This window comes from Brachycentrus maculatus, unplaced genomic scaffold (assembly GCF_059751285.1).
Source record: "Brachycentrus maculatus isolate JH-2025_06_01 unplaced genomic scaffold, ASM5975128v1 h1tg000115l, whole genome shotgun sequence".
Classification (NCBI taxonomy): Eukaryota; Metazoa; Arthropoda; class Insecta; order Trichoptera; family Brachycentridae; genus Brachycentrus; species Brachycentrus maculatus.
The window spans coordinates 477274-621452 of record NW_028280868.1 but is presented as its reverse complement, the minus strand read 5'-3'; the positions used below and the strand labels follow the sequence as shown (position 1 = coordinate 621452).

Below are 144179 nucleotides of genomic sequence, written 5' to 3'. Positions count from 1 at the left end.
TTTGACTACTTTACTCACACACTATGTACAGTAAGGTAACTAATATTTACAAGTATTTACTGAAAGTGATTGTTTTAAAATGTCATCATGTTGTGATTCTTAAGAACGTTATATATTTTATAAAATCGTTAAATAAGAACTATAAAATTTTGTAAGCGTGATCGAATTTACGCGCAACGTGTTTGCGCACCAATCAAGAGCACCGATTCGAAGTAAAATGGACAAAAGCACAAGCTAATCCAAGCCAATCATCGTTTTAAAGCGCTAACTGAAGTGTCGAATGGTAAAATTCCGTGTAGTGCACAAACGCCCTTAAAAGGTTTTATTTGTAAATAACGAAGATAATCCATATAAAATAAATCATGATTTTTACACTTTTATATTTATCTTGTTTCCTGGGAAAAAATCTGATCTCATTGTCTTTGTTAAAGATAATAGATCACCTTATCGATGTAGCTCCCGATTCCACGTTGAGTGTGAACGAGGGTCGAAAGATAGAAGAATAAATGATTTTTTAAATCTTTACTTTCAAAACGTATCGCAAGCATAAAAATTTGAATATTCAATTATCCATTTGATTCACATGATTTATATACAGATACGGCCTTTGTGCTTAAAGTTTGCTTAAATTCTGTAATAAATGATAAATAAACACAATTTCGAAGGTCCTTAGACCTATCTGCCCTTACGAAGGTATGTATCCTTTGAACTCCTATTTGCTAGCTTAATCGAAATCCTATAAGGTTATTTCAAATATAACAACATGGATACAATTGTATACGGTACAAGATTGTCCCAAGAATACAGTCTAGGAGGTAACACTGTGCCATTCTGGAAAATGGTTTATTTCATTGAATCGAATACTCGGCTTTGAGATGCAGAAGACGAAGAAGAAGATAAGTCCTATGTATGAAGATGAGAGTCTTACAAAAAATAAAATAAGACGTGTAAATCCCTCTCAACATATTATCCTGCAACACGGTTCCGTTCTGATATTGCACTTTTAGATACTAGCGGAGAATCTCGAATAACATTTTAACGTGCCGTACAGTTTCGCTGTTAAGCGTTCAGAAATTTAATTTAAAAAAAATATTTTGAGGAGAACAGCAGTATAAAAATTGTAAATAAATGTTTGGAAAAGTAAATCATTCGTTGACCTCAATGTTGAAACGTCCGCTAAAAGATAACGAAAATTAGAAAGAGAGTTTCAAAATTGAAGCAAGAAAATGCACATAAATATGAATATATTCTATTTATGGTTTCGGCATTTACTTTGTGGAAAGACATGTAAAAATGATTTAAGTTTATTAATGACTACAAGTTTCGGAAGCAAAAGAAAAACAAAAAAAAACTATTTAGACGACGTAAGTGTAGCTCCCGAAACTAGCAGTCATAAATAAAATCAATCGGTAAAAAAACAAGTGTCATTTTAACATGAATATATTCATCGAAAAAAATGTATGATTTAGATGAAACGATTTCATTTTAAGCTTTCGAAACTTTTTTTGATCTTATATAATTTCTACTCACCGTTTGCCTACTTTTGTTTATTTTTAAACGTTTATATATTCCAACTGCTGTTTTACTCAGAATATACATACTCACATATTTATTGATATATATATATATATATATATATATATATATATATATATATATATATATATATATATATATATATATATATATATATATATATATATATATATATATATATATATATATATATATATATATATATATATACATATATATATATATATATATATATATATATATATATATATGTCTGTGTGTAAACATGTGTATTTATATAAATAATTTTAATAAATAAAATATATATCGACCCTATTTGATTTTCCGAACTGTGCTTGGCATAGTAATACAAGTTTCTTACTATTTAGCTTGAGAATATATAAGTTCTTATTGTGATTGCGAAATAAACAAAATTAATATTCATGTATTCCTTATATCACATTTCACTAGAAACCCTTCGAATTATTCTAATTAATTTTATGATTGGTAATCCGGTTACAAAATTAGGCATACATATATAAATATTGTAATAGAGACAACCGTCCTTAAATTATTAATATATTCTAGTATATGATTTGAATTGTTTATATGATAATGATGGGACTTATTGTATCAAAAATTTATTATGAAATTTTTTCAAGACCAATTCCTTAGTTAAAAGGAAATAAGTCCAAAAACGTCTAAAATTTTTTTGTAATTAAATAAATTTTAATTTTATTTCACTTAAAAACTAAACCTTTCAATTTTTATTATATAAACAAAACATTTTTTTAAATTTGTAAACGAATTATTTAAATATAATTTGCAATTTATTGCATTAAATGAATTTGTCTTTTGTGTTATGCCTAACTTAACGGTCGGAAAACATTTTATGAAATCCCGGCGCTAAGTTTAGTTTAAAAAATACAGAAAAATGCTTTGATAAAGTTTTGTTACCGGTTATAGTTCGATGCAATTTTCTGTGGCAATATTTTCCGCCATACCTGCAAAAAATTTCACTGACTTTTATATACCGTACCGGTATATAATTGAAAATTTAATTAGAATGTAAATTGAAGGCAATGGACGTGAAGTGATTAAATACGCTTATATGCCATGCTTTATACTTTATGGCGATTATGTTTCACTGGATTTATCATAATTCCTTGATCTGTTGCGAAAGTGAGTAATAAAACTTCGATCCATAAAAACCTTGTCCTTTTAGTCCAAAAGATGACTTTTGTAAAGGGACTGCTTTGTTAAAACTTCTGTCTATCCTCGTATTATGAATGGTTTATTGTAACTTCAGACAGTTGGTAGAATTCTACTTTTATAAACATTTATACTTATATATACATGTATATATATATATATATATATATATATATATATATATATATATATATATATATATATATATATAATAATAATAATTATATATATATATAAATATAAATATATATATGTATATTTATATATATATATATATATATATATATATATATATATATATATATATATATATATATATATATATATATATATATATATATATATATATATATATATATATATATACGGCTGGTTATCTTTTTAAGTGTTTTAAAAAACATGATCATTTATATATTTTTTTATTGAGTTGACATCTTAATGTAGAATTTTACAGTAAATTTTTAATATGATAAATTTCAATGCGATTTGTGATTCTACTGCTCAAAAAAATATTTATGTGGCCTAACTGTTTTGCATTGCATGGTCATATAACCAAATAAAATAAGTGAAATAAAATAGTTTACCATATATTTTTATGAAAATATTAAAGACACTGCTTTTGTGTCTATATGGAATGCACGCCACTGCATATGTGTATTATACAAATAGATTGTTGAGTAAAGTGGAATTGTTGGTGTTTGTTTTCAACTCGCGGCTGCAGAAGGAAAACAGGAAGCATCCTCCTTCTTCCCAGGGAGGCATAAAGCACTCTCGGAGGACTAACTTTTAGTGAAGTTACACGGGACACATTCACTTCTGCTTGATGTGGAGATTGGACACTATTATATTACTAAGGGAACCAATTCCGGCCAAACTTACGAATGTAACGTGACAACAACGATTGGAAAACGTCACATTCAGTATAAATTATAGGCTCATTTGTTAAAAAAAATACTTTTTAAGTTTGTTCAAACGTGCGAGACGGAGGGAAATAAACGAAAATGGACTCACACATTTTTCATTTTGCTAGCGGCAGAAAATGATGACAAACATTGCTACTCACAGTTACACAGTTACTCTATTGAAGATAGAAATCTCGTTACTCGCAGGTTCTACTTTTAAGGCAATGTATCATTCTTGTCTCCGTTCAATTGATAGCACAAAAACTGAAAATAAATGTAAAAAGCGACGCGTTGGTGATGGTCTTTCCGCAATACACAAACTTCTGAAACTTTTGTAGAGAAAACGTACACAATTTTGTAAAAGAAATAACTAAAACGATATTCTAATTTTTTTGTTGTTGAAAATAATAATGCAATTAGAGATAAATGTTTAATTAATAATATTGGATGTCTAAATTTTTGATAACAAATGCTGGAATTACTCACCTTAAAAGTATTTACATGACAATTTCAATTGCCAGCTTAATATCAATAGAATAGTCTTATAATGAGAATTTGGAAGTCTGGACATTTAAAGGTCTTATTATCTGTCTTAAAAATGTATATAAATAGAAAATTAGAAAAAGCGTTATAATTTTACAATTAAAATAAATCTATCATTTTAAAAAAACCTCAAAATGTTTGTAAATAGAATGAATTGTCAAATGTAACCTTGAAGTTAATTTAATCCCCAAAAAAGTTACAACTGATTTTCGTAAACAAAGGATTTGAAAGAATAAGAGTGAGTACAAACATTAAAGAGAAAGAAAAAGTGTTTTATCTTCGTTCAAGTAAAAACTCCAATCCAAGAGTTTAGAAAACAAACTAAAAGGTATAACGGTCCTAATCAGATGAAAAAGAAACCTAATTAGATCACCACATCTGAACTTCGGAGTTCTTTATCTTCATATGTTTTTTGTTTTTGTTTTTTTGATCATACCTCCGACAAAGAGTGATGGCGCTATCCTTTCCACTGAAACAACTTTAATGGTCTCTATAACAAAAGCTTGCAATAAAGTTAACAAAAGTTGCACTGTAGACCACAACAATAGGGATATTTTTAAAACTTTTTGTGGTATTGTGTCAATGTCAATTTATTTGTCAACTTTCGCTATACTCATATTTAAAGTTTTAAATTTTTAATGGTGCCGTTATAAGTAATAAATGTTCTTGAGGTAGTATTTGACGAAAATGACGCTTTAAATATATGCAAAATAAATATTATTTGTAAATAATAAGCTTAGGTTTTTCAGTAGCCACATTAGTACACATTTTATAATACTTGACCCAACCACAGATTACCAAATAAAAACAGCTGTTATAATGACAGCTGACGATATAGTCGTACAAATTTATTGTAAATCATATGTCACGCTTCATTAATTGGTCTAGCAGTCACTTTATGGTAGATCTATGCAATTTTAATTAATTATTTACTTGGTAAATACCACCATTTGTAAAAATCTATTGTAAAACGTGTTTCGATGCATTCCATATATTTTTTCATGATTCCGGATCATTTATAAGCAAAAAAAAAGCATAAGTCATGTTTTAAGAACCTTAACATCCCGTTCCAAAAAAACAAGTTGTGAGACGCGAACCATTGGCTATGTGAAAGATGACGATTCAATGCTTCCGTTTTTCATCGCCATAAAGTGCAACGCGTGTGATTCTCCCGTTAAGGCAATGAGTTACATAGAGCTTCGTTTATGAAACAGTTCTTTATGAATCGTGTTATATTTCGTTAGAATTTTTCCATTCCCAATGTTCCTTTATTTACCTCTCTAAAATACAATCCAGTTAACACCGTATCGATCCGATGCGGTTCTATATATACCGCCGGATGAGGATAGAGACCAAAAAAAGGTTTTGCTAAATCATTGTTTGACTAAAAAAAATTATGGTTTACAAAATGATCAATTTTGTATTTTACTTTTTATTTATTTAAACTTGATCTATAGAAGATTAATAAGTACATTGGAGGGCTAATTGCTTAAAAGCGATATCTTCAAACCAACCAAAGTTATCAACTATCAATATTATTATCAATATCATAATATCATTTAATGACTCAATTGAAATTTTAATAGTAAAAAAAAACCAAAAAGGATACAATTCATTTCGAGTGTTTTGTTCTTGTTTGTTAAACGAAGAAGTGAGTTAATTATTTATATATCCACAATGTACACATATTTTTAAACCACAACATATTAATTTCGTATTTTTGAGTTTCAATACATTATGATGTAAAGTTATGCAGCGACACGCGATGAACACATTATAGAGGAAACCATTCAGACAATTATTTTGTATTTTGACGTGAATTAAAGCTTTTTTGTATGAAAAAACAAACAAAGGGTTTTATTGAAAATAAAAATGAATATAACTATAATGGTATCAATGATTAATTATGAAATGAGACACTTTGTGATTTTCCTTTAAATGACTTACAACTGTCTAATCCTTCAATTTTATTAAATTGTCATACGGTTTAGAAGCGAATAGCTCCCTTTGACAGTAATATTTTAAATTAAAAACTGTATTTAAAGTTTTATAGTTCTTTCAACATTTGAAAAACATTTTTTACCAAAAGATACCTCCAGTATTTTAAACCAAAGTCCTCAATATTTGATTATTTAAGTCTCTTTTGGCAAAGTATAAGGGAACAATCAGTAAAAGCATTAATAACTAAATAGAGGGTTTGAATTGCTATCCAATGGCAGTTCAGTATTTTAAAGGTATTGAGTATTACATAAAACACAGACACATTACTACTACTTTTTTAATGTGTTTTTTAAAGGATTAATCATTCATTAATTACATCGGTTGGAACTCTAAATAAATTTCATATAACAATAATTAAACCCATGATTTTTAAGCCATTTTAGGGGTGCCAATTTTTCTGAAAGTTTTCGTGCCCTAAATGCTAGTCGGAATTTCGGAAAGAGAAAAAATAAATTGAATAAATAATATTTGTTCTATGCTAAAGAGAGTGAAAATGTCTTTTCACCATATTTGATGTCATTATTTTGTATTCACACCAAAAGCAGTCATGTTAGCATGTTTTATTTAAATATGTCTGATTTGATATCTCCTTATGGCACTGAAAGGTTTGCATTGAAATATTTTTCCAGCTGGAATTTATAATGCTACGGTTGAGGATGGCATGTGATTGTACGGTGCATTTCCCGCGAAGTGGTATTCCCAATAGACATTCCAGGAGGGAAATTGCGCCTCCCATCAGTATCGGAACACAACCACAATATGTGGACGTTAGGATAGTCTGACTCGATGACACCGATCATTATGGTTAATATTAAAGTGGATATAATAGTATAATATTTACTTGAGAATAATTATAAATCTTTATTTGATTTTCAGAACAGGTTTAATATGTTTGATGAGAATTCACTAGCCAAAATTGAAAAATCGATGCCAGCAGTTAAGTTAACAAAAAAAGTTACGTTACATAATATAAATAAAATGCGGTTTAAAATAATCTCTAAGTATTTGTAACGCTCTCGAAAATACATTAACTAGCTAGTCAAAATATGATATTCATTCGCTTTATTTAAATAAGCAAAATAGAAAAACATATTAATATATTTAGGAATATAAAATATTAAATTTGAATTTCACTTGGTGAATACTATTTTATAAAATTTACTGTAATAAATATTTGAATGTTTTTTGAGACATTATTAAACATTAAAAAAAATAGTGGTATTAACCAAGTAAAAATGAAATTAAACATGTTAATATATTCAATAAAGAGTACCACAAAGTGCTGTCAATTCAATTAATGAGAAAGAAGTGCAGTTTAAATAACAGGTAATTTTAAATGAATACATTTGTAATAGAAACGAATTTGTTATAATTTAAGAAAATTTAATTTGGTATGTGTACCGTTTCCATGGAAATGCGTTTCACCTTTGGTCGTGAGGTACTACATAACTGGTTTATACGTGTATTATGCATGTACTAAGGTTTTATGTTCTACAGATAATCGGGGTTCAGAGTTGTAGAAAGTACTAATTAATTAGGAAGGTTTCGGAAGAATTATTGTAGGATGTGACCCCGGATTTAATTACAGAATGCTCTAACATCATTTAAAACAGCGATTAGAGTCCTTTACTATACCTTATTCCATTGCAACAACCATTTTAACATTATTTAACTAGACTGCTCCATTAAATCTGCTCGATATATTATAATATTACTGTCACACTTGCAATTTTTTTGGATAGGTTTTTTTTCTAATGATCATATCATGATATTTGTTTTGGATAACTAATATTTCGTATAATTAGTGTATCGAACCTAATTTTCATTATTTATTTATAATTTGATAAGTAATCGATTTCGAATTAGACTAAATAAAATTAGATACACTTAATTACTATGCGATAAACTATTTTATTATATGATCGTACCTACTGCCGTTTCATGAAAAATGTTTTGGTTATTTAGCTTAAATTTGTCGTCGGATTAAGATAAATTAAATATTTTATTATAAGCTAATTAGCAGTGTAATATTAAATATTTTTTTCATCTGTTTATTTTTTAACCTAAATAAATTGTACAATTAACATCATATTCAAGTTTTTTTCGAAGAAAAATTTTACTCAAAATTGAAAACGCTTTTCTCTGTGTTACTAAAAAAGAACAAAAACTATAAAAGAAAAGGATTACAAAGTTAGAATGCAGAAATATGCAGTGTGATGCAAAGTTTCAGCATTATTGAGCATGGATTGAACGTAGATTGGTTTTCGCCACATTGCAGATTGCATATAATTGTAATGAAAAATATCCTGCGGACGGTCACCAACTCGTTGTTGGATATTATCAAAAAAAATCTAGGGTAACTGCGAACTATAAACTACTTCACTATATGTACAAGGGTATATATAAACCTAAGCAGTAACAAGAAGTATATGAATAGGGTAAAATGTACGATTTATGCAATGTATACAAAATATGAACAGATGTAAAATAAAAATTTCAACAAAGTAAATACGATGAGTAATTTCAATAAATCACGGATATTGTAAGAAAGTTAGATAAAATATTTAAAATTACCTTAACTCTAAGCATTTTCAATATTAAATTGAGCAATTACGACAAATTATTAAAACAAAACTTAGGGATTAACTAAAATAGTAATTTATTATTTAATACAAATCAAATCGATGTGGATCTTCTTAATGACAAGGTTTTGCCAACATCTACTTCTTACATGTAACTCTTTGCGCGCTACTGTTTGTATGTGCCTATAATTTGAGTAAAGTTCATTGAATTATTTTCATTCATGCAAAACAAATCAGTTAATATATTATTGATAGTTGATATATAAAAGGAAACAATAAAACTGGTCGAGTTTAATGTTTTTTTAATCGTGAAATATTTTCGAGTTAAAAGTATTTTGTCATATGATATGCTTTTAGACAACCGTGTTTGTTTTCAAAATCTCAATTATGTAACCTTCTTTTCTGTATTCAAAAAGATGTGAATTTTCCTCAGATTTTTACAACCCCTAAATAATCTCCTCTTGAACACATCGAAACGATTTCACAAAATGTCAAGATCAAAATTGGCTCTACGTGATATCGTTCGGAACTGACGTTTTAGCTTTCAATTTATCTATCGTTTTGACGCATGCCACTTCAATGTATCATTTGAAGAGGCTTTTGAGGAGAAAAAATCTTTCACATCAGAATTAACTATGTACACATTTATTCACAAATTGGGAACGTAATTTATTGAAACAAAATTGAATATATATATATTTTTTTAATTTCCGGGGTTATTAATAAAAGTATCTTATTTGAATAGGATTTGTATAGGCTTGAAGTCCCAAGATTGGTGTTGCGGTAGAAATTGAATGTGAAAAAAAGACATTTTTATTTCATTTACACTATTTTCATATAAAATGTGAATGAAAAATTTCACATTTATTACTACTTGAACTGTGTCATGTCATATTTTTGAACATGTTATTTTATAATTTTGACCATTTTTAACTTTTTGGAAATAGAAATATAAAAGACCTTTGGAACTTAGACATCAAAAGCCTCTACCGTAAGCATTTAAATTTATAATATTTCTACCGTGAAGTAAAGGATTCAGAGACTGCTCCTTTTACAATAATAATATATGACAGGTGAAGCACTAAAGGTATTGTAGTCGCCGGAAAACGTTTGTTGCCATGTTTAGGATAAAATGCAAGTATTAAATTGCTATGTTGACAGGTAAAATAGAAAAGCTGCTTTAAAAACATACATTTTACTCAATTCCTACATTAGTATTTCAAGTAAGTCCATTATTTAAAAAGAAATGTGAGATTTTTTTTAAATTTATGAATCGACTTGATATTATGGTTTTAATAAGATTTAAACATTGTCATTTTCATATTAATCGGCCATTATTTAGTTGCTTTTTTGCTTGAAAATCTTCAGTTGAGGCTTAAATTGTCTAAATTTTTACGATAAACTGCCATTTATACAGGTAAGCATTTTAATGTTTGTTACTTATCTTAAAGGTTGTATTTTTATTGCAAAAAAGATTTGATTTTTTTATTTACATCAAATGTAAGGTAGATGAAAGAAAATTGAAATGGTATGAACACATTGGATGCAGAGATCCTGATCATATTGTGAACCAGGCAATCACCGTGCATCTTTCTCGAATAACATCTAGAGGAAGACCAATCAACTCTTGGATGCTGCAAAAGAAAACATGAAGATATGACTGAGGTGATGTTACTCAAGAAAGAAGGAATTATAACCTGAGGACGGGTAGAACTAACTGCTACAGTCTACAAAGACGATAAGTTCGGATGGAGCAAGGAAGAAAAAGGGTAAAATAAAATAATGTTTTTTGCTTCATTATTTTTGAGAAAAACATCTTATGAAAACAAATGGTACAAGAGGAAAAAGTAAGTATGATACTTTCAATGAGTTCGTGCTCACTTGAAAAAATGTCAGTTACGACAGTTGGCCCGGAGAGCGATAAATAACAAAAACAGTGAGATGTATAGTTAGCAAATATGTGATGCAACATTGCAAGCAAACGGGCATTTAATCAGGGTAAAATGATTATAATTTTGCGGGCAGACTGCCCGGAGACCAGGACTGAGAGGCAGTGAGTGCACTGTGCACATTTTGCAACAAGCAAGTAGAGAACAAATCCGATTATGCGACGCGGTTAATTGGCCTCCTCTTGCATGGCGTATTTCTAAAACATATAACGCCAGAACGTGGCGATGCGACGTAGTCGCGCGTATATTGGAATTTTGTAAGCTCATCAATTTTATAAGTATGTAATCGCTACTTAGTTCAATCGCTACTTGTTATAATTTTCGCTGTTTAGAAAATATGTTTGCAAGAGTGGTCTATCAGGAAGCCTAGAGCTGTGAGCTCTGTGTCAGATCCGGGAATACAATCGGGAGCTTTCAATGTACAAAGGTGTGTTATCGACTTTGTTTTTTTTAAAATTATTTTTACCCGCATAATAGAGTTAAGTCAACGTTTAATAAATATTAAATGAAACAAGACTGACATGGTGTGTACCAATAATGACTATTTTTGTCAGTTAACAAAGGATTTTGCGGATGTTGCGGAAGAATAAAATCTTCAAAGGACTCGTTAGTATCAAAAATATAAAAATAAATACTAAGAGTACGGGTATGCCAACTAGAGAGACCTAGACAAACAACTATTCTGCTTTTGTTTATACTTTCCCTTTCTTTCCCAAACAGCTTTAATGTTTACCCTGCTCCTTCACTTACGTCGCTTACATCTTTTTAATATTCTTATACATACTTCTACTATCGAGTTTGTACCGTGTCGATTCGATGTGGTGCCATATGCACCAACATTTGGTATATGCAATAAAAACTGAGTGTTCTTAGATTATAAGTACATTATAGTGTATCTTTAATTGTATAATAAAATAATATCTACGTATTTTTTTTTACATTATAAATATTAAAAAAACTATGAAGTTGTTATTTTATTATATAAAATGCAATTCCACCAAGAAATGTCGAGTCAAAACGCAAATCTAACCTCTTCTTGTCTTAAATCTAACTTCTTCTTCTTCTTGTCTATTTCTCCTTTTTTATAGAGTACAGTGCAAAAACAAATGAGTGCACTCCAGGCCTGTATACTTTAGAACTCTGCCCTCGCATGGCCCGGTCCAGCCTGCTAGGGCTAGAAGTCCAGTGGGTTAAGCAGTGAGCGCGCCGATGTAAAGCCTCCCACGAGGCACTATTATTCATCCCCTAAGCCTCCCTCGGTCCGACAATAATCTCGGTTAAACAATCGCCATTGTCCTCCATCGGAGACTCGGCGGAGTCGCAATAACGAGTGCCGCCAGGATAAAAATAATTTGGCAATTACCACCCTTACAAAAGGAGTGAATTTCGGCAAGCAAAATATTATTCTAAAAATAATATTTGAACTACTACTAAAAATTCTGAATGAGTCAATAAAAGAGGAATTTACTCTGTGAATTGGTAAAATTACGAGTTTGAATTCTACAATAATACTGAATGAGTCAATAAGTGTGAACGAGTACGAGTTGGTTCGAAACTAATATTAAATATTTTAAGATTCTAATGAAGTTTTCACGTGTTAGTAAATGATTATATTTTGTATTGTAGTAAAATAAAAAAAAACGCATATTTTTTCTTTTGGCGAATGAAATAATATGATAAGAGTATTTTGTATTTATCCATGTTTCAATTAGAAACTCGTAATAAAATTAAAATAAAGCATAGGAAAATAGTTTTTGGAATTCATCAAGTTTTAATTTTACTTGATACACCATCAAAACGAAGTTATATATTTCAGATAATATAATTTTTTATCCCATTTGATATTTTGTTTGCACAATAGGGTAAAAAAAACAATAAGTGACCGATAAGTTGTTAAATAAGTAAAATAATATTAACGGTATTAGTTCTAAAAATGACTAATTTATAATAGGTCTCAGATTCAAGGGTAAGTTGTTTTATTTCCTATCACTGCAATTTCTATTCAGAAAACAGTTAGGGTCCGATAGTCTCCGATGGCTGATCAAAACGTTGCCAGTTTTCTGTTGATTGTTTCAGTATAATAGAGCTCCAAGATGTACAAAGGTACCATTTCATGATTGCCTTAAACACTGTCCAACAAAGCTGAAACAGTATTTTTTGACACTTCAACCAGTGAAATCCTCTAAGATGTTCTGATATATGTGAATGTTTTAGTGTTGCAGTCATCAATTTTGCTGCGGCCTTAAAAACTGATTGAAACATATCAATTGGAATTGAAAAATATCATGACGCTTCAGAAGATTAAAAAAATAAAATCGTTTGATTAAAGTCGCTTCCTGGTTTAGTGATACCCGGTATATCGAGAGCCTACCATATTTTGTTGCTACTGTCTCTGTATTAACTTCCGCGTGCTCCGGAAGGGGTAGCGAATTCCAAATTTTCCCGCCTTCCGGTCACGCGGGAAGGATACAGAAAAAATGAAAAATGTGACCATCCCAAATGTTGCCATGTTTTGTGACACGTGTTTTACTGCTTTCAGTTACGTAATCCGATGAATTCACCTTTTGTAAAATTAATATTTTCACTTCAAAAACTCCCCTTATTTATTAAGTTAAACGAATGGTAGGTAATTAAAACGTTACAAATTTTTTAATGAATTTTTTTTCCCTTTGAAACCCTGTTGAAACTCTAGGGCAATGGGCATCATATCGGATCTTCGTATTTTAAATTTTATCATTAATTATCCAAATACAAGATGGTAAATTCAGAGCTCTAGATTTATGTATATATGATCTACAGAAAAATTTTACATATTTAATGAAACGCAGATTATATCCGTTTTGAGCAGAAAAATCTTTTAAGACGTATCATAAAGGATTTTGTCTCCGAATTTTCAAAACGAATTTGTCAGCATTCAAATTTCTATTTTCTTAAATGCCATGGATGAAACCTATTGTTTTAAGAGACCGATTTTAGCAAACGTTTATCAGATTTGTCATTTCAGGGCTGCATTTATTGTGAAATATTAACGAATTAACTACGATGTATCGATAACTCTCAATTTAATTGGGAACTTTTATTTTGGACGATTAGCATTTCAAAACCCTTTGTTGTCATTTGGTATTATTATAGATCCATCTTATAAGGAAATTGAAAAATCAAAAAAAAAAACTGGATCGACAAGAAATAACCAGCACCGTGAAATAAAAGTAAAATTTACATATGGACTTTCCTGGACTAATATTCTACCCTAGACTAATATTCTGTCATAAAGTCATTATCAAAAGAAAAAAAAACCAAATTGAAAAAAAAAGGATCAAGTTTAACACAAATGTAAAACAGTATTTTTTTGTATGTATTAAATGATCCATACCATAATAAGCAACTTAAAATTACCTTCTTTCTCATTTGTAGATGTAACATAAAGTTGTTACAAAATTATACAACGTATAAATATATTTTTTAAACATTGTCACATGTAAATAACATTGATTTTTTAATAGATTTATTTTATCCACTGACACTTCGTGATGGAATTGCATTTTTAATATATTATTAGATTAAAACCAATATTTTTAGCTTTTCCACTTTTTTATTTGACCAGCAACCGGGTTTCGTCGTTACCGACATCATCAGACTGGTGGGAGGCTATACAATGGGTATATGTTTTATATATAACATAACAATTTGTATAGCCTCCCACCAGTCTGATAATGTCGGTAACGACGAAACCCGGTCGCTGGTCAAATAAAAAAAATGGAAAACCTAAAAATATTGGTTTTAATCTAATAATATATTATAAATAACATTGATTCATAGCAAATGAATTTATTTTATGGAGCGTTCATTAATTAATTTTCGTGAGATATATAAAAAAAGTAAAAAATATTACAATTAATAAACGACGTGTAACTGACAATGCGGTTATAGAAAGTAACATAATACAATTAGTTCACTTTGTAAGTGTGCGCCTGCGCCCTGCGCGTTACAAGTCTTTGAAGAAGCTTTTGAATTAAGATGAGTGGACGATTTGAAATTCTACACCAAGTCAAGTGCTCGTACCTACATAAGTAAAATAGGTTGCTGGGCTTACTGGCAATGGAGAGTGATCTTGTCTACAAAGGGAAATGTTAGGTGGAAACAAATTACTGTTTCAATTAGGCACACTTTACCCGGGCCAATAATAGAACATAGAGTTAATTTTCTAAATGAAAATTTGGAAGATTCCAAGATTATACAATACCATTCATATTTATTGTAATAATAAACTCAGTGGATTTAAACATCCACATTTTATCTAGCTTAAAATACGGAAGAAACATCAAACCGACATTAAACATGATGTAAATATATATAAATATATATTTATTTATTTATATTTTTTTCATTATAATAAATTAGTAAGGGATAATATGGGTTTATGAATTAGACATAATTAATAATGATCATTATTATCCATTTATAATAAATAACATAATTTATGAGATTTCACAAATGATTTTTAGCATTAAAAAAAATCAAGTCTCAACGAATAATGTTTTTTCGTTAAAAAAAATACTAAACAGAAAAAATACTATACACACTGAACTTTCTAAATAAAATGGCTTAATTACTTAACCTACCAAATTAATTTTTATGTTTTGATCCTTTGATGGATGTTGAAAATAAAACAAAGCCTATATGGTGCTTATAAAGTATTTTAAATTATCAAAATACAAAATTTCAAAGTAAGAATCTGTTTAATGCGGAATTTCTTATTTTAATTTACAAGAATCAGCGCCTTTGGGTGTCAAAAAATATTTTCAGAAGTGCCCTGAAGGCTTAAAGCTCTTGTAAATTTTCCGCCATGGCCAAAGCTCTTTACAGAGCTTTCTACTGCAAAGTTTGTCACTCTACTGCACATAATAAATATAATGAAACTCTTTGAGACCTTTAAATAAGTACAGCAATCTTAGTGAAAGAGTTTCCAGTTCCTTTCTGTATTTCTCCTCTAGAATTATATTTCTTTGTCGAGAGTTTTTCAAAATAATGCATTTTCTCACACTCCTCAACTAAATCGAGTTTCAAAAACACAAAATTGTTGGAATATAATCTCTTGAAGTTTTTAAAAATACACTTATGGCATATAAAACTTTTCTGTCGTTTATTCTTTAAAAAATGAGTTTTATAATATAATCCGTTTAGGGAAAAAGCAAACCGTTAAATGTAATATCAAATAAACACCTATTCTACTATTTAAAAAAAAACTTTAATTCGAATTGTTTAAATAGCCATTATTAGTTTTATGGCTAAATATGTATAATTTTTTTATTTGATTAAAAACACATGTTTTTTACTGATCCTGTATTATTTTGTTACCTACATTAAAATTTGAATATTTTTTATATCTAGGAAGTATGTTACATGGAATGGAAAAGTGGATAAGGGTATTGAGAAAAGAGTGACTGCAGGAAATATAATAAATGGTGCTTTGAACAGAGTTATTGCAAATATGAATATGTCTATAGAAGCCAAGCTGCGTGCTGGTACCGACATTTATGGAAGTGAAACGTGGAACTGGTAAAAGAAGTATGAAAGCAGAGTGATCGCTGTTGAAATGCGCTCCCTTAGACGAATGTATGGAAAATCATGGTATGGCCGAATTAAAAACGAAGATATAAGAAAGGAATGTAAGGCTGAAGAAGGAATAATTCAAAAGATTCGAAAGACTTCTTTACGGTGGTATGGACATGTGGAGTGAATAAATAACGAGAGTATGACTAAAAAAATATATGTGGCGAATGTGAGCGGGAAAACAGAACGAGGAAGACCGAAAAAGACTTTGCACGATCAGATCAATCAGAATATAAAATATGGTGGTGTCAAAAGTCTGCGTAATTGGAGGGCATGTATGATTAGATGTATGGATGTGAAGGAGGCGAGGAGTGTATGTCAGGACAGAAGATTGTGGGGTCCCATCCTATCTGCCTACTGCTGCGGGGAACGGCGTGATAGTAGTAGTAGTAGTAACATTTAAATCACCATTTAAAGTACATTATTCAAAACATTATAGTTGTACAAAATATTTTTTTTAGTTTTAAATTCGGGATTCTTTAACAAAAGTATTGATATTCTATATCTATGCGACAGCGATTTTCGTAAATTTCCTAGTATAATCAAATATCAAAATCAATAGATAATGCTACAATATAAGTGCTAAATAAATTAATATAACGATTTTTTCTATAATGGATTGAATTTTTTTCGAATAATGTGTCATGCAAGACTAATAAATTTTTATTTATTTTTTTTTTTTATTCATTTAATATATTTACATTTTTATTTATAACATAATAACATTTGAATCATTTATACATATGGTTTATTTTATTTATACAAATGTTTCATGAATTTGTCGGTGATAGCCTTTTTTAAAGTTTTAACTCCAAAAAAATCAATTTGATACAAAATAATGCATTATTTAGATATATTACATATTTTAATTCAGCAAAAAAGTATTTAAGAAATATTCTTATGAATTTATGTAATATCAATGAAAAAAGATAGTTATCTTTTAGGTAGTAACAGTGAAATGAAAAATTTGATGACAAAGCGAAGAAAAAAAATATGTTTCTGCAAACGTAAGTAAAAGTGGAATGAGTCTTAAATGAAATTAAAAAGTAAATTTTTACCATATCTTAACTACAGTAAAGAAGCCCTTGTGTACAGAAGAAAATCAGATGAAGAGAAGGAACTAAGAGCTGTTGCGTATTCTAAAGAGTAAACAAAAAAATATTTGCAAGAAGATGGAGAGTAAAAATGTATTTTATATGTAAATTCCCTTCGGGATTCCCCACAAAGCTGAGATTGCTGTAATAATCCGTGGTTTTTCGTTTTCATAAGCACATTGCTTGATTTGGAAACTTTGATTGTGCCAAGGGATTTGTGTAAAAAGGTTTTTTTCTTGTATTTACTAAAAAAGGCCGAGCTTAGTCCGAACTTTGAGAGAAGTTGGTTGCGAGAAGAAACACTCGTTTTAATTTGGGCTATTGTCCTTTTCAAGTTGTTGTAATGTAACAGTTGCTGTTTCAAAGGGAATATTACTACAGAGAAAAGTGTACAATTCTAGCGTTAATGGAGAAATTATTTAAAAAAAATATTGTTGTAAACTTGTTTTTATTTGTACAATATTATATAAAAATGTTAAAATCGTACTTCTCGTCAATTAGTCTTATTTAAAAAAAAATAAGAATAAAGAACAAAGGACTTTTATTTTATTAATTGAAAATCCAATATATCTCTCGTTTCATGGTATCAGTGATAACCACGATTTTTAGAAACCTTTTTTGATTATCGTCGTAGCGTACACGCTTGACTGCGAAACTGGCGTCGCGTGTTCGGTTCCCGCCAATTACAAAATTTAATTAAAAAAAAATATATATATTTATTCATATCACACACTAGATAATTTACTAAACGGATGTCATATCAGTAAAAACATGCGTTAACAACATACACATATACCTGGATAAATAGATGGCAGTAATTATTTATTTAGATAAAACTGCGTTTGCCTAACAGAGTAATTTAGGCACCATTGTTTTAGTATCAGGCAAAAAGAAGAAACTTACTATCCTCATGTTTGTTCTGAACAATACTTCTAACACCACTTTCAGGTAGTTTGATGTTGGTTTGTTAAAAATATTTAAAACGTTTTCTTCACAAAACCACTATGTATGTAAATTCATACGGACTCTCAACTAAATGTTTGTCTGTAACAACCGTACAATAAATCACTGTATATTTGAAAGGACTTAATATTTTTTGTATTTATTTGAATCATCGCTTATTTCCCCGTAATAAAGGATTGAATTCCGAGATTTTGGTTTCCACCCTTCTCTTTAACCCTCTCCCTTAGACAACCTTCATTTTCATGCACGCGCCTCTTTTGGATCACGCACCAGAAATAACACATTTGTAACGCGAGGAGGCAATTCAACCCACAAAACGGAAAATTTTATTGTTTTGCGGTCTTTAAATACGAACTCAAGATATGGAATTGAGTATTCCAAGTCAAACAAATGATATTCATCATATCGGGAAAAAACAATAACGTTTTTCAACATATTTTAATAATTTAATTAAAGCGATTCCTAAAAACCGGTTATAAAATATTTTTAAAAAAAATATATCCCTCTTGAAACTTTGCTATGTTTTCACAATTCTTTACGTCTTACCATCATAAACACATTATTGCTTTCGATTTATTATAAATATCCGTTACAATCCGTTTAATAACAACTAGATTTTTGTAAAATGATAAATAAATTTTATACTGTTCCAAAATATACAAAGGTTATCTTAAAAAATATAAAATAAATTATATTTGGAAAAAAGATAAAGCCTTTTATAACTTTAATTTTTTTAAATTTATATTTTCGATTTTAAACTAATAATTTTTAGCTTAAAAAAATTCATTTCCGTCGATGGACTCACATACCAACTCGTAATAGTTATCCACTCTACAGTGGCTTATTCGTTAATGCATTTCTCTGTTTCCTATACTTGCTTTATAGTACCTATTTTTTCACATTTATTTCCTTTCTCATCTAGTTTTACTTTAATCTCCTTCGCTTATCTAAGTCATCTATATTTTATCAAACGTATTTTACTGCAATATCCTAGAATCTAAGCCGTGGAACTGATCACCATGTTTATATAACTGAAGATAGGGTTTGAATAGCTTTGATCCGATTAAGTGCCCTATGCACTAGATGCCGATCGATGGTAAAGCAGTATTAATTTAAAAAAATATATAATGTAATAAATTTGTTTTTCGTCTGTCGATTACACCCATTTTCATGGGATAGAATTATTTACGAAATTTATTTTTTTATTAGATTTCTTTTTATTTTAGATTTCTTTTCGTAACATGTTTTACGTGTTTAATTTTTTTTTTATGGGTGTCAATATAATAAAAATGAGAAGATTTTTTTTAAAGTTGCATATGCTTTATTTTTAAGTCAATTTCAAAATTGAAACAATCGCAACCATGGAAAAACTGAAATTTTTTATGCTATTTTTAAATAGGATTTTTTATTTATTTATAGATGTTAACCATATGTTTAAAAAATATGTTTTGTTAGGGTATAAAAGGGTTAAAAATTTCTTTCTACTTCACTAACACAAAGACTTTCTTAGAAGAGCTTATGTTATTATTTATTTCGTATTATTGCAATGCGATATAATTGCTTAATATTATTAATGTGGGTAACGCTATACGAAGCTTCCACCACGAGAAAAGATATTTATTCTGGGAATTTTCCTTACCCTTATAACATTATCTCCTTACTTCAAGAAAATAATGCCAAATTATTCCTCTTCGTGTAGATTATTCAACAGATACTTAAATTACTTTACAGATATTCTATGTATTTACTCATTAAACATTAATATGATATTAACAAATAAGTATTTGTACATTTTTTTTATAACTAAAATTTGTTTCTATTTAAAGGAATTCCCAATTGGTTATACACGAATTAATCTGTAATATGGTTGGGTAGATGCTGGACTGCAAAAATCATGTAGTGTGTAATTGAAGGATAAATAAATCAAAACTTAAATTTAAATGGTCTGGGATATTTTTTTAAGTTATCCTACTTTATCCTTTTCCTATCCGCAGAAAAGACCCTTAAACATAGGCTTTGTGAGTTATTCCCTTTGCAAATAAAACAATCAACAATATAATGGAGAAATTTCTTTTGTATAAAAGATTTTCGCGATAAACCGATATTTTTTTATAAATTATAATCGCGGTAAAACTATTATTTTGAGTATAATGTAACAAGATTTAAATATACAAAATAAAACACACGTAAGACCACTTTAAAAGCATTTGTCTTTAGCTCTCAAAAAAAGTGGTGCCTACATGAAAAAACTCAAAAGAGGTATGAAAGTGACAAGATCAAAAGTTTTATAATTTCATATATGAAATAATGTTAAAATTTTAATTTCATAATGAAATTCAACGCATCGTAAATTAGCTTCACAGCTTTAAAAATAGTAAATTATCGAAATTGTATTTAAATTTAAAAATACAAATGAATTGAAAATAAGATAATTATTAAAAAAAATTAAAATGACTTCTGAAAGAAATTCGTGTTTCAAAGCGTAAAAATTTCGTTTTTTTGGCATCCCTAAACCATCTATTACGTCACACCTTCTCTCAACACATATCCTGAGCGGATAAGAAATGGCAGGAACTACAGAAGAAAAATCACACACATTTAACAATATTCAGCTCTACTTACAGCTACGTACTACATTATATGATACCTGTGATTCAGCATCAATCTCAATACTTCACATGTGATTCATGGTGGTATTACATAAACTCTCCTGCACGAAGCGGAACGGTTTAAGAATAACTGTAGACTTGATGTTTTCTGTTTTCGATAGAATATTTTACTCACTATTTTAGTGATAAAAATGTTATATAAAAACGATGATTAAATGAAAACTAAAATTGACTATTGAAAACATTAAATAAGACGTATTTGAAGTGTTTAACAAGCCAATCAATGCTTACTTATCAATTGTTTAAATACCTATTTTCTCTACAATATGTAATGTTTTGTTCACAGAGGCTAAATTTATTTCAGTTCGAAGCTATTTAAAAAAACAAAATTCTGCTAGTATGAATATGGAAGTCCAGACTTCCATACACCTATCTTTAAAAAACTCTTTCATTGTTTTTGAGATATCTATTATAAAAATCTTTGTATTATTATTTTCTTTACAACAGTTTGAGTGTATCCAAATACTCATTCACAAATCTGGATTATCTCCATTTACAGGAGTTATTTTTCATATTATTTTTTGACATCTCATCAAAGATGAAGAAAAATAAAAGAGTTTCTGCTCAATAAAAAGCTTATTTTTATCTCACCAATAGATGTCTCTAGTGAAGTTCTAGTGATCCAAGAACAATGTTTCAAAAATGGTTCATATGTTTATATATATATATATATATATATATATATATATATATATATATATATATATATATATATATATATATATATATATATATATATATATATATATATATATATATATATATATATATATATATATATATATATATATATATATATATATATATATATATATATATATATATATATATATATATATATATAAATATAGAGATTCCAAGAATTTGAGTAGTGTGGTTGTCAATAATGGGTAGAATTGGTGAACGTTACACGTGTGCAAAGTGATCACTTAAACCAGCCTATGACGGTCGTCAGCCCCGTCAATGCCCAGACTTCCGTATTCTTCTTCCTCTTTGATGAGATGTCAAAAAATTTAAAAATAATAAAATATTTATTTTCTGTTTATTTTTTGTAATCATTTTTTTTCTATTACAAAGGTATTTAACGGTTTTGTTATTTTTCAAAATTATTTAAAAGAATTTCATTCAAGGTATGTGTGCATAAGTAATTATTGTTGACGCTTTTGTATTCGTTGACAGATATTTATTACATTTTGGTAATTTAAAACACACAAAGGAAGCACGTTTGAAACGTCTTCAAATCACATTACTCCTGCTCTACTGGCGTGGCTTTGTGGCAGAAATACAAAACAAAAAACATTGCCAAGTTAATTCTGCAAATCAACAAATCCTTTGCACAATTCTTTGAAAGCAATTAAGCGCAGTCGGAGGTATCGTATAATAAACTGTATCAATTAATCCTTTTCGTTTCCGTTGCGAAAAAAGCTCCAGGTTGGTAGCATTGGCTTTAATTGCGGCGGTGAAAAGCTCACAATTGTAGCGGAACAGCCGTGCCACGTTCCGGGAAATCACTTACCATTTGTTCCGTATAAAGCTCCACGGTCGCGGTCGAAAGCTTAAGGAAAGGATTACTGCGGTTAAAAGCTACCCGCAATAATTGAACCATTGTCAATATGTCATTGACCGAGTCTCGTTGAACTTTATTATGCCAATTGATATATATTTATGTCTTAGACATTTGTAAAAGCTCAGTTATCTACGCTCTCACACTTAGTGCACGTTGGTCTTCGTTCCAAATAATAGCGCATGTGATTAAAATGCGGTGTAGGTGTATGTGCTTCAATAATATTATGGTAGTGATGTATAGTATTGTTTGCTTGCTAGTGTAGTCATTCTCCAGACGAAGAGACGTTTACGTTAAAAATCAGTGCATTAAAATCTCGGTAATACTAGCATAACCAAGATTTGCTAAAATGTCACGAATTAAGTACCATGAATTCAAAACAAACTAAATGTAGTTGAAACTGATTTATATTTTAAGTTTCAAACATAACAAAATTTTAAAACTTATGTTCTAGAATTTTGAATGTAAATATGTTAATATATCAATGTTTTCTCTAGTTTACCGGAGTAATAATTTATTGGTGACACACTTTCCAAACATTCATTATTTACTATTTAATATACAATAAACGTATTCAGATTGTATTTCACGTCTAAACCGACGAAAGCAGATTGAGGCAACATTAAACTATTTTATTTATACCTATATATGTACAAGTGTGAGGCTACATAATTTAGAGTTCATGTATTATTCAAATTAATTTAAACATAATTTCCTCAAATATTATTTAAGCGGAATCTTTAAATAGTTTGTTTAATATTTTGGGAAAGCTTCAATGCGAACTTTATTTCCTATTGTATGTTATTTGTTCAAATATTTTTTAATCAAAGCAGTTAGTATATACTAAGATAGTTGAAAGTATGCCGTATATCATTTACATAAGTATCGTTCAAAGGTTAAACGTGTAAAATATCTTGATGTTTTTTTTTTAAGGAAAATATTATATTTGTGTTTTTTATTATTTACACAAATATGTCGATTTCATACTACTTCTGTGAGCTTAAGCAGCTCATTATTAGAAATAGGTATCAAATTGTGGTAGAGTGGGTTCGAGCCGAGAAACTCTGACTTAAAAGTCCGCGACACTAACCAAACCCGATACAATTGTGGATTATTGAAGGCATATATATACATAAATCCGTAATTCACAAGCGGTAAAGTGATCATATGAGCAAGTCAAGTTACGCATTTGCTATAAGAACCGATGAATTCGAGACTTTATCACTTACAACGGAATATAATTTCCTTCAGTATCTTATCACGCATCATTACCTTTTGTGAATGCCTCCATACAAAAGTATTGTAAGAAATTCCGACAACTTTAGAGTATAACAAATAAAAAAAAGATTTCTTCGCTCCCTACATAGCGAAGTTTTTACACTTTACGTCAAAAGAATGGCCGGATCTTCATATTACATCGATTTTGAATTGATAATTATCGAAGTAGAAATTTTTAAGTCTTTCATTTGTAAGGTATTATAATATCAACTTACCCAAGTTCTCGGAGCTTACATAAAGAAGTATTCGCTTATAAAGTCAAGAATAATACATTGTTTTTGCAGATTTTATACATGAAAATAACGTTTTCAAATGATTTTATTGATATCTCGGCAGAGATAAAAAAATTGAAAATATGGTGACAAAAATTCCGAGTAGGTACTCGTATATTCCATAAATAAACATTCCTTTTTTATTTGAAAAGCATTTTCACTTTATGGTATGGTAGCAATTTTAATTACACTTAAGTCTGTAGTTGAAGTGGTATTATACAAAATGAACAATAAATGATAACGAGTGAGTTGTTGAGTTTTAATAAATCAAACGTTGTTTAGTAATTGAACTTGATTAAGTTGTTGAAGTATTAAAATTATTTACTTTTAAAATTGTTCCCTGTTTTAACTGTTTATTTGATAGGTGTAACGCCATCTAGTAGAAAGCTCTTTTCTCTCCCATATGTACTGATGGCAACTCTAAAATAGAAGCAATCATGGCCGTTCACTTCAATTTTCCCTTTTTATTTTCAATTCGGTTCGAAACGGAGTAAAACAATGCAATCTTGACTTTAGGTGGAGTACGTTCTAACGTACAGTACACACCACCTCGTAAATGTGTGATCTTGTTTTTTTCTTAGCGTAATATAATAACTTTAAAACAGATCATTCAGATAACATTTTATCGTTGCTCTAATCTTTTATTGTGGCAAAATAATTTATCATTAGAATAGTAGATATTTATATAGATACAAGATAATCACTTAATCACGTATAGTTAACATTTCAAATAAACGGCAAAACACAAAAATCGAAACATTCCATTTTTTCAGAATACTTCAAAGTGATCACTTAAACCAGCCTATGACGGTTGTCAGCCCCATAAATGCGCGGACTTCCATATTGTTCTTCATCTTTGATGAGATGTCAAAAAATAATATGAAAAATACTCCTATAATTGGAGATAATTCAGATTATTTGTATTTATATTATGTATTATATTTAAGTATTTGGACACACTCAAAATGCTGTACTTCAAATTTTCATCAATTGTAAATTTAAAACTGACAATTAAATTTACCCTGAAACTCAAACAGAATTTGAATTAAATCATCATAACTCCTTTTTTGGGACACAAGTAAGGTAAAAAGTGTTTACTTGAAAGTTGGCAATTACAATTATTTAAAATTATGAAATTCAATAACAATTCTTTCAATAACAAAAAAATTATTACAGATTCATTTAAAATAGATATTTAATGTACTATCAAAATAAATACTAATCTGTTGAATGAGAGAGTAGACCCTAAAATCAAAACGAAAAGGAGATTACCCTCGCATACTCATGTACCAAATTAGTCAACTGCAAATACTAACTCACTTGTTGCTTCCGTTTTCATTCGAAATCCTTAACATCGCCTTTAGAATTAATTAAACAAAAGCCTTTGGTACATCTTTATTAAATTCGTTTGTTTTGTAAACAGAATAGTGAACATATTAAATTGAACTATTATTTGTTACACAATAAATAATTTATTAATTTATAAAATACAATTTCACAAACATAATATTTGAAATATTAATAAACATTTTATAATAAAAAATTGCAAATTATAAAATTTTTTAAAATATACTATTTTAGTCAATGTAAATTAAATGTTAGCTGTGAGGTACAATCGTTTTAGAAAAAAAACTAAATTATCAAAATGAATATGTCAAAATACTGCTTCCTATTAGGTTGTCAATGTGCTTTTATACAGAAAAATACGATTAAATATGAATATTCTTACAATGCATTAAAAAAATGTGTTCATACAATTTCTATTATCAAATATCCTTATTTGTATTGCAAAAACTATACGTAAAATTATTCCGATTTTAAAAACAATTTGTATTTTATTTAACACATAAACTAACTACAGAAAAAATATGGAGGTAAAATATTGGCAGGGTCTAGATAAAACCTGCTTGATAATAATATTGTGGTTGGGCCTTAAGTGATTCCTGTACTCCAATGTAAGCAGTTTGCAGCCATTTGAAGAACCCAAGCCTCGTGTAACTATTTTGACAAAACTAAAAATGTTTTACAGCAACAACTCCAGTAAAAAGTGACAAATCTTTTTCTTTGTTCAGAGAATGTGATGCTGGTGATTGAACTACCCTTTTAGTGTTGTGACTTTAGTCAGTGGTTTACTTGTTTTTGAATTTTATGTCGTGTGATGCCAGATGTTCGGTTTCGAATAAAGTTTTCTCGTTTTGTAGGCTTAGTTAGGAATAAATGGAATTCTACCTAGCTGCTAACTCTAGCCCATACTATTCAAAAGTTGAAAATCAATAGTTCCAATTACAAATACATCAATAAAAATTAAAAACTTATTTTTAAAAACTAAACCAATACTTATATTTTTTGGAGACAAAGCAATTATACGAAAGTCTTCACTATTTTTCTAAAACATATCCCTTTATACAACTTTCGCCCTTCTACGAACATCCATATAATTTTATTATTTTTACAAATATGTCCAATAATATGAGTGGTTGGTGTACGGGTCGAACCGACATTTAATTTTTTATAAATTTATATAAATTTTTTAACTTATATATGAAATGAAATTATGCCAGTTTTGTAAAGAATCAAAAATAGTTAAATAATATTAATATATAATATAATCAACGATAAGAAAAAAATCACAAATTCAAGATATATTATTAAATTTTCGTACACATTTTAAATAAAAATAACAAAAAGCGCTATTCAACGTATTTTTTGGAACAATCATAATATTTTTAAATACCAATTAGCCAAAATAAACAAGGGTTAAATGAAATCTGTTTATATTTTTCGAGAAAAAAGGGTGCGCAACGATGAAATCAGAAAATTCGCCATATTTAATATTCAGATGTAGCTCTTACCTAATGTTTATCTAAAAAAATTTTAAACGAACGTAAAATATTTAGAAAAATATAAACATGTGTATGATAATTTAAAAAAAAAGTAAATTATGTTAAAACTTAAGTATAAAGATGCAATTTTTTAAACATGTTTATAAAATATTTTAAAATGAAAAAAAAAACTGTCTTACGGTGTATTTGATCGTTTGGAATCAAGGGATTACAAATTAAATAAGCTTTTACGCAACCCGAGTACTACCACTGTTTTTTTCATTCTTTTAAATTTATCGTACCTACTCATCAAACTTTTTTCATAACAATAAAATATAAAACGTTCATAGCGATTATCCAATTCAGTAACCTATGCGTCATTTATTACGGACAATATACTTTGTTTATAAGTTAATTAATTTATAATACAAATATCATTCAGTTGAGTTCAAAAGTATAATATAAACAAACGAATTCGTATATGAGTATTCATTTACAATAATATAAAAGGTTAATATATATACAATAATAAACGTACGAGTATTATACGAATAAAACTTAAATCTCAAATTAATTTTTTTTGATGAATGGGTTCAAAAGATTTGTAATATTTACAAAGTTTTTGAAATATAAATATATCTGTTAATTACACTGTTAAAGTTAAAATATATCTTTAAAATAATATCTTTCCCCAGATGATAAACTTTAATTTTCTGTTCGTTTCAGTTTGTGTTGTTTGTTGTTTCGAGTGTACTGTCAAAGTAAGTGCCCTATTTAAATAGTATTAAACGTTGATCAAATTAAATATTTCCACCCTAGTGACTATTGTTTAATGGGGGTAAGTATACAACCACCTTTCACGACCTTTAACGTAGACGGAATCGCGTCAAATAGCTATTTCTTTAACAGAAGCAATAAATTATTCCGGAAAGATTTAACCCTAATTATATTCTAGGTCTCTTCTATTTACTTTTATACGTATTTTCAATTAAGGTCTGGAAAATTGTTTTCCGCGTTTATTTATCTCTTGAGGCTTTGCCCGTCCGAGTGCGTTGAGCGGAATGGTTATGGATTTTTTCAGGAAACGCTTCGTTCATGAAATTACTTTCAACCTTCAATTAATTTTGTGAAATGGAGTATTTTAGTCTAAATACTCTCCGTAAAGGAGTGCGGAAATACATTTTAATGGAATAAAAGTTAATGAAAAGTTAAAAGACATTTATTGTTGCTTTATATATCTCGACAAAAAAGAATGTATAATTGATTTTTGTTGTAATTTGTTGAAGTATGATATTATTATATTAATAATTTACATTTTCAAATGCAATTAACTACCTCATACGACAAAAATAACAGGTTAAATTACTGTGAAAACATTTTTTTAAATGTCTCTCATTACAAAATAAAATCACGGGTTATATCAAAACAAACAAAAATAATATAACTAAAAAAGTTTTAATTTTTACCGACGATATGACACATTTTTTTTATAATTATATTAAGAGAATTTCAATCTCCAATGATATAACTCATTAAAACTGAATACTAAAGTAGCTCAGTGCTGATTTTTTTAATTGAATTTAAATGAAAATGCATTTTGCATTTAGCAGTCAAATTTTGACTTAAATAAATGAAATACGGGTTCAACTATGACATGGATTTTCATAAGGAAACTAGTACATGAACCATTTATTATGTTTTTATATAGTTATTCAAGGATTGATTTATTACAATAAATAAAAATAAATAAAAACAGTGATTTTAGAGAACAACGAGAAATCGAATACTTTATCTCAGATTGATCAGAGGTTTTAATTGTTATTTTTTGTGCTTTACGAAAATGTTATTTAAATAACAAATACATTGAAAAAGAATAATAATGTATCATTGCAATCTCTTTGGGTGATTTTATCGCGTAATTTTATTGAACTCAATTAGTGAGATTATCCTATTAAGGGTATAACTAAATTGGGACCTTATCCAATTAATTCATTTGCTAATGACCAATACGACTATGAGAAACATTAACGTTTTAATAATTTCATTTATTGCCTTAGTTAAATAAACTTTGAAACATTTGTAGTAATTAAAACTAGGCGATATACCTTTATTTTGTGTTCATAACAAATATATATATATATATATATATATATATATATATATATATATATATATATATATATATATATATATATATATATATATATATATATATATATATATATATATATATATATATATATATATATATATATATATATGTATATATATATATATATATATATATATATATATATATATATATATATATATATATATATAAATGTGTATATATATATATATATATATATATATATATATATATATATATATATATATATACATATACATAAATATTTATATATATATATATATATATATATATATATATATATATATATATATATATATATATATATATATATATATTTATATATATATATATATATATATATATATATATATATTTATATATACATATTTCAAACGAATCATTGTCAATATAAAACATTGATCTTCTCTTATCATCACACCTTATTAATTGAACATCTGTTATCAATCTCACATTAATGCAATGATACATGGATTCTATATTTTTGAAAATCTTTCTTATATTTACGTCGAAAAATAGGGTTTCGTCATTAAATATGGCGTGTAAGGAGATTTTAACATATGTATTAACGTATATCATAGTGTCTAGATTATTTGCTTGGATTTACAGATGTCTGTATTTTATTGTCTTGCTCACTAAGTTACTACAAATCTCATATAAACAATGTGTAATTCCGATAAGAATAATGTGTTAAAAGAATTGATAAACGATAATATTTTCCAAAGACTGTTGATGAGAGCCTCGGGAATTCGAGGCGTTCGTTCTTTTTTCCTTTCCAATATTTCATAAAACCTCATTACTTCGCAACTCATGGCATAATTCGTCAATTTGATCAATTCATTATAATATTAAGCATTTATGTACCAAACTGATGATCACATGGTACAAACATATATTTATTTATGTATTTGTTATGTGTTGGGTAAATATTTTAGTGTGGTAAATATATATTTTTTTGAAATCAAAGAAATGATTTATCATAAGGATTTTATTTTAAATATATAATATTTAAGTACTAAACAAAATTGTTACTTTTGCAAGTGAAAATAAGTATTTTAATGTATATAAATTATCGTTTCACATAAAAAAGTAAAATCACAAATAATTAATTACGTATTTTCTGGTGTCTAATTAGGTGTTTTAGTACCCAAACTTTAATCAAGACACCCACAAAAACTATGATATCAATGATTTTGTTTATAAATTTAAAAAAAAGAACAGTTTGCTATGGTAATCGCTGAAAGATTTTTATTTTTTATAATTATATAACAAACAAAATATAAATTGATCTTTATATTTTATTTGTTATAAAGATAAACTTATCTTAATCAATATTTCCATTTCAAGAAAACATACTACCCAAATGTACGAAATCCTTCATGTACTTGTTTACCAAAATTCTCCATTATTATTATTTTTAACGCAGATCCATACTCATCTCTTTCAATAACCAGGAGTATGGATTCGTCAACATTTATCAGCAAATTACTTAATGAAGTTTTTTATAGTGTACAAAAACGTTTGGATTGTTTTGTTGTACAGTAAAACGATGCCTTTCTAAGGCAAATACCATATTTTTATTCAGTATAATAAATACTTTTTTTTTCAATTAAAGCGACAATCTTTATTTTTATTTAAACAACTATTGTATATAGCAACACTCCCGGGAATGTGTTGAGAAAAGTGTAAATACTAATAGGAGTAAAGTAAATATTAAAAATAAGATTGAATATTTTTATGTTTGTCTAGTAAATATAAACGTATTACAAGTTTACTTTTTGTTGCTCAAATAGATATATTAAAATACTCAAACTAGGCACTTAAACAATTTTTTGGTAAAAAAAATCATGCTTATCTCACGTTTCAACTTTTCATAAAATTTTTAAAGTTATTTCGAACAAAGAAACAGGCGGATTGCTAACAGAAATCTATGTTATTACTACAGTATCTAAGGTAATATCGTTATTTTTCATACCAAAATGTAGTAAATGTATATTTTCAACTCACGTGCGTGTACTATTTGCTCAGATACTAGCTTTTACGAAGCATAGGATACATACATTTAATTATAATGTATTTACATATGTATTTAGCTATACACATAAACTCCCACGAAAACCCGTATGATAAATATTTCATAATAAGGATTATATGGAATTACTGTAATAGAATTATTTGTAGGGCACGTGGGTGTGCTAACTTTGAATGGCAAATTCAAACGATAAAATCTTTCAATGGAAAAAGAACCACCATATTTGAAGTCAGTGATAATCCGTTTTATTATTATTCATTTATTAATTTTTGAATTTGAATGAAACACACAAAGACAAAAATAAATGAAATGTTATTTTTCACGGGGTTACATTTTACTATAATTTAAATGTGCATTTAAATTCTGTTAAATTTATTGTAATGGGCATGTAAGTAACATTTTTAAATATTAATACTTCGTTTTTCTGTAGGAGTTAGAATGTTGAAATAGATTGGTATCTTTTGAGCTTTAACTTTTCTTATGAAACTCTTTTATAGTTTGTTCGTCTTAAACTTAAGCTTGAAATAGAGATAATAAAGTAAAAGGTGAAGCTCTATTGAGAATATTCTTCAATATTTTCGACACCGATGATAATTTAAACCTGAACTACTTTAGTTTGGGCGAATAAATACGACCATTGTTTATTATGAATGAAATTTTTCCATAAATTATTCATCGTCGCGATTAATTACTATTTATTTAGTTGAGTAAAACAGATTATACGAGTAATTTATCTGAAATATACCGTTTCAATATAGCAAACCAATTTACTATCTGATTATGAAATAATAAAATATATTAAATTAAGTTAAACATAATTAATTCGCATATAAATACATTCAGCCGCTCTTTGTGGGTAATTCGGCAACTTTCCCCTCGGCTCGTTCGTGAGTGCCGTTTCCTTTGGAGGCTAATAAGAAGTGACTCCGCTGGAGATTTCTAAGAGAGAAAGGTCTAACTTGTCAAGAAATGATTAAAAGCAAGCCTGATTAGGCCGATGTAATATTTAATACCTCTCAGAGGTCCAGCGAATGAAGGCTGCCATAGAAAAGGGTGCATTTCAAAGGAGATATGGAAACTAAGATTAATGAGGCGGAAGCGTGAGATGATATTTCACAACCTTCATACTTCATACTTCAACTCTAATTTGTCTTGTTTCTGATATTACTTAAGCTCATAGTATTTGAAGCTTCCTGGCTTTTACTATCTGATTGAAGGCACAGTTTACATTAAATTTCTCTTTAAGTTTCTCTTGGGAAATTATCGTTTTGGTACAATAAATCAAAAAATTTCTGCTTATGATATCTAAAGCTTAACTTTTCAATAAATTATGTTTATAAGAAAAGTATCTAATTACCACATTATAGTTTTCCAAAATAAATAACTTGTTAGGAATAATAATCCGGCAATAGCATCGAGAGTGAGATGAATGATACATTTCGGAACACAAAGAGGTTTTTATCCAAATCATGAAATGATTTTTAAAATTCTTTCATATTTTATTGATTATTGGGTAATTAAGTTGTGTAAGTTTTAAAATTATTAAAACAAATAGGCAGGGTGTAATTTATACAGGTTTATACAATTACAGAAATGCACACCCAGTGCTTTAATTATCAATGATATTGTCCCTTTCATCAATACTATAATTTTTATATTTTATTTCTCATAAATTGGTTACGTCTATCATATGTAATGTGTATCCATGCATTCATATTGCAAATCTGTATTAAAAAATATGGGTCGTCGGTCTGATCATTTGCTTACATATTATATAATTAACGATAAAGTGAACACCTTGAAGAAACAATGGCGTATGCACCATTAGATGCGTATAGGGGTTAGTTACGCCGAGTTGAAAAGACAAACGGATGATAGAAACGGATGGAGGCTAACCATGAAAGATGCTAGCCATTCATCGTTAAGATTGTGTAAATAAAAAAGGAGAAGATGAAGAAGACTTTGTGCCTGGATCTTCTATTTATATTTATTTTCGTCATACTATATTTTCTGACCTTGTAAAGCAATTTCAGTCATCTATGTAGTGATGGATGTCACTAAGTGATTCTCAAAATTGGTCTGAATACTAGAGTAAGAGAATAACTTAGCGTTTCACGATTTTTTAATGATTTAAGATACAGGTAAACAATTTAACAATACTTTAAGATACAGATATTTTATGTGGTTGAAATATAATTATTAAATTTCTCTCATTACATAAAACACACATTTTTCAGGATGAACTTGTACTTGAAGCAAAATACATTTCATTTAAATGTGAGAAACTTCTAAAATGGGCACACTAGCCGGAATGTTTAACGGCCAAAGTTAATTGGCGCTTTCAACTTTAATTTTGTAATTTTTCGCATAAAACCTATAAATTCAAACTTTTGAATTAAGGAATGAATACAAAAGTCTGGCTTTGAAACTGATACAAGTTAGGATTTTAATATTATATTTTTTTCCCATTTTAGCTTTTTGTAAAATGTTGAAAAAATCACAATATCATTGATATTTAAAGCATTTAATTTATTTTTAGCATTTTTTACTTTTAATATATATATTTTTTAAATATTCCTGACGCAGAGACTGGTACATCTCAAAAAAGGGTAGATTCACTAATGTTACTAATATTAAAAAAAGTTCATTCATTCTTGGTTCAGATATTTGAACTCAACAAAATGTTTTGTTTTTTATATAAAAATGGATATCCATATAATAATAATATTTCAAGATTAGCTTAAATTGTGACAAAAGAGAACCTTGTTTTAATGGGAACAAAAGAAAACGATTATTTATCTGTAACGCCAGCTTTTCCAAACAGCGGTTGGTTTGTTTAGACAAGAAGTCACGTTTCTAACAGTCGTGTATTTCAAGCCTAAGTGATTTGGTATATCTCCATACAAAACCTCTCTTGAGAGAAATATTCGGTAATATTTCGACTGACAATATTTAATTACTTGAAGAGAGGTCGACAGACATTAATGGCGACAATAAAATTGAACGGCCAGATTCGAGCGACACAGCAGGATGAGAGAATTGATATTATATTATAATATAATATCGTATAGGTGTACGTAGTCCGTTTGGGTCGATGCCGATGGGGCGAGTAATGGGTATTGTCGCGACCCCTGACCGTATACCGCGTACTGTATTACTGTACCCTTGTATCGGGCCTTGTTTGTAAAGGTGGGTAAGATCCGTATAAATAGGAGATTCGCATCAGTGTATCTATATCACTTAAGTGATTCGTTAAAACAATTATTAATTAAACGATAGACAATTCGTCGGGAGAATGGCGCCAGCGAGGGGGGACTTTTACAAAATATTACTTTTCTCTACAAAATTTTAAAATTATCTCAAATCGTATCGACAGACAATGATAAATAACCAAAAAAAGACGTCAATGAATTTTGCCACTATCAAACCAGATAGCAGTTATGCCTTTCACCCTGATCTGCTTTATTTATGTCACCTATATTCCATCAAATAAATTCCAAATCTATACCAAAAAAATATTTACCGCAGAACAAACCATCTCGCTTTTAAGTGGTTGACGATTAAGTTACAATAATATTAATTCCATCCAATGTATGCCCTATGCACTCTTGTTGTGCGAATAGTCACCCATGTATGCAGGTTAACAAAGATAAAATTTCTACCCACTGCTTTAGCTTCAATGTAAACAATTTCTAAAATCTGAGTCCGTAATCATATAAGTTTATTTATGAATCAATAAATCTATTAATCAGTAGGCCAGTGACCGGATCAACGTTCGTGAATGAGATCGACTTTAAACTAGGATCCGGATATGAAAGAATCATTAGGATCCGGTCGTTCGCGAATGACCCATGCCTACTTGTTTGACGCTGACTACAGTTTTTCAAACGTCCCCGTAATAATTTAGCCGATAAATTGGTTAACAACACAAAATGCGCCCATCTCGCGGGATGTTCGATATAAAATTAAGCCGTCCTAATCCAGTGCGATAAATCAACAATTTATCGAAGTTGATATCTCCGAATATTATGCTAATGGCGCCGTTTGTAACGACTGAAAGTACTTGTAAAACATTAAACCCGTTTATCACGATATAACGTTAATGTTATTCCGTACACGTACTGGTTCTATGTCTCACGGTGACTCTACCATCGCTGATTGTGTCAAACACTTTGTCCTCATTTTGCTTTGGATTATTTACGTTGATACTGTTTGTTCGGTATTTTATTATTACACCATATACTTGCTTTATTGTGTATCTGTCGACGAATGCCCGTAACTTTATATTTGTGTATTAAATAAAGGACCACTAAACCTTTATGGGTGCGAATATACCAGAACCTTCGACGTACATAGGTTTATTTGGTAGGTGGGTAAATTCAGTAAAAAATCTATGTTTTTAGTCGACACAAAATTATAGTTTATTCATGTAAACTTGACAAGTTTCGACAACTACATATGTTCTTATAAACATATGAAAATTCGAACTGAAAGAACAAACACTTTGTGCTAGTATTTCACCCTTTCGATAAAAATATCTGTATTTTTCAAAACAAGACAATATATATATATATATATATATATATATACATATATATATATATATATATATATATATATATATATATATATATATATATATATATATATATATATATATATATATATATATATATATATATATATATATATATATATATATATATATATATATATATTATATATATATATATATATATATATATATATATATATATATATATATATATAAATATATATATTTATATATATATATATATATATATATATATATATATATATATATATATATATATATATATATATATATATATATATATATATATATATATATATATATATATATATATATATATATATATATATATATATATATATATATAATATTTATATTAATTAACTGAAAAGTAATCGTTTACAAGTATTTTATTTTCATATTTAAAACATTAAGTCTTAGAATGATTAAAAATATTATGGACAATATTATTTGTGTTATTCTGCTGCAAGTATTTGAAGTATTCAGTATTGTGAAATTACAAAACTTCAAACATTTTTAGCATATCCATTATGAATTCGCAATAAGTACAAAAAAATAAAATCTCAACACTTAAACAAAACCCAACAAATGAAAAAAAGAATAATTCTTTTGTCTAGTTTAAATTCTTTAAAGTAATTGTTGAGAGAGTGAAATTTATTTCTTTGTTCTCAGCTTGGCATTCCCTAGCTCGTCATTCCAAATGATCAGTCACAAAGTATCAGCTTCTTGCTTGTCTTAATAATGCCAAAATATTTTCAAGTTCATTGTGACATTATTATGCTGGATGGACAATTTTATTTACTGCCAAGTTGTCAAACCTCTCAAATGTATTAAGTTTGTATTTTATAAAAAAGTAACACAATTTAATAATTAAATTTTCATTCATATTTTTGTTCAATTGTTTATTAGGTTTATCGCTAAAAAATAATTTCAAACAACAAAACAATTTTTTTTCATTTATATCTCAAACAAAGATGAAAAAGAATATGGTAATCTGGATATTTACAGGGCTGACAACCTGTCGTTGGCTTAAACCAGCTAACGTGATCACTTCATACATTGTGTTACATTCATCATTATTGCCTTGATTGATAACCACACTAGTTAAATTTTGAAAGTACTCGTATTTATGCTCTAATTGAAAAAAATTTCGGTAAGTAGAATACTTTTAGAATTTTTCGTCTTTGATTCTGTATTTCAGATATCAATACCATTATTTATAACAGTAGAGCTAATCACGTATTTGTTAATAAAAATTTGGAAACACTCAAAATATTGGGAACTAAAAATAATATTATTACAAAAATAATTTAAGACCTTATTTAAGCACGTCGATCGCTCCAATTTCTGACCCGTCCAATCCTCAAAAGGTGTGGAGTACTGGGCCTTGCCATGTTTTTTTTTCTAATTTTTCAACTACTTATTCCATTTGTTCACTCTTTATGCTCAAGCCACCTCAATTCTCAATTTTTATCTTATCAATAATCCTTCACCCTTAAAGTATTTCGCTATTTTTTTATTTACTACAATCGTAATTTCAATCTTACTTTCACTTCTTTAAAAAACCATTACATTTGCCTTCTCAACATTCACAATCAATTAAATTTCATTAATATTCAATTTTTTATTTACAAACTAAGATTATATTTCAATACCTGTTCAAAATTGGTGTAATTGGTTCTTTTGACTTATGTTTAGTTCATTTTATAAACATACTCCCTAGATGTTGAACAATGTACATGTTATTTGATGTATAAAGTATAAAACCATTTGATTTTGAATTGTATTACAAAGTTTTAAAAGTAATTATGGGAAAGATGTTGTAAACCTCGAGCGCTGATAGTACTATTCTATAATAAGCCATCAAAACTAATTAGTAATATATTAAGCAAGTTTGTCTCCAGTAATCAGGTATCCACTTCAGCGCAAGGAGGTACAAAGTCTGGCTACGTGAGCTTTATTAACGTTTACGGGCTAAAAGTTATAATAGGTAGAGAAAAGCAGAGTATAAGGAAACTTACCTTTACTTCCTGAAATTTTTAGTTCCCTCACGTTCACTTCACAATAACTCTTCCTTGACTCGCTACAAGAATTCATTTATCACTCTAGAATTTTTCGCAGTATCTTGAAAGCTCTTTAAATATAGACGTTATTATTTCGCAAACGCCAACAGGCAGTTAACTTAAACGATTATTTCCAAAAGCTATTAATCAATCTATTTGAATAATTAAACAAATTGGAAAAGCGTCGGAAATTCAAGTTTTATTCATTTAAAAATTATATAATACAATGAATGTAAACATTATTTTTATAAAAAGCTTTTTCTCTAATGAAAATCACTAATGGCTGCCAATTTGTATTAGCCAAAAGCTTTATAAGCTGTTTTAAATCAGATATTGATTTATCGTGGTCATGGTTAGACGCACTTCCTTATAAATTATACCATCAACATACATGGAACAAACACAATACGGACGGAATTTTATATCAATTAGTATTTTTTGTGTTCTTAAAGTGATATGATATTTAAGATGTAAAATAAAATATATTATATTATTTATTTATTGATTTGGCGTTTATTTTGTAGAACTCCATTTTGATTTATGTATTAATTTTAAATCAAACACAGATTTTTTGAGTCTACTAAGTTAGTAGTAACTTAGTAGACTCAAAACATTTGTGTTTGATTTAAAATTAATACATTCATTTTTAAATTATTTTTTGACATCTAATCAAAGATGAAGAAGAATATGGAAGTCTGGGCATTTACGGGGCTGACGACCGTCATAGGCTGGTTTAAGTGATCACTTTACACACGTGTAACATTCACCAATTCTACCCATTATTGACAACCACACTACTCAAATTCTTATGAACCATTGGTTCATATATATAGAACTTCTAAGAATTTGAGTAGTGTGGTTGTCAATAATGGGTAGAATTGGTGAATGTTACACGTGTGTAAAGTGATCACTGAAGCCCCGTAAATGCCCAGACTTCCATATTCTTCTTCATCTTTGATGAGATGTCAAAAAAAATAACAACTCCTGTAATTGGAGATAATCCAGATTTTGTGAACAAGCATTAGGACACACTCAAAATGTTGTGAAATATTTTTGTTGTATTTTGAATGGTGAATTTGAAAAAAAGTAAAAACATTATAAATTACTGCTGTGGCAAATGAATATTGAAAAATTGGCATAACGGAGTTATTACTGAATCGGTTTAATTCTATATAGGATTAAAGTAGTTTATCTCACGAATTCCCTGAATCGCGATGAAGCTTGGGTAGACTGTTTTTAAGAATAAGGTATAAGTAATGTTATTTTAATTTTTGAAATGTAATTTAACTGCCCCACAGATAGTAAAATAAATATTAATATTCCCCGCAACTTAGTTGTGGGGAACGTGCAGTATTTAAAATGCATGATTAGGAAAAGAAAAAAAAATCCGTGAAAAAAATTAATTGGCCACCTATTATTGACAAGAAGGATATTTTATAGTAAACAAATCATTCGATTGTATTCCAAATTTGTTTTGCAATAGTAAATACATATAGGAATTCGGATTTTAACAGATAAAAGCAATTACAAAAGAAAACTTGCCCAGAGAAACGATTGAAAAAGGGATTTTCTTGTTTTATGTATATGCATAGTAAAAAAAGCAATAGCCGAGCTCCATTATTGTAGTACATATTTATACGAAATACGGTCATGATCGTACCAAAAGTACTTAACACATCGGGTTGTGATTGGGTTACATTTTTTGTTTATTATTACAAAGACCATACCATGGTTCTTTTACCATGTTTTGCAATTAATATAAAAATTGTTTTTTTTTTAGAATTGTGATACTGAATAACTGTATTGCTATTGTCATTAGCAGCTGTGTGTGATTGAACGTATAATAAGGAGAGAAAAGTATAAATTGTATTTTTGAGAAAGATTTTTAGTAACTCCGGATTTTTTTGACTATTGCACATATTCTTAAGTTTATTAATAAAAATAAATTAATTTGTAATTGTACTTACATAAAAATTTGTGAAGATATAAGGGTGGTATAAAATAATAAACTTTAGTCGAAGAATCAAGGACGGGTGTAGGTTATACAACCCACCTGCTGGTGGACTTGCGACCTTTGTTTTGTGTACAATACTGTTGGGGCGAGTTTTGCAAGCTTTGTTTGGGGGTGGTACCAGGAATAGGAAAAAAGGAGTGGGACTTTTTCTGCTCTAGTTTTAAACGCTGAATACAAAAAAGGAGGACACAGGCTATATGCAGCTTTAATACTAAAATGTTGTTTAAAAGCTTTTAATAAATAGAAACGTAATGTGAAAACAACCATTTTTAGTTTTTTTTTGTGAAAATGCCCCAATATTGTGATCAGTTTTTAATTAATAAATATATTTGCTTCATCAAGAATACAATTTAAACATTTCATTTCTAGAATATTTTAAGATGTGTAAACAAACGGAATTTATTGAAGGAAATTTTAAGAGTGCAGATTTTTATTTTTTCAAATATTACTTATTATTTTTGTGCGGTAAAAAGTGTACTTTATATGTGATTAATGAAATACAATTCCATTATGAAATAACAGGATAAAACCGTAACCAATTAGCAAGAAATATTTTTGCGTTATCGCATTAAAGAGCGTGTGGTATCCCAACATAGATTCAGTTATGCTTCCTGCTTTCAGTCTGTCCCACTAGAATGCGCATGGAACTCTACGATCCGCTACGGGCGGCAGTCTACGCCGGGCTAGCATCAGCGTTGGACAGCATTAAGCAGACACACAACCTTATACCTAACTTTGAATCCTTCTGCGAGCTCCGCTAAAGTTTTCACGAACACGCTTCCGCAAAACTCCCAAAAGAAAGAAAACAATTTTTTTTAAACAATTGAATGTACAATTCAGTTTATTTATGAATTTTATTAACTTATTTTGTTTTATTTTATGCTGAGGTGATTGTGTAACATTAACAAGTGATATGAGACATTTTTTTCTATAAATTCGTGATTTTTAAAGTTTTTCAGTGTTTTTGTGAAATGTTAAAAGATAACGATTTTTATGTGAGTGTGGGTGATTAAATTGATTTTAGAAAAATATGGTAAATATATTTATATTTGTTTTCTGATACATGTAAAATTTAAGAGCACTAACAATGCATTTTCGTATATTCGTGGTAAAATAATAATAAATTGAAATGAATTTCAAAAATTATCGTTTGAAAAATAACAATTATAAAAAATAAAAAATGCATAAAGTATTTTATATTTTAATTACACGAGTCTTTATTTTAAAATTAATTGTTTAATTAATTTAAACCGTGAGAAAAATTTTACGTTTTTATTTAATTTATAATTCATTTGATTTCCCATGCGTGTATTTATTACAATTAAATAAACTCTAACGCATGTTAGATTAACATTACTTGTTAATATTTATTCTTTTAAAAATATGGACCATTGAAATATTAATGGTATTTAATAAAAAAAATACAAACACCGTAATTACTTTTACCTTAAATTTACTGGACTTAATGAACCAATTTGATTCGTTTGAAATCAACCGAGAAAGTATTTTTGTTGATTTTGTCCATTTGAAAATTTTCAAGCTTATTTGCATTTGAATTGATTCGAGATAAATTGACAATTGAATGACATCCAGAATTGTCCACCAAATATTATACTTAAAAATAATTTTCGAAAAATGAAAATTTTCATTAATTCTACCTATTTAATTAGAAGTTTTTATTTTATTTTAGGAAACATGCTTTTCGAATTCCTAAAAGATGTAGTTTCCGTATTTAAAGAAAAAAGTCTTATAATGTATATTAATATCAAAGAAATGAATTTTTGACAACATTTAATAAATATTTGTATTAATTAAATATTATAAAATAATTATTGTAAATAAAACTCGATATTTAAATAGAATGATGTAAAATAGTAACTGGATAATTTAAATTAAGAAAGTGATAAGCAAAATCACTTATTAATACAAAAACATGTTTTCAATGTTTTGGAAAAAATCAGAGAAAAATATTTGAAAACTTACTTTATTTCTTTATTTACTAGACATTTCAATATTTCCAAATATTTTTTGGAAACCAACCGAACTCAGTGATATAATATGTAAGAAACGTCGTGTTATTTGGCTACTAAGAATGAGTTTCCCGTTTTCAGTCAGCCAAATAAACATATTTAAAAAAAAAATAAAAACAAAAAAAAAATAGTAGGAAGTAATTGTTGACATACGAAAATATTTCTTGACAACCATCAGCGGGCATCAGTTTTTTATTCATGCATTTAGTTTTGTAAAGTTTCTTTAATACCGTTTGTAATAATTTAAATTTATTTGAATTACACTTACAATTATTTTAACCCAGTGAAAAAGAGGTAGTAATTCAAACAATAAAAAAATAAAATTCGGGAAAAGTACTTTGAATTTAGTCTGACGCGGATTTACAGAAAAAAAATATTATGCGAAATATTCATGAAATAAAATAGTAAATATCGAGGATGACTCATATTAAATTCTTCAAGGACAATGTAAGAATACAGCGTTTTATTTGTAAGTATTTAATATGATTGATTGAGACGCAATTTTATATACATACATCACGGCTAAATAAAATTCTGGTATTTTGCTCATGACAGAATAATTTTCGAATGAAATATGATATTATTAATCTTATTTTAATATATTTGTACACACATAAATAAAATATTAAAAATACGTTCACCATATGGATGCATACACATATATTTGATCATATGTATGTTTGTTTGTATTTATGTATGTATGTACAACACATAAACATAACAAATAAAAAAAAATACACAGTAAAGATATTTGGAACTTAATTTTCTTATCAATCCTCATAAAACTTGAAAACATTTTCAAGCGTTCAAATTAGACAAGTTAGTACGAGAACAGGTATGGCACCTGAGTACCTCAGCCAAAGCCGATATTGTTATTTTCCTCTACTTTAGAGCCTGGTAAATATCCTTTACTCTGCGCTCCTTCACTTACGCCATCTATATTAACTCAAACATATCTTGTTCTTTGTTCCAAATCCTCTGAATATAGGCAGGATTAATCGCCCTGCCCATATATGTTCACACTCGAGTCAACATCGCGTCGATTCGATACGATGCTCTGTGCTTCTTTCTAATTGTAAAATTTTAGCTTTGGGCAATTGCTCTAGTTATATCAACCAACTGCAAATATTCGGCAGTCACCAGCCGTAATATGCCAGTCTACATCAAATTACAAAAAAAAACGTTCGAAAAACAATCTTACAGAAGTATCATCATAGTTTTCAATAAGTGAAAAATATCATATCAATTATCAATTAAATTGATGGTACGAAAAACATGTTTTTTTACTCGCACCGCATCTGGATATAAGCAGTTTATATTTCGAATAAGCGATTTTAGAACAAAGTTAACGAGTTCAATAGCGTACAACGCAGAAAGCATTAAAAAATTATACCATCTACCCTGTCGGTACATTTCTATTCTACCAATTGAAATTTATGAAACAATTATAGAATGACACTGTGTTCACTCGATCGTTGATTATATGAAGGCGGGAGTCAGTCCTCCGCCCTAGATTCTCGGGAACTGGGAAAAAACATGAGAGGATGGAGTTCTAGTAAGTGAAGGAAGTAAGCGAAGTGCATGCTATATGAAAAACGAAACAGGAGAGAGTAGGTTGAAAAATAAGAATAGCAGCAATGTCAACGGTACTTGCGTTTGCATATCTATACTAGTTTATGCTTGCAAAAAGTACGGCTAAGGTATATTATCTATTTGAAAATAACGATGATGAGAGAAGATAATGAAAAACAAAATTAAAAAAAAATGTAAAAAATAATTTATTAACGTAATACTCGGATGAATGAAAAAATTATAAGTGTAGTGCTTTATAAAATATTATGCTATCGCGTGTTGATCGAAATCATAGTAAAAATATCGTTTATTTACAGTATTTTGGTTTAATATACGCTTTTGAACCTTAACTGAATTGACGCATTGTTATTTTGATTATAAAAAATGAAGTTAAGTTGTTCAGCGCCACCCTTTGTGTCAAATCTCAAACAAAAAGCCTACCAAAAAAACTACTCCGTAATATGACTCAACTCGCTCATGCCGGAATAGCGTGTTTTGTAGACCGACGGAATTAGTTTGACAATAATTCTTAAAGGCCTACATTTTGTGTTCCTCGTAGTAAAATGGCTGTTTGAATGTTTCAATTATTGCTTATCTTAGAGTGAAGTGAGGGTAATGAGTTGGTGTACTAATAGGTGCTAGTTTTACTGATATAAAACATTAGCGAAGCACTAAGTGCTGCGAAGGTGCTTTTCATAATGGTACAGTTTACTGAGCAAGCGTGTTACGGTAATGAGTTTATTTGTTTTCACGGCAAATCTTAAAATGTGTTCACTCGGATCACGGGTTACAGTTTCGCAGACAGAGCATAAACGAAGAACAAAGTAATAGAAATGATATAAGGGCACACAAAAATGCACTAAAAGTCCCCAAAAGAGAAGTTTACCCGAAAATGACAGATATCAAGATTTTATCGCTTAATTTATTCGGGGTAAATTCATGTGAAGTCATGCAAACGATCCCTTTTTACTGTTAAACTACCAATTCGAATTCTTTGTTTGGTTTTGTTATCTCACTTAACAAGGACGATTTAAATAAATGATAAAATATATTTTTGTGTATTATAAATAAATAAATTAAAACCCTTATCCGCACCCCAATGGTGCATAGGGCACTGCGTAATACAAACGCAGTGTTATTTTGATCGTTTACACATGAAGGAAAGGTGATCAGCCCTCCGCTTCAGGCACCAGTCCAGGGTAATATTGAATAAATAGTACAGTGAAAAAATCACTCATATTTATTTTACCCCCTCTGGGAATCGAACTCGGGACTTCCAGAACGGTAGCCGAGCGCGCTGACCATTACACTACGGAGGCGAACGAATAAATAAATACTTAAATAAAAAAAAACAATGTCTTAAAAGAAGAACATGCATGTTTTGTACGAACATTTCTTGGTGGAACAGTATTTTAGATAAAAAAAAGTTTTTTTAAATAACATTTTCTCTAGCCTCCCACTTGTCTGATGATGTTGGTAACGACGAAACAAGGTCACTGGTTAAATAAAATATATGTGTAAAAAACTATTTATTGTTTTTTCATTGTACAAAGAGATGTTGAAATCTCACATCTTCTCAAATTATTTACCGATTGCTTTGAAATTTTAACACAACGTTGCATCTGAATACGCGTCTAGGTTTATATATGTACCTGTGAATTGTGAGTGTTTTTACCTTTGACAAATTACATTACGTTTTCTTTTAAACATCTGTTTTGAATCTTTTTTTTTTCTTTATTTTGAATTCTGCATTACAAAACATAACATTTGCATTACATAACATAAATTCAAATACAAAAAAAAGTATTATTAAAAAAAAATATTGATGAATCTTCATTGACAGCAATGGCAGTGACATCAGTCGAATGTAACAGCAACACACTCAATACTTAATATTTCTTAAGGTAGACAGCTTGCATCTTCACATGTCTTGATGGCGTCATTTAGTATTTGAAACGTTTTTGTTGCTTCATATATATTTATAAAGGTATTTTTTTTATATTTCCATTGTTTCAAAATACTGTAAAATTATACATATTAGATATGGGTGATTTTTTTTTATAACAAATTATTAATAGATTTATATTATCCACTGACACTTCGTGATGGAATTGCATTTTTAATTTATTATTAGATTAAAACCAATATTTTTAGCTTTTCCACTTTTTTATTTGACCAGCGACCGGGTTTCGTCGTTACCGACATCATCAGACTGGACAGACCAGTCTGATGATGTCGGTAACGACGAAACCCGGTCGCTGGTCAAATAAAAAAGTGGAAAAGCTAAAAATATTGGTTTTAATCTAATAATAAATTAACAAATTATTAAATAAAAGTATGATTGTTCTTACGAATGCCCCAATTTGCGAATGTAAAAACATGTTGGTAATAAGTTTGTCGGCATCAACATACTATTATTATGAAGAATATATTCATTATTTTTATTTTGCTTCCATTGGAAATAAACTCGAATATGTAGTATGGTAGCCAAAAGCGTTTACCACAGTGTTATTCTACGGGGTAGTCTAAAATGTTACAAAATTGTAAAATAATCGACTAGTTGCTATAACACCGTATATTTACTACTGTCTTCACTCTTATACTTTGAATTACTAAAAATATCTACATAACTTATGATGTGACAACTAGTAAAATGTAATAGAAACAATGTATTCAGATATTTTATAAGCCTAACAGTACAAGTCTAAAACAAAAACAATTATTTATATTTAATGTAAAAATAAACTCGTAAGTAGAGATACCCAAATTTCTGAACAAGAATATGGATTCTCCCAAATTATGATAAATAAAAAAATATTATTTATATTAGATATCCCAAAATATGATACATAAAAATAAACAACTGGTCAAATTATAAGTTTAATAAAAATTTAAAATCATGATTTTCAATCAAATCAAAATCATGATTGAAAATCTTGTATTTAAAATAATTCGGAAAGAATCTTACAAATATTCCGTGAAGGTCTCAGCTTAATAAAAAGCTTACTCAACTCAGCTAAAGATAGTGCCGATAACTCACAACTAAATGAACGTTTCAATTATAGGAAATATACAAGTTCTGGGATTTGGGTGGTGTAATTATCAATTATGGGTAGAATGGTGCATTTTACTTGTGTATAAAGTAATCACTTAAATCAGCCAATGACAGGTCCTAAACTCTGTTAAAAACAGGATTTTCACATCATTCTTTATCTTTATTGAGATGTCAATATAAATAATAATTACTTGAACTTAAAAGAATGGTATATTTTGAAAGTATGTAATCTGATCTTCAATCGCATAAGAATAAAACACAATATCGAGTTTAAAAGTAAATAAAAACATATTTCTGTTTTACAACACACACGAATATTTTTGTCACAAAAATAAATTGTGTTAGTATCTGATCATCTCTCTTGTTAGTATTTTTATTGAGAAAGTAATACGCTTTTTTTTCGTAATGTAAAATATATAAACGATAAATATAAAATTACTTGATACGTATTCATCAAAAAGTAAAAAAAAATATTGACGTCTTCACAAACACAAATAAGTTATTTTGAATATGTTTGCATTGACAGGGCTGAAAATTTGTCATCAGTTAGTTTAAGAGATCGTTCCATTCATCGGGTAACATTCATCGAAACAAAAAATTGGTACCTTAATAAAGTTACTTAAAATTACTTAAAGTAGAGGTAACCATAATCTTGTTATATAGACTTTTGACGAAATTAAAAGACATTTATTGTTTTCGTACATTTACAAGTAACTTTTTTATTTTAAAACGTAAATCATTCTCATCAGGTTCTTCAGGAATACATATATGTAAGTATTGCATAACATAAATAAAATTATTACATTTTTCACTTCAAAATTTATTATAACTACTTCTTCTTCCACCCTCAACTTACGTTCAATATTTAGAGCATTAACAACATTTCTTATCTTTACCCTAAGGCAGAAGTACCATAAGTCTAATTTTTGTTCAAATGAATTTATTATAAACATGAGGAAATGGATTGGACGATCGAATGGATTTTATTTGAGCGCAGAAACACCCGATCTCAAATAAACGAAAAGAACAAAATCCTCGAAGAACATATTGCTTCTACGTCGTTAGTAAAGTACAATAATATCCTTTGAAAGTTAGGTTTGTCCTGCATTAAGATGGCGCCATGAGTTCCATTACTAACGCCATCTGTATCCCATAAAAAACTCTATTCCTATATCCCAGACTGTGGAGCAAGGGTTTAATCACATTAGTTTCGTATAATTGACGATCTAACTAACAACCATTCGATCGAATATAGTAGTCTATGCACCATTGAATACAAAAGGGTTAAAATGGGAATATAATTTTAGTTAACAAATAATTTTGTTAAAAAAAATTAAGTGACACAATTTATGTATACCGTACAGTAACGAATTGACTTGTAAAATAGAATATAGATGTCTATGTGAATTTTATAAGACTCACAACCCGTCATTGACTAGTGTACCATTCATTCTGCTATTTCCTACATTTCGATAACAATCTCTAGGGAAGAAAATCCAGATATTATACATTTACAAAAATTTGAATATACTCAAAATATTTTTGATATAAGAGTAAATAAAAACTTTATGTTTCTGTTGACTCATGTTGAAAACATGTTGAGCATTATGTGACTGACTATCAAAAATGTATAAATGAATTTTAGGGATGTGATTAAGAAATTAATGAGAAGATGTGGCTGGATTAAATCAACGCTCATTTACATTTGGGATGTAGTGTACGCTAGTTTTTTGTTTTTGACAAAGCACTAAAATTGTTTCATAAGTACAAAGAACCGAGATTATTAGTTGGTTCAATTCAAGTTCAAAATACATGTATTAATTTGAATAAAAAATTGTATAAAAAGTCAAAAATCTTTTTCATTTAATATCACTCTTAATCTAGAAGTTTTGAATGTAAATACGTAAAATATCCAGCATCTTGGCCAAGGATATAACACTCGTGTGTGTGAGGATTCAATCTGTAACACAACTGAAATATTTATCTTGCGAAACCTCTTCTTTGCCTTGGCCGGAAGTTATTCTAGGCACCGCCAAAGCTTTTAGGTTTATTAACCCGAAATAACATCCAGGCGATTTTTTTTATTTCATTCCCGAAAATCTAAAAAAGCTTTAATTTTTTAAATATTTTAAAAATTAAAAAGGGGGCATTGTCAAAACTTTTAGTAATACAATGTGTTTTCGTACCTTTAGTATAAAATATATCATATATTTACATAATATATCGTTTAATACGAGTAAATACGACGTATTTGAAATTGAGGTTAGTTTATTTTTAAAAAAATAGCAGAGAAAATGATTGTAAAATATGAAATAATTTAATCCCAGAATAAAATTGCGTATTCTTAGACTGTGACTTTTAGATGTAGCGTCCGCTGTTTCGTTGATTGCACTAGGCAAACTATTATCTTAGTCGAGGATTTAATCATGTTAAGTCGAATAAAATCATTTCACTTACCCCGTTGTATTCTTAATATAGTATAACGATCGTCTTTATTCATTTTAATATAATATATGAAAAATTAAAACTTCCCATTGACGGCAGTCAATCTTTTTAATTGTTAATTTTTTTGTTACACTTTGTTATTTTTTATTGTTATTCATCAGATTTCATCTCACGGATAATATATCAGTATACTCGTATATAATAAGTATCTTAATTTGAGAGGACGAATTTATCGTTTTTATATAAAATAAGGTGGTCTAATCTGATCATTCTAGGGTTGATTCCTAATCTATTGAAATTACAATTTAATGAAAACAAAGGTGCATGCACCTTTCAAAAAATTCATGCAAAATGAATCTTCGATAATGAGCAGAATGATATATATATATATATATATATATATATATATATATATATATATATATATATATATATATATATATATATATATATATATATATATATATTATGAATGAATGAATAACTTATGTAGAATGAATAAAGTGATCACTTAAGCCAGCCAAATATTAGGTCCTTAAACCTGGGATGCTCGTTTATTTAAAAAGAAAACTAAACCTAGTATCCAAAGAACGAGAGAGATACGTATTGGTTAAAAAATCATGTTTATATACGTATTTATAGTTTATTGTGCCATATGTCAATCGTATGTCTCGGCGACAATACGACCGACATTCTGCATTATAACTCAAAAATATGGTATCAAAGTCGTCATAAAAATTTCAGTAAATTTATATTCTTTGTATGTCAAAAAAAATATGAATTTTTCATATGAAATAAACTCTCTTACAAATTTGTTAATAAATAATATGTACAAAACATATATACGAAGCCCAATAAAGTTATAAAGGTTTAGGGTCAGTGTGAAAGGTCACGTAAATTATTTGATCTTCGGATCTGGCAATTGAATCTTGTTGAAGCGTTGCCAAATAAATTCCGAATCGTGATATTCTGTCAGAGGTCGGACTGAATACGACGTGACATGAAATGCCACTCCATTGCCTTTATTTCGATACAAACGATCTAAGTACTTAAGGCTTAATACTATTTTAAATTAATTCTAAGAATGTGAATATTTCTATTCACAAATGATGGATTCACTTTAAATATGTATTACAATTATCGATCACAAAGATTACTACAACAACCCAATGACAAATCGTACACCCAGTGAATACCGAGACATCCAGATAACCATTTCAAAAGAACATACATATACCTACATTTTTCAAAGTTACGGAAATTACCAAAGCGCAAAATTTTTTTCGCGTTTTTTTCGAAATACATAATTTAAATTAGTAGTCCACTTGCAAACCACGTTATGTTAAAAAAATAAGTTTTTTAGCTAATGGCCCTACCGATTTGAGTTTTTTTTGGAGATTTTAGAATGTGAACTGTCAATATATAGCGAGTTTTGCATAAGTATTGATTTTTCCATTGCATTTTATTCCTAACTTAACAAGTTTTGACGGAATATTATATGAATATTTTTTATTTTCTACCGATTGGCGCCATAACCTACAATACTTTATTTTTTAACTGGTTAGCAAGTGGACATCTCAATTATAAGTATAATTTGAAAGTGTTTTGACAATATGTTTGTTGCGTTTTTTTACAAACGAGTTTAATAAAAATGGTTAATATTGATAGTCAATAAAATATGAGAAAGAATTTTTTTTTCATAATTTATAAAGGAACGTTTGGTGGAAATATTACGTGAATAATATTTATTTGCTCATTTATTATTACGATCCTTTTCCAACAGTTTCCGTAGGTAATTGAAGATGGAACTAATTTGAGTTGTTATAACATGGGATCGTAGTTACTCGTATTAATGTTTAATAACTCAACCAACTCGCCAGCGCACAGTGATTCGCCCAGAACAAGCCAGCAAGACAAAAGTCAATTCAATGAATCGACTTATTGATGATAACATGATAATAACAACCCCCCATTAGTCACAATTCCAGGTAATTATTATGGCAAATATTCCAGAACGATGAGTCGTAAGCGGTTGAAATGAAGTGATAAGGTTATTCCTTTTTTGTAAACAATTTAGTTGCTGTTTTGCAGTGCTTTCAATAACATCTTACAAGACTTGAAGTGAAGAATATTACTATTGCTGTAATGGATTTTACTTAAGAGAGTATGAATTTTTTTATTTTATTTTAAATTTGGTTCAAATGCACGACAGTATGAGTTATGATAGAGTTTGAAAAACTACGTAAAAATTGTATTATTTTTTTTCGTTTTAAATTTTTGAACGTATGCATCTTTTTGTCCCAGATGTATCCAGGCTAATTTTTTGATATTATGTAGCTACATTTATTAGCTATACAACGATATATAATTTTTATAAGACATGTCGTAGCAATTTTCATTTATTAATTTTTTTCAGATCGTGAGTGCTCTCTCTCGAAATTAGAAGTATTTGAAGAATGGCGGAAACATGCGAAAGAAGAACGAAATTTTCGTCTGATGGATTTTATTATTAAAAAATTTAGTGTTACGGATATGATTTTTGATTCAAAGAAGCATTTACTGATAAAATTTTAAAGTGTTTCGTCAAAATTCTCTGAAAAGTGGGCTGCAGCTAATATGAAGACGGACCATTTTTTAAACAAAAATAAAAATTGGTTAGAGGGCGTAGATGTAAAATTTAATATAAAAATGCATCATCCCTGCGCTTCTTCATCATCTGGAGGAAGTCAGCCTCAAGTCTAGTACACAGTACGGTGGTTTTTAAAACATTCATTCTTCCAGTCGGGGAGCTCTCGGAAGAATCTCAAGAGGCCCGAAATAAAGATTGTCGTAGATTCCGCGAGCACCATACTAGGAAACTGTCACGTACTTCCACGAATACAGATTTATTGAATATGCTTTTGAAAACATCCGATCCTGTAATTAACTCACTCAGAGAAGTACCTAGAAAGAGAACCGATAAATTACCGTTGGAAGTTCTGAATTTAATTGTCCTGCCTTCAATAGCAGAACATCAGGTGGCAAATAACTTTCATCCATGTAACGATGGTGATTATTTAATATCTGATTCCTCTATTTGTGAGATTGATGATGAGTCGTGATAATGATTATTAGTTTTGTGTATTATTTATTAATGTTATTCTATGTTTATGGGTACAATAACAATAACTAAAGGGGGCTTCTGACAGCGACAGTTTAATCGCATTTTATGATAAAAATTGCTATAATTCTACAATAATATAGAGAAATAATTATTTGCCTACCACAGGTTTAATTTTTTGTTTAATCATTATTTAAGAATTAACGCGATTTTGGTCATAAAATGCCATTGATGTGTGACTATCGGAGGCCCTCACAAGTTGATTGTATAGTATTAAGAGTAAATTTATTTGTAAAATTAATGATGTGTTTAATTGTGTATCCGCGTCCGTAGTGTAATGGTCAGCACGCTCGGCTACCGTTCTGGGGGTCCCGGGTTCGATTCCCAGGGGGGTCAAATAAATAAAAGTGATTTTTTCACTCGAATATTTATTCCATATTACCCTGGACTGGTACCTGAGGGCTGATCACCTTTCCTTCGTGTGTTAACGATCAAGATAACACTGCGTTTGTATGATACAGTGCCCTATGCACCATTGGGGTGCGGATGAGGGTTTGTATTAATTGTGTATATTATGTATTTTCTTGTTATAACAATACTGTTTTTTTTAAATACTTTTTTTATTTCGTCCTTAAGTATTTTTTAATTAAAATATTCCCAAAGCTTCAAAATTATCAAAAAATGCATAATTATTCGAAAAATCAATAAAATAATATTGATCAATACCAGAACAATCAAATCGTAGAATAAAATGTTTTTGTCCACCTAGCTTGTTCTGGGTGAATCACTGTGCAGCGGACGAGATTAGAGTCCTTTATTCGGTCAAACTTATCTCTATAATATTCAAACCTGATTTTCATAATGCTAACACCAAAATGGACGACATAATCATATGTTATTTCCAAAAAAATATTTTACATTTGTTTGAATAAATTATGATTTAGAAAGGGTAACAAGTTTTTCGTAGAAACAAAAATTTATTAGATTAAGTTTTTTACTGAAATTTCTTGATATATTATAATAAATTAAGTTTTTTTTTCAAAAATTGTTTTTACACCAGTTTGATGATGTTAGTAACGACAAAATCCGGTCACTGGCCAAATTAACTAATTGTGAAGAAAAAAAACTAGAACGTTTTTGCTTCATTTTACAAAAACACTGGTTTACTATTTCAATATTATATATATATATATATATAATAAAACCCTTATCCGCACCCCAATAGTACATAGGGCACTGCTTAATATAAACGCATTGTTATCTTGTTCGTTTACACATGAAGGAAAGGTGATCAGTCCCCCGCTTCAGGACCAGTCCAGGGTAATATTGAATAAATATTACAGTGAAAAAAATCACTTATATTTATTTGACCCCCCTGGGAATCGAACCCGGGACCTCCAGAACGGTAGCCGAGCGTGCTGACCATTACACTACGGAGGCGAGCAAATATATTATAAATTATATAATATATATACTTAAGATTGGTGTGGCGTTCTATTCTGTCTGCCTAACCCTGCCTCAGTGCATACAACCCCCTCCCCACTCATTAATCTGCATAGAATTTTTATTCCTCAAGAATGAATGGTGGATGGTGGGTTTAGCTTTGGAAAAACCCTACTTGGAAAAGCGTGATGGTTACTCATTTATTTTTTAATACGAATTTTTATTTTTGATGTAAACGATTTTTTTTATGTTCGTTCAAATAATTTTTTAGTTTCAAATTTTCTAACTTTATATTGAAGAAGGAAAGAAGAAAAATTGAACATATACATATACATATATATCGATATAATGTATATTTACGTGATTTGATATTTATAGATAAAGAGCTAATGATAGTTTCTGTATGTCTATTCGCAACTTAACCTACTTAATAGGGGAGTACAGTGAAAAGGGTAGATACCACTTACCTTCCCCATTCTAATAAATTAATGATCACTTTGCTGTCTGAAGAAACTAGATTTGGCACTTATAATAAATTTATTAGGATGGTTTCGGTATTCTCATTAATGTAACAGTTTTCTTATTCCCCGAATATAAATTGACGCACGTTCTTATTAAAAAGTATTTTTCCATTCCACATTATAAATGTGTTTTTTGTAATCAATATAAAATTAGAAGAACATGCTGATTTCATTGATTTATTTAAGATCAACTTGTTCATCAACACAATGATTAAAATTTACAATATAAAAACAGGTGTACTTTTTTTTTAAGACCAATTTTGAGTTAATTAATGTAAAAACGACTAGTTTTGAGAATAACAAATGTTTTCTTAAAATATTTGAAAATACTAAAAATTGTATTTTCACCTGTTGATAAGAACATTTGTAGTAAAAAAATCATATTATTTTGAAAAATAATATTAAATTTTCTTAAATAAATGATGAAATTCAAACGATTCGTTTATTTTACAAAATCTAAGGTTTTATTTAAATATAAATTATGTGTCCATGTGTCTACTTTGATGTCTGGAAATTCATCTTTCAGTTAAATTAATTCTATTTAATTTAACCTCTAAGGGATTTGACCCTTTTCCGTCAGAAGTGAGTAACTTTCCGTAGAATTTCAACTTTAGTATTTAGGAATATACTAACATAGACCAGATTTACTGCTGCGTATTCTGGACTACGTACATCAGGGATTGCAAACAGGTTTTACTCAAAGTGGAAAGTAAAAAAAGTCGGAAATATCCACGTAATTCTCATTTATTGATTTGGCATTAACTTTGTGGAATGACATGATTATTTTCATTAAATTAAACACTTGAATAATCCACTGAATTGAGTTTTAGTTTTATTTTTATTTTTATTTTTTGAGTTTTAATTTGTACCAGAAGATGAAAACAATTGTCGTTTTCGAAACTAGTCGTAAATAAAAATAAAACTCAATTCAGTGGATTATTCAAGTGCTTAATTTAATTAAAATACACGTAATTCTCAGCTGAAGATAGTACAATAACATCCTGGAGCATATTTTTTTCTTACATCAACTATGAATTTACAAAACTCGTCAACACAAGTACGATATAATAAAAGATTTTTTGAATAAAATGATAAAAAAAAATGTCAGTAGATATTATTTGTAGTCATAATGCGCCAAAAATGTACTAAATATTTTTTTTAAATAATAATAATACGAATGAATAAATTTAACATTTTGGTACTCAGGCTATATTTTTTTGTTCTCTGGCCTTCATTAAGCATTCATATATTCTGTCATTTGTTGTTCAATGCTAAGCGTTAAGTGGGTTTCCTAATATCACCTAAAATTATAAAATATAACTCACTACCTTTATTCTCGGAAACCCACATAAAGGGTTCATAAAAAAAAATAAAAAAATAAACTTTAATCTCGGTTGAAAGTGTGGTTAAGAAATCCGCCTCAAATTTATGGGATGTATTTATTATGTACATAAAAACTGTTTATAGCCTCATTCAAGTCCCCGGGTTCTGTAAGATAACACTCGCAGAATATTAGAAACAGTAATCATATTATGCACATTAAGTATGTAAAGTAGACGTATCTTACGGAAAGGTGCCTTAAATCATACGCATATTTAAAATCACGACGAAACATCAGGGAAACCGCAATAATTTGAATCACTTCAATTTAATGACAAAATTAAATATTCAAATGAAATAACCATAAAAAATATTTATTATAAATTTATTGGTATTGTTAATTTATTTAAAAAATATTTAACGATACTTTAAAAGTTAGTCAGTTATAGCAAATAAAAACCTATCAGCGGTAGCTGAACTGGCAGTGCAAAACGGAGTCCTGGTTCCAACTCTAATGTATGGAAGTGAAACATGGAGTTGGCAAAAGAAGGATGAAAGTAAACTGAATGCAGTCGAAATGCGATCTCTCAGAAGAATGTGCGACAAAACGATGTATGATAGATGTGCGAATAGTGAAATAAGGAAGGAATGCAAAGGTGAGATAAGCATTATCGATAAAATTAAAAAATGTGTGTTGAGATGGTTTGGACATGTAGAACGAATGATTGAGGAAATAACGTAAAATTTAAATTTATGAGGCGAATGTTAGTGGAAAAAAGAGCAGAGGAAGACCGAGAAAAACATGGCACGATCAGGTATGCCAAATACTTGAAAGTGGTCAGGTTAAGAGTCGTAACAATCGGCGGGTATGTATGAGGAGATGCATGAACGTGGAAGAGGCGAAGAATGTTTGCAAAGACAGAGTGGTGTGGCGTTGTATTCTCTCTGCCTACCCCTGCGGAGAAGCGGCGTGATGATTAGTTAGTTTTAGTTAGTTAGTTAAAAGTTACGAATATATTCATTATGAAAGCTTACAAAAAAGTTGTTACAAAACATAAATAAAAACACAAAAAATAGTTTTTAAATAAGTAAACTATTATTTAACTAGTATTTATTGGACATTGTTAATTTATTTAAATAAAACATGTATTTTACGACACTTTAAAAGTTACGAGCATATTCATTATGAATGCTAGCAAAAAATTTGTTATAAATAAAAAATAAAAACACAAAAAATAGTTTTTAAATAAATAAACTAACAATTATTTGTTACTTAAATTCCATACGATGTCATAATTTCTGTCATTTTTTTAAATAATTCGTTAAAAATAAAATAATGCAATTTTATGAGAGTATTATAAATCGGTTATTGAAAGCGGTGTGAAACAAAATGGGTTTTACTATGTAAGAAAGTGTTTCGATTTTCATGATTTTAATGACTACTTTTCAGTAAATCTTTCCATAATAAAAAGGCTTATAATACGTTTACCGAAAAAAATATTGCGTTTTATGTCTTAAAATGTTGATTCATCTTTCTTTTTTCTGAAGATAGCGATATATTAAATGTAATTTTAAAAGAAATGTAGTTTGTAAGACCTATAAACTAAAAATAATTTGAACAATCCTAATTTTTAAAACATTACTTGATATTCTAGGGGAATTTTGGATGCTATTATTTATTCATTTGAATGAGGAGTAAGGGTGTTAAGGGTGGTTATTCCCTGAACTGTGAGATAGGAATCTGGTTCTAGCTAGGAAATAAAGATTTTCACTCGATTTATTTCTGATTGTTATAGCCGTAACAGAAGACGAAGAAAGAAAAGGCAGGAAATACTTATTACGTGCTATTAGGTACCTTTCTTTATAGATGTAATTGAATTACAGGAGTAGGATATATTTACAACAGCCACAAGATGTAGCATTTGCACCCTGCAACTAAACGATTTGTTGAAAAATATTATAAATATAAATGTTTTTTTTATTTTGACGAAATAAGAACTTTATTTTACCTACACTACTAGACCCATGAGATGGGTAATCAGGCTTAAGGATTTATTGTGGGCTATTTGAATTTATTATCTTATGCTGTCTGTAAGTAGAAGTAATAATAAACAATTCATGATATTTTGATGGCTTATTACGGTGATTACAGTTACAGGTGAAAACGATGATAGTTTTGCTTATTCGGTAATCGTGATATAATCTTTTTTTATTAAGTTTATTGAGACCATTAATTATATCCAAAAATGATACAGGAGATATCCCATTAGCATTGAAAATATATTGGTTTCAGGAAGCAAAAAAAAACATTGTCGGCATCTGTTAGTTAATAAAGTGCTGATATTATAGTTGTAAGAAACTTTGGCGTAGAATAGTTAGATATTGTACGGATTGAAAAAGTTTCGAATAATAAGAATAGTAACAGCTTTGACTGTTTGATTAATCAAATAATAATATTGAAAATTTAATAGTCGTTTAAGACGGAAAGTTTTAGGTGTAATGATATTATGAAAAGATTTTTTAATATAAATAATATGTGTGTCCATTATATGTTGATAATATAGAGTAGGGTATTATGTACATCATATTATTAATTTATCATAACAAATTGCAAATCAAGTAAGTAATGTGATGTCTGAAGGTAATATTATTTATCTGAACATACAAAGCTATGTTATGGTAATCATTAATAACATCTTTGACAAACTGTTTTTTTTATGCATATTGATTTATAAGAATAAACTTTTTATTTAATAATGTATTGAATAACAGATAATATTAAAATATTTTATAAAATTTTGAAAAATACAATTTTAAAAGTTTATTTGCTTTGGAAAATATCTTGGATTTTTACGGCCATTAAATATGGCGCATGCCATTTTGCCGACTCTTCGTGAACGTTTCAAATTGCAAAGAAAAAACTTTATAGATAATCAAGAAAGAAAAAAACTATAAACTTAATAAGGAATACTAGGGACAGAATTTGTTTTCTATGTTTGTATATAAAAATAAAAGTATTAAAATAATTTTATTATGCTGAGCAAGTAAAATGTTATTTAAGAGCTTAAAGAGAATAGAGTTTCCATGGCGTTAGTGAATTTATTAAAAAAACTGTCTTCAAGATTGATTACAAACAGTAGCATCTACGAATACTTACTTCTTGTCATTTTATAAAAAACGTGCCTGAAAATCTGGGAAGCGTTCACGGAAATCCGTGATTAGCATATTTCATTATAATACTGATCAGGTAGCTATCGATCATTTACGCTAATTTAAAAAATGATAATGGGGTAGCAATATTTTACCTTTTTATAAACGGAACGTGCTCTATCGGAGAGCGAAACCTATCACAATGGATGTCTACCATTTGGAATTTTTATAATCACCAAAAAAATGAGAAAAATGCTGATTGGATTTTTAAAAAACTTTTGTGAACCGATCATTTTTAATATATTGAAAGCTAAGATATTTTTTTTAAATTGTAAGGATATTTTTTTTTTCATAGAAAGAATAATAATAAATAAAAGAAGGTTTTAATGTTCATTGTTATATTTATTTAAAAAATTTATATCCGTTTGGTAGATTAGATTATAGTACAATGATTTTTAATGTCCATTGCTGGAATTCAATACGAAACTTAATACATTAACTACGTTGGGATGGCAACTTTAATTTCACTCCTTAACTTTAATTTCTGATGACTTCGGTGTTTTTAAGATCGGGTTTTGATACATATTGTAACGAAATAACTTTTACTAAAGAAAACAAAAAGTAGTTGATTAGGTAACGAATAGAAGTAAAGCAAAAGTTTTCTTCTCTTTGTGCGTTATTTATTGTTAAAAAATAATTATTACTTAAAAAACGATAGGTAATTACCGAAAAAATGTAATACATAAGTTATTTTCGCTATAAGTATACGTTATCAACAAAAAAATTTCACTGAAAAAACGATAGTTTTTAAGAAGATTGTTTTAAAACAAATAATAGTTATTTATCGAATAGATGTAATGCAAAAGTTATCTTCACTATCTACGTTGACTTCACTTTGAAAACGACGCTCAAGAGTTTGGAATGATCTCTTTAATGAAACTTTGGAACGATCACATTGCCGCTGGTATCTCTATAAAACTTTCCGGTCAGGAGCCGGCGATTTTCCAATGCCGTTTCGGAAAAAGCTGTCTATAAAAAAGAATAGATTGACATACAACTTTTTCAACCCGTTTTAAACCACTGTTTTATTGAAGAGACGTACTATACAGGTTTGCAGAAGCTGCGACAATTAGGTACTCGTAAAAAAGGTCGTCAGACAAAAACGTCGGTAGTCGTGAGATTTTTTTTTTCACAAACCTATCGACGACGAACAATAAAAAGGGTCGTCAAGAGATTTTGCAATCGTAAAAATTCGACGGAGATAACCAATGAACCGCTGAACCAGTTTTGGGCGGAGTGACATGATTTTTCAACACGTTGCGTACTCGTCAGGCGCGCAGATCTAACATTTCCCTAGGTGTCCGCACCTTGTCAAATGGCTTAAAATATCACTGACTTATTGGAAATATACCCTTTCAGTCATGATACAATATTTTTGTCAGTATGCAATAAATACAAATAAATAAACGAAACATGTTTGAATGTATGATTTGCGAGTGTTAACTCAGATTTAGTCGCCCGACGATTCGTGTATATACTTGTTTGTCTCAAAGTGAGTATAAACATGAACCGTGCGTGAGTATTACACACTAAAAGATAAGTGTACATTAGTAGCTTCAAAAATAAATCGCACATTTTTAATGAAGTTTAAACGTTTTGAAAATTGCTTTTTTGTCAGCATCTCGTGATTGTTCGTGATATATCAAACGCACTGAACGTGTAAAATAAATAATATTTATTTATTTTTTGATTTTTGGTCTCTATTCCTATGTATCCCTCTCCGTAGTATTGTGGTTAGTGTGTTTGTATACCTAGCTGTATCTGCCGGTTTTTATTAATAAGAGATAAGGGGATCTTAATAAACATGTTTCATTTTTCAATCCAATATTTATTAAATAACACCCTTGACTGGTACCTGAGGCACAGGACTGATCACCTTGCTTTAACATTATTAATTATCAAATGCAGTGCTCTATGCGTCAATTATAACGAATCCATGACAGTTTAGAGAAGAAGAAAAAACACACTTAAATTCATTTAAATGAACTTTTTTTTTGTGTATAATCGTATAATTTTATTGTATAATACAAATGAATTCTCTTTTTAACTAAATAAACAGTGTTCATTTATACTGTAACTGTAAATGTAAGAAACTTTATAAATTTGTTGAAATATTGTATATGAACTCGCAAAAAATACACATGAAAATGAGTAGCGTCGAAAAAAGAAAATATTACACTTGCTAAGTGCGAAACTTTATCTACGTTTCCACAACTCAATGTTCCATATTTTGTGATATTTGTGAGAAAAGCAATTCAGCATTTAGTGAGAGTTTTGTACCGCTGCCAACGAACAAAATCATGATTTGCACTTTTTTCTTCCATCCAAAAAGAAGCGTCCATAGAAATGTAGAATTTTCAATAGACTCAAAAGCTTTTAGCTTATTACACATCTATTTGTGTTTGCAAAACATAATATAAACCTACCTGTAACATCCATTCAAAACTTTAATGTTTACAGAAAAAAAGTTTTACTTGGCATTACCTATGTCGATATCAATGAAACCTATAAAAATATTGCATAAACCGGTACCTTTGCCTTTGTTTTTCATATGTTTCTAAATTTAAAAGTTGGAATCGTGGGGTTTGGATTCTGTTTTTTTTAAATTTCTGTATAAAAAATCATTAATTATTCATTTTAATAATTCAAAACTATGAAAACATATTTTACTACCAAGGAAATGAAGGAAGTGTATTGAAAGTAGAATTTTTTCTTTGTCCTTCATTTGTTTTTAATGATGCAAAGGTCACTACATCGATTTGGAGTGGTGTAGTACCGTATACACTTTTTATCATCCCGATCGTTTATATGAAAATGAACATAATTGGAATACATTACATATTATTTTTCATCTCAACATAGATTAAGAGGAATAAGAAGTTTGGGTATTTTCAAAGCTTACGTCCTGTCATAGACTGTTTTGAGTGATCATTTTATACCCGCTTAACATTGACCATGTCCCTGAGTGTATGTCTTCCATATAATGCTTCAACTATGTACAGTTGTCAAAAGTGTAATAAAAAACCCCTACGTGGAGAAACTGAGATTTGTGAACAGGGATTTGAACACACCCATAATGCCGTAAAAATTATTTAGTTCCACTTTTCCTTATATGTAAAGGATAAAAACTGTTTTTGTATTTCGTACCGAATAATATAAATATCCCATTTACGAGTAAAGCCGGGTCTCGAATCTAGCATATTAGAAGCCGAGCAAAAGGCAAATACAAGCCTAATAATTATTTCAGCCGAAGTGAAAAACTTTTCCAATATTATTTCTGTAATGTCAAAAGTTGTATCGGATTATGAATTTTTACAATATCGTTATGTTTTTGAACTTTCATAACGAAAGCAAATTTTCCCTTTAAGTCAGTGCGCTGGTAAACGAGGGGTATTGTTTGTGTTTTTTAGTTAATTTCGAAAGCAAACGAATGATCAACAAACTTTTGAAACACAGCATGTTGACATTTTAACTTAAGATATTCAGATAAGTATGATTTGAAACGATATAAAATAAAATAGCAGTAACATTACATCAAACGATTTTTTCTACTTAAAAGTTGTAAAAAACAAATGCTTTCAGAAATTATATCGAATAACTTTATTGTTTATTTTTTAAATGAAGTCAAAATAAATATCAAAGAAATTACGAAATTATTTTTCTTCTTAAAGTATAATTGTATTGGTTAAATTTTTATATCATTCTTACGATTGTTCATGGTTTATACTTTATGTTTTTTGTTGTTGTTAATTATAAAAGCTTTGATGAATGGCCAAATATTTATTTTCCTGATTTTTTTGTTTGTTTTTTTTTTCTAAATTTTTATTATTTTTTTAAATACTTTTTTTGTGATATAAAAATAATTTACTTAAGAATTTAGAAGTTTAGTGATATTCCTCTTCTTACCTTAATTTTTTCGTGTTAACGTATGTTTAATATCAATTTTTATTTTGAACAAATATTATTGAACATCTACTATATTTATATTCAACTAGAACATTGCTTACCCACCTAGAACTACAATGGTTTACTATCTTCATACTTTTAAACAGCAACAAAAAATATATTCCAAACATTTTTAATTTAAGAGACATTGAATGGTTAGTAAACAGTATTTTTCACAAATATTTTACAAAGTAAAAGAGTAGCTTTGAGCAGAGCAAAGATTTTTAGGAGCAAAACATTAATATCACACATTTTATTGGGGTCTATGGCACACTGTCGATATCTAAATAAAACGTAAATTAGTATTTTTACAATACAAGAACTTTAACTAAAAACTCCTTTTTCTGGAAGCCGTTAAAATTATTACTTATAATATGTATGCCTATATTCAAGGAAGCCATGGTGAAACGTTTTTTTTTTTATATAGGAAAGCTTTAGGAAATTTCATAAACACGGGTAAGCTGAAAGATAAGATAAAAAATATTAGTCGTGGTGAATTTTCATACTTAAATTTATTTTACATTTATATGTGCATCGATGGATGTATTAAAAATAAAGAAGTTGTTTCCTCTATGTGTATAAAACCACATTCAAATAATATGTTTTGAACCCTTTAGATATTATGTTTAAAAAAATATATTCTCCGTATCAATTATCCACTGGCATTCATTTTTTTTATCTCTTTTTACATATTTATGTAATAAAAAAATGTTTTTTTTCGTACAAAGAATATAAACATAGTTTTTAAATCTCAGTAATCTTTGAATTTTAAAATAGCAGCTGTAGGTCAGCCCTCCGAGGAAATTAATACTTCGAATGCATTCAAAGATTTAAAAATTCATATTTTCATTCAGAATTCTGATGGCAACCAAATCCCAAAGGTTTTACCAACTAACTCGACATTTGGAATCGGAGAAAAATATTTTTCGTTGACAAATGTAGCATAAGCTTTTACCTGTCTGCGGAAGAAATTTATGATTAATAATAAAATATTCATAAAGATTTTTTCACTATTATATCTGCATTTTTTTATGAAAAAAGGGAAATATTTGTGTTATTATTTTGGACAAAAAAACTTCATACTATTTCTTTTCTAAATTTTATACTATTTCTGTGAGCCTTAGGGCCTCGTTATTAAAAAAGGTATCAAATTGTGACAGAGTGGGTTCAAATTCAGAAACTCTGTCTCAAGAGTCCGCGATACCAACCATGGGACCACAACCCGAAATTGTTTATTTGATTTTAAGTGAAACTCAATATGTGTCACTAAAAATCAAACAACGATTTTTAGTTTAATAAAATATTAAATTACCTTTGTTGACAATACACTCGACTGATTAAAGTATTTTTAAAACGATTTTTAAACGGTGAAACGTCAGTAAAATTTTATAAACATTTCTATTTTGAAATGCTTTGTTTTTTGGTTATGTCCCATTATTTGGGTGTTTTTCTTTGCATTTATAATTTTTCTACATTTATTTGATTATCACAATTTAAGAAAATTAATATTGATTTGACCACACATTAAATATCCCAAGAAAGAGGTCTTTGTATTAGGTTTTCAATATTAAAAATACATTTTAGTATACCCATCATTTATTATAAATGTTTTTGAAATTTTTTTAGTTATCATTATAAAATAAATGTCACTTTTAAAACATAAAAAACATTGATTTAAATACGATTTTTTTATGTTTAAAATGTACACACGTTATGTTATTTAAATTGTGGATTGCAGAGTCGTTTTATTCGAACGCGAAATAATACTTGATCTCTATATAAAAGTTGAAAATCACTTCGATGAAAGCTCTTAAATTTCTATCTTGTACGACAAGTGAAGAGGAAACTTTTATTATCTTACTAAAAAGGTTGAAGAAGTCCTCTTATTCTCACTTTACTGACATATACCAGGAGGATTATAGGGTTCCAATGGATTGAGGCTTATCGTTACAATATTCCTACGCCCCCTGTCACTTCAAAGGAAATATGTGTTCGGAAAGATTCACAAGTATTTCTCAAGTTTTACACATAAAACTTTGAAGGCTCTGAAATATCTCTACAGTATATGCGTATCGGCATTTCAGTGGTCCTCCAAAACAAATAATGAATTCATTATTCAGTCAGAAAATTACCATAAAATATGCACAAAATTTAAACCGTTGTTTGTGTTTAGTATTGTATTGCAAAGCACTGTACTTGGTCGTATTATTATTGACGGCAGAACACAATTTTGAAATGTTTGCAATATTTTTTCAGATATAATATAGAATAAAATAATAAATACTACAATCATACGTTTCAAGAATAAATTACCCATTAATGATGCGAGTTTTTATCTTAAAAAATAAACAAACATTGAAAACTTCGCTGTTGAATTCTCAATTGAGTGGGTGAATTTAGTACAAACTTATTTGTTAGATATATTCTTTTGAAAAAAGCTTTCTTTGCGCTTTTAAAGCATTGTCAAAATATAGGAAAAATATAATTTGTGGTAATACACTTCGTGAGAATTGTATGAAAAAGGAGATACGAAGTGATAACCATTAATCATTGTATTATCTGCATATTTTTGAGAGTATCATATTATATTTCGCCATATAAAAGCTTTCTTTTATACGAAAGAATTATTTTTGCGAAGCATATCTGCTGCGAGATTCCCTTGAGATTAATCCCAATGTGACATCTCGTGGAAAAGGTTTTTATGAGGAATCTTTATGTAAATGGAGAATGATTGATTTAAATTTCACTTGTAAATGTATATTTTAGATTCCTTAATTTAATAAACAACAGTTCTTATTTCCAATGCATAATATCGGTTTTAAATCGAATTTACTTTTACTCTTACACATTCCTATGTATTCATGAACTATTCGATATATTTTTTAATATTAAATGAATGATAGTTTAAGAGTCATGATTATGTATTTTTCCTCAGAAGAATAGTATGGTTACAAGTATGCGTCCTCGAGTGTCCTTAAAAAACAAAAGAATCACTTTAACTTCATGTGATATTTTATTAATTTTATATTTACACTTGTTTTATTACATTTCTCATATTTGTGAAGTTTTATAAAAAATAAATTGTACGTTTTTATGCCATAAAAAATACAGCGTTGATATCACAGCTCGTGAACTAATATTTCTAATGTCATATCGTTATTTTTATTGCGTATCGTTATTTTTATTTTATTTTATACAAAAGTATTTTTTTGTTAAAAAAAAAACATAGGTACTACTAAAGAAACACCACGTTGACCTAATGGGAAATACATAAGTACCATACTAAACACCAGACTGTAAAAATATTTCTTAGGTAATATAATTCATAAATCCCATTCTTTGATTTTTTTAATGTGAACCGGAAAGGCCTACGAATAACTTAGCTCCAGGCTTCCATAAAACTTGATTCGGCATCGAGGAGAACTTTTCTTTCCCTCGTTTTCTTAGTGACAGGATGAGTGAATTATAATGATTCTTCCGAAGTATGAAAGTCGATAAAACAAGGGATGTTATTTCCTAAAGGTTGAGGAGTTTACGTTTCCGTCCCTATATTGTTAACCGCGATGCTAAATTCTTTACTTTATTCTCTTAACACCAATATCCATGTTTTATGGAGAAACCTCACATATCTCTTACCTTACTCTTTACATTTTTACTCTTTCTTATCCCATATACTACGTGCCACTCATATTTTTCGCTAAGGAATACCCACATCCTGAACGTTTTTTATGCGTGACTAAGAAATTTTTAACGCGAAGAAAATTTAAGAATTTATTCCAATGTCATATTTTATCCTCGTATCATTCTTTTACTTAATCTCCTGGAAACGGGATATTGAATTTTCCTTTTCGGATTCCTTTTTTTCGAATTCGAAGACAACGCAAAGAAGTTAAAAATTTATGTATACTTTTAAAAAAAGACCACCTTTCAAGATACAAGTGATTTTATCTTGAAAAATTATCATTTACTTTATGAACGTGATTTGACAAAATAGGAGTAACTTGTCTTGGTAAATTTAACTATTTATTTTAAAATTTTGTTATACTTATTTTACTGTGGAATGCATTTAAAACACGTGTCACAATATATAAAAAAACAATTAGTGGATAAACTTTTGCATTCTTGAATTTTTTTAATGGTTAGACATAACATTTTTACTGACTTAGGATAAATAAATGAAATAATAAAAAAAAGATTTATTTAATAGTTAGGATGCCGCAAAAAAAAAAACAAAGTAATTGCCAAAAGACATGTGTAGAACCTTTATTAGTGCGAAGGCAATTCACTTCAATCTCTTTTATTTTTCCTTTCTTATCTACTTTGAAATCCATTTCTCCCTCGAGTTTTACAACTCTACTTGTTTTTGTGGCCAGCTATTAACACAATTGCTTCAATTTTCCGAAAAGCATTCTGAAAGATGTTGACATAAAAAAAACTTTAATTTCAATTTTATATATGGAAAATAGTTAACATCATTGTAGGAATATTTAAGAAAACTGACATTTCGAGCGTATATTTTAGCAGATTTGACATTTTCTAACCTATATTTTTACTTTATCGCTAACATGTAACGTAGCGGCTTTCCTACACTGCCTTAATATTTTCTTCGCCTCTTCTACAATCAGAGTTATTTTTATTCAAACCAGCAGATTATCTTTACTCTTTATGCCTCTACTTTCTAAAGTTTGATGTTTATGATTATGGTTCATAAGAATCACTTCGTTGCCTTTCTTTGCATATTCACATGTTTATTTATTCTACTTTTTGTTTGGAATAAATGTAAATGATCTGAATAATTACTTAGAGGCAGTACTATTTATTCTAATTAACCAATTTTTGTATTCATCTACGCCAAGGAACACTTCATATTGATAATATTTTTGGATAATTTTTATAACGACACTTATAAAACACAACCTTAAGGGCGCTTCTAAAGTGAACGACAAGGGTATATTTTATAATCAATATTCAAAGCAAAAGTTTTAAGATTTTTAATTGATTCCCGTACAAATCGATATTGTTTTAAATTGTTAAACATATCTCAGTAATGTTGACCTATAGAAACAAAGGTTTTGGTTTTGAGTTACTTTTTAAAATTAAACAAGATATATTTTTCTTGTTATCAATTTTATTTTATTTTAATTATTCATCAATTGTATATCCATGTTTGGTTTTATGTACGTTTTCGTTTAGTTGTTTGTCCATCATTTCACAATTGAATAAAATTTGTTTTCACGTATCCGAATGCTATCCAATATGTCATGTTATTATAATAAACACTCACACTATCGTTCGTTCACTGGATATTAGTGAAGCACCACAATTTATCTTATGAATTAATGACGCAGCACATTGCACTCATTTATTTTATTGCTGGATTATCTCCATTGAAAGCGGCGCCATTGGACGAGAGGTAAAAATAGCCTTTTGTCCTAAAACAATGAAGAGATATATAATATTTACGTCAAAGTGCGAAATGCTTTTAGTATAAAAGTTTTGAAATTAAATTAAACATAAAATACCAAATTACTGGACTGACTGACTAGACAATATAAAAATCTCTTATTGTAACATTCAAATGCGAATGTGTGGAAAAATCATTGTTCAACATAATAAAAAACGAAGAAATTAATGAGATAGGAAATAAAGGCTGAACTAGGGATAATTGAGAATATTAAAAATACATATTTAAATTGAGATGGACATATGAAGCGAATGGATAACGAAAGAATGACTAAGAAAGAACAGCGAATGTGAACGTGAAAACAGAACGAGGACGGCTGAAAAAGACTTATGAATAGTACAGAACCTATAATCTGGTGTGGGCATGTATGAATAGATATGTGAAGGAAACTAGTAGTGTATATTAGGACAGAAGAGTGCGCAGTTCCATCCTCTCTGCCTATCCCTACAGATAAAACGGTGTGATGGTAGTAGTAGCGGTAAGTATTTTTTAAATATTTATTTTCAGTTTTAAATAATGTTTTTTTTTATAATCTTAACCTTATATCGAGTTAGTTAGAGAAAAAATAATGTATGTGCAAATAATTTATTGACCCTTTATCATTACAATAAAAGCCCGTATAAATTCAATTTTTTTAGATATATGTGATTACAAAGTGTATTTTTTTGGAAGGATTATCCGTAACTGTTATGTTACGTATTTTTATAAATAAGTTATATTTTTTTTCTGAAAATATTATGGGTCTTGAATAATTTCATTTTCAAGTATTTTACGATCAAATATAAAAAATTACCCAATGTTTGCTTAAACATTCCGAAGCATCGTCATAATTTAATACAAGACTTATGCCCCTTGCTAAGTAATGTTTGTATCCCGTAGGGCGAATGAAATTTACCATGAAAACGATCCTGTGCTGTTTGAAAGAGACATTCATGAGTACAGCTCTCAGGAGACATTTCAGGATACAGCCATCCAAAGTATTTTGACCTTAATTGATTTCTAACTAATGGTTTAGAATGATCAAAGTTAATTTTATTTATCAGTATATCTAACAAAGTCAAGTATTTTTACTAACTTGATTTTATGGCTAATTAGTGAAGTTTTTTTTCTTAATTCTATTCATTTTTGTAACCAACTGTGATATTGGATTTGATGTCAAGATGCGTATTTTTTTTATAACAGTTATTTTATTTATAATTTAACACAGCATTTCCAAAAAAATAAAAAGGCGCTAACTGGTGTTTTTTTTAATAAAATACTTAATTTTTGAATACTAATTTATATGAATAATATTTCCAATATATTTAAGTAAAATGTGTAGATTTTTAATACAAAACGCGATTTATCAAAGAAAAACATTTCATAATTTTTGATATATCCATTACACTTTAAATACATTATTTAATTTATATTTTAATTCCGAAGATAAACGTGTAAATGTGGGTACTAAATTTCCATTATAAATGGCGAATTGAAAAACCCATATTATTATGTATTTATTCGTAATAATACAGTTCATCGCACCATTCCTAAAGCTTTCAGCTTCTACCATCCTTTTAATAACCTTATCTACTCTCCTTTTATGGTCCTATTATTTTATATTAGAATGAAAATTCAGTTTGAGAGCCAAATTACCTCTGTTTCTATATTTCTAAGGATATCAAATCCTTAATTTTACTTTTCTTTACCCATATTATCTTGTTTAATCTTAGGTTAAACAAGTAAATTATTTATTTTAATAATCAACTCTAATATTATACAAACCACAATGATCATGAAATTATAAAGATTCAAACCCTAAATAGCTTTATTCATTTTTAAAGAGAAAATCGGATCTAAAAAGACGTGGAAGTATTCTTTGTACTATGATAATAATTTTTTAAAAATCTACAAGTGATTTATTTTTTGGAGTTATTAAGTACAATTTTTTATAATTTATTTTTCAAAGTTGACTAGGTGAACATTACACACTGAATAAATCGATCACTTAAGCCAACCAATACTAGGTGGTAAATCCATGTGTGAATAATATCCGTATTACAAACAGATTAATAGATAAATAATATTACCCCGGACCTAAACCAAAGGGCGGATCACCTTTCTTCCATGTGTTAATGATCAAGATAACACTGGTTCCATACGATACAGTGCCCTATACACCGTAACGTGAATAGGGCACCGAGTGCCTAAACAAAATACATATTGTGACATTTGAAGATATGTGAAAAAATCAATCATAAATTAAATTGGTAAAATTGTTTGATAGAAATTTTAACTGTTATGCAGTGCGTCAGAGTTTACTTTAAACAAAAATTAATCAAAGTGTTTTTTTTCACTCTAATATTTTTCTAGTTATTAAAATGTTTGATTATTTTTTAGCGATCTGGTTTGGGGAGACAAGGCCGGGCCGTCCCTGCGGGGTAGGGGAGGCCTCAGCTCCCCGCCCCCCCCCCCTCCCCTCGCCTAGCCACACCAGCAGCGGCCATGGGGCGGAACGCGCTCCTGGCGCTGGTGATCACTATCCTGACCGTCACCGGTAAGGCTTCACTTCGATAATGCAAGTGTCGAAATATTTAAACATTATTCTCATTAATTTTTGTATTTTATTTTATTCATAGTATAATTCTCATCATATATTACATAAAAATCATATAAAGTGGGGTGCGGTCACTACCTTTTTTGAAACTTTTGCCACAAAACGACAGTTACTCCTAGAGCGAGAGCGCGTTTGTCTCGGAGACCTACTTTTCCTTCGGCCGTTCCGTCATCGCAACTCAGCGTGCATTCAGAAAACAACTCAATATCGCGCCTTCTATTCAATATGTGCCTAATCGTAAATTGATTTTTACATAAGGTATCATACATAGGATTTATACTCGGTGAAGACCAAATGCCGCCTATATAATGCCTGCATTGCTGCTGTTCTCTTATACGGCTGTGAAACATGGCACCTTACAAGGGTCCAGAGCAGCCATGTACTAAGCTTTGAGAATAGGTGTCTGCGGAGAATTTTAGGCGTGCGGTGGTTAGACTTTGTGAGGAATGAAGAGATAAAGCGTAGGAGGAGCAAATCTTGGTAACAACTGTCGTCAAGAAAAGGCGATTCAGTTGGCTTGGCCATGTAATCCGCATGCCTCCTGAGAGCCTTAATCAAGCTTGTCTCTTTTACAAGGCATCAGGTTCGCGCGGCCCAGGACGACCACTATTGACAATTCATCGGCAGTTCTCGTCAGAACTTCGGGACGCGGATCTGACTTGGGAGGATGCAAGGGAGCTGGCAGCCGACAGAAAAGCCTGGAGACAGTTTGTGGACTCCATATGCTCCACCTAGGGAGCGGATATGGTTTGATTATTTTATTATCATACATTACGATGTTGGTGGACAAGTTCAAAAATACTAGTAATGTGACGAAGAAACAAAATGAACCTTCCAGAACCATCATGCCCGAAAACGTCGACAATCGAAAACGTCACCGTCATATCCATTTCTTCAAGTTTTTTTATACCCAAACTCGAAGAAAGAGATGTAGGGGATATGTGGTTCCAACTGGATGACGGAACGGCTCACACGACACGAACTTTTTTGTTGTTGCGTGAACACTTTCCCGAACGGCGAATCTCTCTTAGGGGCGATTTTCAGTGGCCAGCGCGATCCCTATATTAGCTTCCTGTGACTATTTTCTGCGCGGCTACCTTAAAACATTGATTTGCACCAATCGTCTTGACTCTTGGTTAGCTAAAGGACAATATTTTTGCTGCTAATGCCGACATAGGCACAGATATGCTCGAAAAACTTGACAGAAATATAAAAATTCGCCTATCTTAGCGCATTGACGAGAACTATAGCAGCTTTCGAGATGTCGTTTTTAAAAGTTAAAATAAAACTTGAAATATGCTCCTGTATAAAGAAAAAAAATTTAAATGCTTACTGACAATAATAATTGTGCTATGATTTTTAAAATAAGGAAGTGACAACGCCCCACCCTGTATAAATTATTCCATATCCACACACACATATACACACATACCTTTACATAAAAATATGCTTGTATATGGACAGGTGGATGAGATAAAAGAAAATAAGATTATCCATATGAACTCACTTTTTTTTATTTATCTTTAATGCTTATCCCCAACCTTGCATTTTTTTCTTATTTCATCATTCGAATACTCGTATACATCTATCATGCATTGTTTTGCCGCACATTAGTCTGAGGGATCGCATTCTCCTCAACACCTAGCAATAAATATTAGTAAAATAATATGTCCTCGTTTCAATCATCAAGTGCCGGGTTTTATTATTTTTATATTTTCTCTAAATAAATAACGCCTAATATCTCCCTTGATGCATTTAAAAATCTCAAAACGGTGTCAATTTTTTTGCCTAACTCACAAACTGCTAAACTTGTAATGCGTGACTGGAGACTTGTTAACTCAAGATAGGTAGCAAAGAACAACCTTTCTGCCCGTGAAGGGGTTCTCTGTATAGACAGAAGCCTTTTCGAGGGGTGGCATATAATATTGGGATGGTATATTGATATCCCCTACGGCAAATTTCTCGGTTTGTTTTGATGACGAAGCCTAATTGAAAATTCCCTGAGTAATTTTGGCATTTAACCCTACCCAATTCCAGATAACTAAACGATCTATTTTTAATTGCTTTAGGAGTTTCGGGAGATGAAAATTATTATTTAGGTAGATAATTAACATCCAGTATTTTTTATAATGTTCAAATAAGTAGATTTTTTTTTTGCATTTTAAAAGCATTGTTTTCTATGTGTTATGGTAATATAATACTCTCCTTATCATTCATCGTTTACCTTGTGTAATACCACCTTAAAAAACACTTATTCGTGACTACCAGTTTTGGAATAATCATTCCATCATCAGGCCATTAAAATAGAATTGTTACTGTCTGTCGTTTATACAAATTATAAAATTAATTTTTTGTATAAATGTCTATATAGAAAGGAAAGTGAATGCTGTGAATGCTAGGAACAAAGTGAATGGTGCACTGAGATCAGTTATAGCAAATAAAAACCTATCAGCGGAAGCTAAACTGGCAGTGCACAACGGAGTCCTGGTTCCAACTCTATTGTATGGAAGTGAAACATGGAGTTGGCAAAAGAAGGATGAAAGTAAGCTGAATGCAGTCGAAATGCGATCGCTCAGAAGAATGTGCGACAAAACGATGTATGATAGATGTGCGAATAGTGAAATAAGGAAGGAATGCAAAGCTGAGATAAGCATTATCGATAAAATTAAGAAAGGTGTGTTGATATCTATTGGACATGTAGAACGAATGAGTGAGGAAAGAACGGTAAAACAAATTTATGAGGTGAATGTTATTGGGAAAAGAAACAGAGGAAGACCGAGAGAAACATGGCACGATCAGGTATGCCAAATACTTGAAAGTGATCAGGTTAGGAGTCGTAACAATCTGATGATAGAATGATTATTCCGAAACCGTTTGTCACGAAAAAGTTTTTTTTAACAATTTTAAAGTGGCATTACACAAATTGAACGATTAGGAGAGTGCTAGATATTTTTTTTACACTAATCTGTTTTTCCAAAAAAAAAATACGTTTTATTTTTCCTTTTCATGGACAGCAACAATAATGATAAACATATCATTCGTAGAAGTAATGTTGCCTATCTACTACCTTACTATACTTATTTTGTAAATACACAAATATACATTTTAAAATCAATATTTACATACATAAATAACTTTTTTAAATGAATATTTTCCAAATCCTCAAACCCTATTTTGTTGGCGTGATAAAACAAAATTAATTTCAGAGATTCCGAATAATAATATTGTAATAGGATGTCGTTAGCAATACCCTATATGAGAAAATTCCGGGGATCAATTGATTGAATCACTTACGTAGAAAGAGCAATTAAGGTTAAGTATGAGAAGGTATTATATACCTACGATAAGTAGAGATGAATATTGTCTACACATATTGTCAACGCAATAAAATCTAAAAATCTTGTCGTAGTCTCACACTAATACTAATAAGTTTCACCCTGTTTCGAATATTCTCTTTATCGTTATTTAAACATTTTTTTACATTTAAACTAATGTTTGTTTACAACATTTTGAGTGTGTCCAAATACTTGTTCACAAAATCTGGATTATCTCCAATTACAGGAGTTATTTTCATATTATTTTTTGATATCTCATCAAAGATGAAGAAGAATATGGAAGTCTGGGCATTTATGGGGCTTACGACCGTCATAGGCAGGTGTAAGTGATCACTTTACACACGTGTAACATTCACCAATTCTACCCATTATTGACAACCAAACTACTCAAATTCTTGGAAGTTCTATATATATGAACCAATTTAGAAACCTTGTTCATGAATCACTAGAACTTCACTAGAGACATCTATTGGTGAGATGTAAAGAAGCTTTTTATTAAGCAGAAACTCTTATATTAGTATGTGAGATCCGAATCCTGGATTATAATCACACACATGAGAAACGCCAGAAAATACCATTTTCATTTTTATTATTAAGCTTATAATTTGACCAGATAATTTATTTACAACATTTCAAAATGTACAGTTGAAGACCTCTATGAAAGTGCTTGGTAAATATTTCAAGCTTTGTATTTGATCTACGGGAAACGTTTTTTTATAATTATGTAAATAAGGTGTTTAAGGGGGAATTCAAACAAAATTATTAATATGCAGCAATATTTTGGTTTGGTAAGATGTAGAAATTTGTAAATTTTCCATGATTACAAAGAAATTACCTGAGTACTTTTGGTCCACCAGATCGATTTTTGGGAAAAATTTAATCATTTTTTTTACATCAATAAATAAATAAATTGTTTTGCGTTTTAATGGTATTATGATGTTAGTCTTGATGCAACAAATTATCATTGACCCAGTCACATAGATATGCAACCTCAAATGACCTAACTGACTTTTACAATAAAATTGAGAAAATATATTCATAATACTATTCTTCGTACTTAACTTTTTCATTAAAGATATTTGTACTCTATATAAAAATCCTCTCCTTTACAAAAAAAATCGAAAACAAGACTACTCACCTTGCATTTAAATTGGTGATCAAGTTACGACTGTGTAATACGAAGTGAAAATAGGTATCTAAAAACGAGAAAAATCAGATTAATTTCTTTTAAAATCAAACTGTAATATCTACATATGTACTCCTTGCGACTTCTTCCGTAATATTTTAATGCACGATCAGTCCAGGGTTAAACCAATATCACACAAAACCGCATAAATACGTTGCGGATTTTGTTGACCACATTTTGCATTCATCTCACAAATTCATGAACGATCTGTGTAAACTTCATATCTAACAGAATACCTTAAATGTGCCTGAAAATCTAAAAATGGGTTTTTAGAACCCTTTATGCCGAAATATCTTTTTAGTAGGCACCTTTGACACTGGCCTTAGGGCACGAAATTGGGATATTTTTCGGGATTCTGACCAAAGTTTTCGTTGGCAAAAAGTCGACGCTTTTCTCCCCTCTTAACCCTTAGATTATCGTTCATAAAACAAGACCTTATCAGTTATGTTGAACATATTTCAAAAATCACCACATTTTTTCTCAAATATTTATTCAGTTATCTTAAGCACCGTAAAAAATAAGTGATTTAAAATTGTGTTCGATTAGAAAAAAGAAACACCAATTAAATCCGAATTAACATGTATTTCACTGTATGAATGGAGTATAACAAAATCGTTTTTTGAAAATCAATGATATTTACATTGATCCTTTGCCAATTGAATTCCGACCTTCGGTAAGGTTGCCAAACTAGCTATCTACTACAATTTTTATTTTTGTTTGACACGTTTCTGTACTAAGATGATGCATCATACATTGAATCGGATCGACTCTGTGTAAACAAGATTTCTAATTACACGAAGGTAAGGTGATCAGTTTCCGCATCAAATCCTTATTTAATTCTTACATTCTTATAAAGGTGTGCAATAAATTTAATACAATACAGATTGTTCGAGGTAAAGAGCTGAGAGTAAAAGATATTAAGGAAGAAAATGACAGAGGAATAGAAGTTACGGAAAGGAAAAGAAAGATGGAAGCAATGGTTAGGAAACTCTGCACTTTTATTAATTTGAATTAAGAAAAAATCTGAAGTAATGGAAAAAATTTGAAAAAAAAAAACATATTTGCGGTAATTTTTTTTAAAACAAAAATAGTACAATAGTGTTGAAAAATTTAATCAAGTAAAATACAACACACATTTTTCAGAAGGATTGAGAAAATAACTCATTTTTAAATTATTTTCCGTACTGCAGGTGAATTGCAGAAAATATGGAATGTGTAAAAGTTTTTTCTTTTTTACTTTGTATCTGATATTGTATGAAGTGCAATGTGCAGTCAAGTTTTATTAAAGTGCACCTTTAGCAATACGAGCGTTTCCTGTAATGGAATTCAATGATCATTTAGAAAGAATATAAAAGTTTATCTTCGAATAGTGCAATGCACCGTTTGTAAAATCTAGGTAAAGTCGTTTTTTATTTGTTACCTTTCGATTACATTCAATATAAGTATCCATAAAACTATAAGAAAATATGCTAAATCCAGGAGAATATAAATTAAAAGGAATATTGGTGATTCCTTCCATCATTTAAAAAATAAACGTAAAAATATACCACGATTCCAAATCTCGAATTTTTTTTCCTATTTCTTTTTTCCTATCAAAAAGATTTTTTTTCCTTTCTCTCTCTCTGCCTCTCTCTCTCTCTCTCTCTCTATGCGTTTAATAATTTTTCTCCAACTGTTTGTCTTCACACGTAGCGATATTCAAAATTTTGTATAGAGCCTCTCTTTTAAATAAGTTTTCATCGAATGTAGAAAATTTCATATCTTGCTATCCATTAAACGCATTTTATATGACACCAATACCATATTTCGACCACCTCCAATACATTGTTTATCAGCCTTCACTTTTCAGATATAGATCAAAGTAATTTTTTAATGGTCTTAAGACGACGTAAAAAAAATAATTTAAAAGCCAAATATTTAAAATATCCTTTATAAAAACATCTGTAAAATATGCCCCAATTTTCACAAAAAACAGGTTTTTTAAGAGAAAATTTCCTTTTATTTTAATTAACGTTAAACGCGTGACAGTTTTTCTCATAAACTAAATTTTTCACTAAGATTTCTTTCTCCTAAAACGTTTGAGAATACCATGAATAAGGCAGGTATTCATTAATTAAAGGGAAAAGGTTCAAAATGAAATTGTTCCATATCTCATTTGCATGAATAAAATAAATTTTGTGGCTGTTATGGAAACATTGTCAAAAAACTTTTTCAACCTCACATTTTCCCCGTTATTATTATTAATATTTAAAAGTTGAAAACAAGTTATTTAAACCAAATATATCTTTATGATAAATTAATGAGTTAAAAATATTTTTAAATGTTTTTCCTTTTTATGTTTTATCTACTCTGCTCTGTTGAAGTATTGGTATGCAACCCCAAGTGGTCTAGCCATAAATGCTATTCTCTTTTTACTAGTATTATTTTTTTTTCCTTCCCAAACTGTAGCATTATCGTTTATATAAATATATTTAAATTTATAAATATTTATATATAAATATATATTATATGTATATGTATGTATATACATATAATATATCTCAATGTTCCCATATTTTAAAAACGAAAATATTAATAACCTCTAAAATTCATTATTTGAAGTAATTTCACTTTACATTCATATTTGGCACATTATTTCCAACACTGGACACACGATACATTTATATGTTTAAGGCTTTCATTTGCCATGTACAAACAGTAATGGTTTAACACGAAAAGGGGCTTAAAACGACGGCAAAAAATCATCCCCTATTCAAATTTTACCTAACGCTTTGGATTCTTCCACCAGCCCCTCCTGTAATACATTACCTCCTCTACCCTTACCCTCTATGACAGAGAAAAATACAATAATATAATATTTGAATGCTTATCCCAGTGAGTTTTGTACTTTTATACCCTCTCAGTAACCTCCAACATTTATCATCAAATTCCTCGGTCTACGCTGCGTTTTTATTTAATTTTTTTTTATTTTTAGTTGGTTTTTATTTTACATTCGAAAACGAAGATTCCATTTTTTTTAATATCTTTTCTTTTTACCGTTTTTTCGTTCGTTAAATATAAAATTCTGCTTGTATTTGTTAAAACCATAAGCAAAATTCTAGCAATATGAACATATTTTTGTATGGAAATTAAATGAAACAAAATCACTACAATTTTGATATTTGTAATTGTTAAATAAAACAAAATAATTTACCTAATAGCAATCATTGGTTCAATAATTTTTTGACATAAATTTCATAATCAAACTATTAAAATTATATTTTTATGGGATTGCTTTGACTATCCAAATCCCTTTATACATATGTACATATATATGATATAATGATCTTAGTAATTGTTGTAAAAATTATTTTAATTACCTCAACAGAGAAGAAAAAATAATTTGAAAGGAGTTTGGAGGTATTGAAAATTTATAGATCTTACGATCTATAATTACTGATAAGATCTTACTTTGAATAACTTACACAATTCTGTACATAAATGAACTTTCAACCAATTACTTTTAGAACGATCTTTATACGAAAATAATTGATAATATCTTGGTAACTATCGTCTAAGCTAATTAACATCAATGTTGAGATAGAAAGAATTAGTTTGTTCAATGTTATGATTGTAAATTTTCATACCGAGTACTTAGTAAGGATTGTAAAATGTACGTACTTTCCATGGCCCCGAGGTTTCATATTGTATTAAGTGCCGACTTTTTTATTTCATTCCTATTTTTGTGACGGAACTCTGTCATTATGAGACTAACACTTTTAAACAAAACTAATTTCCCCCAGAGCAAGTTTTCTCATATCCACTAAACTAAAGTGTACGTGAGCTTAAGTATTAGGAATTAGGACACGCTATCTACCTTAAATGGCAGTAAAACTTTTTAAAGGCTATATTTTTTGACGGACACATAAATTTAAGTCCATGTTCACCATAAAATATTCACGAGCATTGAGTTCTTATTACTTTTGTGAAAAATAAAATTCTTATTCAAAATAACTTTTTTTTCTCAAATTATCGTATTATTCTTCAATTTGAACTGTTTTACTTACGAAATTCGAATCCCGTGAAACATGTTCTACACTTTTATTTATCCATGAGCCCGGAGCAAACGACTAATCACGATCTTTACCAATTCGATACAGGGCAAATGCACCATTCGGATGTGTATAGGAGCCAGTAGTAATTTAACATATTTTATAAAAAAATATTCAATTAAATTTGTTTTTTTAGACATTGAAAGGAAATAGATTATTTGACAAAAATGGTTCGTTTGTCTTCTTTTATTCTATCGAAATTTAATTTTTGTATAAATGTCAGATCGTCGAAATTTCATTTAAATGACCTGGTGATGGAATGGTTATTCCGAAACCGGTAGTCATGAATTAGTGTTTATTAAAGAGGTATTACATAAAGTGAACGATGAATGATGAAGAGTTTTATTGGGTTGATATTAAAGTTCAGGATTACTATCTTCGTAACAGTAAAGTTACAGGTGCATTCGATGCAATATAAAAATACCAACGCAAGCAAATTAAAAGCTAAAAAACAGATCATTTTTTAATATTTGTAAACACCCTGATGTCTTTAAAATATAACCTATTTAAATACGACATTATCTTATGCTTTAAATTTAATGTAAAAAATGTTTAAAACCTAAAATTATTTTTATAATTGTTTGAATATAATTACATCAAAAATGTGTTAAATTGTCTCAAAACAGAGAATATATAAAAAAATAAGTCATACTACCATTTTACATACAAATTGTTTATGAAATACTTTTTGCAGTAGCAGAATGTTTGAAACCTACTTACAAAACAGATTATTTATTGATAAATATATATATTTCATATTCCATTGAAAGGGAGTATTCATGTTTACCTTTTGACATACGTAGTTAACCCTCATAAAGAGGCTGAGCTCGGAATATCTCGTATGAGTAGTATTATGTGATTCCCTCTTATCATTTATTCACTCGCAAATCAATCCAAAGACGTTGAATAGGATCCACTCACTTCAGTCTAGATAAAATATTAACTACCATCAATATTGTCTTCCTAGACGAAGATATTATTATGTCTGGACCTTTTATTTAGACAGATTGCTAGGCATGATTAAAATCGTATTGAGTTTGCAATAAATTGTTACTGATATTATTTTTATGACAAATATGGCTATTTTTAAAGTACAATCCTGCCTAACTGAACATGTCTTTAAATGTTTTTTTGTCATAAATGTAGAACAAACATATTTTATGAATAGAAATCCGAATGTTTTAATGACTTAAAAGGCTATTTGATGAAAAAATACAGCTAATATAATTATTCAATATTAATTTGGAACGGCATATTGCAAAAATATGATACACAAAGAATTTAATATTGTTTCTTTGAAATATTTTCTTCCTACATGCATAATGTGCCAATGTTTTTCATATGTAAAGGCAGTATCCCTATCCTCCGTAAAGGATTAGATCCTTAATTTAATAAAAATCCTTCGAGTCAGAAATTCGTGCTTTGTTTATTTTGCTTGTTTTGGTAGATACGCTAAACTTGGCGCATATCCTATCCGGGTTATCAATATTCAGTAGTTTTTCGGCGTTAAATTTGCCTACCCGAGTTATCATCCCCAAACCCACCCTTTTCAGAAAAGCCTCGAGGGTACTTTTGATTAGATTTCGGATTTCTTCCAAATCGATGATGGGAATTTCGAAATCCGGATTCTCTGGAGTATTCCAATTTTAAGGATTCTTTGAAAAATGTACAAAAATATACATATGCCTTTTTCAGATATACATATTTTCGTGGAATAATTTTTCTGATTCTTCTTTAATCAAGTGGTGGAGGCAAAACTGTTCAATTTATATGGAAATATTCAATCGTAAATCTTGCAAGTCATTTGTAAGCCTGATTTACATTTCAATTAGCGAAAGAGATGGATTATTTAATTTCAAAATGTTTTTTTAGATGTCGAACTGATAATTTTATTTTTCATTTCGTGAATACGCCTTTTCAAATTTATTGATAACCTTTTTTTCTAAAAATCTCTAAATCAATATATATTTTTATTTGCTAAAGAGAATTTTCACAAAATGATACAAAGTTTTAAATATCATTCTTAATAAAGTAAGGATTGAAATAATTTCATTTTTGAAATATTAAGAGATATTGAAACAAAAAAAAATAGCTTTTTATGGCAATTTTTGAGTATATTTTTAAAATAATAAATATACTTTATAAGCTCTATATCATACGAGTAAAATATTTATTTACAGTATGATCATTCATAGTAGGCCAATATAAGAGTAGTATTTGGTAAAAGAGAAGTAAATTTCTAACATAGAAATAAAAACAGGAAATTTCCATAATAAACATAAATTTGGGAGATTGTAGCAAACTGAAATAAATATGCGGTTTATGCCACCAAACGGTCTCTTTTTATTTTAACATATACAAAAAGTCCTCAGTCGGCTAAGAAAAACTTTGTTAATTAACTTTTATGGCTAATTACTTAGCTCACTTGCTTATACGCTCGGAAGGACGTTGACCAAATAAATCGTGGTTAGTCAGAAAAGGAATAACTGGAAAAATTCAATGGAAACAAATTGGAAAAAGGGTCCGACAACCGATGAATGTTTGCGATAGCCTATAAAAGTGTCAGAAACAATATTTATTATAAATAATAATCTTCACAAAATCAATTAGTAATTTTTCTACCTCTCAAGACCCTATTTCTCGATTGAAAAAGTAATAGAAAACATATTCCGCAACATTCAAGATACGTTTTATAATATTTCGATCTACATTTTTTATCAATGTGATTCATTTTATGCTCTTCTAATTATTGTTAAGAAATATGCGTTAAAATTATTTTAGGTTTGATAAAAATTACAAAAAGTATGAAAAAACAGATTCGAGAACGGTTGTCACGATATCAATTTATAAAATGATAAGAATAATTTGAATGCGGCGAACGTCACACAGCGTATAAAATGATCACTTAAGGCAGCCAATAGCAGGTTGTAAGTCCGTTAAATTAAAGACGCATTGTCTTTATTGAGGTATCTTATATGTTTGCATATAAGATATCACAATAAAGACATTTAAAAAAAATGCAATTATTTATTTATACGTAAAGCCTAGAAAATAATACTAGGGGTACAAAGAATTCGTAAAATAGACTTCTAATTTTTAATATGCAATATTTCAATTCGAGATTTTTACAAAAGTGTACAATTTCGAAAATAATTTAAGATTAATTAATAATTTAAGTTGATATTAAGAGCACGATTGTGTACAATAAAATATATAACTCAACAATTATTGCCTACCCACTTATTTTCAATTTCCAACGACACGGGAGATTATAGTTTTTTTTACAATGTTACAAATAATATAGTATGCCTGCTACTGCACTAATGAAATTATGCGCTTTCCAAATGTTTATATTTACCCGGTCTTCACCAACCAATTCAGACAACCAACGGGGAGATTAGCGTTGTCACGTGTCACGTGGCCTCAATTCCTTGAAACAGAGAAAAGCGTTTTGTACCTTAAGATTATATTTTTTTATGCTTTGTTCTGGTTCTCATATCTTTAGTTTGAGTATTTATTATATAATTTTATAAAAGAACTTAGGTGATCACATCGTAAACTTGATGCAATCACCTATAATTTGCACTCTTTCTTTAATAGATGAAATCATGAAAAAAATATCATCATATCAGAAAGATAGCTGATGACTTTTCGTTAAAAAAAAAACGTAATCCGGAAAAAGATATATTGATGCTTAGGAGCAATGTTTAAGGAGTAAGTGACGTAGACAGAAAGTTCTCTGATTGAATATAGTACGCGACTGGACTTGGAGAAGTCCTGAAGCTAATCGGGATAGAGTGTAGGCCAAAAGGGTTTTCGACAGTTTTTTTCCAGTAATGTTATCTACTGATCTTGTTGCTGTATATAATATTTTTGGAAGTCTCCATTAGTCACCTAAAGGCACCTTGGTTTAGCATAAATTTTCTGATTTGTGTGGGCCTTGTGTCCTGTTTTTAAGAGGGATTAACCTCCTGCGATGTCGATTTCCAGTTGTCGATCCATTTCTTAGGTGGTCTGTCTGGGAGTCATCTACCTTGGGTTGACATAAACAACATAGATAATTGATTGCCTATCACTTACGGTCTTTATAAATGAGTTTGTCGCTTAAATATTTTATCCAAGTTGCTTGTTGTATGGTGCTGAATATTATAGAAAATACTTTTGTCGTATCATAATTTGTTTTATACTCACTTTATTTTCTGCCAAATGAATACTCTATTTGAGGGAGTTTTATAAATAGTTACTTGTCTTCAGGTATAAATTATAAGCAAATAAGTTTTATACATATATAGTCAGCTAACTAGCAGCGTATAACTACTAGTATACAGCAGTGTATACTAGCGAAATACTTGACAATTATACTAACATGGATTGAATTAATCGTGTAACTTTTCTTATTTTATCGTCCTATCTACATAGATGATTCCTTTTGTGTCTTGAAAAATTGTAAAATATTAATATCTCTACTCAATTTTTTACCATTTTTTTTCGTGACAAGCAATAAGACACATAATGCAACCGTAAATACAATCATGGTTTAAGCTGCCCTTACATTTTGCTCAAAAGAAAACATAATAGATAAGTTCATCATTTGTATCTTTTGATCATTAATTGTCGAGTATTGTGATCAGGGGATGTAGGAGGCTTTACAAATAGCGCCTCGTGTGGTATTCAATCCGCGCCGCAAAAAGGGGTGACGCAGTACCGGGAGACCATCTGGGGTAGAAAAATACACAAAAACGCCAGATAAGAGACCAACAGTATAATATAATAGTCCTCCCTGGGCGGGCCGGCGAGGGCGGGCCACCCGAAGTGTGAGATAACTGAAAAGGGCTTTTTCACATTACCTTAACTGACTAAGTACACAAAGCTATTATTCTACATGTCTAGTAAAACGAAGCCTTTTAACATGATTTAATTTAAGGCTTTATGCATACATCATCTTTTTTCTCCGGGCGTAATTTTAATGAAACTTCAATATGGCTTCATGAATAAATCCAATTATTCTTGGGCGACAACTCGTTTTTGAAATCTTAAATCAGGAATCGTTATTTAAAACAGCAATGTTTAGTCATAATTGATTACACCATTCGTATTTTTTCCAATCTAATATGTCTGACTGAGGTCATGAAGATTGGGGTGTGCAGTATTATAAGTGTACTGAATTTTAAAAAATAAACTGGATAACTAAATTTTCCAAAAAGTTTTGAGAGATAAATTAAACAATAAAAAAAACACAGTAAATAAATTATTGCAATTGCTGAAAAAATCCACACTAGTTGACTGTCCACTTGTTTTTTAAGTTGTTTTTACCCTTTGAGGGTAAAAGTTTCTCTAGGGGGTGATTCGTTAGGGGAATCTGGAAATCATCAGTGGAAATTATTGTAAATGACACTGAATTAAAATCGTAGTATAAGTTTAACCTTGGCCTGTAGAAAGGATTTTATCTCCTCTTATTACTGAATAAAAAGGTCACTTCTACTCAGCAGATTGTATTGGGATTTTAAAAGATAGTTCTCCGAATTGTACTTTTGTTATAAAAGTTGTTGAATAAGGAACATGAACAAAGACTAGACGAAGACTTTTTATGTTAAAAATAATCCCAACGTTTATATCTTTTGGATATTTTCACAATGCCTATATAAATTCAAGACGCAAAGGATTTAGGATGAGAGGGCTTTTTCTTTTAATTTTCATTCTGTATAGAAGGAGCAATTAAAAAGTCATCACGGTTTGTAAAGCACTCCTTAGAAAAACTGACTTTGTATTTTCGCTTGGGAGAGTTGTTGAAAGTGCCGAGTGTTGGTGCATTATCTAGAATACCATTGCCCTTTTCATTTATTGTTTTTGAAAGCAGCAGACTCTTGAAGAAGCTTTGCAATTTATTTAAAATGAACATCAAATACCGTTAAGTGGCAGTAGACTTCGTTCTTAAACTCGATAAACACAACTTAAATTAACATTACTTTTGAGTACTTAATTTGATTTTTTAGAGAGGTATTTCAACGCATTATAAAAAAATATGAAAATAATACGGCAGAACCTACCTAAACGATTGTTGTTTTATAAAAATGATAAGTTAAATCTATGTTTTTTTTTAATCCAGATAGTTAAGTTCAAAAGTTAATACAAAAAAATGTAAATAAATTACAAAAGTATATTTTTTAAAGTACAACTTATAAAAGTATTTTTTTTTCAAAGAAAATAGGAATAACTAAGGACCAGACCTTGTATCTCACTGTACATATATGTGAGGTGATTGTCTACTTTATTTAAGTAGGTAATAGTCTTACATTCCCGGTTTTAGTATCGAAACTCGGTATCAGGGTCTAAATTACACATCACTCTAAATCCAATCAAACTTAAGATAAAAATATTTAAAGTATTAGTCTAGCTGTTTAACTGTATAATCATTTTGTTTGAACGAATTTTACGCGTAGATTGGAGAAGATTTGAATGATAAAATAATATAAGCTAGTAGAAAACGTTTTTGTACTTACCTGTTACCAGCAACCGGATAATGTAGTACTTCTCGTGACATGGATGTTTATTCCTTAGGGAAATAATAAAATAGGAAACATTGCATTAAAATTGAAATAATTTTTATGATATATACGAGTCTGTTTATTCTTAATATTTGATAAAATTTAAGTCGGTCTACTAACAATCAAGGGATTATTTTGGTTGAAAAATTACATGTTCTTGAAGAATACGTGTTTATTTATTACTACGAACCTATAAAATATCATACAAAATTTCCGCAGCATAAAATTCTTCTTTGCAATATGTACCGAAGGATTTGATAAACCATTTATCAAGAGTTAATACACTACATAAATTTTGTTCCGAAGTTGGTTTAGAGTTTTATAAAGCGTTGCTTCGCAGAAAATTTTGTAATGCTCGACCGGAAATGACAAAAGCTTCTTCCAATATTATAAGGTTGAAACTTTTAGACGACAGGTGGTCCCAGTTTTCACATTTTTTGTTTAACTCTTCAGTAAAGTAGTAAGTTGGAAAACTTCCAATTCGGATAAAAAAATCCACTAAAAAGTTGACATCATACGTTCAGGGTCTTCCGTACTTTATCGGCCGGGTTACTCAGCCGAGAGACGTGAGGCATCTTTATCGAAGTCTTAAAGTTCTGCGATAAGTGATTTGGCCCTAAGGCTATAAATAAAACTGTGTTTGCATAAAATAATGTTTTCTCTTATTTTAAAAGAGACGCATTTCGTTTAATTTTTGTAATTTTTTGTTTGTTCGATTGTTTCAGATACAAAATCATCTCACGCATCTACAGGGAACTTGCAACCAGCACCGAGTTTGGTTGACCAATATAATATAACCCAACAATTGCTCGAAGATGAACTTATATACGTAACTAACGTGGCTCCCAATAGGGCGCAGACTACACAACAAAACTCGATGGACCAAACTGGAGTAACGATTCAATCACTTATTTATCAATCTCCCTTGCCAGATTTAACGTATAGTACAGAACCTATTGACCTCAAGACATTAATTACGACCCCTGCTGTGTTAAAATCAAACAAGGATAACGAGTACGTTTCCCTGATAGATTTATCAACAGAACCAACGTGGTATGACGAGGATCAATCCAATCACGGTCTTGGAAAGGGGTCTGTCAGAAATCTCCACGGAGAGATACCCGCGGAGAGTGGTAATCCGGATTCTAATCGAAGATTTCCAATAGTCAAAGATGACGAAGGACAAGACATTTATGTTGCGAATGAAGAAGACATCCGATCTCAAAGTTTCGTAATTCAACGTTCGGACAATTCTCGAGATTCACAAGGAGGGATCCGCGATGATGCGTATAGAGAGGTACAAGGAAAGGATAGAGTGACAGCGTCTACTGTGGCTCTCGTATGGGGAGAAGTAGGAAGAGGATTGGTTGCCGCTACTGAAGATTACAGAGGTAAGAAATTATTTATTCGTATTATTACATTAAGTTTAAAAAAAATTCTAAATAATAATAAATTCAATCAATAACATCAACACCAACATCAAACTACATGTTCTCGGACTCAAAACAATGTACAATAAAGTGTAGTATTTTTCTATGAATAGTCTACTAGGTATTCTATCCATGAAATGAGATAACACACTATCATATACGACTTCAAAAAAATAACTTAAGTCTTGTATTTATTTATTATTAATAGTACTTATTTCATTTTTCAATATCAAGCGGTGACAAATTGTCTATAGAGTGCGGTTACTTCAATTTAATTTATTAAATACTGATTTTTTCCTGCGACAAAGTAACTGTGTATTTATTGTTAAAATTTTGCTGTAATTTTAGTTCGTTAAACGAATAAAATGTTTTGAAATTTTAACATCGTTTTAGTTGATTTCAATAAATGGTAAAAAATATATAATTTTTTAGCGATATTATTAATATTTTACTCATTGTTTCGGCATTTACTATGTAGTAAGACATGTTAAAATGATTAAGGAAACACCTGTTTATTTTCTACATTATTAATGTAGAAAATCGTTATAATAATCGGAATATTAATGTTTATATCCAACAATAAATAAAAAACTACCCTTTATGATTCCATGAAATTTCATGAATGAAACGTGGAAGGGAAACGGGGAATGCCTTGGAGGCAAACAACATTCTTAGCACGAGAGTTAATATCTTGAGGTGGTAAAATATATGTGCACACAAATGAGATAAGGTAGAGGGTATTTATATATTTATATACACATAACACACATATATATATATAAATATATATATACATATATATATATATATATATACATATATATATATATATATATATATATATATATATATATATATATATATATATATATATATATATATATATATATATATATATATATATATATATATATATATATATATATATATATATATATATATATATATATATATATATATATATATATATATATATATATATATATATATATATATATATATATATATATATATATATATATATATATATAAATATTTATATATATATATAAAAATAAACATATGTATAAATAATTACACATGCAAAAAGGTATTACAAAATAAACTTAATATATCATTATTACTTTTACATCTTCTTAGTAAAACATGAAATTAAAAAGCTCAATTTAATAACTTCCATTGTTACTTTAAACAATAGATAAGTTTATTATTGATCTGTAAAACTAAGCTAACATAGTAAAAAGATTCAAGCATTTTAGCTGAGAACAATAAAAATTGAACAAATAAATATACATTTTTTGTCTGAAACGTAATAACATTATTTCACCAAGTCTTAGTCGGGCCATTCTCCTTAGAGAGTAAGTATTGACACCACGCAATTAGCCCAACCCAACGCAATTAGCCCAACCCAACTCCAACTAATGATATCTATTGGAGGTCATTATTATTTCACATTCTTTCAATCGATTGCCTTAAATTTCGGCTAACTAGAAAGCATCGTTTGGAAAATGTGAGGGTTACACTTACTAAAAAAAACAGATTATCATAAACGCATTTTTTTGGAAAAAATTTATTGACATTTTTAAATATTTGTGAATTTATAATGTTAAATTTAACCAAAACTCGTATTTGGAGTGTAAGCAAGTCAATTTGGAAAAAAAGGCCATTTAGAAAAAAGGAGTTGTTTATTTCTAATGTATCTGTATTTTAATTACACTTAGTGTAAAATGTTGATGGTTCAAATCCTATTGAATAGAATAATTCAAGAAACATTTCATTTACGTACATGTTACGTATTTTTTCATATCTTTCATCTCCAGCTTTCTTCACAACTTTGAGTTTCTAATTGGATTTTAATAATCTGTTGATACATATTGGGTCTTTTAGTGATGATATTTATTTAATGAATAATATTTTTTTAACCGCCTATTCCACATAAAATACAGGTCGAGACTTTTCAATGTTTTCTTTACAAAATTATTGATAACATCAAATTGCTATTTGATAATTCACGATTAAATACCTGTATGACAAATAAATAGGATAAGTTTTTAGCAACGTTCGAAAGAGCGAGACTTGCATTAAAATCGCATCAAGCCAAGAACATTTATAGCAGAGTTGATACCATTAAGATAACTTTAGGGGATTTTATGTTCAGCAGCTGCCAGCATATTTCCAAAGTGTTGGTAGAATTTATTTTAATGCTTTTGTTATGTCCGAGTAAATGAAAATATATTTTCACGTTTTCAAAATAAAAGTATTTTGTATCGTAAGAAAAATACAATCAACATGAACTAAACAAAATAATTAATGAATGGGTTCTAAGAAAGTTTTACGATTTTGTTTTTCATTTCATGACAAGTGTTTATATGGAACCAGCTTATTTTTTTCAAACTTTATTTTATTTCATAACTGTCTACATTTGAACGGTGAATAGTTACCATGTTAATTTGATCGGCAATTACATGATGAAAAATTAGTCTTTTCTCGTTTTTGAATATATAATAGAAGTGAAATATATTGGGTAGAATAATTGTTAAAATATACATCCATTTGATCAAAAAAATCCAAAACACTAAATAAACAATTTAAAAAATAAAATCGAGAAAAATTTCAATTGGAATCGAATGGAAGTAATCGCATGAAAACACAAATATCAAATAATGAATTTATATGAAATGTATGTTGGAAGATTTTATTGTATTATATGGAATTTTCTTCTGATTATTTTGACAAGATCTGCTGTATAGTAAAATAAATTATGAATTAAGTTTTCGAGATTCCTAAAACTATTCTCAAAACAGAACATCTTGTATCTTGAAATACTAATATACATAGAAATCTGGCCCATTAAAGGCAAAATACCTATAACGTCATTTGATTTTGAGCGCTTTATAGAAAATGTTTTAATCCTTTTACCCGTATTCGTTACCTCCAAAAATTTGTGGTAATATCAGGATCATTATGTTAGGCTTGGGTTCGTCGAATGGCTCCAAACTGCCTACATATTGAGTAGAGAAATGTAATCACTTAACGCCCAGTCACAGTATTATTACTAGACAAGTTCTATCCGCGGCCTTCCACATTTTACCTTCACATTTGCATATTTTCGTAGCACATAATTATACGTAACTAATATTTGCGAATCCTAGTATTAATCCAACTAAACTGATTTATCCGAAATGGTTACATCGCAATAACGCTATTTATTAATTTTAATATCACAAGCAATCATTTCAAAATTCCTGTCACTGCCAAACGGGAATTAGTCGTGTGATGGTTTTGTACTGTTAAAATCATAAGTTTTTCTCGAGGCACTTTTTCCTACGTACACAAACTTGTACGAGCACTGTTATGCAACTCTGTACTAGTAATTACAATAGGTCAACAAAAACGTTTAAATCATTCAATATTACATATGGCGGCAGTATCTATAATTGAATTGAGTTTATTTAAATGTATCCAAGATCCTTACCGAATTTTATGCACTTTAAACTCACACGTAAAGGTACGTGAGATTTATGATATCTGTATGAGTTACAAAAAATTGAGAAGTGTGTTTATCCATCATTGGCAGATTGGTGAATGAAACACTTGTATAAAGTGATCACCTAACCAGCCAATTATGTATAAGCTTGATTTCTTTGTCATCAGTGTTAAGATTTTAATAAAATCTTGATATAAATAACTCCTAAGTGAAGACTTACCCAGAATTTGTAACAGATTTGTTCCAACGCAAAATATTATGAATAAAAAAATAATAATAATAAAAATAACTGGTTAAAGTGTAAGTTTAAAATTTGTTTATCGCCTAATGTTCTTTATTTATGTTAAGATGCCTAAACATATATGAAGGTTTTTCATGTGCGTGTGTTATCTTGCATAGTCAGATTTTTTCAAACCGTTTGATAAAAATTAAAACAAATTTACAAGTAAAAAATGTTTATTTTGATTCTTACATTTCCCTTAATTAATTCTCTACATCCAGTCCGATATTTATTTTCACACAAATTTATGTACATATGAATAGACAAGGGTTACCTTTTCAATTGTGAGAGGTTCTTTCTAAAGTTGAAACAAAAACCGAACCATTGATTCCAAGTCATTTATTCTGAATAATGTTTACCATTTTTTTATTTAAAGATATTTTTTTTGTGCTGATAGAAAGTTTACCTTTAGGATTACGGAAATTATCTGGGATAGTTTTAAACATGTTAAAAATACGAAGCTAATAGTCTTTCATAAAGGAGAACATAGGATGATAATGGTTGAATAGAGGTGAATGTGGTTGGTAGTAGTAGCAGAGGAATACCGAGGAAAATTTGGCATGAGCAAGTATATCAAATACTTGAAAGTGGCCAGGTCAAGGAGTCGGAATAATCGGCGTGAATGTATGAGAAGATATATGAATGTGGAAGAGGCGAAGATTGTGAGTAAATACAAAGGTGTGAAGTTCTATTCTCTATGCGTATACCTGAATGGGGAGTTAGTTAGTTAGGTAGGCATTTTATTTTTGGAGATATTAATTTGTTTAAAATATTTTTCACAGGAGAATTAGGGCGCCGCCCATTGATACTTGGAGGAAGCAGAGGTCGCGCTCGTTCAGGTCCTTACTTCGAAGAGGACAGTCCTCCACCCAACATAACCGCCCCCTCCGGATCCACTGTCTTCATGGACTGCAGAGTTGCCATGCTGCAGGATAAAGTGGTATTTATCAATTTTGTAACTTCTTGTAAAACAGTAGCGGAAGAGCGGCTCTGTTCTTCGGCCACTGTCTTTTACTGTCTCATTGGTCGCGAAAGTTGTTATTTTAATACTTTTTTTATTTTCTAATGCATTCTCTTTTATCTGCTAAAAAGTATCTAAATTATGCTTATTAAAACACAATAGTAGAGTACTTTTGTATTACTCGTACGACGAGAAAAATACATAGCAAATCGAGTATTTGTCAATGTAATTTTCTTATCAATATCCATATCGTTAGAAGAGATATGAGACTGAAAACATACATTATCTGGTCACGGGAGTTATAGTAAATTTGTCACGGACAGACCTTTACTAACCCCCAATAAGTGGCGTTTGTAAACCGATATCTAGTCCGAGCTCTCACTACTCCGTATGTAATCTCCATCCTACTTAATGCTCGGCTTACCGCGGCCAACCTTAAGTTCTTGTTGAGGGAAAGATTAGTTGATCTTATGTAAGTCGAGACCCTTAGATAAGCCTTTAAAGTTAGTTCGTATTAGTTTCGGCCACGTGGATGAACTTTTCACGGCCTGTTCGTCATTATAAAGTATCGCAGTTTATCATCTAAAGGAGGATACCGTACACCGTACACCGTACACCAATAATCAGGTTATTAAATCTCCCGAGAAATTAATGGTCCTTGAGGGTTACTTTGTGGGATCATCTTTCGACCTTTCATCATAAAATATACACAACCAATTGATTTCCGATTAACATATTTTTAAAAGCATTTAATTTATATTTTACAATGTTTTTAAATATTGTTTACCGAGATTAACCTGTATACAATATTATATTTTAAAATTTTAATAGTAAATAATATTTTTAAATCTGTGATTTAATTTATTTTAATTTATAATGTGTACTCACTAAAAACTTGAAATATGTCTTTTTTAAGATTGTTTTGAGAGTGGCACTTCAGGTTATTGATTTAAAACAATTATTATAATATAATGAGTATTTTTTACAGTTTTCATTTTATTTTTATTTTGCCAACAATAAACCTTACTATTTATAAATCGTATTTTGCATTTGAAATCAGTACATTACAAATGTATCTGTATATTTTGTGATTCGAAAAAATTGTTCTGTTCATAAATGGTCGTTACTCAGTATGCGACCCTCGCTTTATCCTTAATATTATTACCCTAAGCTTCTTCATTTACGTAAAATCTATCCCAACTAATGGACAATTCGGTTAACACCGTGTTTATTTGAGTAATTTATGCAGGTAGAGATGAATTTTACAAGAAGACTCTTTTGTATTGATAAGGTTTAATTCTAAAAATAGAATATTTATCAGACTTACCGACTAAAGCGATTTGGTGGAAAGGAAGTTGGACTACCGCTTCCGCAGGGTAGCTACCCTAATCCACGAGTTGACCGGAAACAGATCCAGATTACACGAAACTTGCGTATTAATATATTTGGTGACAAACATGTTGGACGGGATTGTAGCCACTTGCATATATACCTGTGTTTCAACCTCGTATAAACGTTGATTGATTGGAAAGCTAAAACGCAGTTCACTGTTATTTGTATCCCGTGTAGCTAGCAAAGGCTTCCTGGATCGGTCAGTGTTGAGTACTCACTGCTCTGCGTTGTGTGTCAGTCCTTTCCAGTGTCAAAGTTTGTATTGTCAAGTGTTTGTTTTATGGTTTCAATGGCCGGAAATTTAGTTTGTGAATTGTTTAGGTCCATTAGAATTTTATGATAAATACACAAAGTATCAAAGACTCTGATATTGGTCAATGGCTTACGTGATTTATGGAACGACGTATAATTAACACCGCATCGATTAAACTCAGTGCCCTATGTACAACGTGAGAGTAGATAGAGTCAAGGGTAATAATATGCATGCATAAGGCTGGAAACCCCATTCTCATCTGGGTCAGTAATAAAATTATTGTATCTAAACTCTAAATACTCAATTGTTAATTAAGTGCATCACTCTATTACTTTTTAAATTTCAAATAAATTTCAGTAATAAACTGGAAAAAAAAACATATTGACAATGTTGTTTTGTTTAAAAACAAAACTGATTTATTTGAATAAGCATTTAATGTGAATGAATGTTTTGTGAAAGAGAAACAAAAGAAGGAGAAAAAATATGAATATATTCATCTAAGTGAAGGTAAAGTTTTTTCACGATTTGTAATTTCAAAAGGTTCTTCTCTGATATTCGTTAGAGATCACTGCATTGCAGCGATATCTTCAAATACAATTCCGCTGGCATGGTAAAAAGTCTATATTCAGAGTAATTTGTTCTTGTGAAAAATGTCGAACCACCTGGGAATGAAATCCGAAGCCCGTAGCGTCTGTGTAGTGTGCAGTGTGCAGCGTGCAGTGCTCAATAATTACACTACAGAGGCTGACATGTAGCTGCCGGAATATTAGCTCGTTCGATAGACTACTTGATAAACAGATGGGAATAATACACGAAGTTACACTACTGTTACATGAAATTTTATTAAATTCAGAACCTGATTAATCTTTTTCGATTTTATGTAGGTTTATAATTTTTTGTTTCAACTTAACCTTAATCTTTTATCATTTTGAAGAAATCAAAACACGATTGATTTTCGTGAGTTTAATTAATTTTCGTAAACACTGGTTCGCTGTGCGAGGACATTATAATTTTTTCTACTTAAATATGTACGTCTGTTTAGTTTTTCGAAAGATGAATTCAGTTGAATTGTGTTTTCAATTAAATAAACGATTACTGATTATGGTTTTACTTATATAAACAATAGTTTATCTAGAAAACGAAAAATATACAGTCAAAAGAGAGAAAAATAAATGGCGTTTGTGTATTGACTATTTACAAACTAACGTGCATATGGAAGTTCTTCTTACTCTTATTCGAATCCAATAGTGCACAAATAACTATATTTTCACTTGGAAACCGTACTTGCACAGCATAGCTAGTGCAAGTACAGTTATGCAGCCTCTTGTTCCCTATTCAAGGGTTTTGTTCTCTTTTCTCATGGTATGTAGATCCATTCTACATGTATCCATAAATACAAGACAAATTACTTAATTTTAATCAAATAAACATCATTTCAATTTGATGCAGTACCTTTTGCATAATTAAGATACAAAAAGGAGTTATTTTTCAAATGTTTTTGACAAAAGGGTGTCATTTTCTACCTTGAAATTAATCTTGAAGAACGAATATATTAGTTAAAACAATTTATTAATTAAAAATCTTTTATAGCCTAATTCAGTGTGAAAAATGTGTGCATTAATGTGAAGTAAAAAATTGTCGATTTGACTGGGGATGTGTCTTCTGTGATCAGGTGACGTGGGCGGCGCGCCGGGCCGACCGGCTGCAGCTGCTGACGGTGGGGCGGCAGGCCTACTCGGCCGACACGCGCCTGGCGCTCAGCTTCCGCTACCCCAACAACTGGCGCCTGCGCATCGCCAGCGCGCGCCGCCAGGACCAGGGCCTGTACGAGTGCCAGGTGGCCGCCCATCCGCCCATCATCAGGCAGATCTACCTCACCGTCATCAGTAAGTCAATTTACCTACTTTATTATATTACTATTTTTTTGTTTTTTTTTTTGTTGACATCTCATCAAAGATAAAGAAGAATATGGAAGTCTGGGCATTTACGGGGCTGGGGACCGTCATAGGTTGTTTAAGTAATCATTTTACACAGGTGTACCATTCATTAATTCTATCCATTATTGACAACCACACTACGTAAATTCTTGGAAATTCTATGTATATATATATATATATATATATATATATATATATATATATATATATATATATATATATATATATATATATATATATATATGTCTATATATAAATATATATATATATATATGTATATATAAATATATATATATATATATATATATATATATATTTATATATATATATATATATATATATATATATATATATATATATATATATATATATATATATATACATATATATATATATATATATATATATATATATATATATATATATATATATATATATATATATATATATATATATATATATATATATATATATATATATATATATATATATATATATATATATATATATATATATATATATATATATATATATATATATATATATATGTTTATATATATATATATATATATATATATATATATATATATATATATATATATATATATATATATATATATATATACATATATATATATATATATATATATATATATATATATATATACATATATATATATATATATATATATATATGAACCAATTTCGAAATATTATTCTTGAATCATTAGAACTTCACTAGAGACATCTATTGGTGAGATGAAAAGAAGCTTTTTATCAAGCAGAAACTCTTTTATTACAATCCAGGATTCGGACCTCACATACTAATAGTACAACGTAGTGCGTTTGTCAGTAATAGGTAGAATTGGTGAACAATCCAATTTCGAAACATTGTTCTTGAATCATTAGAACTTCACTACAGACATCTATTGAACTTGGTGAGATGAAAAAAAGATTTTTTAAATAAATAATAAGCCCCGTAAATGCAGAATTCCATATTCTTCTTCATATTTGATGAGATGTCAAAAAACAATATGAAAAATAACTCTTATAATTGGAGATAATCCAGATTTGCGAACAAGTATTTCGACACACTCAAAATGTTGCTTTATTTTTATTAAATGAGAAACTCACAAAACTTGTGTGCAACCTATCATGACATATGGGATTGAAAGAAGGGTGGACACCGTAGTCACAAACACGCGCTTAGAGTGTCAAAAATGAAGACTCTAAGAAGCATATGTAGCAAAAGTCTACGAGACAGAAAAAGTAATTCCAGAATAAATTAAATATGTGAGATCGAAGAGGGCAACGAAGGAGACAATGGTATGCGCGTGTGAGGAGAATGGAGAATGGAACCATCCAGACTCCCTTAAATTCCACTGTACGGGTAACCACAAGGTAGACGACTCCCAGGCAGATTACCAAAGAGATTGATCAATAGCAGGGAATCAACATCGCATGTGGCTGATCCTTCTTAAACCTCTAAAACTAGGCCACGTGGCCTACATTAAGCAGAAGAAGAGGAGAGAAATTCATCATCAATATACAAGAGGACATAATAAAATACATGTAGAGTCGATGAACACAACTAAGTTTGGAGTAAGGTCCTTGAAATATATTGCCCATACCAAAGGAAACCAGCTGCCGGACACACATATATAAAATAAAACCCAGTCTGGGATCCAAAATGAATTAACAAAAAAAATGTTTACGGAAATATTTGCGTTAGTGATAAGTTTTATTTTCTTATTTGTTTCCTTTGAACATGCTTCTTATCTTACGTTTTTTATATGCCTATTTACTATACCCGTGTATTTATTATATTTCACATTTTACCCAGTGCTCATTTTATTTAATTTTCATATTTTCTTTAACTTTCTATAAATTTATTCTTTTAGTTTTGTTAACCTTTATCACATATCCCAAACTGAGTAATGGAAATTACTCTTCGGGAATATTTAATGTGACATACGAATGTAATATGTTTAAAATACATAAATTATCTATTACATGTTTGTGAAACAGAAGCCAAGCTAACAATTTTTTTCTCTATTTATAAAATTCCAACAATCCTTTAACACACAACTTTTGGGTCTCTTCTTTGCAACTTCCTTCTTATTCATTTTGCAGTCATACGTCTTTGTAATGTAGACTTCAACCTCAATATGTGCTGGAGTACTGTGCGATGCTACATATTTTCAGCGTTTCTCCATGGCGTCGAAAGCCAACTAAGGATTTTCACCGAAGCTATCGCAAAGCATTAAACGTATTATGAAATAGAAAAATATGCCCAAATGATGTTAAAAAATTGATACTTATGCGAAGATATTGTGCATGTAAAAAGAGAAATAATATCTAGATAACTACTAAGATTTTTTTAAATATATTGTGACACGTGTTTCGATGCATTCCGCATAATTTTCAAATACTGTAGGGTGTTTAAAAATTATGTGAAATGCATCGAAATACGTGTCACAACAGATTTTCAGAAAAAGTGTTAGTTACCATTCAAAATTATTTAGCTTTTACCAGAATGTGACTGCTAAATAAATCAATAAATAAAAATCTGTTTGTGCCGAATAAATAAATCAATTAAAACCAATTTAAAAAAAGCTATAAATTACTCTTGATTTTTTGTCAGGTGGTACGTTTGTACAAAATAATACGGAATAAATTAAATACTGTTACGGGAAACGTCACTGGTAACTCCATACTTCACTCAAAATTATAACACCCGAACAAATAATACAATACTTCTTTCACTGTCTGTATTTGGGGCTATAATATTTTTCTAACATCAATGTTACATCACATTTCGTTTAAGACCATTTTCATGTGATATTTTTCTTTAGTATTTGATGGAATTGAGAATACAGTTAAGGAATAAAAAGTTTCATAATTTCTTGAGACATCTGTTGAAGATATGGGCGCTGAAGAGAATATATTTTTTAAATGTTATACATCTACATATCTTTTTATGTTTCGATTATTTTTTCAAAACTGCATTCATAAATACTTTATACACTAAAATTAAATTGGGTAAGATATTAATTGAAAATAAAATAAACGTATTTTACATCAATTGCGAAAATCAATTTTGATATAAAACGTTTATTCACATATTCCAAGTTTTACTTATACAAAATTGAAATAAAACAATATTAAGTTTAATTTAAAACGACCTTTACAAACTATAACATAAATGAAAGGCGTAAAGCTTTGTTCAGCGAGTGAAACCTTTTGTTTGACTTAAGCTTCTGATGAATATTCTGGAACTCTTGCGCAATTTTATCCATAACTAAACGAAGAGAGAGAAATTTATTCCGAGCATTGCATTTCTGAGCTTTTAATCTCGTATTTCAAATATAAAATCTACAAAAGCAACGTAAGCTTTCCAGTTTTCTCACGTAGAAAGAAAATTTGAAACTCGGATAGTACGAATATGATTGGATATAATTTTTTATCGATTCTTGCTGCCCTAAAGAAAGTTCTCTATATAAAAATATTGTTATTAAAAATTTCTGATCTTGAAAATGACGCCATTTGTATTCAATGTTTGTGTTTCCTTACAAAAAATTGAAACTGAGCATAAATTATAAACAATGTAAGTTCTCAGCGACACAAAAATAATAACATCTTCAAAAATATTACAAAAGTAAAAAAAAATAACGATCTTCTTGAAACCTACGCAAAATATTTTTTTTATTTTGTCGACGAGTTACATAAAAACTATTTTCACAGAAATAAGAATTTATTGGATCCTTTTTTCATGTTAATAAATTATTGTCTCTGAAACATCAGAAAATTTAAGGAAGGACATCAGACAATATTGTTTTAAAAATTTGCTTAGGTAAGCTTTAATTAGTACGATTCTTATACATACGATAGTTCAAGTTCCCTTTAAAAACAGCTACATTCTCCTCATTTAAAAAAAAAATTCTCGTAATAATTTACATATATTTTCAAAGCGCAATAAACATTGGGTTTGTGGTATAGTTTCGCACCCCAGTACCAATTTGCAAAGCCTGAATTAATGGTACGCCGAGTAAGTTAAGTAGGTAATGTGAGAGCTTGGTAGCGATTGTGAGACTACCGGTGCATAACGGAGTTTTGGTACCAAGCGACGATTAAAACTTAAATGCCGGTATCAAAACTTGTTTTGTTGAAAACCGAGGAACGGGGTATACTGAATGTAGGTTAAAGTGAAAATATAAGTGTACGCGTCATGATGACTTACTAATATTAATTTCGCGAATTTGAGAAAGACTAAGATCTTAATTTATTTAATCTACGTGTTTCACCTTCCTCAGAAATTGACAAAGAAAGTTTTTGTTTTATAGCGAGCGTTCGTTTTGCTATAATGTGGGTTAGAAGTGTTAGAACATCATAATTTCTTAGATATGATTTCAAATGAAACCTAAAAATGGTATTATTTTGTTACCTTTGACTAGCATAATATATCACGATATCATGTAATATATACAAGAATAAACGTTCAGTCACCTGCTTTAAGAATTACCCGTCTTTTTATGTGGCAATTTAAAGAATTTTACTTTCAAGATGCACTTTTTCATATGAAGCACTGAACATATTCTTATCTAATTATATTTTTTAAAATTATTATCAAATTAATTGTAGGAAACAAAATATTGATTTTTTATTTATATTATTAATATGCCACTTTTATTGATGAAACTTAAATACGATAGATCCGTTTTCTACAGTTTACTATAGAAAACGGACTTCCTTTAGGAAGCTATACGAAAAACAAATATTCATCTGATTTCTCCACAGATGAAATTTGCTAGTGACCTTCCTTCTTTGGATAATATATAATCTATTTATGTAACTTTTTTGTTGTATTTTATATATTTTACTTAAATATCAGACTTTTGATTTTTAAATAAAATTTAAATACATATTATGTTTATAAAAAGGAAGATATTACTAACAAACTTAATTTTTATATAACATAGTGCTACTTTTTATAACAAACTGCCAAAATGGTTTGCTTTCCAACTGAAAAGGTTGAATCAGATGTTCATACATTATGAATGATTTTCTTAAACAAAACAGGTGATTTGTTAACTTTCAAACCCTTGTTAAAATAGTTTTCACAGCCCTCGTCCCTTTTCTAACTCACCTCAAGGGCATAAATGTTACCAATGACCTTCATTGTAACCTCGGGAATTAATCTTTACTATTGTTTTATTAAATCATGAACATGTCGGGGTAGCCTCCTCATTTATAAAGGCTTAGGCACGTATCCTTAGCTTAAAAAATATATATAATCATTGGGAAAAAATCTTACATTTGTTTTTACTAGCTATCACAATGGTCAAAATAAACCGCTTATATTAAAAAAAATTAAACAGTAGGTTCACATAAAAAAAAAAAGTTTGAGTGTTGTGGTTATTCAAATAAAATTATCTCATCAAAATAAAGTGCACAATTTGTATTATTAGTAAAAAATGAAGTCCATATAAAAAATATGTTAAAAAAATGAAAAGATGAAGTAATTTAGTATTCGTTTTACAAATTCAAATTAAATATTTACGATTAAAAGTTTTTACAAAAAAAACAAACTTCCGGCAAGTGTTTAAAATTGTAGAGAATATGATTAAATGCGAAATTAAAAATTAAGTGTCGAATTAAAAAAAAAACCTTAAGTAAGAATGAAATAAATTAAAATTGGCAGGATGTAGTTTAAAATACTTATTACCTCTGGGGTTGAATTCAGTATTTTTGTGCAAAGGTAAGGTTTAACTTATTGAAAATACTAAAGGTTGTAATTTTAAATAATTTAAATGTTTTTTTATTTATACGCATTGAAATCTTTCAAATGAAAATACTGAAAATAATAGTGGCAAAAATTATGCACACATACACACGTGCGTAAAGAAGGGTACTGATATGTTTTTGTTCTTTTGTTCGATATTGATAAAAAAAATAGGATTTTACTGCCAACTAACCTTCCTTCTCTGCGAAACGAGGGTTGATTCCCTCATTCCCATGCCGTTCGTTAAAAACGCTCGAAAAGAAAAAAGGACCACTTTTTTATATTATCCCTTCTGATTGCCAAAACATTACTGGCACCATTTTTCATACTAATATTTGCACCTGCGTAAGGGTACACCCTGCTGATTAGATGCGAACATTATCAAAAAAGATATTCACCAGTTCTTTTATAAAATAATCAACTACGTGATGAAAATTTTCGGAAAGGATCAATATTTAGGTGAGCGATACAGCGCCCTCGTGATGTTGATCATTTTGTGACTTTGTGTAAGGTTCTACGGTATGCCTTTTTGGAGAAAATAAAACTTTCATTTAGAGAGAAGAACTATTAATCGATTTTAATTTTAAACATACATAATTGCGGATAGAATTAACATTAATAAACAAAAAAGCATGCATTTACCTAACAATACTATGAATTTATTTACCAAAATGCCAAGGAACGTTGATAATAATACGTACAAAAAGCTTTAATAACTACTTCTAACTTCTACCTTAATAAATATGGGTAAATAAAGTTTTACCAAAAACGTTGTTTCCCGATAAAATTTTCTAAACCTCTTATCTAAGGTCATAAAAATAAAAGAAAAAAACTGCAGTTTTGTACAGAAATAAATAAATATAATTTTATCTTCATCATATTTTAAAACAAAAAAACTATTTCAAAGTTTCCTTCAAAAACACAAAAATATGCATACAATTCGAATTACTGAGAAAAATAAATCATAATTTGTGTTTACTGTTAAATCTAACGAAAAATAAAGTCTAGAACAAAGGCTGGGAATGAATAAAATATGAGCCATGAGCCATGAGCTATGATATTATGTCGATAGCTCCAAACAGGTTTTCTCTATCCGAGATCCAAGGTAATGGAAGACAGTATGGAGTACAGGGTGGGGGAGTACAGTGGAGGGAGGTTTAGCGGTTGTTATTTCAGGGCATAATTTAGGCGAAAATCAGGGCCTAGAATCTCCTTCTGCGCTCTGCTCCACAGATATACAGAACAAAGTCTTCTACATTCAAGAAAAACTCCATAGTAATCGCATATTTTAAATAACAAAGGCCATTCTCTTCGTGGTAGAAGGATTGTTATTCCGTTGGGCTTTATTATTTTTATTTGAAATTATTCTGATCTCCAATGAGAAGCACTCTTAAAAAAAAAAGCTTTATTCGAATGACAACAACATTATTTTGATATAGGTTCCTGTACAACATCTTATTATAGATATTGTGACCAGATTTCTGTATAAATAACAAAAAAAAAAAATTTGTCTTAAGGATTAACTTGTATTAACTTTTAATAAAACAAATATATTTGCGACGTTATATTCGTAATTAAATAACAAATGCTTTACGCTTCAAATAATATCTTATTTTAGATTATATATGATTGTCACTTATTGTGTTACTTATTTTATTTGATTTGTTCGGGAATTACATTACAATTATAGCTTTAGGATAATTAAAAAAAATTACATAAACAATAATAAAGCCAATAAATAATTCCACTACTATGTTATAATTAGTTGAACATAAGGAGATAAAAAAAGAGAGAAGATGGGGGGTGTGTGTGTGAGGGTGGAAGTAAAAGGGTAAGCGTATGGTTTAAATGGAATATGCAGGAAGGAAAAGGAGAGGAGAGTTTATACAAAATGAATCTCATAATTTTAATTATCGCAAAATATTTTTCTCATTAATTAATTTATCAATCAAGGCCTGTAATATTATAGCAATGCTCAAATATTTTGTTGGTTTTATATGCTTATTAAGATTACCGATTATTTTGTGAAAATTTTCTTAAGAAATACTACGGTCATATCTTACATAAAAATCATAGTTTATGAAAACTAAGGTTACAAGAAAATAAAATTAAAACTTATTGTGAGATTTATTTAAATATCTGAGTGTTGATTTTAAATGCATAAACTAGGTAGCGTGGAGACATGTTTGACATAAACTCTTTTTGGTAAAATAATAAATGGTTACTAACATTTTATCTGTGTCATTAGTTTCTTGAAGTGGCGAATTAATGACTGATTTAAATGCCAAACTCATGAGAAATAAACTTCCAGACGTTGGGTATAAGTTGTATTTTCTACATAGCTAACATTATGTAATACCACCCTTAATGACAAATGTATCTCGGCTTCTAGTAATCCTTTGAGACCGAAAGTCCGACATATACTGGAGTACGAGATATTATGAGTCCAGGACCACATGTTGGGAAGAAACTCAAACGATATTTTTTGTCGATTCATGTACCCGCAAATCTAGTTAAGGGTTGGTATAAAATTATTAAATTTTGGATACAAACCAAATAAGTTATTAAAAATTAGTGGCAAATAAAAATTCAAATGATACACGATATTTTTGAAAAGTGGGTTCACTTAGCAAAAACTTTAAATCGATCCTTTTTTGACCTTAATTGAGTATAACGAGATTCAGAGTTTTTATACTTACCATTATTTATTAATTTTAAGCATAAAATATTTGATCCTCTCCCTTAAGTAATGAACGTATTTTCTTTTGAAATCCCGATGAAAGTAAAATCTCTCTTGAATTTCGAAATGCTTTCATAAAATTTGTGAATAAGGTGGGTTTTTTGTTGTTAAGAGTTTATGTTTTTAAATCAAATGCGACGCTATTTGGTTTTCAAAAGTTTTTTTTTTAAAGACAAATTTTATTTGAAATGAGATTCAAAAATCTTTTATTCCCCGAAATGATTTTGCCTCATGAAACCTTAAGCTTTGAATTAAAATGAGTTGATTTGCCTTTAATATTTAATATGTGTCCTTATATTCATGAAAATATATCATTTTTTCCTTACATAGTTTTAAAAAGGTATTTTGATTTAAAATTTCGTCTTAAATCGTCGTAGGTAAATATAAATATGTACATATATATATATATATATATATATATATATATATATATATATATATATATATATATATATATATATATATATATATATATATATACAATATATTTATATATATATACATATATATATATATATATATATATATATATATATATATATATATATATATATATATATATATATATATATATATATATATATATATATATATATATATATATATATATATATATATATCTAAAATCTATAAATAAATTTATAAATTGTATAAATTATTTTTCCAATTTTTTTAGGAGGCTATAAAAACTGCGCCACTAGCAATTAATTTCGTAACTTTGTATCAATTACCCATTAAAGTTGAGATAAAAGAATTCATAAACACAGGATGAAAGAGGTCGGTATTCAAGCTTCATGCTACGATGACATTTGAAGAAGCTTGGTTGGATCTCAATTTCATCACATATCACCGATAAATCCCGAATATCACTTTGATCATCAATGAATATTTTTTTATATTTAAAGCGCTTTCAACAAATTAAACATTGTTTTTGACATACAAGGTATCGCGATCATTGTAAAAAAAGTCTTCAATATATGAATTTAGTATTTAAAAATCTTATTTGATGTATATATAAAATTCTTAGTTTCGTTAATGCACATTTTTATATAGGATAAAAAGGTATCGACTTAAAAATGTTAAAAGAGGTAAACATTTTTTTCAAAATAAAATATTTTTTTTAGGCTGCAAAATACCATTTCTACAAAGTCTGTTCACTCTGTGGAATAAAAATAGTGTGAATATATCACAAAATGTATAAATAAAATATTAAAAAGGTCTTTTTCGTCTGCTTCTGTACCTCCGAGTAAACAGTTATGATATGGAGTAGTTGATGGAGCTTTTATATTGCATATTTATGTATCTCCTGAAATATTCAAATGTTTTTTATACCCACTATGCCACTATGGATTTAATTATTTATGTTTTAAGGATATACGAATGAACAAATGAAACTTGGAATATGTGAACAAAAGAAAACTGCCATGGATCTACTTTGGTGGGGATTTGGTAAAGAATCGTGACATACATATATTGTAACATTTTTTATCATGTGGAATGTGTTATCGTTTATTACTCTATAATAGTATAAGCGAATCTTTTACTTGTTGTCTTTTATCTACATATGTATTTATTTAATATTACCGTATATTCCTTTGAAGGATTCGTTGTATCTGCATTCAATTGGGTCTCATTCTTGCCTTCTTTTTCGTTGTTTCAATTCAACTCATTAGGAAATAGATCGAGTGAAAAGTAAAAATGAGCTGAAATTTTTCTTATATTATATTAAAATCTATAAAGAATAAAAAAATCTTTATGTAGAATACATAGCGATGGAAAATTTCTCTAGTAAATTTATCACAATTACTGTCAAAATTGCTCTTAAGACATAAATTGTGGGATTTATTGATTAGTCAGCCTTCTACTAGTGGTAAAGAGAACTTGAGCCATAAATGCCTTCAATTAATTATACGATGAACTTGATCCTTTAAGTTATTGAAGCTATTCAAATAAAGTATTTCAGCGAGCAAAGATCTTCCAATTAAAGTCAGCATTATATTATCAATCACAGTAATATCTAATTTTTAATTTACGGAGATAACATATCTTTGGCATTATTTTTTAATCACGTTGAATTTCAAATAAATTATTATGATTTTTTTGTCATTGATTTAACTTACAACATTGTTTCTTTTTATTTCTCGTCAGGCTTTTCTGTTTATCACGTTATGTGCCTTTATTACTTCAGTTTAGTTTCAGATCGAAACGCGACATCTATCATCCGTCAATAAGAAAACTGCTCAAATGGCAGCACATCGTACTCTACATTTTTAATCTGACTATAAAAATATAAAATAAAATTTTAAGATATTACTTTATCCAAAATTAACAAACTAATATATTTCAATGTTGACTTGACAAAATTTCAATCTTAATACCTTAGAAAAAAATAGTCGTCATGACGACTATTATTTAAAATTATATGCATATCAACAACATAACCTTGTAAAATAATATTTTTACTGTTGAAATATATCTTAAATGTTAAGAAAATATGTTTCATATCCTTATTTTAAGTAATACGATTATATGTATGTGTATTCGGAAAATAAACGTCTAAAATAATATTATATATTTTCTCTTCTGGGTATCCACACTATATAATTCAACTTTTGTGAAAACGGAATCATTTTTGTTAGATATAATATAAAATACATGATTGTTTGCAATAAAGAATGTAGGTACCGCCATATTTATTAGTTATAGCTCGCCGAGTTTCTTCCAGATGTTTATATCTTCCGAGGAACTTTGTTCCTTTTATTCCCCAGCCAATTACAACTTTTTCAGAAGTGTGAGAGACAATCTTGGCTTTATTTCGCGTCCTAAGCAACGCGTCAACGATGATACATTCCCAACTCCACAAGGTGACTTACACATAATGATATTAAAATTAAGATTTATTATTTTAATAAACATAAGGAAACAAACAGTTAAATCCCAAGGAAGGAATAAATTCACTTTCGCGGTAATACGTTTTCATTAGCAACCGTTTCATACTTTTAATGAAAATATTATTAATGTTATTTTTTTATGGGCAACTTAAAGATATTCAAAACGAGTTATTCACCTTGAGATGTTATAAATCAATAAAACAACGGTCAAAACATTAAAAACTGGAGAAATTCGTTTTTATTAAAATTTAATAAAAACGTTATTAAAATTGGTAATTAAAACAATTTATGTTTGTACTGGGTCTGCCTTAAATTTGATTGAAATGTTTACGTTGGAATAAATGTTTAAACTTCTGTACATAAATACTGGTTTTAATCTGTAAAGATATTTATTTTTGTTTATTTATTTTTGTTAAAGTGTTTTTAAAGAATGTCTCAAGAGAGAGAATTATAAGTATTTAAAGAAATATCGTGTGCTTACAAAAACTTTTTGTAAGCACACGATATTTCGTGTTTTTTTTAACTATAAAGTAGAACTTTAGTAAGGATATTAAATAAGCGTTTTTGTATTAAGATTTTTTTATACATGATTTAAGCCAAACGGTTGGCAAACGAAGTGATAATGACTATTATTACACACCAATAATGATTTCATGAATAAAAATAATAAAAAGATTTAATAACTTAGTATTATTTTTTTATAACCAGGTCCAGAAGTGAGCATCTGGGACGAGAGTGGTCGAGCTGTGGTGGAGCGCTACTACAAGGCAGGAAGCTCGCTGCAGCTCACCTGCTCCGCTGCTCAACTCCTGCAGCCTCCTGAACTCCTAGCCTGGTGGCGGGGAACCGTTCTTCTCTCTGAAGGCATAAGGTAAACTGGACTTTATAAAACATCAGATTAAAATCTAATGCTCTCCATTCCATTCCGAAAAGCCGTCCAAAAATGCAATAAATCGATAGCACAAGTATGATAAAAACCATTCACATAGTAAATAAGACGATGATGAATCAAAAGCCGTATAATGACCCGAATTCTATAGTCTCTCTTTATCGAATCTTTTTCGTCTCTGTTCAGACGCCAACAATATGAAAATAATTTACCATATATAATTTAAACGTATAATCTGTTTCCCGTGTGAAATGGAAACGGCTATTTTTTAAGGAATTATCCGCAAAGCCTCATCTTTTTAAACTCTTGTCTGCAGGTAGGATAGTTAGGATAGAAAAAGTAAATTTTAAAAATACCGAACTCCCATACCAATTTAAAACAAATATTTCATGAATTTATTTTACACTTGGTGGGAATCTAAGCCACAACGACAGAGTTTGCAGTCGCGCATCTACCCAACAATGCCACAGCGCCTGTCATTTGTATTCGTCTTAGAGATCTCGGGTTCGAGGGAGGTCAACAAATTTATATATCTAACCAATATTTGATATAACCTAACCTAACTAATATCTATTTGATATCACTCTGGACTGGTAGCTGAAGCGCAGGACTGATTACTTTGCCTTCACATAACTTACCATCATCGTTGTCACCGTCATCCTTGATGAGATATTCATATTTCGTATTTTTGTTTTAAGTACTCGTAAACACTGACGCACTGCATAACAGCTAAATTTCAATCAATAAATTTTACCAATTTAATGTAAGATTTATTTTTTTATAACAAAATAAACAAAAATAACAAAGAATAATACAAGTTTAATAACAAAAGTCACAATATGTATTTTATTTAGTCATGAAATGGAAACTACGCAATGTTTATTTTTATATCTCAAATTTTCTTCAAACTCTTATCCGCACTCAGTACTCGGTGCTCTATGACACTGTATCGTATAGAAGCAGTATTATCTTGATCATTAACACATGGAGGAAAGGTGATCAGCCCTTCGCTTCAGGTAATATTGAATAAATATTTTAACGAAAAATCACTTTAAATTATTTGACCCCCCCTGCGAATTGAACCGAGCGTGCTGACCATTGCACTACGGAAGCGGATTGTAATATCTACTATTAGTTATTTATCCCATTCAAAATTTATCCGCTGTGAAGTCTAGGATTTTCCGCTTTAATTTATGTGTGTTTGTTTTTTGTTCACATATAAAAACACATTTTTATTAGTAATATTTTAAACGACTTAACTTCTGTTGTTGTTTAAAAGAATGTCCGATTTATCCATCTTCGTGAAATAACTGTTTTCTGAATCTGAAATTATTTTCTCAATAATCTGGAAGAGAGAAACAATTTTCAAAAACCAATGTATCAATGTGGTTTTCAGAGAAAACAAGTGATTGCTTAATTTTTTCTTCTCTGTTCGGAAATTATAAAAGAAATTGCCTAATAGTTCTCCCACGTAAATATCGTAAATATAAAATTGTCTACGAAAATATCTCAGGATATCATTTGAATAAAAAAATCAGTCTTAGAGAAATTGTTTTACTTTAAAAAGCATGCCCTAAATTTCTTTGTATTTAAAATAAAAAAGTATTTTTTTCAATATGCTAAGCAACTATATTGTTTCCTACATAAAGTTTGTGGTTTGAATTTTGATTGACGAAATAAAACAAATATTTTGTAAATCATAAATTTTTCATATAATATAAAAATTAAATGGTTATTGACTTACAAGAACAACGTCAGACAAATAATTTTCTTGACGTTTCTTTCCTTCAGTACAATATTTAATAAATGAACTCCTTTATAACGCAAACTAATAATAAAACGTGTCTGTGTGATGGTAGAGATCTAAAAAAATGCTTGAACCCTTATTTCTTGAGTTTCTATTCAGAAAACAGGTTTTGATATCATATATTTGAAAAGGTTTAATTGAAAAAAACGGTATGACAATACTTAAGGTTAACGCGTATCTAATTTACAAACACACAAGGCATGAATATTTTTATTGCTTAATATGTGATTGAAGATTGGTTCGAATACAATATAAGCATCATCACAATTAATCTGTATCGGATATTTTTAAAGGCGTTCAACCTTTAAAATGCATTAAGATATGTATTTGATATTCAAAATCACTTATTTAAAAAAAAGGATTTAATTTTATTTTTTGTAACTTATTTTGCGTGTTTATTATTTCAATCGATTAAAATATAAATTGCGTATATATCATATATTTTTGTGATGAATGTTATATGCACTAAATTTTGGCTGTGTCCAAATCATTATTCACAAATTTATTAACTTTTAATTAATATTTATAACTCTAACTTTGTGATTCTCTATTTTAAAATTCATAAAATAATTTTATGTAAAATCACTTTATCATAAAATTATCATAATCTTATCATATTGTCTTCTGGTTACAAAGATTTGAGAGGGAATCAGTTTGCTTCAAAACCGGCCAACATCATAATAGAATCAAATAAAGATATGCAGTTATTCTAATCGAAGTAATTTTATATGTTGAGTTACTTTGTCAATGAACTAGATTCCTATTTCACCAAATAATTTACAAATTTATTAAACAAATTAAAAGTTGAAGCAATAAAGATTTTGTACCCGATATTCTAGCTTAGTGGTTTATATGGTCCTATGGTGGTCATTTTTTTCTAATTATTCAATATTTTTATTGTTATTAACCACAAATGGTTCTTTGGAAACATTTTTAAACTTGAACACAGCAATCGATAATTAAAAGTGTTTTCCCAACGAAATGCAAATTTAATTTACCAGAAAATTTATAATAACTTCAATATAAAATTATATACTTAATGACTCGCCATGAAAAAATAGTTTAAAAACTTTAAATTAAATATGAAATGCTGCTTCTGGCACAAGTTTAGTTTGCCTTATTCTAAAAACACTTTGTTTAATTTTTGATAAAATTTCTTTTAAGAATCTTAAATTAATAATTTCAGAGTCGAACTTTAAAGAATTTATTAACTTTCAGATTTGTGGATTTCAATATTTTTTGCCAAAAAAGGTAATGAACAAAGAGCTTTTTGTATTTTCTTACTTTTATGAGGTTCCAATAGATTTTCTCAAGTACAAAAATATTTTGTTGATTTCAAAAAGTATTGGAAGTATTTTAGCAAAAAGATTATATGTTATTTTTTGACATTTCATCAAAGACGAAGAAGAATATGGAAGTCTGGGCATTTACTGGGCTGACGACCGTCATGGGCTGGTTTTGATTTGCAATAAAACGCATTATCATCTGATCGATTAAAAATATATCGAAATTTGATAAATTCATTATCATGAGCTTAGTTATGACACGAATACTAAGTTTTTTTTGTTTATTAAAATTTTTTTGTAATTATTGTTTGTTATATGAATGTTTCTGTGTTCAACTATTTTTCTTTACTTTTTCGAAATCAAACAGGATTCAATATGTTATCCGCGCGACCAATCACACGAAATTTGGATTGGCGACCAGTTCAGGATTAATTTGTGATCGAATAATTAAACCTCAAAATTTAGATGGCGGTAAAACCCAACTCATTTTATCGTGATTTTTTATTGCTGTTAGTATAAGTGGTTATTTAAGTACATTTTTTTTCACGACACCTTTTTTTCTTTATTTAATTTTTTTTCCATTTCACAATAAAGTATAAGTACAAATACAAAAATATTCCATCGTAATAGTAAAAAATGATCTCACAAAGGCATGACCTGTGTGTGAGTATACTTTTTATTTAAGGTTATAATAAATAATACTGGAAAGAAAAAAATATAAATATGTTAAAAGTGCTTAATTTAAAAATAGGGAATAACCCGCAATGCGTCTATTTTAGATGTTTGTCTGCAAGTAGGATAGTAAGGATAGGGAAGATGAATTTGAAAAATGCATTACAAACACCCAGAACAATTGAAAATAAATATTTTTTCAATTTATTTTGCCATTGGCGGGAATCGAACCCGCGACACCAGTTTCGCAGTCGAGCGTCTACCCAACTACGCCACGGCGCCGGCACCTAGCCACAATATATAAATATTTGATTTTAACAGAAAAAAAGTTGAATTGAAAAAAATTAACAATAAGTATGTTTTATATAAGTTACAAATTAAAGAATGAAGCAACAAAGGTCTGTTTTTTGTTTTTAATAAATAATTGCAGCAAAATCTTAAGTCAAAACAAATTTAAATAATTAATGTCTATCATATAGTCTTGCAGTTTTGGAGCTATGAAAAATAGGTGTCTTTGCGCGACTCTGGATTTGCAAAAAGGGATTTTATTTGCAAATTTCTATGTTTTTTTCTAATATATTATCCTTACGAAATTCCTTCTTTCTTTAACAGTTGCAACGTGACTGGCGCCGATAGCGCCACGTGCACCCTTGTCGTGGAGCAGGTGACCCGCGCCCACGCGGGGACCTACACCTGCGGGGCCTTCCCGTGGCCGGACGGGGCTCCGGGGCCCCCTTCGGAGGGCACCCCGCCGGGGCCCACCGTGCAGCCCCCCTACACGCTGCCTCAGCCGGAGAACTTCGCCAACGCCTCGGTGGCGGTACATGTCCTGCATGGTAATCTTATTGGTGAGCATTAGGATATTAACATAAGAAATCGTAGACATAATTAATGTTCTTACTTTTGTATTTTTAAAAAATGTAAGTAATATTAGTTTAAGACCAGTCATCAAAATTTTTGTCTACCGGTTTCGAGACCAACCCGTCTCTTCGTTAGGACAATCACTACAACAGGATAAAAATAATACTACAAGTCACTACCATAGCACTATTCACACACTTATAAATATAGTCAAAGAGTGGATGACAAGAAAAAATATTTTATTATTGATTAAAGGAATAATATTTTAAAGTCCCTTTAGTAAGTTATTACTTTCGGATATTAATAATATTGAGAATATTAAAAAAAATATATGTTTTTGGGCACTAATTGTTGTTTAAGAATGTTTAAAAATACACAAGGGTTTTAAGTTTAAATGCCTCTTTATAAAATGTGTTCTCTGTGAAACATTAGAAATCATTTTAAAAAATGATCTGATATCACACATAAATAATATAACACACATAAGTGGCCGAATCGTGACAGAATAAGTTTTTTTAGTACGGATTTAAGGTAGTAGATAAGTTTGACATCAACATGCGTCGGTTTGCGGTATCGTGAAATGTTTAAAAATATTTTTTTAGCAAAAAATATCGAGTTCCATTACCCGTTTTGATCGAACAATCTTACAACAGAAGATGGAACCTTTTAGGAATTTATAGCTAGAACACCCTCCATAGACATGATAATAAAAATATATTGGATTCCTTTACACAAGCGAGCTGAATACCTATCTCACTTGCCTCTTATACAGCACACGGACTCTTAAAATACGGTCAAATTGTATTTTCACTTACTTTTATATTCAATAAAACTATTTTGTAAACAATAACAGTCTAACCCTGGAGGGAAATATTGCAATATAAACTTGGGAGGACGTACTTAAACATATCATAAAACTATTTCATGTTGGTGTTCTATATATGCATACATGTATATGTTACATTGTACAACTAAAAGTGAAGATACTTATCACATAAAACTATTAAGGGCTACATCACACGAGTCGCTACGGAATGGAAAATACGCAAGCGTAATATTCTCTAGTCCAGAAACATATAATAATATTATAGTTTCTGATGCATATTTTTACTAAGTAAACTGCATTCCTAAGCTTTTCTATAACGTTTTTATTTAGCTCAGTCAATGCAGTTACATAAAAAATGACGAAACCAAAACAAATTGTTTCTTCAGTAAAATATATAATGCTTTTAAATGAAATTATACTTAAAATTTGTGGCAAAGCACTTGAAAAGTATCAAAAATTTCTCTCCGAAAATTCAACTTTATGAAATAATTTTCAGAAATACGCGCAAAGTTTTTATTTTCTGTTAATTTTTGGATTTGAAGTCGTATGCAAACTAAGTAAACACTGGATTCACAACCATATTAAATAGATACACTATTCATAAACTTATTATTTTCCTGTAATTGGAGATAATCCAGATTTTGTGAACAAGTATTTGGACACACTCAAAATGTTGTATTCATAAACTTCATTTCTCAGAAGAAAGCATTCGGTGTGAGAATTTTGATTACATAGTAAACTAGTTGAAATGAAGCAATTTCAAATAAAAAGATGATTTGCTTTGAATAAAAATTATAACAACGTAAACAAAAATAAACGCTACTTTTTTTTTTACGAAATAAACAATATAACTTTAAGCAAAGACCGAGGAAAACCTCGCACAATCAGGTATGTCAAATACTTGAAAGCGGCCGGGTCAGGAGTCGTAATAAACGTCGGGTATGTACATATGAGGAGATGCATGAATGTAGACGAGGGGAAGAATATTTGCAAAGACAGAGTGGTGTGGCGTTCGATTCTCTCTGCCTACCCCTGCGGGGAAGCGGCGTGATGGTTAGTTAGTTAGTTAACTTAAAGCAAATAAAATCTTTAATGACCCTTACATATTTTCTGTTAAAGATGTTATCCGCCAAGGGACTGCTGCCCGAGTTGATACACATTTGTGTTCGTTTCATCAATTTGCTTGTATACTGCTGTCTTGTTCACGAATGTTAAATATGATTGACGTACAACGCCATTTGCAAAAATTATAACATCTTCAAGGTTTCTTAATTTAGCGCCACCTTGTATAATTTAGCACGATGCTTCATACATATTTTTTTTTAAATGTGGGTACAATTGTTACTTCGTAAACTGACGTTTTTTTTTATCTCTGTGGGTTCAATTTTTTAGATGCTTGAAGGACTGGAGTGTTACTAACTTACATATTTTAAACATATTTCCTTTTAGTGAGCTGCGCAATAATAGTTTATTCCGTATTATAGTAAAGTAAAGCATATTTTATAAATAACCCGTTTCATAAAAAAACATGAGACAATAAAAACATGAAGAACTGAATTCTCTTTTTTATAATTTAGAAGAAAACTTATTCTTAATGTTTTAAAGGTTAAATTTTCATATTTAAATATTTCATTCTACCAAAATATTCCTACAACAAAATATAAAAGTAAGTATAAAATATAGTTAAGTGTAATTCATTTTACGCAATAGAATTAAAATTATACAATATTATGGAACTAAATACAATGTTTACAACATTTTCGATATGTCCAAGTACCTACTTGTACATCAATCAGGATTATTTCCAACAACGAGTTATTTTTACATTATTTTCTCATCCTACCATAGAAAAAATAAGAATAAAATAATAATCTAGTAAAGTTCTAGTGAATCCAAACATTATGTTTTCAATTCAATTAATATTTATAGAAGAATTTGAGTAGTATGGTTGTCAATCATGGGTAGAATTGGTGAATGTTACACGTGTATAAAGCGATCACTTAAACCAGCCGATGACGGTCGTAAGCCACGTAAATTCCCAGACCTCCGTATTCTTCTTCATCTATGTTACGATGTCAGAAAATAATGTAAATAAAATGTTCATATTTTAAATATAATAATAAAGTTTGCCTCGGGTCGTTTTCGTTTTTTTTCTAACACACATATTGAGGGAATATAATTTGAGCCACGATTCACAAATTATAACGCTTTTAATAAATGTTCGTATCTTAGATGAACGAGGCTATACATTTCTGTAACAATACATCCCAAAGGGCGAATCACCCCCGCTTCGCGTTTTACTAAACTAATTAGGAAGGTGCTGGAAAGGTCAGTTATGTATCTTTTTCAATGAGTTAATGCCACGTAGTTTTGCAAATAGAAAGATCCGACAAACAAAAGGTTTTGTTGAATGGATATTATAAATTTTTCTGTTCAATTGATTTTTTTTGTTGTTGTTATTTTATATATAGACTCAATGTCATGTTGATTTTTCTTACATGAACACAAAGTGATCAATCATACTCTTCAAATACCAGTCCGAGGTTAGGAGAAGAAATATAACTTTAAGTGTTTTAAGTTTTATTTTGATATTCACCTAAAAATAAAACCCGAGGCAAATGCATTTACCATTACACTGCATAAATAAGTAATAATACAATACGAAGGTGGATAAATATACTTTAAATAAGTTACATTAAAAATGCTATTTGTACATTAAGTACAACAACTACTACTTCTTGTCCTTATCCGCACCTAATGGTGCATAGGGCACTGCAACAAACTGGTAAAATATAAATTTGATTGTTAAATATATGTTTTAAAGTAAGGTGATTAGTCCTGCTGTATACATACTAGTCCAGGGTAATATTAAATAAATATTCTTTATAAAATAAAACAACTTTGTTTTAACCATTTTTTAAACAAAGTTGTTATATTTTATAAAGTTCATAAAATGTGCCACAAATTATTTGCGAAAAACATTCAAGAAATAAATATTCGATTAAAAATACACTTATATTTATTTTGACCACCCTAGAAATCGACCTGGGATTTTGGTACCCAAAAACACTAACCATTAGTTACACTACGAAGGCAGAAAAATATTTTTTTAGAGAAAACATTAATTAAATTAGGTAAACTTTTTCGACTTTAAGTAACAGCAATAAATTCGAAATGGGGTGAAATTTTATTTATGTCTATCATAACCTCAGCAAGCCGTAATCCATTAAGCAGATGAGCATTTGAGTATCTCGGTGCACCAGAATACGAAAGTGCCGGTTGCGGTTATTAACTATGCAGTTTGTAAAGTGCATGTTGTGCTACGTTACCTAGATTTAACTAGAGATGCGACATCAGTTTATGAGCGAAATTATTTATGAGTTAAATTATTATGTATGCATCGCCAACTTTATGGGAAAAACTTATTCCAAGCGCATAACTCGAGGACTTGAATGAGAAAATCTTAAATATTTAAAGGTCTCATATTCATTACATAAGTCTTTTTTTTAATTCATGAATTGCTTGGTAATACCACTTTTTTCTTAAAATCTATTGTCATAGTATTCCAATGCATTTCGCATCATTTTCAAACTCCGTATGTGAAAATGATGCGGAATGCATCGAATCTCATGTCACTTTAGATTAATAAATATTTGTATATACAAAGTGCAACTTCAATTAAAATTGGATATTCATATATTACCACAAAGTGACTGCCGAATCAATTAATGATATCATTTAAGTACGTGCCTTTAGATTATTTTTAATGAAACAAATTTAACAATTTAGTAAAATACCATTTGTTGAAAATACTGATTTATACTAGTATTAATCAGTCTTGATAAAGAAGCGGTTAGCTTCTAAACCAAAATACATTATAATTAAGTTATAATAAAATATTTATAGTGATTTTAAAACAAAGTTCAATTTTTATTATAAATTACAATTCAATTTAAAATCGACAAAATACTAATTTTAATGGGTGCACATATTTTTTTCTTACGAATTGAAAATTGCAACTATTATTTACAAACACTCTTCAAGTGGTACAAACTAATCAAAATATCCCAATGATTATTTTTTGGTTCTCTTATACAAGACCTTTAATTCAATCTTAATAAATCTAACCTCAATAGTGCTGACAGCTTAAGGGTTCTGGATATTTTCCTAGACTTTCAACTACATCCACACCCACTTCAACACCCATTTTCGATAGTACTTACATTACAGTACTCACTGTACAGTATCTAAATCGCACTTCCACGTTAGCTTTCTAAATCGCATTACTAAACCCTTTAAATCAGTACTTGAATTACTTAAAGTACAATCATATAATAATACACGAGTACATTACTTAACCCAGAATATATCTTAAATTTGGGTCTACAAAGGGAAATTTATATTCAATATAAAGTACAAGAAATATATTAAAGATAAAAGTTATACAAATAGAAACAACTTTAATCTTCTTGAAATTTGTAATGCTCTGTCACTTGAAAGCAGCTTTACATACCAAAAATTTGCTTCAACAAATAGCCTCGAATTTGAATAATTAATTCGTTAGACGGCTTGTCTTTAAGTTGTTTAGATTTATGTATTTTTCTCGAAAATATTGAGTCTTATAGTATTTGTCATAATAATACATCTGTTACTGAAAAATAGTAAACCTTTTTGGTATTTAATTATTTTCAAAAAAAATTAAAGCTTACAAATAAAACAAAAAATTAGTATTTGTATGAGAATAAAATTTTAACAAATTTCACTACAGAATAAACCTTTGAGATGACAATTGGTTAGCGAATATGTTAGGTCATCTGATTTTCATTTCATTTTGAAGTCTTTTATCTCTTACTTAAAGATTTAAAAAAATATATGAGGTTTCTTGATAAACTAGTAGATAGTTCGTATTATAAAATATGTCAACAATTGAAATACAAACTCTTTTATAAAAAAACATAATTTTTTGTGTTTCGATGATTTTTGGAACATTTATTATTATTCCGTTCTATTCGTTTTGTGTTATTAAATAAGAATCAAGTGGGTGAATGGAGGTCAAATCTGCAAACTCTGACTAAAAGTCTGCAACTCTAACTACCGAACTACAACAAAACTATGGGAATTTATTCAAATTTATATAATTGTTATTATTATGACAGATAAGTTTTAATTAATATAGATCCACAAATAAACAGAAATCATTTATATTATGTCTTCTTCTATATGTAGAAAAAGTTTATCATTTTTCAAATATTATATTTGTTTAAACATAAAATCTTAAAGAGTCAAGAGTGTCATTTGACCTCTTTTATTATGATATTAATGGGCGCTGAAAGACAATTATGGAGATTTTAATCAAATGAGTCTCTTTGAAACTTCAAAATTTAATTTATCTGAATGATCTAGCAATAGGAAAGTAATTTAATTTTTGGTGTGGTAGAGTTTATAGTTCATCTTAAGTATATTTAAAAGTTGCTCTGACTTTGATGGCAATATTAAACTTGAAAGTTGTGGGCGGTCATAATATTTCCATTAACTGAGTTCTATCATGAAGTGGAGAATCCCTTTACTTTGGTAAAGTGCAGATGGACTTAAAATATAAAATATTTCCAAAAGTAGTTTATTTGATTTAACTTCTACTTGAATTTAAAACTATATCGTTGAATTAATATAAAACTAAACCAAAAAAATTAATTCATTGTTATAATACTTTTTTTTTGTTACTCTTTTCCTATATTTGTGAACTGTTTTTTTACATACCATTATTTTTATCTCAAATAACAAATATTAAGACAAAATAAAATAAGTATTCAATAAACTAGAACTTTAAATTTTCCTTCTTAAACGGAAGTCTCGTACAGTGTATCAGAAAACGATTTTGACAAATTCGATCAAAAAATATGTTTTTAATTAATATTTCAATTTTAAAAATAAAATATTTAAAAGAAAAAAAGTATCACTACCACAAAAAAAACATTGTCGAAGAACAAAAGAATTACGATGAGTTCTCCACTAATCGCGAGGAAGGTTTTTTAGGAAAAGATTGATCTTTGAAACACTCCCTTCTTACTGACCCTTAGTTAAATAATGCAAGCCATATTGTAATCCGGTTCAAGTGGATACAAACTTTGTTGATCTCTCCAAATAACTTTAACTTTTCTTCCCTTAGCAGACATAAACTTTGGGAAAATTTGTTTTAAACACTTGTTAGTATCTGCTTCAGAGTAATTTACTTATCAATTAACGATTTTTAATAAGCATTGTTTTAAATTGAAATAAGCTTTTGCTTGTTTTAACTTTTTTAGGGTTCGCTACAAGTACACCTTATTTAGTCGGGGAAGTTAAAACATGATATAAACCGGTAGGTAAAAAGAATAAACAACTAAAAAGGACTTTGTTATTTGAGAGACAAATCTCCTTTATTTTAACTCTCTTTTACTTTACCTGAAGAACCTTAAATCTCTGTTAGCAGTATACTTATCCGAACCATTTCTTAAGTTTTTAAGTGGCAAAATACCTTGTACACCAAGAACGATTTATATTTCTTCATTTACTTTAAAAAAAGTTTTTAATTCTTTTTTTTAAATTTTTTAATAATAAATTAATGTTGGCCATCCTATCTATACCATGTAATTTTTTCCTTTTCTATTCTGGCTTCTTCCTGGCTCCATCACAACTTATCATCTTTGTATACTATTGGGGTCAGCTTTCCTCATCCTTCTATCACATACAATGTCATCTAGGCCACGCCTTCGTATCTTTCTGTAGGATCCATGATTTTTTTGGTCTTCCATGTCTTTCAAGGAAGATCCATGACAATCTCCTAGTTATGAACAATAACATGTTCAGGTTTTCTGCGTCCTATGTGCCCATACCATCTCAATTGCTTTTCTTCTATTAAATTTTTTTAAAAAACAACAAAAAAATCTCAGTAACGTTTTGAAAAATATTTTTAAATATAAATAAACTTTGAAGTGTCAAAAATCAATGATTATTATTATTTTTTTAAATATATTTAATTTCGAATGAAATATTTAATAGTATTTGGTTTTATGCAAAATATTAAAATAAAAAAAAAATTTGCAACAACTTCAATATATTTCAGTATTATTATTAAGAAACTTTTCTGAAGTTGGAATCGTAAACCACTCACTGAAAAATTTAGTGCAAATTTATGTGATGTTTAAAAAATGTCTTGAAACATAAATTTATGTTTTTTTTCTTCTTTTCTTTAGGGGTTGCTGTGTTGCCTAACACGGGAAAATCTGTTGGAGCGGCAGGAGCCTGTTACATATCTGTACACAAAATAATAATAGGGTGAGTTATTATATTCCTCCATAAATTTCGTACATAAAGTTATTTAGGATATCTGAAAATAAATATTGAAATTCAAAATATACGATACATTTATAGCAATTGTTGAACTTTTGATGTAAAATTTTTTCATTTGAAATCATAAAATTTGACGAAAAATCATAAAATATGTTGAAAATCTTCAAATAATATTTCGCGAGAAGATTTGTTCCCAATTAAATTCGACACAAGTGAGTTACATAAGCATTTCAGTTCTATTAAAACAAAATAATGTTTGTATAGAGTAAAAGCTTATTTACATGAACATTAAATATTTTCATAAGCAGATATACTCTTCTATAATATAATATGTATTATTTTCATGATCATTATTTGAGATTATTTACTTAAAAATGTATGACATTCTAAAAAATACGAGTTTGTGATTAATTTTTGCTGACGAGATTGGTCTCAAAACTAAGAAACCGTTAAAATGTAGACGACGTTATTGACAATGCAGAAGTTTTCATCTAACGGCTGTTCTATTCAGATGTACAATTCAAGCTAAATATATATACACTTGTCCGTGGGATGAGATTTTGCGGATGAAAAGTTTTACAAAAGATCCTGAAATTTGTTTGTTTTTCAGACTCAGCGTGGCTTTGTTCATCCGGAGCCGGTAACCGACAAAGCCAGGCTAATATCATTCCTGAAATATCGGGGAACGTTTCAGTTTGCGCTGCATATACCTACCCAAGACGGTCACTAGCAGACTTGTAAATAAACTACCTACTTATTACATTATTCTTCCATACTTTATAATACTTAAAATGATGTAAATATTACTCGTACATGAAACACTATTTTCAAATTATTTTGAGTTTGTCATTAATCGTTAATATATTAATTAATACAATACCTACGTACATACATAAACGTTGTATTATATCTTGAAATGTTTAAATAATTTATTGAAGTAAACAAACAATAATGTTAAATTAAAATAAAATGAGGTGATTATATAATATCATGTATTGTTCATCGAGAGGTTTTTATAAATAAATAAATATTTTCTAAGATTTTTTAGTATTTTTTCTTCCTGTTGAAATAAGCAAGGTACATTTTCGATCAATGGATAAAAACATATTATTGATAAAATGCAATTCAATATAAATAATACAATTTAAAAGCCACAATTTAGCAGCTACATTTGAAGTATTTTTTGTTTTGAAAAAATCGATGTTTTTAAATGTGTTTAATTTAAACATATTATTATATCTTTAAAAAAATATTCATTATATTTCTAAAAAAGAATGTCTATCTAGAAAAGCATTTTGATATGCGAAATTTTTATTTTTCGTACGCAATATATGATTTTTGGCGTACGATTCCAAATTCTTGAGCGTGTCATGAAAAGGAAATAATTTGAGTTATTTTACTTGATGCTTGGTACAAGGAAAAATTACAAAAGAAAAAGCAGACCTCGTAGAAAAATGTGTTTTAATCGTAAAATTGTCAACGCAGTGTCTCAGCTCTATACGTGACTATTATCTGATTGAATGGCTTTTAGTAAGATATAAAAGTCATGGAAAAGGGATGGTCGGGAGGATTGAAGTGTTGTAGACTGCGCTGGGGAGATGGAGCCTTCATGACGCAGGGAAAATCAACCAAATGGAAGGCTGTTTGCTGTTAAAAGATTTGAATCAGAGAAGTTGTATTTTAGAAGGGTTTCGAATGTTCGGCTGCTCCCTGAAGGCTTAAGTGTCAAGAGAAGTTAATAACTGGTTGGAATGATACCTAAAATAAACATTGAGATTTTCTTGTTATCTTTATTTGTATTCTAGTAACATATTTACCAGATTAAATTTTAAATATGTTTTGAAAAAAAGTCTACTGTTTAGTAAAAAGGGGCTGACTTATAGTTTTATAGTTGCTATCAAGGACTTTTTGTCAGAGTTTAAAGAATCGATACCATGCTGGCACATTATTTTTAATTAATAAATTAAATTTATCTACACGCAAAGTGATTAAATATATTTTTCTTTAAACAAATACAAATAGCTGGATTTTTTGCCAACAATTTATTCTCAGCGCTAATAAGGACTTAAAATCTATAACATAAATGAATATCTATAAAAAAATACCTGAAGTATCAAAATAAATAATAAGTCATCGTTAGCTTCAAAAATATGTTATAATTTTACAAATGCAATCCTTTTTTATAATTGACGAAAAGTGAAATTGAGAAAAATAGCTCTAACGCCATCATAGTTGATATGAATAATGTTCAAATTTTGAAATAAATAAAGGATTCACGACTAGCCATAGTTTGGTTTAAATCAAAACTTTATTCACTTTAAATAGCCACCGAAATAATCGGCGGGTATGTATGAGGAGATGCATGAACGTGGAAGCTGCGAAGAATGTTTGCAAAAGAGTGGTGTGGTGTTCTATTCACTCTGCCTACCCCTGCAGTAAAGCGGCGTGATGGTAAGTTAGTTAGTTAATAGCCATTATTGTATTGTTGATGATGATAAGTGACATTCATGGCTATATAAAACCAATATTTAGAACATCAAAGAATAACTAGTTTGTGCGGTACCTACGACTGAGAATTTGTGAATAATTTTATTTGGACACACGAAAAATATTTCTTGATGAGTAAAAATTATTTAAAAAATATATGTTTAATGAAATAAGACCAAGTTGTTTGGTAATAATTTCTGAATATGAGGCTATAGCCAGTTTCCATAAATTCGATACGTGTGACTGCTTTTGTTGTGAAGCGGTAATTTACATAATAAATTTAAGAAGTTTGAAACGTTCATAAATAATGCGGAAGTTTTCAGAACACTGCAGAAGCGCAGTGAAACTAAATAATTCGTAATTGTGTCACATATAAAATAGGGACGAGGGAGATAAACTATTATATGGGGGTTAAATCTTTAACATACATGCAGTAAATCTAATTTCAAAATATGTGACAGAAATATAATACAAGTATACTTGGCAAATTAGATTTGAGTGCTTATGCGAGGGAGAAATATGAACCGGAGAAGTTTATCTTTGATAAAAATAACAACCAAAATGTAATTATGTTACGATACGTGAATCAGAATACACAAAAAAATACTAGGGTCATGAGAATGGGATCTGTGTCGATTATTTTAAATGATTCATTATCCTCATACGTAAATGTTGAATTAATAATCTCATGTGAAGTGTTATTTTGATTCTAAATTAATCGTTAGTAATGTGGTCAATGTCATGTAAAGGCGCCATGGGCAAGTTGGATAGACAGACGCTCGACTACAAAACTGACATTAAAAAAAGATTTATTTATAATTGGTCTGCGTGTTGTATTTTTTAAGACAAATATTTGTGTTTTTATTATTTACAAAAATACTTCAATTTCATACTATTTCTGTGAGTCTAAGCGGCTCATTATTAGAAATAGGTATCAAATTGTGGTAAAGTGGGTTCAAACCGAGAAACTCTGACGGGTCCACGGGACCACAACCCGACACTCATTCACACTCATTATTTCAAATTTACCTTACCGATCCCTACTATTCTACCAGCAAAAAGTAGAGGCTTTGCGGGTTATTCCTTTGAAAAACATATTTATTCAAGTATATGATGATAAAATTTTATCAAAAAAGCATTATTTTGAAACTATTGTGTACCAACTACCTAAAAACAGAAAAGTTGAAGTAGTTTAGGTTTGTATACTGTATACATGTTTTAGTTTATTGGTCAGATAGTCGTAGTAGATAAATAAATATTTATATAAATGTAAATACATATATATATATATATATATATATATATATATATATATATATATATATATATATATATATATATATATATATATATATATATATATAATATATATATATATATATATATATATATATATATATATATATATATATATATATATACAGTGGGTGGCCATATTATTAGGGACACTTCAAATTTCCTGTAATTTTCATTATTAAATGAATTTAATGAGCAAATAATTTGGTTTTTTGAATATATTTTTATTGATTGGGGGTGCTTTATTTAGAATTTAGAAACTTTGTTATCATGGATTTAATAATACCAATTTATTTTTATCATAATAAGTGATTATTCAACAATTTCCAAGTAAGGTTATAACTTCCCTATATTTTCTCGGAGATATGTTTGAAGACTTGCCCATACTTAAATTGAGAATATTATGGTTCAGTTCAAACTAAATTGAATTTTATTTAAAAATTCATTGAAATTAACTTATTGAATTAGCAAAACGAGCAAATTATGAAACAACACTTACGTTTTTATAGTCTTGAACTCAAAAAACTTACAGAAAAATTGTTTAAAAAAATATTAACTGAGCTCACACCAATATCATTTTTCACTAATCAACATCCAAATGAAAAAAAAACTTACTTTTTTGATATTTCACAGTATTGATACATCTTCAAAACAATAATTATGATACCAGCAACAAAAATACATAAGAAAAAATAATTAAAACTTATTAATTAGACCAAAAAATTCATTTAAACTTGAAAACTACAAAAAAGTACAAGTGTCCCTAATAATTTGGCCACCCACTGTATATATATATATATATATATATATATATATATATATATATATATATATATATATATATATATATATATATATATATATATACATATATATATAATAAAATAAAACCCTTGTCCGCACCCCAATGGTGCATAGGGCAATTACACATGAAGGAAAGGTGTTCAGCCCTCCGCTTCAGGTACCAGTCCATGGTAATATTGAATAAATATTACAGTGAAAAAATCACTTATATTTATTTTACCCCCCTTGGGAATCGAACCCGGGACCTCCAGAACGGTAGCCGAGCGTGCTGACCATTACACTACGGAGGCGGACAAATACATATACATATATACATATATATATACATATATATATATATATATATATATATATATATATATATATATATATATATATATATATATATATATATATATATATATATATATATATATATATATATATATATATATATATATATATATATATATATATATATATATATATATATATATATATATATATATATATATTTATATATATAAATATATATATACATACATAAATACGTTTAACTGGATGGTTTGTATTGTATGTACATGTATGTGTGTATGGTTCCATTGAAGAGTTGATAGTAACCCCGTTAGTTGTTATAGCGCAACCCTCATTACTCTGTGATTAAAGCACGCACTGCATTCAACAGTGAGAGGAATTAGTTCTAGCAGTCACATCAGTGCGATTTGCATTGTCCCGAGTACATAGAGTTTGTTGTTGTTTGGTAGTGGAGTGCAATGTGCAATACTGCATTATGCATTCGGCGGGCGCACCACGCTACAGACTCTCTGTGGAGGTTGTATTCAAGTGGGGACTTCAGTCGTGCATGGAAGCGCTTATTGCTCCACCTCTACACGCTTTCAAACTTGATGTGTTTCTATAATTAAAACAAAATTTAATGGGGGATCGCGTAATTTGTAATTTGTTCAACATTTAATTTTCAGAGATGCAGCGGGCTTCTATTTTGCAGGATACTAGTGAATACGGAAAGTTCTGTTTACATAATTTTCAGTGTCTTCAAAACTTTATGCAAAAATACTCGATCTGAACTCCCAAATAGTTAGATTTTAAAAAAATGTTTTTTTTCCTATCTCAAAGTGGATGAAGAACTCTATCGAGATGAAAATAGGATAAAGACCTGTCACTGGTTGGTAGATCTCTTTATGGGGCTTTACAAGGTTTATGATATCTCATTAAATGGCTCAAATATATATATATATATATATATATATATATATATATATATATATATATATATATATATATATATATATATATATATATATAAATATATTTATATATATATATATATATATATATATATATATATATATATATATATATATATATATATATATATATATATTTATATATATATATATATATATATATATATATATATATATATATATACATATATATATATATATATATATATATATATATATAAATATATATATATATATATATATATATATATATATATATATATATATATATATATATATATATATATATATATATATATATATATATATATATATATATATATATATATATATATATATATATATATATATATATAAGTATATAAATATATATATATACAAATATATATATATATATATATATATATATATATATATATATATATATATATATATATATATATATATATATATATATATATATGTATATATATATATATATATATATATATATATATATATATATACATAATGTGAGAGGGAAAACAGAACGTGGACGACCGAAAAAGACTTGGCACGATCAGATCAATCAGAACCTAAAATCTGGCGGTGTCAAAAGTCTGCGTAATCGGAGGGCATGTATGACTAGATGTATGGATGTGAAGGAGGCTAGGAGTGTATGTCAGGACAGAAGAGTGTGGCGTTCCATCCTCTCTGCCTACCCCTGCGGGAAACGGCGTGATGGTAGTAGTAGTAGTAGTAGTATATATTTATATATATTTATATATATATATATATATATATATATATATATATATATATATATATATATATATATATATATATATATATATATATATATATATATATATATATATATATATATATATATATATATATATATATATATATATATATATATATATATATATATATATATATATATATATATATATATATATATATATATATATATATATACATGTTTTTTTTTTTTTTTTTTTTATCAAAAAAATATCAATGTTATTATTATTTACACAGATATTTCAATTTCAAAGTATTTCTGTGAGCCTGAGTGGGTCATTATTGGAAATAGGTATGAAATTGTGGTACAGTGGCTATTCTACCAATGATTGATGATAATCACTGAAATACCAGAAACTTCTCAATTCGTCTTTATTAAACATGTTTGTCATCTTTATCGATCAAAGGTGAGTGGTGAATGATATGACGTGTATAAAATGATCAATCTAAATAGCTAAAACGGATCTTAAGACCTGTTAACATATTTTTTTTTCAAAGTTATAGTTACATTAAAATTTGAATTGAATCTAGATTTAAGCTTTATGGCGGAAAATGGTTTAATGTTTATTCGTACAAGTTTATTTTCATTATACCAACCCCTATAGCCTTAGAGACTGTATTTTTAGACCTGTGTGTAAGTTCTATTTAATGTAAAGAAAGGGATGAAGATCAAGTGTGTGCTGGCCTTTTCTCTGGATCTGGATTGCCTCCCTTACAACTTCTCATCGTCCTAACAGATAAGTAAATAATAATTCCAGAAACTTGTACCTGTAGATGTAAGTGAGTACGATAGGTTTACTCTTATGTTTGGGCTCAAGAACTTGTAAACAAGACCTTCCTTTCTGGAGTGGTTTCCCTCCCGTCAACACTTCACAAAATTCTCAATCAACGGTGTGAAATTATCCTTTGTTTCCGTAATTATATAAACGCCAAGATAATGTTACATTAAATTAAAATATCATATATATTAGATTAATCAATCCATAAGTTACAACATTTGGAGTGTGTCCAAATACTTCTTCACAAATCTGGATTATCTCCAACTAGGAGTATTTTTTTACATCATAAGAAAAAAACATGCCTCACCCCACCATAGACGTCCCTAGTGAAAACTATTAGAGTCAAGGACTGTGTTTCGAGTTTGATCAATAAATCTAGAAGTTCCAAGAATTTGAACAGTATGGTTGTAGAATTGGTAAATGTTATACATGTGTAAAGTGATCACTTAAACCAGCCTATGACGGTCCTTATTCCTGCAAAAATACTCGTCTCGTCCTCATACTTATACTCGTCTTCATCCATGTTGACTTCCGTATTTTTCTTCATCTATATTGAGATGTTAAAAAGAATGTAATCCATAAGTTGACTCAAAAGTAAGAATGTAGCAATATCTATCAAATTTGAATCACATTTAGCTTGTTAAATTTGTGTTTAAAATAATTATTATTTCCTGTTTTGATATGTTAAGTTCACAAACTAGCAATATTTTCGTAAAAAATATTGATCAACAGTTATTAAAAATATAATTAGCACGTTGCAATAAATAAATTTACTGTTTAAAAAATATAAATTAAATTTACTTCACTTCTTTAAAATAAGCTGTATTGAATAAATGTATTTCTTGCACATTCCATTTAGTATCGTAAATTGTATAAACACACACAAAAAGTAGTGGTCCACTAAGACTTAAATTTCATACGGAGGCTAACCCTATAACAAAAAATAGAAACAATATTTTACTCTCATTCGGTAAAAAAAAATGTTTTCGATACTCTACCTTTTCAAGAATATTCATCAACATCCGGTTCGAAAATAACAAAACCAATGTAAATAAAAGTCGAAATATCGATATAGTAATTTCGGAGATCACCTTACTAGATTTTTATACAGCACTAACTTCCATATGGAGTCCTAGCCCAGGCATCTGTATAGGCCACAACGTGGAAAAACAAATTATTTGAAAACCATCAGGGTGTTTCAGCTACAAATGTGCATCTAATATTGTTCACTTCGTGTCTAGTCCGCTTGTGTTTCACTCTAATTTTATGTCCACACGTGATCGGCTGGAATAGGTAGGTTAAGAATTCGCCCCGCGTAAAACGGATTGTTAGTTGGGGCAGATGGTCGATGGCGTACGTGGGTTATTTGTGCAATCACTTGTAAGCACAATGCTGCAAGAAAGGCGGATATAACTGATATTGTTCCCTTATAATTATATATTATTATCTAACATTTAATGGCTTAGTCTCAGGATTTAGTGACAAAAACTCGTATACAATGCACTACATCCAAAAAATTGACACACTACTTAGGTACCTATTAGTTCGATAAATTGCGATAAAAAAAAAAAATTAAAAATTTTAAGCTAATTTTTTTAAAATATTAATTTGAGACAATTATACTGTGGCGTTTTCGTGAACATCCCCTTTTTGTAATTTAATTAATTCCTTTTAATCATAAAAGTTAAAGGTTTATTGGTTTATAAGCGTAATCTTCAAGAACGATGGTAAAATTGGAGGTGATGTTATACTTGTATTTCAAATTTCACCTCCAATTTCACCTACAAAGTGTGTAACACTTGACTGTCGCGCGCCACCCTATATTAGTATCCATGTTAAATATGTTACATACGAAATTTCAAGGAAAAGACGTAACCGTACATATGTACCTGAAATAATTCAATGTGATTTTCAATCCTCCAAGAAAGTAATTAAATATAATTAACATTTATTGGTAATGATAAGCGTAAAGAAATTGTCGAGAGAAACAAAGATCGCTTGATATCATTTCCAACCACAAACAGCAACAGAAACTTCAACAATCGGAATTTTTGTGTCCACATTGTGAAAGTTTTCCGTAATCAGGTACTCACCCACAGACATAAACTATAATTGTAGAAAACCTCATGATTTAGCCAATTTTTAAAGACGAGATTGTCATATGTAATGTAACGATACATGATAAACATATATTTTTTTTAATGCATTGCTAGTTATGTAGTAAAGCGTATTTAATTTTTTTAAATTAAAACATTTGAACGAAAAAACGAGTATTTTAAAATAATACTTTGCAATTGAATATATTTATTTCATGAAGAAAAAAAATTCAGATAACCAATTCGATTGATTTTAGAAACTCAGCTCAGTTTTATAAAAAAATCAGGAAATTTAAAAACAAATAATAATAAAGAGCGCTTTTCATGAAAAATAATGTTTTGATCGACTTGTAAAGCTTTTTTCCTGGAAAATGGGTTTATAAATCAAAATAAATGTTTTCTTTTTATCAATTCATGTTTTTCTCATGTGACTTAAGGAAATTGATAAGATTTAAAGTATTCACTTTTCGAGTTAAAGGGATTATTGAAAATCCCCTAAGATATAAAAGTGTATTATTCTTCGTTCTTACCTCTTCTTCATCTTCATGATATTAAAGCATATAATATTAAAACAAACTATAATGGTTTTCGTAACTTTTTTCCACTTGTCGCCCACGTTTATGATATAAAATCCACCTATAAAGTGTTGTGGTTAGAGCGTTTGACTACCGCACTTCGTTCGATTTCAAGGAGGTTAAAAACAGATTTTTCACATTGATATTTTTTTGACATCACCCTAGACTGGTACCTGAAAACAAAAATTATCTCCTTACCTCAACGATCTAGATCTCATTGCGTCGATGAGATGCAGTGCCTTTTACACCATAAGGGCAACATTTACAGCAATTACATTTTCAAAGAGTTATAAAATAATAATAAATTACTAGGCATTAAGAAAAGGAATGCTCAAGGCTACAAAATAGAAATCATAATGTTTGAAATAAAAAAAAAATTGGGTTTTGATATTATGGTAGAATTCAAAACTATTGAGAAGCTTAATATCACCAAAACGATAACAAATAGAAAAAAACATTTTCAGTATTTTAATGAATTGTGTACTTTGTTTACAAAAACAAACTAAAGTAATTAATATATAATTATGCATCCGTATTCCACAGAAATCAGCACAGAAATCCTTTCATTTATTAAACGTTATTCTGTTAAGGGTTCATTGTAAGCTGTGTAATGTACCTTTAAATCGCTGATCAGTTTTAATCACGCAATCCCACAATTACAAATAATGCTCAGTTAACGAACTTCGAAGTTTGATGATCTCCCCTAACCCTCTCTGCTAGTTGGAAACACGTACCGACTCGATAAGTTCTAACTTCATCCCCCAAGGTATTAATCTCACACACAGGCAATAATTGCTATTATATTCTCAATCACCGAAACAAGGATTAGGACTCATCAAATTAATATCTCAATATGAAATCATCAACACTTAACTATTAAGAGGACTTTAAAAGGAAAACTGTTTTCAATTTTGACAACTCTCTCTCAGGAAATCAGGTTTCTATGTATGTGCTTACGTATATTTGTTAATATACAATATCGTGTGTTTTCAATATAACATTTTGAAAAATTTTACTCTTTAAGTGCCAAGAGGTATACGTACGGCTGTTCCCGGTAGGCCATAACATTTTAAGAAAAGTAAAACGTAAATATTTTTTGTAAATTTGTGTTCCATGTTTTATAATTAGTATTTTACAAAGTTAAAAAATCAGCACAAAGATATTCGCTTTTACATTCCAATTTTTGATGGCCGACCTGCCAATACTGACATTAGAAAGCGCATAAACGCGCTTAATGTAGAAAACTGGGTTAAACAGTTTAAATATTTTTTTAAATTTTTATTTTTGAGTTACTATCACTTATTACTGCAGATATAATAAAAAAAATATGTTCATAAAATAAAAAGAATAATTTCAATCAAAACATCTTTAATATACATTTAAAACATAACAATGTTTAAAAACATATTTTTTAAAGTTCAAGTAAAAACATAGGATTGGGGGATATTTTACCCCAACTCCTCTACTAAAATGATTTTTTTAGGGGCTTATTTGAAAGCAAAAAATATGGCAAGAGAAATTATTTGTCTTTGTTAACGAAATTTCTGTGTTTGAGTTAAATGTAGACATTTTTACATTTGCTGTGCGAAAGGATTGAAATCACCGTAGATATTAACTTTTTATAAATATTAAGGTTATGAACACCTTGACAATAATTTAAATTTATAAAATAATTAAGAGCTGCAGTCTTTATATTTATAAATTATATAAGTATTTGACCTTACATTCGTGATATTTTTTTAGGTCCCCGTCTTTATAAAGCACCGTTATCTGTATACTATCAATTATACACCTTGCCTTCATATTGTTAAAAATCTGGTTGATCCCGCATTTATCCCACGCAATAGTTGATAGTTATAGGGATTAAAGATAGAAAATATGAGTTTTGTTCTTACATAAAATAAACTTTTTATGTAAGTAAAAATTTAAATATTCTTTTCAACGTATCTAAAAAAGAAAGTCTAGCTTTAAAAAAATACTTTTTTGTCTTCAAAAAGATCTTTAAATAACCTATTTCAATTTCGATAGGAATAAAAATGAGGTACTGAAGGAAATCATAGATTGAACCTTCGCCTCTTTTCCGACAAGTTTACCGTTTTGCTGACTTGTACAATTCAACATGACGCCTAAAAAGAGCTTTGCTCTGTCGTCATACAATAAGACCGCAGCACTTTATGCGGCATTGTGGTGGGATTCATACAAACTTCAAAGAGGAATGAACCGACAGTAATCTTTTGATGTTAGTTTCAAGTCGCAGTTCTAGTGGGTAGTGAGATGTCAGGGAAGGGGGTGAATAACGAAGGGATGGCAGGGTTCGAGAGGAGATTCGAGGAGTGAATTCATAGTATTATACATGTAACATAATTACCGATGACATCATTTAAAATACCTAAAGCATATTTGCTTTTAATCATGTGTGTATTACCATACGTTCGTATTATATAAGCGTGTCTAAATTAATCCAAAGAAAAATACATAAGTCAATCATTGTTGAACGTTGTTGAAAAATATGTATCACTAAATTTAAACTTATTTTACGTTATAACAAAACTGAAGAAGTACAATAGATGTTTAATGGAAAAATTAGTGTACATACATGTTTGGCCCACCAAAAGCTAAGATAAAAAAAAAAATTATGGTGTGTTGTGGGGCATATTTCATATTTTTCTAATCCAAATTTTATCACCCACCTGCAGGCAACATTTTGTAAAAAATAAATTGTGGGTTGTATTTAAAAAAAAAACAAAAGTAAGCCTAAATTATTTTAATGTGTATTTTTAATTTTGTTTTAATAAGCTATACTAAAAATATCAAACCAGCGATAAATCTAAAATTTATGACATTTCTTTTTTGCATTTTAAAATTTTGACCTAAAAGTATGAAATTATTTTCCAGTTAAAATATGTATGAAAAACGTATTCTGCACAGAAATTTTCATTGAAAAACTCGTAATTTTATTAATATTTTGTTTGCGTTTAAACTCCTGAAAAACCTTTGTTATTTATTTACCCTGTAAAGGTTTTCTCAGAAACAGTAAAACCTTTTCAACAGAAATGTAAATATATTGACTTTAAGAAGTATTTTAATGATATTACATTTAAAAATGTGCTGTAGAATTTCATAAAAGAAATGTTTGCCTGAGACGGTTTTTACCAACAAAAAAAATACATAGCATTAAATTTTGCTAAAAACCAAAAATAATACTAATTTTCAAAAAATAATAAAATAATATTCATATAACTACTCTATACATATATCCTAAATTTTAACACTTTATATCAAAACAAATTATTGATTATTTAAGACGTTTTTACTATTAAAAGGTAAAACGTTGCATAAATTACCGAAAATTTTATGAAGTGTACGGTGAGAATGCTTTGAGTAAACGAAGGACCCAGGAGTTGTTTGTTTTTCCAAACTTCAGGTACAGTTAATGTCTCATTCTCTAGTTAATCTAGTATATGTTGATAAGTGTTCTTAATCTAATATTCTTTAAAAGTGGAAAAAATGCCCTGATCTAGTGAATTAAGCATGTCGTGTTGGGCGGAAGAAACATTATTTTCACTTTAGATTTTTTTTATGCAAATTCGCTTTAAAAAAGACTTGAACTACATACAAAAATAAGGGATTGGTTCTATTACATTTGAAAAAAAAACAGACCCAAGTGTAATGAATTCATATTTCTTTTGTTTAATTATTTAAATTTTTACTATTTTTTAGTGTATTCAAGAGTAATAAAATATACCAAAAATTTAAATGAAAACAAATTAATCTTAAAACATGTTTTTTGGTTTTTAAATTTAAGCGCAGAATTGCAAACACCATGAATCAAACCCAGTGGATAAGATAGTGCATCTTATAAGTAACCAAAGATTAATAAAAACAAACTGTTAAAGACATAAACTTGGCGCAGTAACCGTATTTTAAATAGGGTAAGTGAATGAAAAATGCTCAGTGGCGTACGCTATAAAAGCAGTAGAATTATATTTGAAATTAATTCAACATCATTTGCAATGCGTGTATTGAGTTGATGGTTGGGAATAACTTGGGTTTTCATATTTTGAGTTTTTTTCCCATTTCTGAGCTATGATAGTTATCCGAACTGAATTTGATCTACGATAATGAAAACGGAAACGATAAAAATAACACAAGCATAATGTTAATGTCGGGATAGTCCCAGGGTTTCAAGATTCGAACCCACTTTGCCACAATTTTATTTAAATAATATCAGTTAAATACTTATGTTACTAATATAACATTTTTGTAAAAGAATATAAAAGTAAAAAAATGTTTTTCATCGATAGAACAGAAGTAAATATCGAAAAATTTAAAAAATATTTTTTAAATTAATATTGTATATTCGATGACAGATTTTATTTAGGATGTTTTTGTTCCGAAAATAACGTCCTGAAAGCGTTTTTAAACTCATAATGAGTATGATTCGAGATATTGTCATTCATATATTTTCATTTCAACATACATAAATCGTCTCACAACACATTTGGCAATTTTCTACGTCTACGATTCTGTGAATCTGTTGCTTATATTTCATCAATTCGTCACCCTGACAATATTGTCCGAGAAGACCGTAAAGATTTGACCTACCCTAGAGCTGCGAGAGGATCTAAACTTCGTCCCACCCGACACGTCCCTCCGGTAATAACGTTTTAAGGCTTCGTGTGATGGACCCACTGGGAAGGCTTTCATTCCTCCCTGAAAAGGCTTTCACGCTCCACCTCTTTCAGCTTTGTTCACTTTGTCGGCAAACGGCGACTCTTATTTAGAATCTTTACATTATTCATCTTTTCATTTTAACGAAAAGATTTGACTCATTAGTGGACACATCATAAAAACAAACTCGGAGTAAAGTTAACGTAGTTTATATTTAGTATAACATTTATTATTTCTTCTATAATTTTGTCATGTTTATAAGCTTTATTAAATTAACATCGGACTTTTTCATGTCATGAATATTTTTACAAACTTTATCAACTTTAATTTGTTTCGTTCTCAAAATCTTATAAATAATTTGATATAAAGTTTTACTAGAATTCCTCTCAAATACATTTTTATTAAGTAACTGTTTATTATATTTATCTATTTATGATGCAATGGTTAATCTTTCTCATCTAAATTATCTAATAAATATGAATGGTCCAAAAGAGGATATTTGAAAGACTCCAGTCGCATTTATAAAAATATTACCTGAAATAATAATACGGATCCTGCGATGAACGAAGCTCGATCAGTAGTATGTCCGATAGAATTTTTTTTCTTGAATTCATCTTGCAATTGGCAGGAATCGAACCCGCTACGCCAGTTTCGCAGTCGAGCGTCTACGTAACTACGCCACAGCGCTTGTCTAATGCAAATAAATATGGAACACATATTTTTATATAAACTCTAAATGCGCGGGAACAAAAATATGTAAAAATCAAATATCGTTTTTGAAATGATTATCAATAATAAAATATCTTTTAATTTTTATATGTGTAAAGGTTTAAAAAAATATTGAAACAATAAAATCTAGACATAATGGTTTGCCTACTATAAATCAAAATCAGCGGTTAAAAACTTTTTTTTTTTTGCGTTTCGAGCTACCGACGGTATAATTCCTAAAGAATCCCCTTCTTGTTAGTAAATATTTAGCTACCCACCTTTTTTCATACCTTTCACGATGACTATCAAAATACAATAATTCTTAAAATAATATGATATTATGTCAGGAATCGATAAAAAGCAAAATATGAGTCAATTATTACAGTACTATCTACGCAATAACAAATGTTCTATTGTATTTGTGAAACCTTTTTATTCTTTTTATTTTCAGAGATAAAATAACCTACAATAAATAAAAGTCAAGTTGTGCAAAATAATGTTATGTTTCTAACAATAAAATTGCGGATGCACCATTAAATGAAAGATGTAAATATGAACATAAATTGTTACATATGACACGATCATATTCAATCACTCCTAATTTTTAGCACATGAGATAACTTACTTTCACAAACATGAATTTAAAATAGATTAATGTAGGATACATGAATGAAGATCCATTAATATTATATTTTTTGTATAAACTTATCGTCAGAAGATCAAAAGCTTAAAAATCAAATCACCAAATGCCACCATTCAAGTGTTTTCAATCAAATACTAAATAAAGGACTGCGACTGTTAACATTGCTGAATTTGCAGTCAGGGGGTGGTCTCTAGGGCAGTATCACCCCCCTAGGTTAGCACCTCTAAGGAGGCAATTCTACCCTTTTACAATTATACGAGATACTCAAGTATATTATAGTACCGATCAATTTATTACAAAATAAATCAATCACAAAGCAAAACTTCAATGGATTTAATTTCAAGTGAGGACAAATGGTTTGAAATCACACAGTGGCACAGTGGCACAATATCAAAGCAGTCTTGGAACAGAAGCGCGTGGAAGGTGAGCAGAATTAGATTTAATCAACATTTTGGTTAGAAACAGAGGCGGAATTAGTGATAGCGTCAAACATCTTGTGAATTAAGTGCGTATATGTGACAGGATTGTTTGTTTTGGGTACGCAACGTTAATTAGTACCCCGAGGGGTATCTTCTAGGAGTAAGGAAGAGGAAAAAGGAGAGGGAAGGGTAAACATCACACCAAAACGACGTTAATTAACTATGTTAATGTAATGGTACTAAGTATAGATAAGATAATAAAATTAAATATTTATCCATGACTAAAATGACTAGTTATTTCTTTGTTATTTTAACATATTTAATATGTATTATTTCAGGTATAAAATTTTATAATCAAACAAGAAGTGATAGTTTAAAAAAAATCGACATCTGTAATATAAATAAGGTAACAAAATTTGAAAAATGAGAAATTGAAATATTAATTGATTACCTTGACAAAAACGTAAAAAAGAAACGCAGTAAGTTTAAAAAAGGTTTTTTTTTATGTAGGCACTTATCTAATGAGACGACTTGTGAAAATACAAGTTGATAAGTTGATTATTTCAGTCATTTGAAGTTGCATTTTTTAAATTTACTGACCAATTTATTCTATTTACAAACATTTTCAAAATATGTAAGTTATGAATGAATTCATATTTAAATAATGATTGAATTTATTTTTCTGAAATGTTCTGAGTAAAAATTAAGTTTGTTCGATACAATAAGTAAACGTCAAACGAGTGTATAAAATGATCACATAAGTCAGTTAATGATAGGTTTTAAGCCCTGTAAATTTACTACTCCCACACTTAATTCTTATAAGTTGATATTATCTCAATTTTCAATAAAACTTATTTATTGATCCAGAAAAATAATTGCTGCTAGCATCGTGACCGAGCCATTATACCATGTTACTTTCGTTCATAATAAAGAATTCCCAAAAATATTTATGGCTTTTTGTTTACGTAAATCGATGCTTACTTTACGTGCAAACTTGTTACAGCGTAACCCCAGTGATGGCATATTTTTTTATTAAACAAGTGTGATTTTTCATTACAAACCTCAGTTGCTTCAAAAGGTTAGTTGAAAACTCGCCCTGACAATGAAATGTGTGTAGAATCACTGCCAATTATTACTAGGCAAAACGTGAGTCACTTTGAATTACTAACGGTCGGAATGATTTCCCTTCGTACAAAAGTGATATAGGTAGGTAAGAAAAATGACAGTTAGAATCACAGTCATAAACCGAAATCCTCCCGCATGAATTATCTTGTCCTGTCGAGTGTAGAACTATTGTATGTTAGTAGGTTACCTACTACGTTTAGAGTTGGGGCAGATTCGGCATGACCATGGACATTACAGGAAGGGGACTCGCCTTGATCATCAAACAGTGAATTTTAGTAAAACATGCTTTTTGACCTATATTTTTATTGATATCTGAACCAAAGATAAACCTTTTGCGATGGAAATGTGGAAATGTAGGCATATAAAAGACTCATAATTTGAAAGAGTTTGGGTTATGCAAGCACTTTCAACACATTGTTTCATTCATTATTCTACTCATGATTGACAACTACATTACTCAAATTTCAGCAAAATGTTTGTATCAATAAAAGGTTTGTGTAAAAACACCGAGTGAAGCAAATCAGGAATTTGTCAGCATAAACTTCACTTAATTGAACCCGTTATAATTTTTTATATTAAAATTGAAAGATTTGAAACTTATAATTTCATATAAAAATTGGGTTGGAATAAGATCCAGTCATACAGTAAGGGTGGTAAAAGTAAGAAAATGTCTGTATTTTGTAAAATGAAAATGCAGTTTTTCGAAAAGATTTCAACACAATTGTATTACTTTAAAATGTTTATTGTAATAATTTAAAGATAAAACCGTGTTGTCCCACAACGTTTTGGACGCCATTATGCCAGGACGACGTGGTACTAAAATTTCAGCTCTCAAGAGAGCACGTATAATTGTGGCCAAAACATCGGTTTTATGGAATAATACACATTTTAACCCAAAAATGTTTTATTTTCAACAGTGACTGCGAAATTTTATTTTACATAATAAATAATTTGCTTTTTCAATACGTATTTCATTCCTTTAGGACAAAATAAAACACGTTTTAATAATGAATTATCAATTTGTGTATTTAAGTCAAATGTATATTGGGAATATTGAAATACTAAACCGGATTCTATTGATATTGTAGAAATATATAAAATATTTAATTTATATCATAATACCTTGGTTTGGTGTAATTTTAGAAAACAAAGAGGTTTTATATTGTACGAGTAAATATCTTACGACGCAGTTTTTTTCAGTATTTTAACCAAAGTTTATGTTAAAAAAAGACTATACTCAGAAAGCAAAATATGATTGTAATTTTGTCGAAAAACATTGTTTATTATTTTAAATGATACACATTTTGCATGTTGTCATTTATCATTTCATGGCTTTGAAATAATACATTTGGCTTTTTGTTTTTAAACAATTACTTTTTTTTCAACCCCAAAGTGTGGTTATTTTTGAGGGCAATTTCAAATTGTAAATTGTAAAATTTACCAATAAAAATTATAATTTTAGTCAAATTACTGAGTAAAGAATGGGATATATCTTATATATATAAACACGCATAGGAAAATGAAGAGAAGTCATAGACACCGTACAATATAGAATAATAAAGTTTGTTTTCTACTAATGAAGGGAAAACCATCCAAAAATTTAAGATCTAATTTCAAAAATCACCGCAACATAGGATAAAAATGTATATCCAAGCTGAAAAAATTGGACGAATAGTCGCTATTTAGGGAGCCTAAAGAGAAGGTAAACATTTTCACAGCGATTCCCAAATTTCATTGCGAAGCAGCGCATCATGAGAATTAGAAGAAAAATTATGATGATTGGAAATATTTAAACGCGAATCAAATTCGTGTTTCGCTTTTATCAATAAAAAAATATTTTATATTAAAAATGATTTATTATCTAATACGTCAAGCATACGAATAAAATGTCACGTCTTAAATCTACGTGATTCGGCATAACAGAGTTTGGTTTGTGATAGCTATCTTGTGGTTCTCGGGCCGTGGAATGGCCCACCTGGGAAGTCTGGGCAGGTTCCCTAGCCGGGTAAAGCGACGCCGCCATGGCGAGATGTGCCGCAATCTGGAGACTGACTCTTTGGTAACAAACTTTAGAAATCCGTGTATTTGGAAACAATGTTTATTTCATTTGTTATTTTAATTGTGATAAAAGTTTTCAAAACTAAAACATAAATTTTATTTTTCTGTGTATTTTTTTTATATTATCCGAAATTTTGACTAATGAACTAAAATATAGTGCATAAAAGAAATCAAATGCAAGCATTGTTTTTAACCTCTTTTATTTGTGGTGCTATTATTCCAAGTTCCTTGGTTTGTTCAAGAATGGATACGTAAGTATATATCCATCCCTGAAGAAGACAACATGCTCGTTACCACCGGTTGGAAGTATACCAACGTATACATTTACTAATTTTTAATGCTTCTGCCAGTTGTTTAAGTGTTTGAGTTAGATCTTCATTGAGTCAACCCTTCAAATCCTCTTCAATTTTTTTGGTCTTTTACGCGATTTTGCCATATTTTGCATAATTTATAAGATGCAGGGTGATTGTCAAACTTCTAAAAGTCTCGCCTCATCTACAATTAAAACAGAAAAGCAGAGTTTACCTATAATATTCCAATTTACAATGAAAATCGTTATTTTGAAGACCGATAAAACAAATAATGTTATTTGAATGACAAACATATGCAACTTTAACTTAATTGACAGTTGCTGAAGCTTACTTAAAAAATGACGACCAGATTTGAAGGTTTGAAGCCACCAGAATCCTCTACTGTAAAACGGACCGAAATTTCCGAAACATATAATACTCGTTTATACACTCACACAAAGATAAGTACATATTTTCCATATATGTGAGAAAACATGAGAATACGGAAAATTTTAACAACTTAGAACAATTACACAGCTTAATATCAAATTTAGAGATTACCAGGGGAATTTCGTTAAAAGCCCATATTTTCTTTTGAGTAGGTACATATGAATATACGAATTCACAAGGGTGAAGTGTATAATACATGTATTTTGGAAGAAGATATAACCACTCGTGTATTGTAGGCAAGAGCTCCTTCCACAGAGAATGCAAATATAATCCAAAAATTATACCCTGCACGGGAACCTCAACTCACTTTCCCAGGAGCATATTGTAAAATAGTGAGGTGGAAAATTACTAAAGAGAATAATACATTTTTCTTGATTCATCGTGCAGATATGATTAATAAAAAAATAATAAATGAAAAACTATTTTCTTTAAGAACAGCACAAGTTTTTTTTTAAATTGAATGCAAAATCAAATAATAATAAAAAAATAGTATGGTATTGATATTCGAAGAATACAATTTTGATTTTAAATATTATCGAGAAAAATGGTCATAGCCTAAGTTAAGCCTGTATGAAGATTTGTGTAAAACATAAAATAAAATTGGAGAGCGTTGAAATATAAACAGTGAAGAAAGAATAAAGTTTTACAGAAACCTTAAACTATAAAAGTTAATTTGTTAAATGTAAAACATATTATTTTACAAATAAAAATAAAGATAAGGGCAATGATATACCTTAATTATGGGGAATCAAATACAAGAGATTTTGACATTAAAAATATTTTTTTAAATCTCTAGGATATTTTAGATTGCATTTCGTTCTTAAACAAGGTTGTGTGTGTTGTAAATTGGTAATGTGTATGAGTACCTTAATAAGCATTATTTCGTACTATGTAAGTACTGTATTTTGGAATCAATGAATCAATATTTACGAAACTATAAAGTTACTGTAAATAAAGATTGCTACTGCATTTTCAAATAGTTATAATATATCTATGTAAACTGGTGCCTCAATAGTAAGGTGGTCGTCGTATTTGGTTATGACACGGAGGGTTCCGGGCCCGACTCCCGAGAAGGTAAAAAAAACGTCGAATATTTATTTAATAAATCATTGGAGGACAAAACTTGGCTCATGACCTTGCAATAATATAATTGAAGGTTAAAAAAACTCCGCATCGACTTGATAAATTATTATCGTGTTGGAAGAATGAAGAAAAATGTAAACATGTATGACACTTACTTATTGTAAGATAATAATAATAAAAAAATCCACGCGTAATACGTGTGCATGAACTTCAATTTGTAAATGAATATTTCGTTAGATTTCTCTAAATACGCATTAATAATCAAAGAAAGTATATAATTTGCGCAGCATAATTTATAATAAATATTAACAATTTTGTTAGTTATTACAATATGCACAGTATTTAAGGGTGAAATTATTTTTCCCTTGTGAAAATGGAGTTTTTTAATTCTAATAAAGCGCCAATATATTTTATTATAGGTAATCAGCAACTGCAAAATCGTGTTAAGTACACAAGACTCCGATGAATCGACACCTCTAGAGGATAAAGGGTTAAACAAACGGCGCCAGGCGTCGCTAAATACACTCTCAACAAGTGAGCGCTCGCTCCCTAAAATCACATCCAGTAAAAGTCGCTCTGCTTAGCATAATATTATTACTTCAGGTCGGGTGGGGGAGGGAGAGATAAGGCTGGAGGAGATGAGGGTGGCTTTCAGCGGCCAGCTGTCGGGAGATTTAAAACCTCCAGTTAAAAATTGTTGTCACTGTTCTCTCTGTTTAGGCTCCGGAACAATAATTATGCTAAATTATACCAGCCTTCCTGCATCCGCAAAAACATATTTTCTCGATCTCTAGAACCTACATAAAGAAATTGTGGCACAAAACGTTCAGTTAGCTTTTTAATTAACTTTGTTAGAAAGGATGAGCGTAAAGAGGTAAAAAGAAATTTACAAAGAAGGGGAGGAAAGAAACAGAATATACAACTGCAAGATGGTAAATACAATTCTACAAAATTCTTTTCTGTAAACATATTTTAAGAGACAAGGAAAGAATATTTTTTCACAGATTTTAGATTTTACCAAATTTTGTACGTTTTTTAGGCACGTCTCGCGGAAAATATACTTATGTCGCATTATGGAGATGCCTTTATTGTTTTATATTTCGTGAGCTTGTTCTTGAGCTAGATGAATAGATAGAATCACTCCGACACCGAGAGAAATCTCGAGGTCAACCCAGATATTATTCTTAAGTTATTTGCTTCCCAAATGGAAAAAATTAAATCTCTCTTATTATATATGTATATGTGACCGTCTTACTTACGCCATATTTCAGGATATCCTTAACGTAAAAGTAGGATGACATCGCAAAACGACGTATATCCAAGTTCATAATGTTGTTGCAAGATCAATTTCAATAAAGTCAAAATACTTGGTACATTTCTGTTGAATTGTTACAATCATTATTAAATTTCTTCGTTGTGGATTTCTTCAATATTAAAGAATAATAAAATATTTTGATTTAATGAACAATTTACAGAGCTAAAAACGTTTCTTTCTTTCTTATTAAAAATTCTTGAAACCTGATTTTAATATTTACAAAAATAAGTTACACAAAGAATTTTGTCATTTTGTTTCACATTTACAATGAATACCGCTTTTTCTCCATATAAAGCAGGTAGGTAAGTATTGAGTTTGATTATTAATATATTTGTTTTTTGTACCAAATACATGTTTTCATGTAAAGGTAAGTATCTGCAAGCATAAACAAGGTTTTCCAGTGAATGTAATCAAACAGTTTTTCGATTCATCTTTCAATAACATTTGGAAAATCATGTAGGTAATAACTTATCGATTCACATCGTATTTATTATTTTGAAAAAAAGTTTACTATTTTTCGAAATAAATATTGGTATCGGTGAAATATTTTTTTTAACCTTATAAACAACAACCCTTTTATTTTTCATATATTTTCTTATTTCAATCCAAAATCCAATAAAAAGGTGATCGTTAGAGTTTGAGCATCAGTATAATATCCCATGCATTATTTTATCCTTTGTCTGTGTCCGCTGATTGACGCTTATAACGCGACCACAGCCTTTTTTAACATATTCATCGAAAACGACGCACTGTATTTTAAATTTACAAAACTATTTTTATAAATGCCCTCATTATAAAACAACTGTTTAAATCACAAGAAAAGTGTTTTTAATATCGTTTATTTTATGAATTGAAA

General features: G+C 29.0%; 1 protein-coding gene across 1 annotated transcript; it reads left to right on the top strand.

Annotated features, from left to right (window-relative positions):
- The first annotated feature begins 40483 nt into the window (after window positions 1–40483).
- LOC148309913 (uncharacterized) lies at window positions 40484–121538 on the top strand. The gene is made up of 9 exons (XM_088259299.1): window positions 40484–40849; window positions 70301–70457; window positions 86400–87065; window positions 91654–91811; window positions 95150–95363; window positions 107536–107698; window positions 112094–112329; window positions 120401–120482; window positions 121108–121538. Exons 2-9 carry the CDS (start codon window positions 70406–70408, stop codon window positions 121139–121141), a joined length of 1605 nt encoding a protein of 534 aa, XP_088115425.1. The 5' UTR covers window positions 40484–40849; window positions 70301–70405; the 3' UTR covers window positions 121142–121538.
- Window positions 121539–144179: the final 22641 nt, after the last annotated feature.

Excerpts from the sequence above, each read along its gene's own strand:
- LOC148309913 (XM_088259299.1), top strand. The coding sequence starts at position 70,406 with ATGGGGCGGAACGCGCTCCTGGCGCTGGTGATCACTATCCTGACCGTC. Across the intron at positions 95,364-107,535 it reads GATCTACCTCACCGTCATCA|GTCCAGAAGTGAGCATCTGG; the intron begins GTAAGTCAATTT and ends TTTTATAACCAG. Across the intron at positions 107,699-112,093 it reads CTTCTCTCTGAAGGCATAAG|TTGCAACGTGACTGGCGCCG; the intron begins GTAAACTGGACT and ends TTTCTTTAACAG.